The following is a 115,460-nucleotide window of genomic DNA, read 5'->3' as shown; positions in this document are numbered from 1 at the left end:
AAGAGAAGGTTTGGTTGTATCTCATGAATGTATGTAAATGCCTCAAGGGAGGATGCAAAGAAAATGGAGCCAGGCTCTTTTCAGTGGTGCTCAGTGATAGGATCAGAGGCAATGGGCACAAACTGAGTGAGACAAGGAGTTTCCCTCTGAACCTCATGAAACACTTTTCTTTGAGGGTGACCAAGCAGTGGAGCAGAGTGCCCTGAGAGGCTGGGGAATCTCCATCCCTGGAGATACTAAAAAAAAATGCCTGGACATGATCCTGGGCAATTGTCTCTAGGTGGCCCTGTGTAATCAGGTTGAACAGGATGACCTCCAGACGACACCCTACCAACCTCCATCATCCCATAATCCTGTGATTCCTTTGGTATAAGCATCAACTATATATCCTTTTGCTTTCACCTTAACAGAATAGCTGATTATCAGCAACAGCTCTGACATTTCATGCTCCAAGGATTATGTATTACTCAATACTTAAATTTTGCAGACTTTGCCTAGATTAAAAATATTTTTTAAATTCTTATTCAGTGTAATCTTTTTATGCTGTTGGAGGCTGTTCCTTTATTAGTGTGTTCATTTATGAACACACAAGTGCAGCTAACTACAATTCATGCTTTTCTTATGTTTTTCCACAAAGAAATTCAAGGGAGAGAACTGCTGAAATATTGTCATGTGTCTTACATGTGGACACAAGCATTTCATAACACATGCTTGACCATATGGAATTGATAACTTTTATACATCTTTTACCTGAGAATAAGATACCAAAAAAAGGAATTATTGTATGAATTATAATGCTTTTCTTGTGATAAGAAATCTTATCCCAAGCATTTCTGAGACAACATATTGAAATAATAAAAATGATACAATTCAGTTCAATAGGTTCAGTTCAGGAGCTGAAAGCATCCAACATTCTAATACCTATCCTATTTCATACAGGCATTTTTTTTACTCCATCATGTCACTTAACATGATTCTTTTTTTCTGATGTCCACTGCAAAGTGGACATAATAGTATCATGCTGTGTTCTTCAAATTGTTTCAATCCTCCAAAAAGTGAGAATATTGGGATTCTGGGTTTTGGATAACCAGACTAGAATAAAAACTGCCACGAAATGATTCATACAATTCAGCAACATCTCTAGCAGTCTAGAAGTGCTAAATCTCGGTATTGATGCATCACTCCCATTTTTGCTATAAATTTGCACAGATTGATTTTATTTTTGCAGCATGGTTTTTTAGCCTCACTTAGCAATGAAATAGGATTGAGGTTCCTTTGTTGTTGGCTGACGTCTGAGGCCAGACATCAAAATACTTTGGATTCATGCTAAGAAATTTTATCTTGAGGTGAAAGAAGAGATGAAAAGTGGGTAAAGGAGAAAAGAAGAACTTAGTAGAGTTTGGCAAGTCCATACTTCTTTGCATTTAAAATACAATTTTTCATTTGTTAGAAGAAAGGCTCCCTAACTCTCTCCACCAGTTAGAGAATCATCTTTTCTTTTGTAATGCAGGTGTTAAATACTATTAGTCCAGGCTACTTCATTTGCTGCACCGTGTTTCTGAAAGTGCATGGATGATACAGAGAAGAAATGTACTTCAGGATGCTATTGCTAAAACATTACTTTTCATGTTTCATCTGTTTCCCTCCTCAGACACAACACAGCAGACGTACACTAAGTGCTTTTTCTGGCTGTGGTGGGAGCACTTACTCCTTACACCAGTAGAGAGGGACTGTTAAAAGCATTAGCTCTGTAAACTTGCAAACTTGAATATTAGTTGATAATACATCTTAAATACTTGAAGAAATTAACTGCTGTTCACCTCCAAAGGAGCTGTTATTGAGAAATTCCTCCATTCTTCCCCTCATGCCGATGAGCAGTAACCCTCTATTGCTGGCTGGCTTCTTTCTTACACGTGGCCAAAAGAGAAGACCAGACTCTTGGGAACCTTCTTGGCTAACCAGACATGCTTTGTGGTTTTCCAAAGCCATTAGGCAGCAGCAAATAGACAGTGTAATTCCATAGATATGACGAAACATAGGAAACCAAAATGTGTATACAAGTACCAGATATACACAAAAAATATAGTGAGACTGTTACTATGGAAGATGTAATACCAAGACTGCATCAAGAATTTTTTGGGAATATGCATCAGACACTAATTTGGACCTCATCAGTCCTAGGGGTTTTGGAACAACCAAAATTCTCCATCTTCTTTTTTCTTTGTTCACAGAAACTTCAGCAGTATTAGTAAGACTTAACAGAATTGAATGCTAAGTCAGTTTAATGAGAAGCTTAGGGTGAGTCTGAGAAGATTTTACCATGAAAACATTGCTCACATTTCCATAGCTAACTTTGAGGCAAAGCTCATATCACATCATTTCCATTCAAAACTTTTCATTTTCTACTCTAAACTTTTAATCAGACTAACAATAATTTTAAATCATTCTCTATGTTTACTTTCAGATTTATACTATGTCTTGACTCAAAATATGTAATTGCTCAGTACTTTCTCCTATGCATGCCTGAAAGCAAGAAAAAGAGGCCAAAATTCTGGAGAAAAAAAGCTAGCATATACTAATCTGAAGCAGAACCTGGTATCGTCTTTTTTCACTGATACTCTGGGAAATCTTTGTAGAACTGTCTAAGCAGCAAGCTGTCCGATTGGATATAAGTGGAGAGAGCAGGCTTTGGAATAACAAGAAAAGCTGGATGAGTATAAACATTACCTGGATCCATTGATCCTGCAGAGCTTCATCAAAAATTCAACCAGAAACAGTATTACTCAAAGATCTTTTACTCTCAGACGTATACATGCATCAGAAGCTGACAACAGCTTCTTTCTGAAGAAAGCTCCTCCTTTCTTTCCTCATGTATGTACACAGTTTTTCTTTCCAGGACTTTTTAAACACTTTTTAAAACTAAAAATCTCACTGCATATGGAAGAAATTTTTGGTGTATGCTTTTTTCTTTGAAAACACAGCTGTGAGATAAAATTCACTGTTGTTAAATAAACAAATATTTATAATGCTGAAAATACCGATTACTTTTTAGAGTTCTACAGTAACTGCATGTGACGGAAGTCAGACTCACTGTACATATTTGGTGACTTAAGTGTTTAAAAAAACCCCAACATAACCAATATATATTTTCAAACATTTTTGTCAGATGCTTCTAGAAATTGATTCTGTTACCATACTTCATAATTCATTCTGTACTCAAATTCTGTGTGCAAGCAGTGAAAGCTGAACTATGGAGATTTTCAGGGAGACTGCTGCAGGTCCTGCTTCAGAGCCATTTGTGGATAGTACAAGTTAGAGCTGTAACAGCTGTACATTTCACCAGGGATGACACTCTAGTGGATCATCAAATCAAGGGAGTCTCCTATTAGGGAAGGACAAGGTACAAACACACATTTTTTGATCACAGTCAGTTCCAGGAACAGACTTACTGTGAAAGAAGAAGCACGAAGAGAGTATCAGGAGATTAACTACATTAGTAAAGACTGGAGCGGGTATGTTCCTTGTTACGCGACAGGGTACAAGTATAGGCCTTTGAAGACCTCCTCTCTGGATACAGCCATTTCCATACTTGTGTTCTGAATTTTCACATAGACATTTTTTCTTCTTTTAGATGACACAAAATAGTTATAATTCTAATTCTCTTTAGCTCAATCCTTTAACTCTGTACTACTTACCACAGAAATTTCTTCAGGCCAATTAAACATGCATATGCAAAGCAAAATATAGGAATGATTAGCCCCTTTGCATTGATTACATCCTGTTATTTATCATACTTTCTGATAGATACTTAAGTCATGCCATAGCTACATTGTTCCATGCTTTTGGACACATATGCACCTTTCTGTGTTTTGAATAAAGCACGCTTACATCTTCTGAACTATGCTGTCTTATGCAATTAAGCCAAACAATCTGGGGTATGCTGTCAGCTGACAACGTCAGCACAACATGCTAGGCAGGTTACCAGTTGAGATGCAGGAGGTGTATTTGAGAAACTACCTTCAAAAGGCAGTATGTTCTCACTGGCAATATTAAAGGTCTATTTACACAAATAACACCTACTTTTTGTCCATCTGACTTCAAATATTGTCATGCCTAAGTAGTCCTAAACTGGCATTCTGGACTGTAGACTCTAACTATGGATGCAAACACAAGGAAGTACTCAAACAGTGGAAAATAGAGGGAGGAAGGGGAGAGCCTAACACCATGCAGCAGTTTATACTTCAGTGTAAGCACATCTGTATATAGACACACAAGCATATACATAAAAATTAGACAATTATGCAATGACTTCAGTGTATTTATTTTCAAAATTTAAGAACTACAATTTCCATTTATTTGTGCAAATTAAAATATTGATGTCTTCTGATGAGAAGTATTACATTGGTAAAGACGGTTATAAATCAGATCCACACTCATGTGGATCTCATCTGACAAATAATCAAAAATGTGGCTGCCTTGGTGGTGACAGAGAGTAGGAACTGAGTATTACCCCCTAAGTAATACCCGAGTATTACCATGACTACCTTCAGAGGAAGTATTGACACAAATGATGTTTCAGTTTTGTCTTGGTATTACAGATTTTCTAATCTTATACTTTCTTTTGTGTGGATTATTTAGGGACTATGAGTACAGGAGTGCTGCAGTACAACAGGCCTGCTTTTTCAAGACAAAAAAGGCTGTATTGTTATAAAAGCTCCTGGTTAATGCCAAAGATAAGTAACTGGCAGCTGGTTTCAGAAATAAAATAGCTTTTCATCAACTTACATAACAAAATGTCTTACTGATAATGCAAATTGAACTTTAAAAGGGAAAAGGAAATTCAGTTTATCCTGTCCCATAACTGCCACATGTAGTTTCTCACTGTAGGATGACACCTATAGACAAATTATAAAATTGAGTAGATTGTTTAAAAGTACACAAAATAAATGTAAAAATGAGGATTTTTTTTTTATTGATGGACAAGAAAACGGGCCTTTAGAAACCGATCAGCTCATTGAAACTTAATATTCTCAATGAAAATAAATGCATCTGTCTCTTTAATCTCTTTAATAGGCAATGATCCAGTTGCATTCCCTAAGTGGCTCAACTCTTATGGACATTGAGAAGTTAGGACAGCTCAGTTTTTCTTCACTGCTAACTACCAGGACCTTACTTCACATATGTAGTTTCACTGCACATTACCTTAATACAACAGACGTCAAAATCTTCAAGAGAGTCTGGAGGAGAGAGGCATATGGGTCATTTACAGACAAGGTTGCAGAATGAAACAAGTAGAATGACTAAAATAATACAGATCTTATTTGTACCAGATTGGCAATTAGCTAAATTAAAATAATACCTTGCTGGTACATTTTTCTATTTAGGAGCAGATCCAACAGTAGGACTTAGATAGCTATAAATTATTTACTTCAATGTTTGTCAGATATGTGGCCTCTGAAGTGGAATCCAAAAACTTGTTATGCACTGAACAAGTCCAGTACTTAATAAGTGTAAATTGCTTCAGAAGAATAACTCGTAGAGTTGAATACTAGAAAGCTATAATGGAGAAGATAAACTGACCTAGAAAAAAAAAGGGACAGCTCTGGGTTCGAGACTTCCTCTCCCAGGAAAATCTTGTTACTTAAAGCCAGTACCTTTAAATGAAAACAAATAAAACATTCTAGGCAACAAGGACTTCAATTACCTAGGAGTCCTAGCTGCTAAACTAAAGAGTCATATTCCCTCACAGAAGCTCTACTTCTAGTGCCAGATCTTGGGAATCAGATACACATGCAAATTAATAGAGCTCATTAAGCTACCTTCTATCAGCTGAACCATGGTAACCAGCCTGGGGTACTCTTCTCCTGTGGCAAATGAGAGATAAACACTCAGTAACTCACACCTGGTTTCTATACTTCATGCGACTTAGCTGCTTGCTTTTCAGGCCACAACAGTCCAGGGCATACACGGTGTACACATATTCTTCAATGGTGCCTCTCAAAAAAAACCCAAACCCAACAAACATACAAGAACAAAACCAAAGACACTAAGTTTAGGTACTTCCGTGGTTAAAGAGGGGTTCCCATTTGTATTTAAATTTTGAACTCAAGTATTTTAAATATCAAGGTCCTTATCAGGAACCCTTGAGCCTTACTAGAGTTTAGCGAGAGTTCACAAGGATGAAAAAGGGAGGTTAGCGGGGCCTGAATGGCTGGGAGAAGGAACTCGACACCGCCCCAACTCAGGGCAAAGCTGCCTTTTCCCGGGGCACGTTCCCCGCACTCCCAGGGCCAGGACGTGCCCCGAGACAAAGTCTCCTGCGCCACCCCATGCAGGGCCGCGGCAAGTTCGCAGACAAAGAACGGGACGCGCCGGTGTCCGTCATGCCGGGGCGCTGCTGTCCCCCGCGGGCCGGCGGTGACCGCGGGGCTCCCGACCCCGCCAGCTGCCCCGCCAGGCTGCGGGGACGCGGCCGGAGGGCCCGGGAGCGCCCGTCCCCCGCGGGGCGTTGCCTCCTGCCTCCACGCCGGCCGAGCCCGCGGGCGAAGCTCGATGGAAGCAGGCGGACCCCTCTTGCAGCCTTTCCCCCGCTCCTGCCCGCCGTCCTGCCCTACGCGCTGCCTCACCGGGCGCTGCCGTACCGGATCCGCGGCCGCGGCCTGCCCGGCCCAGCCCGGCCCAGCCCGGCCCGGCGGGCAGCGCGGCCAGGGTTAACCCTGAGGAATGCGGCGGGAGGAATGTGCATGCAGATGAGATGGATGCTAATCTCATGCTAATGAGCGGCGGCCGCGGCCGCCCGGGGCTCAGCCGGGCTCCCCGCGCCCAGACAGCAGCTGGGCTCCGCCAGCAGCCCTGACCCGCCGCCGCGGCGCGGGCGAGGCGGCAGCCCGGGCATGGTGGACTGAGACCCGGCCGCGGCACAGGGCTTCTCTGGGCTTCCGCGAGCCCCCGCTCCCGGCCTCTTCTCCGGCCGTCGGGGCTTTTCCCGCTTCCCGTCTTTCTTTCTGTCCCTATGGAGCAGCTACCCCCGCCGTCCGACCATGCCTAGGAAAGCGGGGAATGGGCAGCTTCCCTTACCCGATGGCTGGGAGGAGGCGAGGGATTACGACGGCAAAGTCTTCTACATCGACCACAACACCAAGCAGACCAGCTGGATCGACCCCCGGGACAGGTGGTGCGCGGGCAGGGAGGCGGCGAGGCCCGGGCGGGGGGTGAACTCGGAGCGGCCCCGCCGGGGCAGCGCCGGTGCGGAGGGGCGGGCGGGGGGCGCGCCGGAGGGCCCCCTCTCGGGACAGGGAGCGGGGGGCAGGAGAAGCCCCCGCTTGCAGCCGGGCACACTGTGCCCTCCTTCCTACCGGCATGGGTACAGCCTGGTTTCTAAGCCCGTGGCGTGACTTGGTGTTGGGGCGGAGAGGGAGAAGCCTGTAGAGTTCCTCCCGGAGCGGCCGGGGGTCGCTGGCATTTGGGGAGTTCCCGACAGGTACCAAAGTTTGCGTGTCCCTCCCAAACCGGAGGCGCTGGGTCCTCGCCCTCCCTCTCCCCGGGGCGCTGCCGAGCGGGGCTGTCTCCTCCCTCCAGGCTGGCGGAGCATCCCGGGCGCCGGGGCCTGCCGTGTGCCCCCCGCTGCCCCCCCTGCAGCGGTGTGCGGGGCTGCGGAGGCCGCGTGTGCTCGCTAGGCCTCGGCAAGCCCAAATCCGCTCAGCCCCCGCCAGCCGGAGCCCGGCGTGTTCGCAGCCCCTCCCGGGACTGAGCTCTGTAAAACTCCCGTGGAAGTGCTTCAGCGAGTGAAGTACCCTGCACGAAGGCTGTTCGCCCCGGCGTCCCGGGGGCAGGTCTGCCGGCTGGACAGGGATGCTGGCTCTGTGGGTCGGCTTCAATGACTGTTTTTTAGTAGCTGGATCACAGGCGCACAAGATACCTATTGCAAAACATATATTTTGTCCGAAGTGGTGCTGAAAATAATTAAACCCCAAAACTTTGTGCATATTATGAAATACAGTGTTGCAATTGAAAGCAGCGCAGTCTTATTAAAAAAAAAAACACAACAAACTTTTAACAGACATTATACATTTATGAAACAAGGAGCAATGAATTATAAATGAAGGTCTTGGTTTATATTTCTCAGGTGTACTTAGAAAAAGTAGTTGTGAGGAAGCTTGCTGGCTGCAAGTTGCAGAGGGAAGTTTTGACGAGCATCGTGTGTAAGGCCTACTGCTCAATCTTACTTGCTATAACAGCAAATTCCAGTAGTGGCAAACTTCATGCTTAAATTCCTCTGTACTTCACATCATGTTAATTACCTTGTAAATATTAGTGAGGTGATAAGGTATACAGGACAATGTTATTCATTACACCTGGTATTCTTGGGTGATTATTTTTTTTAATGCAGGTGCTATAAAACTTCTGGCTTTACTGTCTCTAGAAGTAGTGGATATGAAGTTTTGTTTAGTTTTAGACCTTAAATGTGTGTTTTCAAAGCAGAATAGAAGATAGTATGATTGTAGGGTAAAGCAAAATGTGGAATGGAGTGTACTTGTTGTAATACTGCCTCAATGATTATACTACTAATTTAATTTTTTAATACATTCTGCAGTCCTGAAAAGTTCAAGAGTATTTGTATTCGATCGTAAATTTTGAGTCTTCACTCTCATTAACAGAATAGACAGTGACGTAACACTTGTGTGTTTCCCATCCTATAGGGATAGGATAAGTATTGTTTCATTAGTACCTTACAGTGAAAGGGAAACCAAGTCTTGAGACTTTACCTCCTTGGCTCTCATTACAGGTTATAAAGACCTTTATCAGAAGAGTAGTGTTTGAAATAATTGTTAACCTGTGTCAGTCATGCAAAACAAATAAAAAGGGATTTTGCCCTAGGTCCTTAAGAGAATTCATGCTTTAGTGTACATGGCTCAACTGTGAAGCTGAATTGCCTGCACAGAAGAGAGACTGACAAGCCCATTTGATGTGCAACTTGCAGTATTTGTATTTACAGTATCTCTATTTGCAGTCTGTATTTCTATTGGTGACCTGTTTCAGAAAACATAATAAGAAATTAATGAAAGTCTTGTGATGATTTTGCTTTAGATTCAGTTTTATCCTCCATGTATTTGGAGAATACATACTTGGAAACCATACAGGACATAATTTGGGCTTGCTGTCAGAAAAGTTGAAAAGTGATTTTCCAAGTTTGTCAGTACAATAAAATCTGAGTTCATGCTGTTTCTAAAACTTACATTAAGTTATCAAAATGTAAGTAATGGATTCTAAAGAATGACTGAAAACACGTTGCCTCATCTGATGATAGTTTAGGACTTTTTTTTCCCCCAACTATTTTCTCTCATAGACATCATAAAGTTTTCATGATGTAGCTGTGGAATATTATAGTAGATAGGCTTCTAAATTGTTTCATTGGTAAAGCAAGTGAAAAATAGGTAAGTTTTTACAGACAGTATTCCTTCTGATGTTGTTACACTGCATTCCCTGGATGATTACATAGAAAAGGCATGCTTGATGTTCTAAAATAATCTTGATTTAGAAGATACAAATACTGAAGACTAGTGCTGTGAGACATTAGCCATATGTTCGTAAATTGCCAGGTGTATTTGAGCACAGTTAGGAACGTCTTTGTTACTAGTTTAAAATATTCACATCTAGAAATAAGAGGACAGTTGAAAATGCCATATTTGAAAGCTTCTTGGAAAATTGTATTTGTGGTTGTTGGGTTTTTAAAATATTTTTTCTCATGTTCTTTTCTAGACTGTTCTGATAGTACATGTATTTGTTACTGCTTAGATGGTGCAGGTCTGTTAATATAATTATAGCCTTGTGTACAGCCATGGAAAAAAAACTTACTTCAGCTGCAAGCTTAGGACTCGCTTTTCAGTTTTGCCCACTTTATGTATCTGAATAATCCCACTGATGTTAGAGAATCTGACACTTTCAAGGGCAATAGTGACTTAACTTGTGTTTTAGAAGTGGTGTGGAAGCTCGAGGGTCTTTAATGTTTTGCACTGTTCAACAGTGATTTTCTGTCCAAACACTTACTGTTCTGTGCTGATTTGTTTTGAAGGCTGGTGGCCCAAAAGAGAGGGCACTTTAAGATATATAATGAGAAAGAGAAACAAAAAGGCAAGAATGTGAGAGTTGTAGTAACATTTTCACTCACTAAACTTATAGATGTGATTTCTTTGTTTATGACTCCCTCAAGCTACAGCAAACTGGGAACTTGCTGGTCATGACAGTTCTTCTGGAACTGGCTTATTGTAAGAAGGGAAATAGCCCAAAGTATCAATTGTATCCTGCTACTACTTGATGAAGATATTAAAAGACAGCTATGGACTGAAGAGGGTGAAACGGATGAAAAGGGGGAAAAGGGTTAGAGGAATGCATACTCTTTTTTGAAGTTCCCTTGAAAACTCTTTCAGGTTCTTGGGATACTGATTGAGGTATTGCTTTGGGTTTTTTTTTCTGATAATTAATAGGGGTTTGGGGTGGGACAGGAATTTGAAAAGAAAAATTTTTCTTTTTTTTCTGTCATTCAACACATTTGAAGTAGGCCTCGTGTTTGTTATATTCCTTAGTGGAACCAACAGAGTAATGCATGAAGGAGGAGTGAAATGGGAGATAGGAATCTCGGTAATCTGAATTTTTCAGCAGCTGGATGATGCTTGGTTTTCTTACCATAAATTCAGGGTTTCTGATGTCTGGGTTTCTACATAATAAATAGTCCAATGCACACTGCTGATCACAATTGACTGAAAACAGACGATTTTTTTTATAGCTTGCCTAAAACGAGTTCTACATCACAAATTCTGAAGCTGTGAGTAATCTTCATTTTAATCTTTATCTGCACTCCTGTCCCACTCCTGTCAGTGGTAAGGAATGAGATGCTATGAAAACAAAACTATCCTTTCTGTTCTCACTTCGCTTTCTACTGAGGACTAAAATATTTTAAAAATACATTTGTAATTTGAAATAGTTCATAGTATACTTCTGCTAAAATGTTTTGAGAGTACTTGCTAACTGTGTAACTAAGAAAGAGCTCGAGAAGCATTGGATGTGCAGAAACCAGAGAACTTTACGAGTTAGATTGTGAAAGAGTTTGCTTTGTGAATAGGGAATGCAGTTTCCATTGCTGCTTTCAGCATTTGAGGAGGTGAAAACACTACAATTTTTTGCATGAGATTCTGTAACTTATGCTAGATTTGTCTGAATTAGAAAATTTACTAGGTTTCAGCAATTAAATGTCGCTTGCCCTTTTTCCTTAGAAAAGAAGGGCAGCTTATTCCTTACCTTCTCACTGGAGCTTGCTTTCTCTTGTCCTGTGAACAGCAGAGACTGTGAAGACTGAAGATACTGAAGCTGAAGTTATTTGAGCTGGGAAACTTTCATCCTGTCTCATTCCTGAATACTACTGTAGCTCAGGGGTGCATGGTAAAAGACTTTCAGTCACAGCAGTAATTGGAGTCGTATAAGACACTGGGCTCCTTAAAGGTAGCAAATAAGAGGCAAGCTGAAATCGAATAACATGGTGAGAGGCATCATCAGAGACTCAAAGATACATTTGGATTGATTCTTTCTTATATGTAAGAAAGCTGTGCTGTGACAGATGAGTAAAATAATAAGTGTTAGTTATTACAGTTTGGAAGGGATTGATCTTAATTCTAAGTGCTAACCTCAACATTGATGACTTAAGGTACCACTACAGCAACTATCTGATAAGGCCTTTCTTTAGGCTGCTGCTTGCTAAGAATGAATTTAATGGCAAACCATCACTAGTTTCTCACATCATTTCTCATTCCCTTCCGATCTTCCCTTCCCTTGTTTGCTAGTAACTGAGGAGGGCGTGAGGGTTTTTCATTTTTGATGGTGTGGAGCTGCCAAATGATTGTTTCAACATACTTTATGATATTCAAGCTTTGATAAGCAATGGTCAACTTGCTCTTTTGAAAAGTTAGTAGAGAATCCTTTAATGGCACTCCAAGGTGTGCAGCTTGCAATAATCCTGTAGTGACAGAGGGCAGTATTTTTTCCCCAAATATCTGGTTTTTATCCCAATTCTACATAATTTATTCCTGCCTCCTTGTCTGCTCAGGGATGCACATGCTCCCTGTGAAACAGTCTAGTATCTCATTCTGATTTCAGTGACAGGTTGAGGACTGCTTTTACTTAATTGATCTATGTATTTATTCAAAATGAAACCCATGATGCAGGTACTGAACATGCAATGAGAGACTAGCTGTGTCTGAAGTTCTGATATCTTCATTTGTTTATCCAGTGTAAAGTAGAATTCTAATATTGTGGTGCTACTATAGCTGTGATAGCATCAGACAGTGTTAAAATACAAAGTGATGGTGTATGTGGGTTTTCTAACCAGTCTGTCATTTACATAGGGCTGTGTATTGTTGATTCTAGCATTAGTGAAAATGGCTGAAAACTCCGAGATAACGCTTTTGTTCTTTATTTCTCTGGGAGTGATAGAGCTGCATTGTGTCTTTCATCTTGGAGCATGTGAAATTAACAAGTCAGGAAATGATGCAGAGTATTTGCTTATGTGCACAAAGTATGTACTGCTGGTCACAGCCAAGAACTGTGACCTGGTATGTGAAGTGGGACAAGTGGTAAAGGCTGTGGTTTATCCAGACCAATGTCTGTAGTACTTGCCTACCAGAGCTATTTTGATTTAAACCTATCTTGATTTACAATATTGTTACAATAGTTGTCATGCACAACATAAGACTTAATGAGAAGTTGTACAAGTGAAGGAAAATAGCAAGAGTCAATGTATATATCAAATATGAAAAATTATTTATAACTTTAGAGATCTCTACAGATTGCATTACGAGTACTTGATTTTTTTTCCAGTTAAATAACCAGTCTTCAACTGTTTGGTTAAAATTCTGTGCTTTGAACATGATACTAAGGTTATTAGAATAAGATAAGAGGATTTCTCTAGTTCCACTTACTAACGTTTTTAACATCAAGAGAAGTTGAATTTTGTGAAAAGGGTTTTGTTTTGGTTTCTTGCTACCTTTTTCTTTTTAGCCTAGAAAAGTGTTACAGGTATTTGTGATTTAACAATTTATACATTACACAGATGACTGAAAACTGGACTACTACTCCTGGAAGTAATGGAAAAGATTGAAAATGGACAAACATATTTACATACAGTAATATTTCCATGGTGATACACTTTCAGAAAGGCAAGAATAGAAATTATGCCAAGATTCCACAACTGTTATGCTGTGGTGTTTAAGTTCTTATGAATTTAAGCAACTTGGAAGGGAAGTAGAAAAATATTTCAGGAGGATAATGCAGCCTACTGAGTCCAGACTGGCATGGTTCTGCTTACATGTCTTCCTGCCACCAAAACTGACCCCAGGAAGTGATTTGGCTAAAATGAAATCCCTTGTTTTTAGGGTTGTTTTCCAGCAGAATCAGCATGTTGTGTCACTGACTGGGTAGTAATGCTAGTGTGAGCCAGGAGGCAAGTCCAGAGCTGGTAGCCAAAGGGGAGAATGGTGCTCTAGAAATCAAGATGCAGATCAATCCTAGTTGCCATGGAACTATTGTCTTAGGTGTCCATTTCTTTTGTTGAGTGTCTCCTTTGTTTTCTTGTGCATGTCTTTGTGTTCATCTTTCCTAGGTGAGCCAGTAGTAAAACTGTCACAGGTGTCCTGATCCTAAATATGTTTTCTGTCACCAAGAAACCCTTATGATGCTGCAGTATTTTTTACTGATCTTTAAAATGTTTGTTGCTGTGAAGCTTGTGTTGAAGAGGAATTTTGTAATTGCATGGTTGCAGAATTAGTTGATTTTTGGGAATGTGCTGCTGTTGACAATATGCTTGTGAATAGCTAATTTCTACTGTTTATGGAAGTAGGTGAGAACTTCTTTGATGCATTTTGTTCCTAATTATTCATAAAATGTGTTTTATGCTCTGGTGCAAAGTGTCTCACCAGAATAATGGCGTAATTCAAGATTTTTAATGTCTTACTGTGTAAAGCAAACTGGAGCCATTTGTCCTCATGTATTTGAGGTCGCCATCTGTATGGACAGATTGACTTGTCCTTCATTTGGAAGGAGCAGCTATTGGCTGAAAAGAGAAGTTATACAGTAGTTGTGGTTTTCTCTTTTGTGTTTCTTCAGTAATTTGAAGGGATTTGCATTGTGGGTGTTGGGTTTGGGTCTTTTTAAATAGCACATATTCGATATTGATGAATACTGTTGCTCTTCCTTTTTCTGTGCAAAACCATTAATGATGGTGAAGTTCCTACCTGATGAAGTCAATCTCTGACTCTTGTTTTTAAAAGAGCTTCCTGGGGGAGAGATTCCTTTTCCCTCTTGTTTAAGCGTACTTTTAAAAAGTTAATTTGCTTTTGGAATTTTTTTGTTGGTTAGGACTTGCGGGCTAGAGGTAGTCTGTCAGTTTATTCTGTCAACTGAAACAATCATTTGCATTTTATAGACCAAGATCAGATGTTGTCCTTTGAACTTGGATACTGTTTGTACTTGAAGAAAAGCAACTTCATCTCATCAACTCTGAATACATATTGTATTCAAAGTAATTGTGTGGGTATGTAAAGACACATTATCTTGGGACAGCAAACTCAATCTTCTGTATACTCATGCTGTGTGAAATACAATATTTCAAGTTGGACTTGCTTTGATATGTCTGTGCTATTTTTCTCAATTCATGAAATAAAACTTCAATCTTTATTTGAAAAACAAAAAGAACAACCTACTGGAATGCCTTCCATAATATGCTGATTGATCTGGTAATCATGCTTTCAGTGTCTAGAAATACCAGTATTTTTTTACTTTCGGTATAGGGGGAAAGATCTAGAAGAATCTGTATTTTAACTAAACTCTGTGAGGACATTCTTTTTATATTAGCAACTTTCTCTTTTTGTTAATGAAGGAGTAGTACTTTTCACACCTATTGTTTCTTTTAAAAGTACTTCCAAGTGCTAAACTGTAGTCTTGTCCAGATAAGCCCATTTTAAGGCTTACAGATCTGGCTGGTGAAGATTTCTTACTCTGATTCAATGGTCATAAGAGCTCATAAGAGCTTACCTCCCTCATGGAGCTGGGAATGTCTGCCTGGGAATGGGGCTGTTTTTAATCATATGGCAGATGAACTTTTGATAGTCTGCAAAATGTGTACAAGCACATCATGCCATATGGCAGAAAATATGCCCAGTGCATGATGAATGTCGCCTGCCTTTTTGCTAAGTGGCAGGCGTATGTCTTAGTAGCATCTTGTCAAGATGGGTTTGACCAAAGCACAGGTGTTCCCTGTCGTATAGCTGCATGGCGGTGTTTTTGTTGGGATCACATGGTGGAGGAACAATTCTAGTCTCTTCTTCCTGTTGCTCTCTAGGCCACTTCTGGGCAGGGTATTTGCTATGTCATTCTCTTAATGCTTCCAGAAGAGGAGGTATGACCCACTTTGGCTAAAAAAGTGGGCATTTTAACACTGCTCACTGTCTGTGATGGACTACAGAAAATTGTCAGGGAAAGACATTTATTTATTCTTGATGGGGAAACAATGGGATGTTGTTTTTTTTTCCTTTGTCTGGTACTGCCAATGGTTAAACTGCAGCGTAGCCCAGAAATGTCTGTCTCGTGAGAGGCCACGATGATCTGATCTTATTCAAAGCCTGGTCCCTTCATTCTAAATGCACATTTTCTTGATCATGTGAAACACCTCTATGCAGACTTACAATTTTTTGCCTCTTCACCGATGTTAAAATGTTTCTGTGAAAACTCTTAATTCCTCTCAGAAGTAACCCTGTGCAAAATTTGTTGGTTAAAAACCAGTTTGTCTCAGAGGCAGAGATGTGATTCAGATTTATGTGGTAGATTTTTGAAAGGCTATTATTAGCCAATTAACTGTATTTTTAAAATGCTGTTATTTAGCAAGTGGTTACAGTGTCATCCTGTGGTTTGATTCATGTTCATGAGCCATTCTGACTGTAGCCTGACTCTTGCAGAGCCTGACCAAGGGGTTGCTGGTTTTGGCTTCTGTTCCACAAAGTATGCAGCAGAGACCAGTTGTCAATGGAGAAAGGTTTATAGTACAGTAAGGCTGAAACAGCTGGGAGATGAACTAGAGAGGGAATATAGAGATGCTTGTGATACCAAGTTTCCTTGTGAGCTAAGTGACATTTTTGTTTCACAGATTATCCACCACTCAAGTGTACTTCTGTTGTCATATGTGTGTTGTTACTTGGGATGTGGTCTAAATTCTAAGACATTTTGTCTGTCCTGGATTGTTCTGTGAATACCCAGCTTGAGGTATCTCTGTGTATGTACATTATTTCTTGGTAGAGCACTAAATAATCTGCTTTCATTTTTTAATTATTTTTGAAGAGAGATGGCAAACATCCTATGAGAAACTCAGGAGACTTCAGAAGTTTATAGGAAGCATTTTCTCAGTATAAATGTATTAACACATTACTTGTGTTCTTAATTTATTGTTAAAACTGTGACAGAAGTCAGGGTCTGCCTAAGGGCTCTATGAGAGTTAATTATGCTTTTGTGTCCTCTTGGGAATGTACTCCTGTGTGTACTTAAGCCCACTGTCCATCCTAATCTGATCCCCGTATTCCCAAGACCTATACAATGTATATTCAGTATAGTCACATGTTACAGAAAAGCAAAATCAGGTCTGTTTCAGTTCATTCTGTTAGTGCTGTCTTAATGCGTCCTCATCTTGTACAGCAATTTGTGATACATTCTGAATTATGACCTTGCAAATGTTGTTTGTGACTGTATTTTTTCTGAGGTTTAGTTTAGTTACATTCCCAGTAATGGAAAATTTTATTGTGTGTAGGTTCTGACCCAAATAGTACTTTGGATCTTCTGTTGCTTGAGACTTCTAGTGTGAAGTGCAAAGACTTGCATATAGCCCCCTTTTTTAGTTTGGATGGAATCGTACAGTGGAAATGAGTTCTAGTTTGGAGTGCTATGAACTTCTCTCAGAAAGGTTTGCAAATAAGTTATGGTATGGGTTTAAGGCAGAAAACTATTTAGTATTACATTCCAGAATGAACAGTGACAAACTGACAAAACTGGCATTGGAATGTCCATAGGGTTGGAGTAAGATTAAGAAAATGGGATAGTCCTCAGATGATATGATCTCTGAGGGTCTGACTTGAATTTCACCCTTCTGAAGTAAGCTACAGTGTTCCCTTTAATTTATGGATTAATTAATTAATTGGTTTGAAATGTAGACATGTGGAGAAACCCCAGAAATCAATGTCTTTTCTTCTGTGTTTTCACGTCTTAATGTTGCTGGTCAGTAGGAGTTTTGTCAAAGATTTTCATATTTCCCACATTCTTTTGCAGTTTGCAGCTATGTTTTATGCAGAAGTGGCAGGCTGAGGTGGTACTTTAGTGGGCTACAGCATGAGGAAGGATCATTTGGAATGGAAGTATAAAAGATTTAAAATATATTTGTCTTAAGCATTGAGGAGTAAATGGGGATACATAAGAGAATGCAACTCAAGGCAGCAATCTGACAAGGAATAAAGACCTCTTTGTCATGTTGTGGGTATTGCAATGTTTGAAATGAACTGCTAACACATTTACGGTCATTCTAGTGAGTAGTAGAATGCTATAGATGTGAATAATCATCTGAAGCCTCTACAGAACATTCCTGAAATAGTGTTTTAATGACTAGAGATATTATGGGATGCAGGAAAGTATACAAATACCACAAGCCTTTTAGCCAGGCTAGCCTGGTCAGTGGTTTACTACTACAGCAAGTAAGGCTTAATGTGCAGGATTACTTAGTACACAGTAAACAGATGTTATGTCCACGTTTCTGAACTCTGCATGTCCTTTTCTGGTTTTTTGGGGGGTTTTTTTGTCTCTGTTATTGATAATCCCTCGGCTCTCATTTTATATCTACTCTTTGAGAGAAAGATAGTGAACTGAAGTTTGAGGTTTGCTAAGAGGTTGTTGGTTAAGCAGATGTTAGCTAAATTAATGATGCTATGGTCTAGAAGGTGGATGAATTGCTGATAGCAAAAGAAATTATTATGGTGTTATGGATTTTGGTTTTTGGTTCTTGCTTTTCTTGTTTGCTTATGTGGTTGTTGTTCGGCTCGCTAGCATGACTTACAATGATGTAAAATGAGCCACAGGCTTCTGTGCTGTAGCAGGTTGCTGATTTGCATTCAGGACCTGGCTGGCCTGTTGGCTCATACATGAAAGACATCAAAACTTTATTTTTCCAGGCAAGACTTTGGCAAGAAAATGAGCTTGGAGGAAAAATGTAGAACAGTTAGGGATTTTTTAATGCAAAACCCTTAGAACATCCTAGATTTGATATTTCATGTCTTTTTTTTTTTTTTTTCCTCAGCCAGGTTTTGCTGAAAAATTATAATGTATCTTCTTTCTGGTCAAAGTTGTGGTGCCTAGTGGCTAGTATTTTTAAAAATGTAGAAAGAGTATTTTAGAAAAGAAACAGCAACAATGAAACAAACTTGAAAAAATGCCCTGAAGTAATGTTCCTATAATCAACATTTGTGATTAATAATTTAATCAGTTTAATCATTTTATTCTGAATTTGGCTGGTGTCCTAGTTAGTTAAGCAGCTTCATCTAGCTGCCTGAAGTTCTTGAAACACTTCCACTGCATGTGTCTGATGTTGAGGGATGACAGTATTTAAAGAACCCTTCTTGTGGCAGAACTTATTGAGGTAATAGGTCATTGCTTATTGAGGTAATAGGTTTCTAACAGATCTTCTGAGAATAAACTCTCATAAATAGCTATTTTGTAATACTGTATTTGAAGTTTTTTAAAATGGCCAGTATTAGAACTTTGCCTGAATGCCCTCTTTTTACTTAGGTACGATAAGTACCCATCTGTTTAAGACTTGCAGAAATGCTTAAAGCTGATGTTGCACAGATGATAAACACAGTAACATTCAGATACCATGAAAGGCTTCATGTGGTCTTGATGATGGTGATGTCCTGATGGGTATTTTGATTAAATAATAACTTAGTACTTAACTTTAAACATGAGATGATTGGATACTTGTAAAAATTTTTGAAGGACAAGAAGTTTAAAGGGTCCTGACTTAAAAATGGTTGCATCTAAACACAGGTATGAGCACATACCTTGGAAATCTAGTCCCATGGTCAACTGAACTGTAGTCCTGACCGTAACAGGTCATAAGTTTCTTTTGGACCAGCTGATCCAGAAGTCAGCATTGAGAGATGGGAGCAGTACTTAAGCAAGTTTCACTTCATTATAGAGTTTAGCAGCCCAGGAGGTTGGAAGCACTCTGAAACCACACTTTTCCCAGTTGAGATGTACCCAAAGAGCATTACCTCTCTTTTTCTCTTTGGAATATCTCCTTTGGCTGTGAATCAGCCTGACATCACTTGATGATGAAGGTAAAAAGGAATATTGGGATGGTAAAATCTTTCAAAGTGCCCATTTCTATACTGTGTGATGTTTTGTCTTTTCAAGAATGTCTGCACTGAAGTCACAGAATTCTGAGCAAATTAAGGAGCATATATAAGCTTACTGCTGTTGTGTACAAACTCATCAAGGTCCAAGTGAGGCAATTTAGGGACAAATTTCCTCCTCTAGTGTTAAGGCATTTGGATCTGCTGTAGAAATATCCTAAGAATATACCCGGTAAGAGAAATCAGATATTAAGTTGGAAGACAGGAGAGTGGGCAGAGAGTCTATATGATGAATAACAGTCTTTATTTTTAAATATTTTTTAAATCAAAAGAAGCAAACACAAAATTTTACAAAATCCATGTTACTGTTCTATTTCAGAGAAACACATTAGTGAATTACTATATTTCAGTTCTCCCTGTTTACTTGAGATATATTTGATTTTCATGTGAAAACATGTATACGTTTCTTTCAGAGAATAAAATGGTTCATGATATGATTGGGGCAGTATTTGGCTAACACTTGTCAGTTTGGGTGGTCTGATACAGAGATGAATTTATGAAAGAGAGAAGTGAGCCTAGCAGACTCTGAAGTTTTGATTTTGTAAATAAAGTTTTGTACTAGTAAAGGCTGAAGGTGTTGCCCTTTCCATGTGTTGCTTCTGTTTGACACACCCCTTTCAGTCATACTACACATCTGTTTGTGCAAATTTGTTGTCAATCAGAGTAGAAGGGTTTAAAAGCAGCAAGAACAAAGATGAAAAAGATCCCATTGAAGATCACAGCACAACAAAACTTATACTACTTCTGCATCAGTGAAAAGTCAGTTTACCTTTTTTTATAAAAGTTGTTATTATTTTGAAAAGATTCATCATCTTAACACAATCCCGGAACGTTGTGGAGACTAAGGATAAATTAGGTATAGAATGTGTACCACATGAGTACTGACTTTGGTCTTCCAAACAAATGTTAAAGTAATAGCAGACAAATGAATTTTTTTTTTTTTTTCAATAGAAACCACAGTTTTAACATGGAAATGGAATTAATACTGTTTATTGTATAGAAACTGATGGGCCAGTATATAATCTGCATCCCGGACGAGCTTTAAAAATATTTGCAAATGGAATTGCAATTATTTTCTGCATCAGAAAAAAAATTGTCAGTGTAGCCTGGGATTTGTGGGCAAACACTGGAATAGGTTGCCCTGAATGCTTGTGGGCATGACTCAGAGCACCCTGGTCTGATTTGAGAATTGTCCTGCACTGGGCAGTATGTTGGACCAGACGACCTCCAGGTGTTCTTTCCCTTCATTTTTTACCAGGCATATGTGGGTAAATGCGGCTTTATCAGTGTTAGATCATCAAATTAACTAGACATCATAGTTTGGAAAAAGATACTAGTTTTGGCAAGGTGAAGTGTTGGTCGAATCTGTTTAAATGCAAGCAAAGTACTTATTACCCTTCCCAACATGAAGTCCTTAATCCCAAACACCAGTGCCTTTAAAGGACAGATTAGATGATCAAGTAGCTGTGGGACAAGGAGACTAAAATGTTCTGTATTGGAATGGGAATTATAAGGGTAGTTGGAGTTTTTAGGTGCTGTTTAGCAGCGTAATGAGAGTAACTCAACCACTGTTCACTTCAGTAGTGTCTAAAAAGATTTAAAGCTTCAATTTGGTGTAGCTATCAATTCTACAAGCAAAAATACAGAAATTAAATTTCTTTGTTGCTTTAAAAACCAACTCTGCTCTGTTTGATATCAATATAGGTCTCCGACACCCTGGAGTTACAATGTACTTCTAATAACTTGAATTTTGGAATTTGGTGAGGAAAATACATATTACACCTAATGATTGGCTTATTAAGGATACCTCTGTATGAGCTACCTTATTTGCAGTATAATGTTAAAGTTATTACTAAATGTACTAGAAACATCTTGTTACAATTTTTTTTTCTTGTTCCTTCAAATGTGACTTTGGAAGGGACAGCATTTTAAAGTTTGTTCCAGAAGGCACTTTGAGAGATGGGTGATTGAAAAGAACTCTCCTGAATGGCACCTTGCTGTACTGCATAGATCATAACAGCTTTTATTCACCACTGTGATTGTTTTTTAAATTACTACCTGTGGATGAGTACTTGAAAGAATTGGCCTGCTGGCTACATATTTGGTTTGATTGAGGGCTATCTTGAAGTTGCCTTTAAATTACATGGGGCTCTTGATGAGCCTAGCATTTTCTAATCTTTTTTTGTATTACATGGTTTGTTTTGTTTCTTAAATTCTTGCAATTTTAGGAAGAATAGTAATTCTATCTTAATTTATTTTTTTGTTTTAAAAAATTATGTCATTTCAAGCGAAGATGTACAGAAATGCTTCTTTAGCAAGTAATAGTTGCTGCTTATTTTGCATCATTCTTTCACTGAAAGTCATGAATTATATAACGAATAATTATTATACTAATAGCTGCTGATGGACTAGAAACTATTTAATTTCTAAGAGATACATTTGTCATAGGGATAGCTCCAAGTGACATCCATGACAGTGGTGTTCAAAAGCAAAACTGCTTTAATAGTTTATTGAAAATATCAATAATGCAGTAGTGTGTTATGTGGACATTTAATTGAACTGTCACTGATAAGCCAGGCAGAAGAAAAAGGAAAAAATGAATGTCTGAAGACAAACTGACAGTTGAAGTTGGTTAAAGTGTTTAAATAAACTTTTTTTTTTTTCAGAAGTTACAGTGTTGGTAAGTCTATATAAAACATTCCATTCTTGTTTTGATGAAAAATTTGTGTCAGAGGCTCTTTTGGGAGTGTAAAAACTGGGAATATTTTATTGCTTGTTAGCCAGTGTAGTGGTCAGGAATGTGGAAAAGTCAGATTCCAATCCCTTTCCTGAGTCAGAATAGCTTGGTGCTGTTGAAAAGCCATCCTACCTGAATGAATGAGGTACCTGAGCATCCCAGTTCTGTTTCCTAAGCTGCCGTAACCCAAGGCAACAGGAAAATCCAGTTTTCAGTTTTGGAAATGGATCATTTTGAAAAACTTGAGGGGGGAAAAAGCAGACAAATAAACAAAAAGAAACAATGCTGTAGAAATTCCTGTGGAATGTAATCATTGTCCTCTAGATAGCATTGAGAGGTGTGCCTGCCAGTAGAAACATTTAACCAATCAAAGGCTGTCTGTGATCTGTGTAAATTCCTCTCAGATTTGCATCAACTGCAGTTCCCAGCTTCAGCTGCCGAGTCCTGAGTGCCCTCTGTTCCTAGAATTTGATCTTCTCTCTTACATTCAGAAAATAGCTTGAGCGAATAAGCAGAAGATAGGAGTGTGATGAAAAGATGGGGTTTTAGCCTGTTCAAATATATTACTCCATCTGCGTGAATAGTATGGAATAAAAAAAAGGTAGGTAAGGGTGATAGCAGCAGGAGAATGCCGCATTTTTCAATGCTCTGAAATCCTCAATACATTTAGTTTGCTGGCAGCTTAACAACACAACTGGGATTATTAGTGACTGGCAGAAGGAGCATGATTTGCACTGGATGGTTCTTGTTAGTTCTGCTTTTTGGGCCACAACAGTAAAACAGAAGGGAACAAAGACATAAAGGTCAGGGTTGGGGTGTTTAAGTCTTTGTATTGTCTTAGTGGGGAGTTTGCAGGCTACAAACATCTCCCCTAACCTCAGCTGCGGGATTTCCTTGACCCCTCTCTACCTCATTCTGCACCTAGTGACTGCAAATCATGCTCTGCAAAAAATACTCTGTCCCACTTTGCTCTTCTGACAGACAGACTTGGCAGCCTTTCTGCCTAGCATGGGTATCACAGGAGCAGCCTGCCACATGAATCTTCTTGCCTGTGTCCCTGCTGTCCCTGCAGTTATCCATTCTGCAGCACACTCTTGGTTACAGCCATTCATAAGTATTTGGGCCGTTTATAAAGGGCTTTGGTTATAGCTTAAGCATAGTAAATGTCAGTACAGTAAAGGCCCTTTGGACATCAATTAAGCTTCCTAGTCAGGTTTGTGAAAGGAAGAGATTTTGTCTTCCCAAAGCCCCGTGAAAGAATCAAAAATGCCATAGCCTGCTTTTTTCAGCTGGCACAGTGGATTGCCATGCTCCATCAACCAGACTAATTCTTTGGCTGCCAGTGAGGGTCACCAAGCACTGCTGCTTCCTTGTGTATCTCCCAGCAGCTGGCTTTAGAGGGACAACAGGAAGAATAATCTGGGCATGGAAAAACAAGGAGATAACACTCTATTTGTCTCTGTTGCACAAGGCCATGCATTTCTTCTGCAGGTTCTTGTCCAAGAATATGGTGTCATTATCAGAAGTTATATGTGGTGGTGTTTGGGTTTGGGTGGGCTTTTTTTGTAGTTATTAGGATTCCAAATAGAATCTGTCTCTGCTGGTATGAATGGGTTATTGAAAGCAGCAATCGCTCTGAGACAGAATGTGTATGTGTAGATACAGAAATGCTAATAATTACTGAAATACTATAGTGTTAAAAAATGATCAGTACTGTTTCTCCCCTGGTACTCGTAGACTGCTCTGGTACCATTTGGTAGAGGTCTCTAGTTCTTGTTGCTATTTATGTAAGTTTATCTAAACCAAACCAGAGACATTGTTACAATCTGCTTATTGCAAATACAAATGATAGAAGTACAATTACTTTAGTATAGAGAAAGCAGTATGGTGAAGGAGAGAAAATGTGGTGAGCAAAATGAAATCCTTTTTGTATCTTTGGCATGAAGCAGTGAAGTCAGCAAAAAAGACAGGACTTGGACTCTTTGACCTGGACTTTTAGTAAAGAGCAGAGTTTTCCCACTATTCAAGGGAAAAAACTGATGAAACACAGAAGTTGGGTTGGGAGAGAATGAAATTACCATGTACTGAAAAAGTTGGTGAAGAGGTATGCAGATCATGTTTAAGAAGGAATGCAAATTTTATTTTATTGCAAACTCTGTCTTGCTTCCTTTTTGTTTCTACCTACAAAAGTTCAGTTCTTCATATCATGGCACAGAAAGAGATGTTTGTTGTACTGACTACTCAAAGCATGATTTGATCAACTCATAAGTGTGTTAAAAATATTTTGAACCATAGGTAAAAGAATGGGGTTTTCATTAAGCAAGCATGTTGTGCTGATGATTAACTTCTACCTCTTCAAGTACTTGACAGAAGATCAGATCTTGTTTTTAAAGGCTGATTTAAATCAATCATTATTCTGTCCAGCAAAATTCCAAGACCACCTTTGAAAGCTCTTTTGCGAATTATTCTTCCTCACCCGAGGTTATATTTGTCAGATCAGGAAATTCCAGCTTCTTCTCTTAAATTTACTAGGGAATCCCTGGAGCCTAAAATTCAGAAAACAGGTTTTTGCTGGACTGTGAATAATCACGGTCCTCTCTTTCTTCCCTAACTTCTTCACATGCTTTCTAAATTAGAACTGTAGCCATGCTGAGTGCCTGCAGATAAGCTAAAAAAGAACTGCATGGACTGTCACGAGCTTGGAAATCTGTCCTCTTGTTAGTCAAACTCCATGCTCATACACATTCTGACTGAATGTTAATTTTCCTTGTATTTGTTTTCTTTACATAGCATACTGTAGAGCATTGAAATGCATGCAGACACCCAATGGTATTTTCAACAGATTAGAAGTTTGTCTCCTATTTAATTACAGTGTGCCTACTTTTAAACTTCTCAGTACTTCTGGAAATTGTTTTAGATGACTGATGTTTATAGGATGAGAGTCAGAAGCCTAGCCTCCAAGTAGATACATTTTATTTTAAAAGCTTGAATGATACATGAAGTAATTTCCTAAAGGAACCTAAGGATATTATGTAGAATTGCAGGAAAAATAGTAACATTAATATTTATGTTAAAGATTTTTCACAAAAGCAACTGATGTAGATTGATTTATGAGAGCTAGTAAGAGCCTTCCATTGAGAAATTGAAAGAGAGTACATAAGTAATTGGATAGTAGAGATTTGTATCTGGACTATCTGTTAAGAGCAATCTTCTCTATTCAGTTAAAAAGAATAATAAATGGCAAGTGGAGATGTAATGGTTATCTTGGCAAGGAGTGACTGTATTTCCACTGTATGAGCTAATGCTGAGGTTTTTTCATTACTCAAACTGTGTAAAAACTTTACATCTAACAAAATACTGAAAGTGATTTTTATGAAGTATTCATTTAAAAATACCATGTCTAAGAAATTCCAGAAGTCTGTGAAATTGCAGCTTCCTAGTTCAGCTGAATTTATTGAAGCATTGCTTATATGGCAGCTTGCCTCTTACAGTACAAAAGATGTGTACAGTGTGGGAGATTACCGTTAAATGAATTGTTTGTGCTTAGGTGCTGTTTTTCTATGAAAGTGCCTCTGCTCAGTATTTGAGACAGCATTGCAGTTTTTTGTGTCATTAGCAATTGTTTTTAAACTGTCTCCTTACGAGCGCCTCATTCAGGAACTAGTTTGGACTAAAAAAAGTCAAAATGGCTAATGTAGAGGCTCTCAGAGAAGGACAAAATATATTTTTTTTATTTTATTTTGGCACACATGACAAAAGTCAGGTAATTAAAGTATTAATTGCATACAAAGTTTGCTTCTAGCCTTATCCAAGGCAAGGCTGCCTTTGACTTTGGTGTAGATATTTCCATGGCTTGTTTTGTGAAGTTTTGTATCCTTTGCAGGATTGGGCAATTAACTGATTTACATTATTCTAATTTGAAATTCAAGTAGCCAGTAGATCAGGGTATTAGAATAAATAGAAATTTTCCTAATTGCTCAGGCATTTGCATTTCATAGTCCAACAGCAACCAGCTAAGATTCATTGTTAGTCCAAAAAACCCTCAGCCTACCAAAATCAGCCTCCTAACTTTCACCACATGAAAACTTTACAAAGCAGGTAAGCATTTCTCCAATTTTGCTTGCTTAGTCCTGTCTGTCTGGTTTTAATAGCTAAATCATAAGGAGGAGGAGGAGGTGGAGTCATATATGTTGCAGCAGTGCCTGTGATCTCCATCAAGAATCAGGGTTTCATTGTCTTTTAGGAACTCTTGTTTCATAACCAATTCACATCAATCTGAATTCAGACTGCAAATGGTTCTACCCTTTTTCTTGTATTGGCATTTTTACTGGTAGTGGACTGGTTAGGAAGCTTAACTGGTTTAAAAAATTAAAAATTCAATTTCTCCTCCTAGTTTTTTTATTTGAACTGACTTACTATGGAGTCATATAAGTGCCAGAGAAGAGGTATGAACATGTAGCATGGAGGAAAAGCAGAACTGTGACAGCCAGGTTAGGTCAACTTACATTGTTATGGAATTGTAGTATTTGGTGTGGCATTAGGATGGGGCAAAAATTATTTTTCTCTACTCAAGTTACACAATGATGAAGTTTTAAGCTCCAAGAAACAAAGGCGAGGCAGGAGTGAGTGCACATGTATTTATGCATGTGCATATGGTTTGGAAGTGCGGCAATAGCAAAGATTTAAAAATTGTATGCAAAAAGCACAGTCAACTGTAAGATCAGAGTAACTCTCATACAACTAGTCCATTTGGTTTGCTCCACCACATGCCTATCCTCATGGTGAATTTTTTTTCATTATATTCAACCTAAACTTGTTTCAACTTAGGTCTTTTTTCTCTCATCCTTCCACCATGTCAACCCTTGCAAAGAGTTGACAATCATCTTGACAGTCATCTCAAAAACTTCCTTGTAGGTAGGCACAGGCTGCTGCTGCTGCATTGCTCTGAAGCTGCCTCTTCTCCAGGCTGAACACCCCTCAGTCCCTCAGTCTCTTCACTTCAGCTTGGTGCTTGGGTGCTTCCGCTTTCCCCTGGACTTGCACCAGTTAGATTTGTTGATGTTTTTCTTGCCACAGAAGATCAGAACTGGGTGCAGTAATTGAGATGCTGTCTAATGAGTGCACAATAGAGGAGTGCACTCTTTTCTTGACCTATTGGCCACACTCCTGCTGATAGGGTAGGCTGTTGGCCTTCTCTGCTGTCAGGGCACTGGTTCACTGACAGCTCACTGCCCCAGAGCTGCTCCCCAGCTGGTCAGTCCCAGCCTCTATTGCTGTAAGGGACATTTGCTTCCTGGATGCAGGACTTTGCATTTGTTGATACTGAGTCTCTGAAGGTTCCTGTTGGGCTGTTCCTGTAGCCTAAGTCCATCTGAATGATGTTCATGTCTTGACTGTATTGATTGTTCCTACCCAGCATGGTGTCATATGCAAGTCTGATGCTTTTTCCAAATCATTAATACAGATGTTAAACAGGACAGGTCCCTCCAATAGTCCACTTCTTACTGGCTTCCAGGTAGAATACAATCTGTTGACCACTAGTCTGAAGAAAGTCAAGCCTGATTTGCAGGCTGCTGTTGCAAAACTAGGACAGATGAATTGGGACTGTGTTTTTAATCAAAAGTGAAGACTAGCTATGATTTCTTTCTTACAACTCAAGATGGAACTCAAACTTGTTAGTCTCTTGACTAGGTTAGCTTTCCATGGTTAGTGAAGTTCAATTTTGACCATATATTATTTGCCAGAAATGGGATTCATGTAAGTCTAAGAAATGTCAACTTGAAGAAATGCTTCTAAAAAACTTTGCAACTATAATTCAACACAAGCAAAAAAAAAAAAAAAAAGTTAGGCAAAACTCTAGTGATTCATTATAAAAATGTTCAATAACTAAATGGTTATTAAATAAGAATAGACTAAAGGGACTTCAAGGATATTTTTGCTTATGAGTTGCAATGCTCACAATATTCTCTGTAGTAAGACAGTTTTAAGAATACTTTCTAGTAAGGTTCAGTTTGAAGTATGTGCACAAGACCAAAGTATTTTTCTTATTTTTCTTGTTTCTTTTCATCCTGGGAAACATTCTCTTCACTTTCATTTTGTATGTTAACTCTTAGGATTTGTGCATTATGTGTTCCTCTCTGTTGCCAAAGAATAATACTGCTATTTTAGTGGCTATCTTGAAAAATATCACCTGTTTTGGTTGGTTGGTTATCTTTTTAATCCTTAATGTAGAGCTCAGCAGATTCTACATGGTCAGAGTCCTTTTTCAAAATTTATTTTAATACAAGGTACTGTGTCTGACACAGTTTCTGTCTTTTGGAATTCCAATTTGAAGTTATAACAGCCTTGGGAAAGGAAGAAGTGGCAGATTTAATTCATCCATCTGCATATGCTAGAAGATGAGTGAATTTAGATTAGAAACTCCAATAGGAAGATGGTTGCATCTGGAATATCATATTTACTGTCACTGAGAATCTGTTCTTTGTAATTTTTGTCAAATCTGTTTTTGAAAGCAGTTATGAGTTATCAAAAAAATGCAGTGGCAGTGAGGTCCAGCTATGATTGTGTATTGTGCAGAACTTTGTTTTGAGCCTGCTCTTCTGTACTCTCTGCATGTGTTTCTTGTATCATGAGAAACAGAGTAAGGGCTGCCTGTTCCTTTCATGTGTTTGGTATTTCCATTCTGTGAGCAACTACCACGATGAATGACATCAACCTGTTCAGTTGTGTTATTTTCTATACTCTGATGGCCATTGCCCACTCTGTATGTTGGTCTGTTGTTTTACTTTCAACATCATGTTGTGCTGCAGTACAAGGGCTACCAAAACTGAATGCAATATTTAAGGGTAATCACACAGCAGTTTTATATAAATTGTATGGTGGTGTTTTCTGGTGTGTTTTATTTTCCTCATAACTTGTAAGCAAGCTGTTTGGCATTTTGGCTTCTGCTAAATGTTCACCTGATTCAAAGAGAGAGATCCACGAGATTCATGAGAGTTGAATGACTTCTTTAGTGGTGTTGGCAAAAATAATTGATGTCTCTTAGTCCAGTACAGTGCTACAATATCTCCTCACAGATTTTTGTAAAAAAACCTACCTTCTTTTTAAATTTTGAGTTTTAGGTGTTAGCTTAAGCAATTGAATTTGAAAATGTGCAGAATATGTATACATGTGCATTTTGGTATTCTCATCTTCTTTCCCCTTCTCACATTTGCTTTCACCTTGGAAGACAGGACTCATAAAACATGGCTGTTATCTACTCATAAGCGTGTTTTCATTATTGTTTTGATGTTTGTATGCTTATTTGAAGAAATGGTAATATACTCTGTGCTATTGGCAGCCACAAATAAGGACGAGGTTTTGATATATACTATATTCTCTGAAGTAATTATTTAAGCTTGTTTAGCGTGATTTTTTAAAATCAGTGATGCAAACTCCTAATAAAACTGAAGGGAGTCATTTTCATGTTTGGGAAAGGTAGGCAGCTCTATTCAAGTCTGGTAAGCAGAGCATTAGCTCATCTGGAAACTCCAGGTTCTCTTTTACAGTGTTTCAGAGAATTCCTCATCAATCTTTGCAAATTACTGCCTTGGAAGTGTTTCCCCTGCTCTAAACAACTTTGTGCCAACCATACTTGGTGAAGAGGGCTGTGTGACAAGCAACTGGGAGTAGAGGAAAGGGTTATAAGGGTTTGGGGAAAGGGAACCAAAAAGGATAGCTGACCTGAAAGGGGTTTAGTCAGTTTGATGTGAGAAGCAGAAGCTGATTTTTTTTTTTTTTTTTTTTCCTTCTAGTAGAAGGCTATGCTTCAATAAACTGTGTATGTGCTGTATTCCTGCTAGAAAATTCCTGCTAGGAACTGCTAGAAAATTTGCTGCCTCCATTACAGGTTTTGGGGTGGTTTTTTTCAGGCAGTTTCTGGGAGTGGGTGTATGGGAAGGAAACAGCAAAATTAGGTGTTTCCTGTTGGATAATTGTTACATATTTCCCATTCCTCAAACCTTGCTGCCACTGGGAATAAATTTGATCTAAAACTTGAAGTCAATTAATATTGTGAATAAAGAAATGTAAAAACAGTAGAGATGCTGAAGGAACTCTGCATTGATTTTGTTTAATAGAACACTGTTTTATGAGTATCTCAGAGTATACAAAGAAGGGCAGTTTAATAAAAGCATTACAAACTAGAGTTCTTCATATTAAAATTATTAGTGGAAGGGATTAAATGTAGGCCAGAACATATATCTGAAGTCTTCTTATAATTACAATTTTACATTGCTGTAATCTTACAGTACCCTGACTCTTCATTATCTTGCACTTTTAAGTTCAACATTAGATCTGTATGAAGCAAACATTTGCTACAGCCCTTACTCACTAGTTCAGTTTTGTGCAGTTTTACTAATATGTGTCAGCCCCTGACTTCCATTATTCTGCTCTCAAGAATGGTTTTTCTAGAGTCTCTCATCTGTGAAAACAGCTGAGATTGAGGGATCTTTTTGAACCATTTGCACCAAGGGTTGGCAGACTTTATGATCTCTTACTAATATTAAAATACAAATATATTGTCCTTTTTCTCTTAAGTGTTGTGCTGCTTGCAGTTTTATAAAATTGGTGCTGTTTGTTCATTTTCCATGTAAAAAATTGTTAAAACATTTTTAAAGATTTCTCCTGTGGCATCTGGAAACAGTTGACCAGAGACCAGAGATTGGCCAAGTGATTGTGTGCCATTTGAGCTCTGATCTAGCTCAGTCTTTTTGCAACAGAAGCTGCATTGTACTACAAAACACAGAATGTTTAACGAAGTATGCATTGAAGATTGTTACAAGTGGTTGGATGAGAAGCTGGAGTTGAGACATGAAGAACTCAGTACTGAGAATAACAGAGTGGCGTGCTCTCTCCTGTTGGGTGCAGTGTTTAGGTCCATGACCGAATTACAGAGACATTGGGCACTTAACTGAAGTTCCCTCTTCCCCGCTTCTGGCATGATTGGTATACTTGGCTGAAGTGCTTCACAATGCTGAAGTCGAATGTTTGTGAGGTTATCTGAGATGTTCAGATGGATAGTACTTTTTGAAAGTGCTTATCACAGATTTCGGTTTCCTGCTATGGAAATTGGTATGCTCCTGCTGACTTCAGTGGGAGCAGAGTTAGGCAAGGAGAGTCTTTAAATATCCTCTCTGTAAATCCACAGGTTTCTTACAATGCAAGGGTTTGTTTGCAGGAGAAGTGGAGTTCACAGAACAAAACTTTCAAAATCATTTTCTGTAGCTGATGAGGTGAATAGTGGGCTGATTTGGACTAGTGTGTGTATGAAATTACAGAAAAGAGGAGGGGGGAAAGTTAGAGATCGGGAAGATCTTTTAATGCTTATGTTAAATATGATCATTTTCTGTGTTTTGACTGTGTTTCTTCTTTGAATTACATTTCTCTTTCTCATATTTAATTATCACAATACAAAAATATCCTAAATTTAATCCTAACAATATGCCATAAATCTGTTTTTGATACTTTGTGCCTGACATCCAAGCTGACAAATCATCAAAATTAACAGAATAAATGTTTTAATCCTCTATCATAAGTGCATCTGTTTTGATTAATTTCTAATAAAGTATTCCAGTCTATAGACATTTTCTAGTCTTTGTAGTTTGTTGTATCATACTTCTATCAGACAGTAAGCTTTTGGGTGCAGATGTTGCTCCTATTTGCATGTGGAAATTACAGCAGAGTTTGTGCCATTTTTGAATTTCACGAACCAATGCTTGACTGGATTTGTTGTGGTGTGTTTGGTTTTGGTTTGGCTTTTTTTTTTTCCTTTTCTTACCTGGAGTATTCCTAAGAGTACATCTTCCTGCTGTAGAAGAATATCTGCTAGTAAATATATAAAATGAAGAGCGGAATGCTACAAGATAGGTAAAGGAAAAGATTTCGAAGTCAATTTTGCGCACAGAGATTGTAGGGTCAGGAACACTTAAAATTACTGGAGAAATAGCATGGTGTTTATGGGATTAAATTAAAACTAATAGCTGAATTTCCTAACAGTGCTGTCAATTGATGACAACATTTTCCCTCTACCAACAGTGTACGGTCACGTATATATAAGTAAGCTACAGCAACACTGCACATAATAGCCTTTTCATAATGTCACTGCATTTGAGCTTTCCGGGGGAAGGCGCAAAGGTCGTATCATTGGTTTACGGCTGTGGAATTATCCCTGGGCTAGGGTATGGTTATCAGACATTCCTCACATTCCAGATGTCTAATATTATAGTGCTTACATGCCAGTGCAGGACCAACTGCTGTGTCAAAGAAAAACACTGGGGAAAACATTCATGGTATTACCCATTTCCACTTCTCTGTGGCCCCCCTCCCCCCTAACCTGTCAAAATGTCATCTTTGCATTGAACTTGGCAATGTTAAACAGATAAATTAATTACAAATAGTGATTTGGTTGGAGGTTTTGCCCTACAGAAACAAATGGCTGGTATGCTGAGCTGGAAAATATTGGTTCTCCTTTTCACTTTTAGTACCTTCAATGAGGAAATGATGTGGCAAAGTGTATAGCTGTGTTCAGCGTGGGGTTTTTTCTTCACAGATGGCAATTGTTAAGTGGAAAGCTAAAACAGTTTATCATAATCAAAAGGAAAAGGAAACAAAAAACCAAGCCAGCAGGCAGTTTGACCTGGTCCTGCAATCAGTGGGTGTGGGTCCCTTCCTTCCCAAATGCATTCTTCCCCTTCTGGGTCTCAGCTATTCAGTTCATGTGCCTTTTCACAGGAGCACCTGTGAGGGGACAGAGTGAGCTGACATTGAGCTAATGCCACTGCTTTGTAGCTGGGAGGAGGCATTTATGCTCGGCTTCCTTGCTGGTAGCACATTTTTATGGCAGTCATTAACATGCACACAGCATCTCATGGCGAGCTGGGAGGCAGCACACTCCCTCTGCACTCACCTCCCCCTTATCTCCTGCCTGCTGGACTGAAAGCTTAAGTTGTGTGTTCTCTGCTTCCTTCCTTTTGAGTGTGTGCTTGTGAGAAGGACATCAATTGCCCATTTTGTGTGGGATTTTTTCTGTGGAGGAAGCAGGCAAGATCTTTGGATGAACTGAAGATTTTCATCCTTAGCTTTTCTGTATTGCATAAAGCCTAGGGAGTCTGGGGATGTGTACAACTTTTGAGCATGGAGAGCAAGTCTTTTGAAATAAAGAAATAAAAAAAGTATTAATTTTTGTTAATATATTGCAAGCACTTTATTTCTGATGTTTTTACATTGCACTTGCAAAACTGCCAAATGAAGTAGGAAGGTGTTTTTTGGAAAACTGTGTCTGTTTTACCTTATAAAATTTGTTCTCATTTCATTTCTCCCCCCTGCTACAATTACCAGTTGGTTTCCTGATTTTTAGTTTGGTTCACTACTTCTGCAGATCTTACTGGCCCCTCTAAGGCAAAAAAATCACATCCCAAACAGAATCATGGAGTGGCCTGGGTTGGAAGATTATCCAGTTCCAACTCCCTTGCAATGGATAGTGACATCTTTCACTGGACCAGGTTGCCCAGATCTCCAGTCAGCCTGGCCTTGGACACTTGCAGGCATGAGGCATCCACTATTTCCCTAAGCAACATGTTCCAATGCCTCACTACCCTCACAGTAAAGAATTTTTTCCCTAATATCTGATCAAAACCTACTTTCTTTCACTTTGAGTATATGACCTTTATTTGTCTAAAGGGATAGCATTCATTCTGTACGGGTTTTGTTGTTCAGCTATTTTTGCTATCAGGTTTTACTTTTGAATACCTGTGTTGCTGTTAAAATAAGTGGACACAAAACCTTTGCAGTTATATTTTTGTTTCAAAGAACTTGTTGCTTTCTATGCACAATACAACTTTTCTAGTAAAAATTCATGGCTGTATTGGCTGAAACTGGTTATGTTTGTAATAGATATTGAAAACTAAGAACTTTTGTCAAGATTCCTGGGTGTTCCTATGTTGTAAAGTTTAGTAAGTTATGTATAAATACAGGCAATTGAAGACTTTTTGTTGCAGTGTGGTTGCAGTAAGGTTTGTTGGTTTGTTTTCATCCTTGCCCTGGCAGTTTAATGTTTAACTAAATCAAGAAGAAAACATTTGGAGGAATGGAGTACAGTTTGCTACTGTAGTTAGTGCTTGTCTCCAAACCCCATAATTGGTGAGGGGCCAATTTGTTATTTCTAAGCAGGACTTGCTGAATATGTTGAACAGTTTGTGCTGTGCTACAGCGTAAGGATCTCTGACTTGGTCTGTAGTGAGGCAGCAATCAGATCTGATGATGAGCTGATATTGCCACTTTGCGTGGCAGTAGTAGTGCAGCTGGCTCTCTGGAAAGCTGACTGGAAACTGAGACACTGTTCAGCACACTGCCCTTTTCAGCAAAGCATTTCAAAAACACCTTGAATACCTTGCCTAAATTACAAAGAAACCACTTATTCAGTACTCTAAAAAGGTTTTTAAAAATCCCAAATCCTGTGAGGACAGAAAAATATTAGATTTTAGTTTCTACTTCATCCTTGTGTGCTTTGTGAACACAATATTGTGTTTACCTGGGTTGCTGGCTAGCTAGACAGGTGTCTTTTAATGTAAGGTATATTTTTCAAAGTTATATATATTTTTCACACAAAGTTGTGTGAAACATCATTGAATGTGGTTTAGTTCTATCTACATGAACCCACAGCTCACGTGTAAATGGGAGTTACAGTAAATCACTGTCAGTACAAGTTCAGTACTGGAAACCAAGTTTTTGAGCTTGTTAAATAGTTGTGAGATCCTGTTTTCCCAGTATCACATACCCAAATAATGTCCCTCCATTCTGTGTTGCTGTGAGGTAGAGAAATTATGTATGCCTTTTAGTATAATTCTCCATCTGCCTGTTAGTACATTTTTCTTTACCAAGTAAACTCTGTAAAACCAAGAAATATATTTCTGTAAGGCCTGCTTGTAAGTATTCAAGGGCTTAAAGAATCACAGGATAGAAATTGCAAGCTATTAAAAGTGGTACTGTACCTATATGGTTTTTTTAGAAGAGTCAGTGCTTATTTCAGGGTTCTATTCTTATACAAATTTGAGAGATTTACCTGTCTTTGTATTACCAGGAACAAAATTATCTGAAATCTGGAAAACAAGTGAAAATTCATTAAATGTATCCAGGAAATACTTGCTGCTGGAGTTAATAAATCTTTGTCTCCAGAAAGTGTATAACTGTGCTGTGAGTTCAGTCTCTGCAATAAGTTTTTGAGTGGTGCAAAAAGGTGAAGGGCTGTTGACTGCTACATATCCATGCTAGCCAGGAGTGTGGCTGTGAGCATTTGACTATAAACCTGTGCTGTTGTGTGCATGTGTGCATAGTAGAAAGCAAACACATTAGTGGTGCACATGCTAGTGGCTACAGGCATACATTTAGTGCTATTAAGAAGTTTAATTTAATGTTATTGAGAACATTTCATCGTTAAGGAATGGGTTACATTTAGTTTGAGCTGTTAGTAATTCTGTTTTGGCATAGAAAAAGTAACATGCATGTTTGCTGTCTTTTGAACATAGGCATTTGTTGACATTTGGTTGCACACATCTTGTGAACAAGGTAAACATGCATGACTTTACCATATTTGTTTATTTTACACCACTATTTCAAGCTGGGATTGCGACCATGCTGCTCCTTGTTTGATCTGTTCTACTCTGGTATTGATGTCCACTTAGTTACTCTTTCAAAATAATACCTGTAATAAAGTGGCAGTATATCTTAATAATACCCTTATTAAAAGAGAATGTACCTAAACAATTCAAAGTTTGTACATAATGTCTTGGCCTGATATCTGAATGGGAGGCACTACTGTGTTGAGAACATGGTGTTTAGCAGCAGAAGTCCTGTCGACGGACTCATGAATGAACTTTTTCAAGAGAGAGATTTTGTGTGGAATTTGCTAGTTCATAATTTTAGAATTGAGTGAACAAACAATATGGCAAAAGGGTGTTTTGTGGGCCAATTCTGCCCCATTTGACAGGTAAACAGCCCAGTTACCACTTTATAAAGTTAGGAAAGAGACAGCAATATAATTAATACAAAGTAAATGCATTTTGTTAGAGCGTCAGCCAGTATGATTTGTGGAAGAGAAAATTGTGTTCCCTAAGCAATATAATTTTCATGCTGTTAGTGACCTTGGCCATAGGGAGCAGCAATGCCTCTCTTTAACTCTGACCTACAACGTGGAACAACAGCTGTCTCTCTTTTGCCATTCTGTGTGCACTCTGCTGCCTGCTATAGAATTCATCCCCCTTAAATTTAGGTGCCCTTGCACACACTAAGGATTCTTGCATTCAGAATCCTGTACTTGCTAGGGAAGGAGGGGAACCTTCAGGTTTGAATTGGGTCAGCTGAATGTGCCTCTCTAGGGAACCTAAAGGAGTAATTCAGGTTAGGTAACTGACTTTTTGAAGTTAATGAGATTAATTGCACCCCTGAGTTTTATATAAGAAATTCATCTTGAGTGCCTGAAGTGAGTAAAATCCATGTTTGTAAGCATATCTAATATGGGATTAGAATCCATGTTTATACACCCTTCAAAGTAATAATGCCTATAGCCTTTGAAAGTTGGGTAAGAATTGATTTTGAGATCCAACTTGAGCACCAAATTCAGGTTTGGTGAAGAATTTAGAACGTTTTTCTTCTTCTGTTTGTACTTTCTTTTCATCCATGACTTGATTAAAATTTTTACATTTGCTTGTCTCAAGCTATGGATCAAAATAAGAATTAAATACTTTCACTCATCCTTTTCCAAAATAAAAAATTAGTTGATGATGATTTTATGTTACTATTCTGTGTAATTGTGCTAACTGAAAGTGCTTGAAGTAAACTTGTTGTAAACTGTTGTATTGGTGGGTATTAGTGTGGGTAAACCATCTGTACACCCTTCTGTAATGGTGTATGGATTCCAGATAAATGCACATGCAGTTCTCCCATCACTGGATTTCTTCTCTTACATTTTAATAGATGCTCATTCCTGCACATCTGAATAGCAACTTACATTTTGTCTTCTCATTTCCTAGAGTTTGGAGAAGAGGTATATTTTTCAGAACAACTTCTGTCAAGAAAAAATGCTAGCAAGTACTGCATTGTAAGAGAAAAGAATTAATGTGTAGTATACATCATTATATATGAGAAATGAATGGATGTGAAATTTAATCTGTACAACATTTCATGTAAGTGTCACACAAGATCTTGCTACACAGCAAAGGACATGAGTTCATTTTGGGTATTTGGAGAAAGTTCTATTGAAAGCATTTTGAAGTTGCTATAGAAATTGACCATTGGCCCTAGTTATAATTGAATTCCAAACTACAAATCTTGACTGCAGGTCAAGTACCACACAGCAAAGGAAGTATTGTTGGAAGTAATTTTAAAAGACATTAAGATGAATCTGTTCATAATTCTCAGGTATTTGTGTACCTCTTACAAACCTGTGTTTTCTTCCTTTCTAACTGAGGAAAAGTAATTTCAGGTTTGTGTGGGGTGGGGTTATTTTTCTTGTCTCTGTCTCTCCCCTTCACCCCTGCCGTTTTCTGAGATCTGCCTACCATGACCTTTCTTCCCCACACCCTCCACCACATATATTATAAATCACAGTAAATCATTGATGCAATTGATGCAAATTAATCTATATAAGCAAATCATGTCGATAGCTGTGCTCACACAGTCCTTTGAAGTGTGCATAAAATCAGAAGTATGCTAATGAGATCAGTGATGCTGGTGTCAGCTGAGGTTAGAAGAGGTTGAAGACCAAAGTCCAGAGTTTTCTGTTGATAAAGTAGAGTACTAATCATAATATGGATAACTTATGTTTCAGTATTACAGTTTATTTAATCCTGAATGGATTTTGGAGAAAGAAGGAGTCAGAGAAGGGATGCAGCAGAATGCAGCGTTTCTCTTGCATAGAACAGTGTGTTCAAAGTAGTGTGTGTATATATATACATATATGTGCGTACCCATTTTTAAGAACATGCCTCTTGATACTCCCAGATCACAGAAATGTGAAATATCATGGGCTGTCTGTATCTTGACAGAAAGATAGTTTTACTAGTATATGTAATAAATTCCTCTTTTTTTGTGGACCCTGATCTTGGAAAGAAGCCTGTCTTCTATATATTTCTGTGATCTGGGGACCTCAAATTATGGTTTACATCAAATAAGAAAGTTGTCCAAATGAAGCAGTATTTCTGCACTGACAATCCATCAGTCTGTAGTTACACTTCCATTTGCCATATCTTCAGCCTCACGTTTTTAGAGCATGGTGCTGGTAGCACCAAGTTGTGGGTTCTGTCCCCATGTGGGCCAATCACTTAAGAGTTGGATCAATAATCCTTGTTGGGTCCCTTCCAACTCAGAATATGCTGTGGTTCTGTGATTCATTATTAACATTAGATCCATATACAGAGTTATTCTTACAGGAATGGCTGTAGATGCAAGAACAACTGTTAATGATAGCACATATATCATTGCAGAACCTGCATTTAAGAGCTAGCTAACTCTGTATTTTGAAAACTTTAAATAAAAATTTGGATTTAATGTGATAATACAGCATTTCAATTTGTAAATTTTATTTGTCTCCTAGGTCTCCCCGAGCACCTGTGAAGTGATTGACATAATCATGCATTGTTTACATAATGGAATTGCAGAATGCTTCCTGGTTTTCCTTAAAATAGCCACTTCTCCTTACGCACACCTGCCTCTTGTTCAGTAAGGTTAAAAAAAAAAGGTGCCCCTAGGTGTGAATACTTGAGCTTAATGATATGCATTAAAAAAAATCCAAGCCTTTCTTTAACTAATTGAACTTCATTGGATACTAAATATGGACTTTGAAGTCATCCTTTTTAGAGTATTGGCATTCTTTTAGGAACATGTAGATGTATGGCTGCAATCTGAAACAGTTTTATGAACTACCTCAGAATATCAGTGCCCAAGAGATGCAGCACTTAATCCTTTATTATGGTGCAATAAACCTCATTTTTCTTGGTTCACAGTTAATGAATGTAATGGCAGTCCATCTGTCATAGGTTACTATGTTGCAGATAATGATCTTCACACAGACAAGATTCCTTCAGTCCTTGTTCCTAGATATTACTTCCTATCCAATTACATCTCGTAACTCTCTGCTTTCAACTTTTGTCTTGCAAATTTTCTCTTGCTTCATATTGTGTTAATTTTATCCATTTGTCATATGTATTTTGCAAGTAAATAGTGGTTATGTTGAGACAGTTCTGAGGGCCATAAGCAGTCAGGTAGCACATTGTGCTGATTGCTGTTCAATTGTAAAATGACACATCAGGCTCAATAATTGTGTGCTATTAAAAGACTCCGGAACAAAAAAGGGAGTCATGGGAATGTTACCCTCTTAAGTAATTGCGATCTTATTATGTACAAACCTTCTCAGGTTTAAAAATCTACTCTGGAACAGTTCTGACATAGTTCAGATCTTAAGGATGTGATGTCCAAGCACGATCCAGCAGAGCAGGATTCATAAAACAATTTGTCCTGTACTGCCTGTCTTTTTGGACCTCTGTCTCCCTCTTCTTGTCATTTTGTTTAAGGTCCAGTGTGGGTCATTCAAGTACTTTTCCACAGTTTTTTAGTGTCTCTTTAGTTTACGGAGTGTCTGGGATGAGAGAATGGCTGTTATTCATTCCTATGGTATCTGGTTTCAGATGGGTGAGAACACCTGGACAGAACATTTGCATGATCACAGTCAACTGCAGTCTAACCTAGAGAATGTGCTATTAATAGTAAGAAGCGAGTATTTGATTAAAAATAAAATTGGTGTAGAGAGCAGGTGAAAAGTCAGGGTAGAACTGGGCTTACATCCCTCCTGTAGAGGTGATCTAAAAATCACATGTCATGACTGTTCCTAGCTCTGGTGTGTAACTTTGGTGAAAATATTGAATGTTTGTTAAAAACCATCTGGCTGTGTTTATATGAGTTTATGTTCTGATTCCTCTGTTGCTATATGGCATTTCAAATATTTTTTTCTACTTGAACTACATTAATTGAGTTTTGAGTTAATATTATAATGTTAAGGCTAAGGATGACACTGAACTTTAATTTTTATTCAGTTTGTTTCATGAACATCTACATTTGCAATCAAATTTGAGACAGGACTTTCTTCACAGGTAGGTGTGCCCTTGTAGTTGGCCTGTCTTGTTCCCATGACTAACCAGACTCACCAAAGCTTTTACATGACTGATGCTTCCTCTGAGCAGTAGTGGCCCGGGAACTCTTTGACATGGATGCCCTGTGTTCACTCTGCTGCATGCTGCCCACCTGAAACTGTGCTTGTGTTTATCCTGGATTTAAAAGGCTTCTCCTGCTTCCCTAAGAGCCATCCCTTTCTCTCTAGCAATTACTATTTCCAACAAAACAGTGGTCTTTGAAGTGGTGCTGGTAATTATAAGTAGGCAGCATTTGGGCAGGTGTGTTTGGTATGGCAGTGCTGGGGAGCTGCAGCCTGCAGGCCAGCTGTTGGCCTGCTGAGCTGCACAGTTGGATTCTGGCCATGGCAGCACTGCTTCTGCTGCCCAGAGAGGAGGAGCAGGGTGGCAGGTCAGAGCTGGGGTTTCTGGAAAGTCCTTGGAGCAGCCTGACTCAGCCTGATCTGTGCCAGTGTCTGGATTTAAAAATGCAGGTTAGCAGTGTGAGAGGATAGGCTTGGCTTGCTGCAGACCTCCTCTGTCCCTGGAAATCACTGGCGAGTTGGCAGCCTACTTGTGCTACTCATAATCTGTATTTTTGAATCCTAGTGATCCAAATGTAATTCCACATTGGTAATTTCACCTATATTTCATAATAGTTTTTGGTGTGTTTAGTGGTTTAACATAGCAGTTTATAAGTGGCAATAAGTTAGCAAATTTGTCTTATACTTGCAAATTTGTTCAGAACCTCAAATAAAGTGTTAGTAACCTTCATAGGATTATGATGTAAACTTTGGAGAAATATGAGGAAGTGGATTCATGCTTGCCATTTAAAAAATATAAATTGAAAAAGAATCAATATTCAAAACGTTTTGAATCCTAAGAGCTTTTTTCTCTGTGATTTCTGCAACCCTAGCTTGGAGGAATACTGTCCTACTCAAATAATTGGTAGATCATATCCGTTGATGATGGTAATAATAATAAAGATAATAGTGGGGCAATGATTTCTAAGTCAAATTTGTGCTTAAATTTCTGGTTTTTCAGCTGCATAAAGAATGCACTATTTTTGTAAAGTACTTTCTGTCTGGTGTTTCATACGCAAAATCCAATTCAGTTTGTAAAAGGTAAAATGTACTATTCTCTTTCTTTCCTCACAAAAATGTCAATAAACCTGGTTTTTTTGGTCAGGAACTAATAAAGAAAAAATCCTGAAACACAGAAAAGCATGTATTAATTAGGTTTTTATTTGTATAGAATTTTAATGGTGAGATGAAAAAACAGTCTTAGGTGATAAAACTTAATCAGCAGTGAGCAAAGTGCTGCTTGTGTGTCCCACACACTACTCTTCATCATCTCACTCTGAGGATTTTTTTTTGAACTCTAGATATCTACTTACTCTTATTGTCACTATGGCAACAATAAAATCTTAAATCTCTTGTTCTTCCTATTAAATATATCAGTGTGTTAGAGACTGTGTTTATCTGTGGATATATCAACAGGAAACTCAATACTAATTTCTTTTTTAAGAAAAGGGCAGAAAGATGATCACGTAAAGCTTTGCTCAGCCTCAGTTGGAAAAGAGCCCATGTATTATTTTTATTAATCTAGTTCTTGTAACAAATAGGTGCTCTACTATTAAAGTGAAAAACTTTAATAGTCTGTCCTCCTAGAAAAGCACCGTGTGAACATCTAAGGCCCATTACATGTTACTTGTAAAATGTCTACTCTGTGCACACTGCTGCTTGTTTTATTCAAGCGTGTGGATTGATAAGTGCTGCTAGCTGCACCTTGGGTAGTTGTATTCTCTTTTCTGACTTTCCTGTTTGGTCATTAGAAACAGTGATCTTGAAATCTTGTGCTCTCTTCACCAACTCAAGGTTGAAGGGTCCAGTTTTCCTGGTGATAAATAGGAATATAGACGATTTCTTTTTTTTAAAGCAGTTGGTTGTTGTTTAATTTTAAGCTGTCAAATGTGAAGGATGTTGCAGTGGATTTCTCACTTGAGTTCCTGTACTGAAGAATGTTTGCAATAATATGTTCTACTTTAAGAGGAAAAAACCAACTTGCTCTCCTTTCTTCCTGCTATGTTTCTTTAGCATCTGTCATAATATGAATTAACACAAATAACAAACATGTGTGGAACAGAGAAAAGCTATATCATTGAATTGTTTCCTTGTTGTAGGTTAACAAAGCCCTTGTCATTTGCGGATTGTGTTGGGGATGAATTGCCATGGGGATGGGAAGCTGCGTATGATCCTCAGATTGGTGTATACTATATTGATCACATAAACCGTAAGTATTCTTTGGTTTGCCATATTGATTATAAAAGACTCATCTTGATTAGACTCAGAATTCTTTATTAGAATCAAAATGCTGGGGAAGATTTGCCCTTTGGTATAAAATTATTGGCTTTAAAATGCTTACAAGAAAATCTGCTGGTACAAAATGGCTGCATCTGTTTCTATGTATATTTTAATTGCATGGTAATTATGTCTAAACCACGTAAAACTAGCAAAATGTGAAGTACAGTGCTATTTAGACCTACTGAAATGAATATATTCCTGAAAGCATTTCTATTTTCTCTTTATACATTTATTACTCCATATTGATATGTTTTTCTATTTTCTCAGAAATAGCCTTGAACAGCACAATAGCAAAGATTCTATTTGAGATCAACACCTGAATCTAGGTACCTGCATCTGTGCTAGCAGTGCTATATACTTACCTAAAAATTAGAAGGTATCTACAGCATTTCAGATGCTTAAAGTTAGCAGAGGCTACTGCACAAGGTCTGTAAATATGGCATGGACAGTAAGAGACTAGTGGCCTTCTGAATGGCATCTCAAATGTATGGGCAAGTGAATCCACCCTGCCTTGTCTAAGCCACTTTTGCAGTCAACAGCTCTCTAGTCAGTACAGCAAGTGTAACGTAAAATGTGAGGCAGCTGACTGGTTGGGTGTCTGCTTTGCAGATGAGGTGATTTAACCTCCTTTGGTTGGATTGGACTAGAACTCTGATAACTAGAGTGGGACATTAGATATCAGCCGTGCTTGTTGAGCACTTGCAGATAGACACCTAATATTGAACTGAATCCCACCCAATAACCTCATTTGTGCACTTACAGCCTTGCTTTGCAATGAGAGTCCTCTGATCTTAGTGTTAGACATTCATGAACTTTTAAAAATACAAGCATCCTTGACTGAATTCAAAAGTTGAAGAAAGTAAAGGGTTTTCTTCTGACTCTAAATGCTGTTATCAGCTTAAACTTGTCTCTAAGAGCTGCTTTGGCCACAATTCTAGAACATAAACCTGTAAAATTTTGGGAGGCCAGTTGCATTTCTGGGTGTTTTGAGAGTGCTTTCATATCAGTGCTCTGATAATTGTGCTCTTTTTACTTCATGTGTGTCCAAAATATTTAATCAGTTCTAAAAACCTCTTGTAGCTTTGTTGCTGGATTTTTTTTTAGAAAGAATTTATATCCTTTCTTTACTCTTAAATGTTATTCCTATGCATTGAAGGTGAATTCTGGAATATTAGGAGCTTTTCATGGGTTGAAATTTTGCTTCACATACATGTAAGATGTTGAGGCTTTGATAACATTGTCATGGGAGTCTCTTGAAAATCGTAAATATACTGCAAACACTAATGCTAGCATTTAATTGCGAAGAGCTGTGTATATCCATCTGTACACATCTTCTGTGGCTGGGACAAATGTCATTAGCTGGGTTTCTCTATGTTATGTTAATGCATTATGATGGATGACAAAAGAGCGTGCCTTGGACTTTGGTGTACTTAAAGATAGTTTCCATCCCTTGTTTGTTCAGTAGTGTACTTGATTCCTCTTATATTAATATATGTATTCCTTTGTAAAAATTTCAGTGAAACTTATTTTGTAAAGTGGCATATTTCAGTTTTGTACATTGTATTTTGCCCAGTGTTTTGGTGAGAGTACTCTCCAGCTGTTGGGTGGTAAACTGCCTAAGAATCTTACAAGTAGGTAATTTGTCTGGTGCACCAGATATGGAGATTATAACTTCTACTTATCTGACTAGGGTGCATGCAATGTTTTGATGCTATGGAAATCTCTGGTATGGAGGTCACTTGAAATTAGCAGAGAAAAGCCTTTCTAGAAAGCAGGTTTTCTGTTTGTTTCTTTCTTTTGCTAAGTGTCTGCTTAGTGCTTTATTAGTTTTGTAATAAGTCAAATGTGTTGAGTATGCTTTTTGGGTTTGAACTGTTAAAATTCCCTGTCAGGACAGTGGCTATGTTAGAACAAGGAAGACTCTTGTACTCTTTTGAAAGTAGCTTTGTTAATTCTCTTTGCTACTGGACAAAGAAGCCAAATGAAGGAGAAAAACCGTACCTACTGTTAGGAGGAAGAACAAATAGATAGATGCTTGAAAAACAGGTTGGATAAAGTAGAATTTCAGGACTCATAAATGGCAGCTTGAGGGATAGCACCTTGGGAAGAAATCTGCTCCCATGTGTTAGGTAGGGAGAGGTGACTAATGATGCTTCACTGCCTTCTGGCTGGATTTATTTCAGCAAAATGTTTGAGGGAAGCCTCATAGATTCTCTCCTTTTGCATTCCATAATTAATTATTCTGAACAGCTTCTCTGTTATCTGTCCTTTTTCTCATTTGATTTTCTAGTGTTGTTCCTACTGTGTGCCTCTCTACAATGCTGCATGTGATCCAGCTGTGAAGTTTCAGGTTGCCTGCAGGACTTGGACCAATTTTACTATGATGGCTCCAAACTTGTTATGTTTCTCAAACCAGCCCAATGAGCTATGAGGAGCAGGCTGACCTTAGTACAATTGGCTGTAAATTCAGAAGGTCTTACTCATGGTTGTTCCCTCCTTTTCTGTAAAAATTTGGGGTTGTGAATGTTAAGGATGGAGTTTCTGTTAATGATCAGATAGGTACTTACTGCAGTGCATATTGGCAAAACTCCCAATAATTCAGAGAAAACAATATTAGGCTGCACCTCGCAAAAAACTACTAAGTTTCTATAAAGTCATTTTTTTTCAAAATATTTTCCTCATCTGTGTAATTATTTGTCTTGATCTTTTTCCTTTCTCTCACACAAACCTGAGAAAAGCCTGCTCTTCTCTTCAGCAGAGGGTTAAGACTTGTCTGTGAGCAGTCTGCAAATATAGAACAATCCCTCAGATTCTTTTGGTGTCAATATGTTTAAGGATAACTTAGTGTTATTATCATCTCACATTTCTATGTTTTCTATATATATTTTTTTTTTTTGCCCCCAAATAGAGTTTGGATTTTTCAACAGCCTTAGAGCTTTCTCATGATCTTTTTGGATAATGTAACCCACTTTGAGAAGCACTGACTGAGGTCATTATTTTATGAATATATTAGCCCAATTAGGAGTTTTAATGTGATGCTTTCAGCTTCAAGGGAGACCAGATTACAGGCCATCTGGCAAGGCAGAACATGCATATGATGTGGGTAGCTAATACTGTAAGAACTTAAATGCTTACCCTGTGCTTTAGTAGCACCCTTTGTTAGAGGATGACTGAAGGGATATTATTTGGTGAGCAGGGCCTTAGGAGTTTGTTTTGTGCAGGATCCTTATTACTGTAGTTTGGGAGAGTTCAAAGATTATATAACTTATGCTGCTGACTCTTACAATCATTACTGCATACCTGTTCTCATGTGTTCATCTACTTCAGGTAATTTGCTAACATTTACTAATTGTGCTAAACAACATGGTTAGGAACTCAGGCAATATTAAAAATAACATGTAACTATTGCTCCCCTTTATTCAAGTATCTGCAGGCGAAGTCATCACTTTCAAATGTTTTCCAATTCTTCTGTAGGATTTTCCACATCAAGCATTAAGTGTCTGAGATGCGAACATTTATGTTCTTAGAGCTTGGATTTCCAAACACCTTTAAGCTGATGTAATCTTCGAAAGAATTGGTCCTGCTCTATTGCTACCTCTGGCCTTTTGTTCTGTACCTGCAATGTTTTTGCTTATACTGCCATGAACATTTGCATGGCCAGACAGTGAATCAGATCAGGGAGCTGATTCAAGTTGAAACTAATCTGGTATGGGGGGAAAAAAAAGTTGCTGTTTGTTCTCCTTTCGACACCTCTATTTATGCAAGCAAGAAAGGGAAGGTGACCTGGGGATATGAATGAACAGTCAGGTGGAAGAGATGGAGAGCAGCTACTTTTCATCGTAGCAGTGGTTAAAAGCATTTTGAGATTACACCCTTGAATTTTCATCTATTCCGTGCCCTGTGCAGGCTTGCCAGGAAACAGGTTTGACTGTGAGGCTGTGATTTCCAGGTGCACTTCTTGGGGGTGATGACAGCTAAAGTAGCACAGTCATTGCTTGCTCTGGCTCCTGTCCCCACATTGTGTCTGCATGAGGATATGCAATAAACATGGACAACAGGGAAGTGCTCTGCTTCCTGAGGTGTGAATTGTTTTCCACCTCCTCTCCCTTCCCCCAGCTGCTCAGGTTTTCTGATCTGGATCAATCTACGGTATGCATTTAGATGAACAGCTGTGGTTGTAATGGTAGAAAGAAAGGGAAACTTCTGCTTCTGGTTTGACATGCGTAATCTAAGGGAATCCCAGACTGGGACAAATTCTGCCTTGCCTTGAGCACCCTATCTGTTCCTAAATAACTTACCCCCTTTACTTTCAATTCTTATCTTCTCAGATAAGTGTCAGGAGTAACAAGGCAAATGGTTGTTTTCTTCATTGCATTGATCTAGTTAACTCATAAAACAAGTACTCTACTGTTAGTAATGTTTAGTGGCAAAGGTAGCAGAATGGAAACGAATGACAGTGTTTGAAATGGTAGGAAGGAATAGTTTTTCGCAGCCCGGTACAATTTCAGACCATCACATCACTTTCTTTTTGCCATTCTGTACTTTGTATTCAATATGATGATTCTTCTCCCTGCCCTCCACCCAGCACTTTTCTTCAAAATGCAGCTCCTCCCTACTTAGTTTTAATTGCCCCTTTTGGAAGCATGAGTGTATCTTTCCCAGAAACACCCTTCTATCACTGTTTCATCCACAAAGAAAAGGAAAATTGAGTCAGTAGTGCCAAAAAAAAAAAAAAAAAAGAAGGTGAAGCTAAGCTATTTCTTTTTTTAAAAAAAATTGGCTAGCTATTTATGTACACTGCTTCACACTTACAGCATCATATTTTAACTACAAGAGTTCTATTTCTTTTTGCAATCTTGAAGGCTTTCATGCTAGTTTATGCTTGTGCAACTGGTTTGTCTAACACAAGGATTTTTGTGTGTAGACTGCTCCAGCCTGGAGTCTAGTACATCTGCAACTATGAAAGTAGGCCAGATTGATTTTCAGAAGGGGAAGAATCTGAAAATCCCACCACGAGTCTACAATTACCAATAGCTTGAGGGAGTCAAATGGTGTATCATCACAAATGTGCCGTGTTTGTTCCCATGACCTACCACCATCTTCTAAGCAAGTGGTCACATGCAGTCAATTGTGAAGACTCTTTACTTGTCAGCAAACACATGTGGGAGAAACCAAAGTGCAATGTGTCTTACTCTTGAATCTTTTTTGTAGATATTTTGTCTGCATTCTGGCTGTAGGAAGGGATTAGAGTAATCTGGTGCATGCTGGCTACAGAAGGAGGGCTCAAGTAATGAAGGCTCTGGATTAAAGATGATTTTACCTGCTGTCTTTTATGTAAAGATCATACTTGCATCTTTTTCTTATGTCTTTGTTCTGCTAGCCTTAGCAGTAGAACATTATCTACTTGCTTGATAATGTAGAACAAAATCCTCAGAATTTCTACTGCATTTGACTGAAATATATAAGCATATGCTGCCCTATATCTAGATGAAACCAATAGTAAGAATCTTTGAATCTTTTTTTGAAATGTGCTCAGACAGTATAGCTGGAAAAAGTTCTCATTTTCTCTCATTGCTCAAATTCAAGCACAGAATTATTTTACGGAAAAGTGAAGAAGGTGTTTGGAAGAGAGGGGTCACTTTTTCTGTGAAAGTTTGATGGCAGGAAACAAACTGTAGAGAGGTCACTTTTGAAGATACTCTAAATAACATAGTTTTCATCCATGTCTCTCTTTAGAACCCATATTCCATTTAATTATGTGATAGAATGTGATTTTCTTTGAGTATCCAGCAATGCGTTACATCATTTTTAGTATGTCATCTTTTTGGCTTGCATGGTCTTACTGAAACTGCTGTCTCCGTAATGTGCAATTCTTTATTTTTATGTACCCATTGAACAAAAATGTCAATGTGAAATGATGCAATATTTACTTGTGAAACCTTCCACAAATTTTTGAGTACAAATTGCTTTTATTGTTGTTTGAGTTTGAATTGCAAGTATTTCAAAAAGCGGGGGGAAAAAAGAAATAAGGAAGAAAAAAAAAATTCAGGAAACATTTGCTATGTAAACAATAAAATACATTTCTTAAGACAGTCTAGTAACACTTGGTTATTCTCCCTGAAACTAGTGCTAGTGCATTTGCTCCTTTGCTAAACATTTAGACTTGCATCCCAGTTGCCTGCAAGGTTTGTTATGCCCGTTGAAGTATAATGAAGTAATATTTGCACTTTCTTTTCCTAAGTGTAGTTTTGTTTGATTGCAGGCAAAAGTACTGGAGAATTGAAAGCCAGTTTGTTTATCAAGTAATGTGGGATATACTTGTAGAATAAACATATCCATAGTGATTACGTAATGTTGATAAAATTGCTTTCATCACCCACCACTTAGCTAACTCCTGCGGTAGTTGGTATCCAAGATTTTTCCTCTTCTGATATTTTATGTCAAAGGGTTGTTCCTGGTTTTATGTTGTCCTGTTCCTGGTTGTGCTGTCTTGAGACATTTTTGTGCAGGTTACCATTGAAATCTTGATCCTCCTTTGCTGTGCCTGGCCCTAGTTTGGCTTGCCTGCAGCTCTTTACCAGGAGCTTGCCCTCAGCATGCAGTAGGATGCTTTCAAGGTATCTCTTTCTCAAACCACCTCCATGAAACAGGATGTAATCCTGCTAAAGCAAAGGTATTGAGAACTGTTGAAAAACCAATCTGGATTTAGCTTGCGCGCTTTCTTCAGCAGCTAGGTTCAGGAGAAGTTCTAGTGATGAGGGATCCTGAATGTAGTCAGCTGTTGGTTTGGGGGTTTGAGGTCTGCACAACTCTTGAAGGTGGGGTTCCTTTGGCTGGAAGGGGTAGTCCTAAAATTATTATGCGAGATAACCAGAGATGTCAGGTGTAGTGGAGTTATCTTTTCATCATTTATTGTTTCAGACAGAGAAATTGCCACCTTGACACAGAGTATCGAGCTCAACCATGACATGGAGCAGTAGTTCTGCACCAGTCAGAACTACCCTGTTTTCAGGGCTCAGCCACTGCAGTTTTGTTGTCTCTTGTCTGTTAGCTAGGTTTCCAAGTTTGGGAATATTCCTGTAAGTCACTAAATGAGGGAGAAGGTACACAGTATTGATGAGGACATCCATATTTAAGAATCCAGTGGATTACTGGATCTGTAAGTAGGCTTGCTGTTGCCAGCAAAAAAGGTCTTTCCCCAGCTTTGTTGTTCTTCCTACTTTGTACTGGCTCATTGGACCTTTGATGGCATGTCACAACACACCTAACCTGCTAGAACACAATGTATCTGCCTTAATTTTATCTTCTGGAGCCAGTCAGTGTTTAGGTGGGCTTAGTACATCAGATAGGCTGTGCTGGATTGACTGAGTACCAGACTGTGTAAAGAGAACATGTGAATGTCTGATGTAGGGGACTGTGGGTTTGAGGTGACGTGGTAAAAACCATCACTAACAAAAAGAGCTATTACACAGCTCCAGCTGTGGCATGCGACTCTCCCCTGTTCTCCTTCCTACAGATCTTGGGTCTCTGGTCCTCATTTCTTGCCAGGTCAGCTAGTTTCCCTTGGGATAGCCTCTCGTCTGAGATGGTGATTCTGCAGCAGTTACAAACTGAAATAATATGGGCATGTGTTTAAACAGATGAGAGTTCTCCCTTCAGAATGAAAAGTATGTCATTATTTTGTCTTCTCTTGCTGTGTATGTGTCCTCCTCAAGTAGCAATCTAGCATATCTGACTTGTTTTTTTAGTGGGACCTCTTGAGAGTATTTGTTCTCTAACTGTGTTGCCTGAATGCAACTGTGTCTGACTGAACACAATTTACATGTGGGTTGTTCTAGAGCCAGTCGATGCTATTATTTTGTTTGGCAAGGGGAGATGCTGGAAAACTATTGCTTCCACATATTGTTAATCCTGGAGTAAAATGTCCAGTTCTCTTATGTCTAGCAGTGGGGCGTCGGGGAGCTGTTCCCTTCCCAGTGGGATTTACTAGTGGGATTATAATTCCATGTATTTTAGGGAAATAAGATCTTCTGCTGATAAAGTAATAGTTTCCTTCTGTTTAAGTAGACTGCAACAATTTGGCAGAACTTCTTGATAGTAGACAGGAAGGTAACGTGAAAATATCTCATTTTTTAAAAATTGGCATGCCTGCCTATCACCTGTATCCCACGTATAATATATATCCTAGGTATAATTACACAGAGCGTGCATAACATTGCTGCCCTTGAAGCATGTTCTTGCCAAAAGAACAAACAAAACTTCCAAGGCATAAAGTCAGTCCTGACATTTTGATTTGGAATTATTGTTCTGGCCAGATTTTTTCTTTGCTGAGTTTAAGTGCATCAAACTTGGCTGGCAGTGATCCAGGAAGAGTGCATTTCATGAACAGCAGTGTGATTAAAGCCAGCACAGCTTCCTCTTCTATGTTACAGGGCTGTGATCATTTCAGTGACAGGAACGTCCTTGGGTGGAGAGTGCCATCCTGCCATTTGTGCAGTTCCGCTGGGCGAGACCACAGAATTTCCCCCCAGTGTGAGTAGTCACTCAGTTCTTTTAAAATAGGAGGAAATAAATTGGTTTTGTATTGGGGTTTTTTAATACATTTATTAACTGTGCATTTACAGTAATTTGTTTCAAGTTAAATTAATTGGTTTTAAACTATCTTAATAGAATTGAGTAATTTTGCTTTTCTTACACGATGCTAAACCCAAGTCAAATTAGGAATAAGTAACCTGAGTATTACGTGCACTGCCACCCTCTTCATTCTGTTACTATGGCTCATTATTTTTCCATTGTGATTGGACAGAGGAAGTTGATATATACAATTTTTTTTCATCTAAGTGGTGGTCTTCATAGAGCCTGATGTACAACTCCTGCTTGTTTAAAGATCCATTTGAAGTCGATTCCTTGAGTTCATACCTAAGTTTATGCAGAAAATGTTAGAGAGGACCTGCCAAGGGAAGATGGTTTGTTCATTTTGCACTGTTGAAGTCCAGTTTTGGACTTCTAGAACAGATGCAACTCTACAGCTCTGTCTAGTGTTCACTACCAGTGCTTACTCCTCACCTGAGGAGCAGAAATAACATCTCCCCATCTGTCTAGCTGGCAATCTGCTGCATGATTTGTATCTGCTGCAGACAAGGTTATAAGGCATCCTGTTGCAGTCACCAGTGGGAGTATTTATCTGCCTTAAAAAAGAAATGAGTTCTCCCTACTTTATTTTACATTAGCTGTTGAATAATAAGGGGAATAAAAAATTTGGGTGTTCTTTGTGGTTTAAATCTCACTGTGGTTTAAGCATGAAAGGCTTCACAGCTCATTTTCAAATGTTCAGGAAACTTTTCCCTCAATTACTTGTATGTAACTATCCCAATAACATTCTTGTGTGTACAAGTTTGACCTTAACAGCAGGTGCTTGAAACATTCTTGTCCAAGGAAAAAAAATCCTTATCTTTTTGAGACTTTATTCTGAGAAGAATAAATATTTGTTTTTGAAAGAACACTGCTTTAAAAAAAATTATTGGCTCTTGGAAGAGCTCAAAAGAGTATGCTCAAAAGAACATACTTTCAAGTGCTACATTTCAAAATGTAGTGCTATACAACCAGAAATATCATCCATAGTTCTGTCTTTGGGCTTTTTGTCCTCTGTGGGGTAAACCTACTGGTGAAAATTGAGATAACTGAAAAGTATAGATGAACAAACATATGTGCTGCTATACAAGCACATGTTTCTAGAAATATGTATACATTTGTATATATATATAAACAACTTGCCAGACAAGTGATATGCTTTTTTGGGTTTTTTAATTCATAATACTTAAGAGGTATACAGAGTAAAATTCTTCAGAGTTTTCTGTGTTTGGTGAAAGTTGAGTAACAATTCTAGGATAGTCATTCCATACCGCTTTGCTTTTTCCATGGTGATGTATTTTCACAACTAAGCATTTGTTCCAGAATAAATATGTGCAGATAGAATTGACTGAGAGTAATTTGACCAGTCAAATTTGACCTGTGTACCTACACAGGCAAATACTGAAACGTTGGAATGCTGAAATTACAGTGTGCAATTTTTTGAAATGCAGGGTCACCTTTAACTCATTTATGACTATCAGTATAAAAGATGCTAGCTCATATAATCCTAGTATTGTTTTATACTTGCAGCTTGGAGAGGCAAAAAGGAAATGTTTGATTGTATTTGTCAGCAATACAAAATAATCTGCTGTTGATCAGCTTTGTCCTTCTCTTTCAGTCACAAGGACAGGGCATCTGTAGGCCACGTTTTAGAGCTCTGCAGGCTACATTTGGTCTTTGGGCTGCATGTTGAGCAATCCTCACTTAAAACCTACAAAGCAATTACCTACAACATGCTCGAAGATGAGACCTTCCAATCTTGTAAGATTATTTGGTGTCTGCTGGTTGCACTCTTAAAACACAATCACGTCATTACATTCATCTAAAAAACCACCATAACTGCGTTTATCGTATTTGATCATTGACCCATGAGAATCCTGCTTCATGCTCTTCATCCTGCTTCACAAAAAAGGACAAATCTGGAAACCAGCACTTCTTATCTTGTGTAAATAACTGTGAATGTGCAGTGTGTTAAAGCACAACAACAATAAGGGGGCACAGATAGGAACATGTGTTGACCATTTAGGAGAGAAAAGGTATTGATTGGCTTCTTTGTGTGCCCAATATCTTTGTGTAAAAGAGCAGGTGGCTATAACCATGGATATATGTGTATGTGTGGCTGTAGCTATAGTTAGTTTTTTTGAGAGAGTGTTCCTTTTGGGGTTATTGGAAAACCAACTGTGTATAAAGCTTTTCTGGTTTAATCTTTTGTGCACCACACTTGGGTTTGTGTAGGTTATACTCTCTATGCATTCATTTTGTACATCTAAGAAATGCCTTTCCCAAGTAGGAATGTCACAATTGTAAATGGTGGAGGGAGGGTGTTTATGTATTTAATTGTTTTTAAAAGCATCAAGAGTTCCATAGAGATTGTCAGTTTAGGATTTATGGGGTTCGTTTTATGGGATTCTGCTTTTTCTTTGCATGTCTTTTTGTTTATGTGGTATTAACAAAAGAAAAATCTTTTGAAAAAATGGTAGTTAGTCACTACTAGAAATTGTTATTAACCAGAACCTGTCCCTATCAGGTTTTGCTGTTACAAAATCTGTTTCCTTACATGGAGTTGAAAGAGTGCCTTCTCCCAAGAGTGCACTTCAGCTACAGTTTAGAGCAATTACATTGGTTCGGCTGCAGTTCTTTTTTCTCTCCACATTTCAGCCACTTGTTCCCATTTTTTCCCCCCTGCATTGGTTCCCACAGTAAAGCAATTCAGAGGACTAAAGTGGCAGACATCTAACCCAGAAAATAAACATGCCTCCTACTTTTGCAGAAAAATTCTGAAGTGAATACTTTGCACTTAAATATTTTGGTACTGAATGTTACTTTTTATCTCTGTAGATCTATGCAGATTTACAGTATGTAACTTAGGAGCCTGAGTGGTGCACATTTGCATTTAGATTTCAGACTTTTCATGGCTATGTCTTACAAGAATATTTTTAGTACAGTTTTAAAGGAAGAGTATTCATTGTACAGCTTCAAAAAGTGCTGAACTAAGTCAGGAAATATTGATAAGTTTGAACATTCAACCATATATAGTCCTCTTTTTATGTTTACATTAAAAAGAAAATCTTAAAATCTTTAGTTAGATTGATTTTATACACCATTCTGTTATGTCTGATCCTCTTGTCTATGTATCCTATGCAAGTCGGTGTTCTGTGTGGCTGCTGAAGTTAAAATGTTACCTGAAGCCATTTGTAAATTAAAGGCCTGTTCCAGCCTACTCATTTTTATTACCTGAGTAGTCGATGAAAAGGAGGAGACACCTCAAAAAAGCAGTTTGGTCCCAAATATCTTGGACACCTGTCTTTGACAGGCAGAAGTACCCTCTGAGGGCAGCCCTCTCTGTCTATTGGCCATAAAGACAGTTGTGTGTTGGATCAGATGTCTCGCAGACATAGGGATAGGCGAGGTGAGCTGTAGAGTTAATGATCTATTAGTTCAGTTACAGGGGGAAAGATAAAATTGTTTTTATAGAGTGAAAGGAGAGAGATAACCACTAAAAACATGAATAACATATGGCTGTAAAAAATAATGAAGTGGGAAGGAAGGGAGTTGAAAAAATGTAATAGCTAAGACTGTTTTTAGTTTCTGTTCAGAAATGCATTGTTTTAAGATTTCATTGAAAGACACTGTTGATACTGTTGCTTCCAAATACTCTGATGTAAAAAGTATTTTCTTTTTGAGTTTTAGGATGTTGCTAATTCAAGGTTGGCAACATGGGGATGATCTGTATAAGCATTTGCCTATTTTACTCTAATTTCTAGTTTTGCAACTGATCCCTTGAATTCTGTTTCTTACACGCACTGTTGTGGCAGAGGAAGTGATACATCTGCTTAGTAACCAAAGGCAAACTATGGTTTAGACTACTCTAACTGTGAATTACAGAGAAAGAAGCAATTTTAGTTGTCAATGGGTTTCAACAGAGGTCTCTTTAAATCATTTATTTTTCTCCTGTAAAGAAACAACACAAATAGAAGATCCCAGGAAACAATGGCGGCAAGAACAAGAGAGAATGTTAAAAGATTATCTTACCATAGCTCAGGATGCTCTCAGTACGCAGAAGGAGCTGTACCAGGTGAAAGAACAGAGACTAGCACTGGCACTGGATGAGTATGTACAGTTGAGTGGCGCCTACAAAGAAAAATCAAGTTCTCGTACAAGCTGTAAGTACCGTAGAGAATACAATGTAATTTCTTTATCTCTTGCCTTGTTTCTCTTTAGGATAAGTTTTCAAGGTTTGCTAGGAACACCTTGTACTCTGGCTTTTTTAGAGTTAGCATCCCTACATTATTTATTTATTTAAGATAAAGATATTCTGCTCTTCTCTCTGATACAATTGGCCTCCTTTGAGCCATGATTTAGAGCACTTGGCTCTGAAATCTATTTTGTCATGCAGTCTGTTGAGACAAAACTCTGCCAAATCTAGGGTCAAAGTGAATAGGATCTCTTGCCTTCCTGGCTGCCTGCTGTAGTGACCCTTCTGTGCTGACAGGTGTCTGCAATAGACCAAGAAGGAAATGTGTTGCTGATGTATAGGAAGAGCAGACAGTAATTTTGTAGCCTGTATGCTGTGACCAGGGGCCCAGTAGAGACAGAAGTTGTTGTCTTGGGCAGGGAATCAGCATCTGGTAAAGCACAGTCAGAGGCCTGTTATTGACCAAGCACCTCTCCTAGAAGTAGATAGTGTATGAAAGGAGCATGTACATCTGTGGAAGAACTGAGTGCAAGATCTCTGAGACTTCTGAATAAATCTGCTTTCCTGAGATCTCCTTAGAAATTATAACTTTCAGGAAGAAAGTGATTGCAAGATGGCTCAGCTAGAAGAATAGGAACAGAAAACAAGGAATAGAAAGTCAGGGAGAACGAGGTTCTACTTCAGGATCCTGGGATAAGCAAATGAGGAGAGATACTATATAGTGGTAGGGGTAAAAAGGGGAAATTTTGATTATTCAGTAATTATTGCCATGCTGCAATGATGACTACTCTATAAAAGGCTAGCTTTTAAAGTATTACATATTTTTGTGCACATTCTAGGTTTTTGCTCAATGTGAATTCATCAAGAAAGGGACTAATTAGTGATTTTAAGGTACTTAAATATTTGTCTTTTTTATCTTTTTTGAAAAAGTGTTTTCAGGCTCTTCATCAAGCACAAAGTATGACCCTGACATTCTGAAGGCTGAAATCTCCACTACAAGATTAAGGGTGAGAGTCCCTAACTCATATTCATTTGGATTCTGTCTGCCAAGTTTATGATTACAGCATAAGTATAGCTCGAACTAGCAGATGTATCTTGTGTCCTGGTACAGAAACCTCCTAATATTCTAATTAGATACCATTCAGAGGTTTAAAATTAATTTTTAAAGCTGTCTCTGGTATTTTCAGATAATACATTTCTGGGAAACTTTGACAGATATTCTAATTAGATATTAGATTTTAAATAAATCTGATGACTATTTTCAGTTGTATGCTTTTGTTTTTTAAAGGAAGAGTAAAAATAGAAAAGTAGTAGGCTAAGGTGAGCTGCAGGTAGATGACTGTTTTTACACAACATTTCTTCTGTGAGAAATGCATCATTAGCTACTTGAACTGCCTCAGAAGTTTCTGTTGGTTTGAAATAAAAACTTTTCAATAATGGTGTAAAATGCCTCTGTTGTGTCAAAATGGAGCAGTTCAGATCAAGGATGAAAGTTTGTGTATGCACTTTGAAATTGCTAACGAACACAAATCCATAATTTGGTCAGCTGTGTTCAGTATAGTCAGTAACAAACTCCATATAAAGAACATCCATTCACAGGCTAGTCCCTAGTGAGTTTATCTTGAATAAGAATGAAATGGAGTGGAAGGCATTTAAAATATCTATAGGGATTTCACTTATTTCAGTGGCATATAATGCTTTATGGATTAGCCCAGACTTTCTGTAGTTAGTAATGAAAAAATTACATCGAAGCCTGCAGGTTAAAAAGACAGCACCTCACAGCATAGTTCTTCCTGCGGGCTGGAATACAGACTCTGGGGGAGCAGAAGCAGCACAAGTGACAGCATTTACTCAGCTCTTCCATTGCCCTCTCCTGGTTTCTGCACAGAGCAGCACTCATAGAAGCCTCAGAGAGTAACATCCTCCTTCACCCTGCAGTAAGAGTTGTGATTAGGAATCTAAACAATTAATGTCTAAAAGGAACTGTGGAATAACTCATTAAACTTTTAAAACCCAGTATAAATCAGGAGTGGAATGCACTCTAAAACTCCTATGTGGATGTTGCCCTCCTGACTACTTCTTCTTCTTCTGTTCATCCTTACCAATCTCAATTTGTAGTGCCTTATCCATTAAGGCAGAGGGATGGTGGTTAGTGAGGGGAGTAACTGCTGGAGGTGGGAAGAGAAATTTTGAAAGCTTAGTAGAGAGAATCAAAAGCAGTAAGGACCTTTTCAGGAACAAGAAAGAAGAGACAAGGCAATAACCTCTTTCTAAAATGAGTGGAGGAATAACAGATGTTTCGTTTGGCAAGGCAATCACCAGTATATTTAGGAAATTAACAGTGTTGTTGAAGAACAAAACACATGATGAAATTTAAATACAGTCATCCACTTGGCAAAGAGGGGAAAATTCAGGCATGGTCCTGTGCTCACTTTTTCTCACTACCATTGACTGCAGATCTACAAATTGCTCACCGAGGAGAGAGTCAGATATGTTAATCACAGTAATTCACTTTTTGGAGGTGCTGTCCTCATTGTTTCTTGCAGTCAAGGAGCCTAATATCCTGCTGGTTCCCAACACCTGATTTATTGGCATTGCAAAGTCCTGCATATGTGCCTAAAATAGGTGACCTCAATCTTGTCTGCAGAGTTTAGAAGGGTGCAGTCCAAGAGTATCTGTATCCACATAAAGTGTGTGGTCATCCAAAGCCACTGGATATGAAAATTGAGATAAGAAAAAGTGGAACCCTGTGATGCTAGGGCTGGAAAGTGGTTGTCATGGAAGATGGCAAGAGAGGTATGGCTGTTATCATAGTTCACCCTTATTTGAATGTTTGAAGATGCTTGCTAGTATGCCAACTTTGGGCATTTTGCAGTATTTGCATGCATGGACTTAATGAGAAACAAAGTTAGTCATTAGTAAGCTGCTAGCCAGCTACTTAAATTTTGCACATTGTTAGAGCAGTTGTACTAAACCTGTTCCTCTGTCTCCCAGTATCTGAGGGTTATTGGCATCATCAGGTTAATGGTGGCTGGAGGGGGGAAACTCAGCATTCGAGGAAGGTCAGAATTGGCCTTTGGCCTTTTCCTTGTTAGCTGTGTGTAACATATGCGTGTTACATATGTAACATAGCCTTCTGGGTACATGAACTTCCTATTGTGCAATAGGTTGTGGAGAAAATATGACAGAAATCAGACAGCTGTTAAATAAAATGAGCAGGAAAGAAATATTTTTCTCACCAGACTAAAACTGAGGGATCAGATCCTGCAGTAGACTTTGAGTGGGGCCATTTGGGGTCTTAATTAGTAATCAGTAAGATAACTCCAACAGCACAAAGCATATGTGATCCCAGTCAGTTTTACGCATATGCAGCAAGTGAGTAGGGAATGCACCTCTGTAAAATAACAAGGGCTGGAGGGGCTGGGGCGGGTGGCTGTGTTGTTCCATTAGTACTCGAGTGCTGGGAATAGCAAGGGCTTAGCACAGGAGCCCGCTTGAAGATGCGCTTAGGAGCAGGAAAGAGAGATCTGTCAAGTGACTGAAGATGATGTGCAGAAGCAGTAGGAAGGGGGTGGATGTTAAAACAAGTGAAGAGTTGTGAAAAAGCAGGAATTATATGAAAGTTTTGAAGGAGAAGACAAGGAGCCTAAGAATAGTTTAATGCAGGGATGATGCAGTAAACACAGAGGCTATATTATGATGTAGGTCACATCCTTCTAGGATAATGCACCCAACTCACATTTCTTCATAATGAAATGATGATGAAGTACAGCAGAGGACACTCAGAAGATGATCTTGAGGAAAAATGTAAGAGTTTCTGAGAGATCCAGTCCTCTAAGTCGAAATCAAATGTGCCTTCTGCTATTAATATAAATGCATGTTTCTGGTTTTGAAAGGAAAAGGTTTAGCCATTCTGTATTTTTCAGAAAAATTTGGACTTGTTTAGCCATTCTGTATTTTTCAGAAAACTTTTTTTTCATACTTTACACATCACTTTAGGTGGAACATAGAGGTGGTATCTGTTCATTTTCCTTAACCTTGATCAGAACACTTGAGAAATTATTCTTGGAGTTTTCATACTAGTCAAGGAGAAAATAGCTAAGGAGCACTGAATGTATACTTAGAGAAATTATCTATTTGTCACGCTAACTGTTCAGTATGGTCAAAATAAAAACAGTTTTCTGTCAAGTAAAGCAACTAGTGATGATAGTATGATAGTTTCCAAAAGCCTGAACCTAACCCCTCATCCAGAGAACAGATTTGCTTTCAAGAAAATGGAGATTAAAAGGATTTTCTTTCTGTCACAGAAAATACATTAGCCAGAAACTGCAAGCTGGAATGTCTAAGTATCATTCACAAACCCTTACAAAGACCGTGTAAATCACTAGTTATTTTAGAAATTTTAAACATTTTAAGTCTCTTGGAAAGCTGCAGCGGCTGCTGATGCTGAGTGCTTTTAGTCACCTGGCAATTGTACTTTTTTTTTTTTTTTATTATTTTTTTAAAAATATTTTTATTTGAAGAGTATCAGCAAGTAGGAAGTCTAGGGGGATTTGTATACAAAATATCTTGGATATATATTCTGAAATTAATTTCAGTTAAAGTGGTCTAAATTCTTGATATTAATATAATACATTTTTCAAGAGTTGAATATCTGAGGAGCTTATAAAAACAAGCAAGAATTTTACACAGGTAGGTGACAGCAGTGAACTTTTAGCTTTTTCTTTTTTCACCTCAATGACTGGAAAATTAGAAAGCCTAACAATATCTGGTTAGTATGTGGTGTACAAATGAGCTAGCTGTAGACGTATAAATACCAAAATATTGGACTCCACACTTCATGGAGGCATTTGTCTCTGTGGGTATGCTGATGATTAATTTGTGTTCAAGTACATTCATTTTTAGGTGGTTCCTAAAACTTTGTTTCATACATTTGGGAAATATGACATTAAAAATTAAATGGAGGATTTTTAAATTTAATCTTGATTAATAAATATTTCGTAGTGTGCTCATATCTGCTGACATCTGAAATAGGAATATTAAGGTTAAGAAGCAATTGACCATTCAAATTGAGGGAAAGTAGGGAATATTTTCCGAAGACATTTTTATTAAATAGACACATATATTTGTGATTTGAATGTCTTTTGTGATTGTTGTCTTTGGATTAAATGGTTGTGTATTATGTATTTAGGGACCCAGTGTCTGTAAAGCTTTCTAAGAAAGGATGATTCTTAGGGAAAAAAAGAGTCCTTTTTGTCTTTTACAGTGCAAATGACTGAAGAGCCTCCAGGAATTAAAAAGTGAAAATATAATAAGACTAAAAGTAAACAGGCATGTCCTCGTAGGACAGTTGGAATGCATGCTTAACAAGTGAGAAGTAAATTACTTGTTAAAGTTCTCTCAGGTTTAATAACACAGTGTGGTATCAATACAAATAAGGAATGTGATTTAATCTGCTTGTGTCCCTTTAATACTAAAGCATGTTGCCCATAGACATCAGGAAGTGAACAGATCCTCTTTTTTTTTAATGTGTGTCAGTAGAGCAATTTACTCTTTTTCTCTCATCTAATGTAGAGCATACATTAATTGTTCAAAGCCATGTGTTACATCGTTTAACAAGAGCATCTTTCTAACTCTTGCTTTGATTTAACACAAGGTTAAGAAGCTGAAGAGGGAACTCTCTCAGATGAAGCAAGAGCTGCTGTACAAGGAGCAGGGCTTTGAAACACTGCAACAGTGAGTAAATGAAAATAGTAGAAACTGACTTAATACAGTCACCTGATTTCTTTTCTTTGGCATGGAATTGCATCTGTTGTATCTGAGAGAATTACTGTGGCAGAAAAGGAGAATCTAGTAACTCTGTTGTAGTTAGGAAACAGGAAATCTGTAGACATGGCAACCCCTTTGTGCAAGTGTTAACATGAGAAATTTGTCTCCCCTCTAATTTTTTTTTCCATGGGGTAGCTTGTGCTGCAAAGAGGCGGAAAGAAGGGCAGGGGTCAGGGGTCCCAAGGACAAAATTAGCTGCTTTTTGTGTCCAATTTAAATTTTTTTTTTAATTTTGAAAAGGTACTTAGGTCTTTCTTTCCTTCTTCCCCACCTATGAGCTCAAAAGAGAGCAAGAGAGAAAGGTGCTGTTCTTGGAGGTATGAATGGTACACAACACTGCAGGGTTGGAAATTAGTCACAATTTGAGGATTAGAGGCCTGACTTTCTTTGTTCCAGTTGCTGGGATGCCTGGTGTCCAAAGGACTGATGCTGAACCGGGTGAGCTTTCTGGGTATTTATCCAGTTAGATTACTAGCAAATGAATTTTTTTCAGTCTGAGAACTCCCTGCTGCTCCTGCCTTACAAAATTAGGCCTAAAATATTAAACATTACTGGAATTGTCACCATAAAGAACATGCTGCGCAGGAAACCTTGCTAACAAGTGTGTTTCCTTTGACTAATGTGAAGAGAAATTTATTAATGCTAGCTGTTTTCCACATTGTGGTGTGTACTCATACATTAAGGATACATTTCCACAGTAAAATGCTGAGCTGTTTGCTCTTAGTGCACTAGTTCCAGCAGCAGAAGCAATGTTGCAGCATTAGTGTAATGTTGTCTGGATACATTTACCCTTTTCCTCAGGACCTCCTGTGTTCGGCAGGATGCTGTCAGATAAGCAATAATCTCTGTCCTGGAGAGCTTGCAGAACATATACGGAGAATGGACAAAAGGTGGGAAAAGTCCAGGTAGAGGACTAAATGAGGAGTAGTTACTTGCAAAGGATGACACAGCATCTATGTTTGGAGCTAAGAGATTGGAGTTCAGTTCCCAGTTATAACCAAGATATCTTGTAGGACATTGCCTGTGTATTCTGATAGATCAGTTCCATAAAACAGGCATTTTTTTTAACTGAGAGAAAGAAAATCTGGTCCAGGAGGTGACCAATTATCATTACAGACATATAAAAATAGAGGAAAAATGTGGGGGTTTGGTATGAAGAGCTTGAGGTCAACTGAGAACTGAAAATCCTCACCACATTAGGAAGATGCCAGTTAAGTCTCTATCCTCCTTCATTTTGACTAAAACAGAAATGTAAGATTTGTCTGTTATTTAAATGTATGAAGACCAGCAAGGATAGTTGATTGAATTTAACCATGAATCAGATCTCATTTGTAGTAAAATTTAGAAGAAGAAAGACATAATTGATTCTAAAGCTTAAGGTAATAAAAACTCGTGCTGCTGTCCCAGGATTAAAGGTTAGCCAGTCATGCTGGTTTTATTATATTAATTCAACAATGAAGTATTGTTTTAAAGCTGCTTGCTCACAAGCCATTTTGATAGGAATCCAAAGCATGTTTCAGAAACTGTCAACAGCATTCCACAGAAACACAATGGACGTTTGTTTTTAAAATTCAGTCAGCCACTTTCAAACAGTACTAATCCCATTAATTTAAAACAGGATGATGGAATATCTTACATATCAGGGATCCTTCTTGTCTATCTTAATTGCATACAGAATAAAGCAGTTGCAATTTGAATGTGGCATGTCATATTACTAGACAGCATGTGGTGTGTTACCGAACTGTTCATTCATGATCCCAACTGTTGGTGTAGCCTGTACCTATTTGATTTTGGCAACCTGGTAAGTTACCAAAAATTGTGAATTGTCAGACAGTAAGTGCCTACCTATGAAAGAGTTTGAGGAACTTTCAAGCTGAAACAAATATATCCTTGAATAGGAATGATTTGCAAGTCACAGAGGTAATTAATTTCCTTACACAAGTGCAATTTAGTTTGTACGAAAACTGGAATGTAGAGAAAGGAGAACAGACATGCTCACAGCTTTACAGACTACTTTAGAACTTTGATGTTTTTGTGGCCAAAACTTGGAGAAAAATAGAATACAATTACAGGTGTTTTGTGCAAGTTGCTGTTCTTGCAGGGGATGCTTGTGATCACTTCTGATCTGTTCATTCCTCACTCACAGGGTTGTTAACTTCCAGCAAAGATGATGGATGATGACAAAAAACAGAAAACCAATTGTATTATAGAAGAATTTATTCTCTACTAAATGCTTGACTTTTGTCAGGGTGTCTGTTGGTTGGTTTTCATTTTTGAAGCACAGCTGCAGTCACTTCCATGATGCTATGAAATATTCAGTTAAACTAGAGACCAGAGAAATGTGTTTACAAACTGTAGTTCTTGAGGGAAATATGGAAATACTGAAATGAATCATTTTTTTATCTCCAAGTTTAGGGGAGCGTTGTTTTACTATTTTCAAGTTGCAGTTTCTAAAATCACTGGTAGTTCAGGAATTTAATGAATCGTCCAATCTATGACATATGGTATTAATTATCCAGAGATTTTGTGAATAAAGAGAGCCTGGTGGCTGGCTGAGCAGAACAGCTGTTCCAGACGGTTAATGCCCAGGATTAGGGCAAACTAGAGGGAAGCTGAGACAAGAATGGTGCTGGTTATGTTTCTGCTCAGAAAGGCTGATTAGTACTAAGAAGCCTGCCTGTCTGCCTGTGTCCCAGTGTGGGTTTGGGTGGAAGGATACTACTTGTAATAAATTCTGCTTCTGTAAAGAGCACAAACAGTTATTAGTATGAAAGGTGTACCCAAAAGCTGCTTCTGTGCTGCAGAGTGTTACGGTGGGAATGGGAATTTTGACAGTATTGTCAGCAATAACTCTGTGCTCCTTGACATTTTTGCCAAGGATTAAGTTGTATTTGAACGGAGATTTCAATGGCATTTTTCCTTTCCATGTCCGTTGCAGCAAACGGTACCTCATCTCCTTCCCTTCTGTCCTCTAATTCTGCTTCTGCCTGAAGTAGAACAGCAGAGATATTAGTATGATTTTCTCTATCTGCTATTATATTCTCTCTTTCCACAGAATTGACCAAAAAATGTCTGGAGGCCAGAGCGGGTATGAACTGTGTGAGGCCAAAGCCATCCTGAAGGAACTGAAGTCCATCAGAAAGGCGATCAGTTCAGGCGAGAGAGAAAAACAAGATTTAATGAAGGTATTTTGATTGGTTAATGCAAGTTTTGTTGTGCATTTGTTTTAACATGACTCACTTCCCTGATGATAAATACTTTGCATTTTATACTTTTAAGGAATTCTCAAAATTCTTTGAGCCAAACTAGCATTAACATAAATTTTCAGATGCAGAAACTGAAGCCTGTGACATTCCTAGTTCAAAGAGCTGCTCTATGTTAGAGAATATAGATTTTTTTGGAACTTGTATGTAAGGTACAATGCACATGTTACCTCTAAAGCACAATTTAGAATATTAAGTGGACAAAATTGGTACATGCTAAAATGCCTGACCATTTTTTAAATCAATGAAAGTTTTCCTAATCTAAATTGTCCTATTTCCATTTCTGAAAGCAGATTTCTTTTTTTTTTTTTTAATCAGCAAAATACATAATTGGTTGGCAATTTAAAAAACACAAACAAAGTCCCAAAACAGACACAAACCCAAATGAGAAGCTTTTACATTCTTACAGGTGTTGGTCACCCTTAGTGTCACCTACCAATGGCTTGATTAAAAGGATGGGTTGCTTAATATGAAATAAACCCAGAATTTTTGTAGTGGAGTCTTTTATGTAAATATATTTTGGAGATAAACTGGTATAAACATGGTAAAGAGCAAAGGAACTTTAATGCCACTTCCTTCTTTAATTCCTGGACAGAGTCTTGCAAAACTGAGGGAAAAATTCAGTATTGATCAAACCACTGAAACATCTGAACCAGACTTGAGTTCCAGTTCTGTAAACTCCCAGCTGTGTTTTCCCAGACAAACTCTGGATACAGGGTCTCAGACGGACATTTCTGGTGAGGTGAGCTTTTTTCCATTTTGTCCAGTGTAAAGAAAAATTGAAGCAGAATGCTACAGTTAATGGAATAGGAATCAAATGGCTGTTCACTGTTGCAGATAGGATATATATGTATATTTGTTTCACAGAATTACTTAGAGTCACTCACACTAGAATTGCTTTTCTGATTTTTTGCCCTTGAATTTTAAGTCAAGATTCAGATGAACTTTATACATTTGTCATGAAGCATTTATGACAATCTGATTCAGTCAAATAGTTCCAGTACAGTGAATATCAGAAGTGGATAGTATTTTTTTTTTTATCTGTCTATAGGATATGTTTCACCTTACAGACCTAATTAAATATTAAGATTTTTTTTTTTAATTTTTAGGAGAAAAGATATCAGAATTTAAATGCACAATTTCATTTCACACAGATGAAAAACTGTTTGTGGAACTACTTTTTCAGTGATTTAGTATAACCTTGTTTCACTGATGATATATTTTACATACAGAAGGCTGTTTAATTTTGATACCACCTTTGAAGTTCTGCAAGCTAAGTTTGTAAGAAAGACAGTGTACAAGGTTTTCCAGACAAAGAGCTTGTCTATGTTTTGTAACAAATTTATTAAAGTCTAACTTAGAAATGCTCTGACATAGTTCTAAATTCTGAGTTCAACAGAATTCATAGTAGGAGATCAGAATTTTTGGTGCACTCACTGCAAGAATTCTTTGAAAATGCTCTGGCTTTACTGTGATGGAATATGGGCAATTGGTGGTACAGTAGTTAAAAATATATGAAATGGCTCAGAAGAAAACAGCACTGTTTTGTACATCTGAGTAGATGAGATCTCAGCTAGGCATTTAACATCAAGTGGGGAGCTGGCTGCGGGGGGGGGTAATTTTATTTTTCTTTAAACTGTAATTTTTCTAGCCTCTGCCTAGGTTTTGTTGGTTCGTTTAAAAGCTTTGCACAGTAACGAGCCTATTTGTTTTGTTTGGTTGGTTTTTCCCTCAACAGATTGGAGCAAGAAGTAGATCGAATTTAGCAGAGAAGGTCAGACTCAGTCTGCAGTACGAAGAGGCCAAGCGAAGGTAACGGGGTCAGTGGGAGCGTGCGGCCACAGTGCGGGGCCGGCAGTGCCCGGTGGCCGCGGGGCCGGCAGTGCCCGGTGGCCGCGGGGCCGGCAGTGCCCGGTGGCCGCGGCTCCAACGCCGTGCTCGCAGCGACATCCAGCGGGCGGCACCGCCGCGCGCCCTTCCGGGGGCTGCCGCGCTCGGGAACGCTGCGGCTGTTCCTTAGTGCTAAGCTGGATATGTAAAGAAACAGAATTAAAACCGTGACAAATTACTGGCAGTTCCAGGATTAAGGGAATAGAATGAGCTGGCTTTGTGATGAAAGCAGTCGCCAGGTTATTTATGTCCATTATATCCTTCTTCGGGATCATCATTTCACTTTACAGTACCACTGAAGGCTTGTCAGTTTTAGAGCTGCTTCAGACTTCCAGTGCAGATTTAGTTGGCTTAATTATTTCTTTTTTCCCCTGAGACTTCAGATAATTTAAAAACTTGCTATCACTATGGGTTGGCTTCTTTTTTGTTAGTTTAACATGAGGAGTAAAGAAGTCAGGAACTGCTCCACTGATGAATGTGGAGTGCCTTTCAAATAAAGTTTTGTGGTGCTTGCCCATGAAAGTGGTGCCATCCTGATGAATTGCCACAGCACTGAAAAATGGGCATCAGAAAGCAGAACATTCAGAGTTCAGTTGGCATCTTCTGGTGTCCCAGAAGTGCTGCATAATACTGGGACAAGATTTACTATTGGGATAGCTCTCTTGTGTGGTAATATTTTCTGATACTTGTCGCCAAACTAATTGTCAGCTATTCAGAAGCGTTATTGTTTTTGTTGTGGAGGTTCTTTGTAACTTAAGGGAAATAGAAATCTAAGCATTATTCCACACCCAAAGTTTTGGGTATTTTTACTATGAAGAACTGAACAAAGCAATAAAATAAAAAAATAGTGGTTTTCCCCAGATGAAAACTGTACCTAAAATGCCATTTGATCTGGGATATAAATATTATTTCAGTAGGAAAACTGTGGCATGATCATTTAGAAAACTACAAAAATAAATTTGCAACTTATAAGTACCAAGTAACAGCATAGTTGTTTTTAGGTTTTAAAGGCAGGAGCCTGCACAACTATTTTTTTGCCTGATTTCAAATGTATACTTCCTCATACAGAGTAGTAGCTACCATTCTTACCAGTAACAACAGTATTCCTTTATATCCTCATCATGGATCATAAAACCTTATTGTATAATCAATGCAGTCATCAAAGAACACCAAGGCTATTGTGTTTGTTCAATATTGAACATGCATGATTTTGGCTCACAATCATCATGTACATAACGTTCACTTTCGGATGGTCATTTAGATGCAGGTAGGTGGCATTGCTTCTCAGGCACAATTGATCCAAAACCTGATCACCCTCTCTTATGACTGTGTCTTGATACCAAGAAGTCCCAGCATTGCATTTTATCTTTCTTTTGTAGGAACAAAAAACCTCCTTGAAGTAAGTCAGCTTGCCACTTCTGTCTTGGGGGAGGGGGAAGAGAGAAAAAAGGAGAAACAGTACAGTGCTCAGAGTATGGAGTACTGTAGCACAGGATCTTTCTTTCTCACAAATTACTTAGCCAAGAACATGGGTCGAAATTTCAGTGTGTGTAACTTGGAATAATGAAGATACATACCAGTTTGCACATAAAGCTCAGTACCTAATTACACCCCTCCCCCAAGTATTGTGGTCACTGTAACCATCTCTGTAATTTAGTAAGTGTTGACCTTCTTTTCTGAAATAGTAAATGTGCAAGTTCTCAATTATTTTGTGGTAAAATAGCTAAGATAAAGAGGATCTTGTAAGTGAACTTCTCTAATTGAAAATTACCAGATAATTTTGTGCATTGCAGATTTGACATTGCTTAGTCAGCAGAATGTCTTGAAGAGGTGGAGTGTTCATAACTGTGCTGAATTCAGTTGCAATTGTTATTCAAAAGGATCTGATACAGCATGCTGACAATCCTATCCTGATGTGGTGAAGATCTGGCTAATATTCGTTTTTGGCCTGTTGTGGCACCCCACTCTTAAGGTGGACCTTAAGAGCACCCAAGATTCATAGATGCCCATAGTCAAAAAGGAATTACAAAAGTCAAAGAGTCTGCAAAAACTTACCTATTCTATTAGTTTATTATTAAAACTTCTACTAGTAAATTATGCACACGGCATGGAAATTGGGATATTAGTCCCTGACCTCTGAGTATAAACAAGTGGTGATGGATTTTGAATAGGGGGTAGAATGAAATTGGAGAGGGAGAGAAAGGAAGGAAACAAACAAAGAAAACAAACACCACCAGTTCTGGCTCCAGCATCAATCCATCTGATGGGGTGTCCCAGGTCCTGGGGCACCTGTGGGGGTATCTGTTTATAACCAAGCTTTTCTTGCCCTGGAGTTACGTTTCTCACTTTCTATGCAAATTAGCTATCACTAGCAGTCTGTTGTTCCAGACCCTTCTGGAAATGGGTTGAGGGCTTCAGGGCCTTTGGTGGTCTTGATCCCCCACTACTGCCATGGGAACAGCAGTTGCACAAACTCAAACTGTTGAGTTCATCTCTCTTTTCTTTAGATAGCTGCTGTTGCATTGCCTTTTTTCAATTGCATAGAAGAGCAATGCTTTTGTCTTAAGATTTGCTGAAGTGAGCACCTTGCTATGGTGCACATTCTTTCACCATGGTCGTGTCTGTTTCTGAGGAGCCATCGGCCTCCCACAGCGTAGGAGAAATCCATCATACTCATGAATGAGTAAAGCATGGTGCCACTGCTATGTTACCAGACAGATTTCTTTTAATAAAGCTTTTAATAAACATTGTGACTTCTACTTGAACTGGAATAGGAGCAACTAATTTTTAACGCATATGCATATTGCTGCTGGCCTCAATATGTGGCCTGATTCTCTGGCATAGCCTGCATTCTTGGGAAGCAAAACTAAAAGTAGGGCCTTGAGTACAAAATGTTGTTATAGCCTGATATCTTTCAAAATACTGTATCGCTTCTCTCTTTCCTGGGCTTTGTGTGCTGTGCTGGACTCAGGCAAATCTGCTTTGTTTTATTTTAGCATGGCTAATTTGAAGATTGAACTCTCTAAGCTAGATAGTGAAGCCTGGCCTGCAGCACTGGATGTGGAAAAGGAAAAACTGATGTTAATCAATGAAAAAGAAGAGCTTTTAAAGGAGCTCCAGTTTATTACACCACGCAAACGTACTCAAGATGAGCTAGAGCAGCTAGAAGCAGAAAGGAAGAGGCTTGAGGAAGAGCTGGTGTCTGTGAAAAACACACCCAGTCAAGCACTTGCTGAAAGGTAAGAGGTTGCCTTTTGCTAATATTAAATGCTGCTTTCTGCAATCTAACCTTTGTACTCATTGCAGACCCTGAACTATGCCACGATGGGCTGTTTTCCTTCAGTGACTGTTCTATGTAGATCTTAATTAAATTTGTTATTAGCCCAGTGGGCAGAAAAACAAAGAAGTCTTCAATACTGTGAGAGAATGTGAACACCCTGTATGTGCTCTGCAGTATCAGTTGCTCTGCGCTTGTTACCAGCATGAAAATGCCTGTGACAGATGTTAAATAACTGAGGAATGTCAACATACCAGCGGGAAGGCAATACATCATTCACTCATTTCTGATAATAGCTGCAAACTGTTTGAACTCAGGTTACAAAGATTATCTCGATCATTGCAACAACTGAAGCCTTTCATTGTGAGTTTTATTACAAGCAAAAATGCAACCAAAAGGGGAAAAAAACCCAAAAAAGTTGAGATGAGAAGCATAATTGCTGCAAAACTTTTCTAGCTTGCTGCTACCTAACTAGTAAGTGAAGCTCGTCTCACAATAAATTGTTTTCAGCCATATTCAGAGTTTGAGAAAATCAAAGCTGACTGTCACAAAAGGACTTTTCATCAGCTCTAAGTGGAAATAAATTTAAGGGCACCTCTAGCCCACATAAAATGCAATAAACACAGAATGTCCTTGTGTGTATCAGTATGGCATGCCTTACTGAAGTAATACAATTGGCATTGTGTGGCTTTCTTACTTCCCTTTACTGGGAAACACCTGCTGTTGCTCCAGGGTGCTGTATTGCAAAATTCCTGTTATAGCATTAGAAGCTGAGTCCTAAATTGTAGCTGAGTAACAAGGAAGATTTTTTTGTTTACAAAGTACAAATGTGTGTATTAGGCAAGATTTTTCTTAACATGTCTACACTTTATAATAGCTTAAACTACATTATATTAATAATCCAAATATGTTTTAGAAAAGGGAACTATATTTTTACAGGAGAAGCTGCCTGTCTGTGGTAGTAGTACCTAAAGTACCATGGATCTGTTGCTCTCTGACTTCCATTAATAAATGGTGAATAAGGGGTCAATAATAAAATCACAGTCACAGATAAGTATTTTGAATCTAAGATTTTGATAATATGCTGTTGTATAGCTAAATCTTGACTCAAGCCATAAATAGGTAGCTGGTGTTTGAATCTTGTGGTTTGGATTTGCTTTAGTGCCAGAGAAAGTTCTGTGCCTGACTGTGTTCCCATACATGTCAGATGCCAAACATGGAGTACCAAGGACAAGTAAAATTGTCCCCCATTGTGAATTTTCCATGTATAGTGACAGAATGAGTTGTTAGAGCTTCCTTTTTTTCCTCTCTTTTCCTCAAACTTTTTTCCTGTGGTTTTTAATCCTGAAAATGTGGTTTAGGCTTTTTTTCCCTGAGGTTAATGTAAGATATGTTGAGCACTGCTGGTTGAGGTAGCACTTATGGTGGGTTCTGGTTTGCTTTTTTGTTATTCCAGCGAATGTCCAGTGAATTTCTAGCTTCAACTGTTAATATTAAAACTGTCTCCTTTGGTGACTTCAGGGCACATTAATTTTTTCACACCGGGCTATTTTGAGGATTATTTCTGGTTTGTCTAATATAAACATAAAGTAGATCTTCATTTTCAGAAGGATTCACATGATGAAAGTTTTTCTGAAATGTTAATTTAAAAAAAATACATTTAATTGTTTCAGATCAATCAGCAGTGTTCTGTTTCTTGGAGATGAGGGAGATTCTCCTCTCCATTATCAGTGGAGGAGCCGTGCCATCTTCAGAATATTGTACTATTGTTGCATTACCATTTTCTTCTATGAGGTTTCTTGAGTGCCTTCAGTTTGCAGTGTTTTCATAGGAACTGATAAAGAAGCAGCAGCATAAGAAGCTGTGGATTGTGCCAGAACTTAACATGATGAGGGTTCTTTCATTTGGTTTAGTGGTTTGGGGTTTTTTTATATCTAAAGGGAAAAGAAACAGGAGACGTGCTCTGACTTAAAACAAAAACATTATAGCATAGCCCCGGGTTATTTTGGAGCAGGATGCTGAAATTGCCAGTGGTAGATGTACATGGATTCAATTTACAGAAGGAGGGTGTAGATCATAACATATCACCTTCAAAAAGGCAGAGACAGGGCATACTCTGACTGCTTTAAGAAGCCTTAAAGCAACTGTGTAGTAATAACTGGATTGTGGGACTGTTGAGAACTACTTGGTACTTTCTTGCCTCTGAGTTCCTGTCAGGGAGATTCCATTATTGCTTTAATCCTTGGCAGTATCTCCCAAGTAAACACAGTCATTTGAACAGGTCCATGCTTTAAGTACTTGCTTGTGCTGTTGCCTGCAAAACTGGCACCTGCTCTTGTGCCTGTCACAAATGAATGTGTCCATCTAAGTTTGCATTGAAAGGTGAGGTATGTGCACTTTTTAATGTATCTTCTTTAAAGATTCTCTGCTCTTCTCAGCAATGTTACAATTTAAGATCAAGAGAGAAAGATGGCTCACTAACCTGAAGTCCCTTCTGCAGTGAGTAATAGGTTAATTTAAATAGAAGGGGTGCAAACAGGAGAGACTGAGAGAGGCCAGTGTCAGAATAGATAACACAGTGGTTGTTTAGGTGTTTACACAGGGTTTTTTGGATATTAAAGTTCCTGCTTATGCTATAAAGAGGGAAGGTTCGTTATCTTAAAGTTTTGGCTATGGAGTTGTTGGTCTTTTTTCCATTTGGCCTGGTGTAGAATGAAAGAACTTTCTCTGAATCTCAATTTGTTGTGAGATAATGAAATGACTTACTGCATTTCTTTGAACTTCCACAAATGATTTCATCACCCAGCTTGTGTTTGTGATTTGTGACTAACATCTTTCTGACGTTAGCCTACAAGTATTAACACTTGTATTTAATTACTAGTACATCAAATTACTTCCAGGAAAGAATTTTTTTCAGGTGCTAAATTATAAAGGATAAATTGTATTTATCAACCTCCTTAAGATAGTAAAAGAAAATAAATGATTGTGCTTTTGAGGCAAAAACCAATGAAACATTTTAGTTCAATAGTACAAATTCAGTTGCTATAATGTCCCTCTTGAGGTGGCTGTAGATGTGTCTTTTGAAGACTTCAGTCAGAGAAATTCCTAAGCTTTTATTTCCTTTCTTGTCTTCTACCATTAGTAGTTGAACACAGAGCAATTTCTGTGCCTCTTCCTTGAGAAAAAAATGATAGTTCACTACTGAAAAGCCACAAAAGAGATACTGAAGAGCATTCTTGCTTGGGACAAGCAGGATAGATTAGGCTTTAAATTAAGACAGAAGGCATCAATAGATAGTAAAATGATAGGAAATAGTGTCTGATACTATAGATGAACATAATTCTTGGTGTGGAAACCAAGAATTCTTGTGTGTGTGTCTTCCTGAGCAAAGAATGAAAGACTGTGTATGCTTTTAACAGCCTTAGCAGGTATTGGCAGATGAACACATCACTGCAGTGTGAGAGCACATGTGGCGTGGGCAGTGGAGTGGAAGTCACACTCTCACTGACCTCGGGGTAACTTATTCACCTTTGCATAACCCAGATTTGCTCATTGAATGAGCATGGGTGTAAGCAAATGCTTTTCATGCTTTGCTGAATCAGGGACTTAATGTCTTTTTACTGGTATCTGACATCCAAAGGGAGTGAATTCTGGGCACTCTTGAGTATCTCATTCAGTTAATTCACTTTGTGTAAGAAAACAGTGGTTGATGTTTCTTGTTTCTCAGTTGCTTGAGAACTTGTGACATGTATCAGTTGACTGAGCAAGGCCTAGAGGAGAATACAGTAATCCACAACTACAGGAAGATTTTAGCTGAATCCACGGAGAGAAAGCAATTTATTTAGTGTAAATGGAGTGATAAAAGGGAATTATAAGAGGGGAAAAAAATCACTCTAAAGGTTAGTGAATCATTTCTACTACCCAAGAGGAATAGGAGAGTTCCCTCTTTTGTGGCTTTAGAGCTGCGCTAGCTAACAAAGCAGGAGGCAATAAATCCTGCTTTCTCATAAAGGTGAACTTGATGATAAGCATTACAATGCTGTGTGGCTCTGAGGTGCTGACAAAGCTGTTGGGAATGTAGAAATCTTTACCAAGGACTCCTAAATATGGTCTGTAGTCTCAGAACCTTTCACTGAATGCTGCTTTGATTTGCTGTGCTTTATCTCTATAAAAAGATTCTGAAATTAAAGGGATTGCTTTGATTTTAAACTTCACAATATCAAAACTAATACTGGTATTACTGGTATTAGTGTTCTTCTAGTTTGTTTGTTTGTTTTGGTGTTTTTTTCCTGGTTTTGTTGGTTGTTTTTTTTTTCCTGGAGCTATATTAAGTGAGGAGGCAGTCTGCAGCATGGCTTTTAAAAACTGTATGAGTGCAGACCTTATTATCCTGAAGTTGCAGCTATTTTCCCAGTGCTCATCAGTTACTCTTTTATTGGGTGCATGTTCCCCTTGGTACAGTGTGAATGTCCCAACCCTGTGCTTGCTTGTACACTCAGCAGGTTTGTTACAGTGCTTGGTATTCTGCAGGTAAAGTCACTCTGCTGAAGCAGTTGGGGGTTTTATGATCAGACTGAAAGCTAACACAGTATTTTGGATTTTAGTCACTGGCAACCTGATAAAAAAATGAGGGATCTTCACTTTGTTTCTTTTTTATCTATAAAATGTTCTAGCCTATTCTGTAATGCTTTCCTGAACTAATATGTACATCTCTTTGCAGATTAAAGCTGGAGGAGAGAAGAAAAGATTTGGTACAGAAACTTGAAGAAACTACAAAGTTAACTACCTGTTTGCATTCACAACTTAGGAGGTGAGACTGTACTGCATAATGTAGAACCTGTTTTGTAGTGGACCTGGATGTCTCAACTTCATTCTTAGGATTTTCTCTTAGCTGGAGGCTCAGCAAAATTTATTTAATATTTAACTAAGAAAATGCAAGTGTAATAGCTTCAAGTGTTTTGTCACCATGCAAACCTGGTGTACTTTTATAATTTCAGTAAATTTTCTAAGTTGATAGTTCTGTAACTATTCTGTAAACAACTTTTAAGTGTTTAGAAGGGCCTGCTTGAATTATTTTTCCTGACGTTTTTTCCCAGCAGTCCTCCAGAACCGAGACAGTGGCACTCACTTTCTCTGGCCTGGCAGGACTCCTTATCTCCTATTATTAACAGGACAAGAGTGCATGTTACAGCCTTTGCCATAATTTATATAGTTGGATTTACTGTGCACATGGAGTGCCTGTTGCCATACAGATGGGAAGCAGTTCTGCTATAAGTTGTCTTCTATCTGGCTTATTTCCCAGGTGCTTGGGCAGGGGGTAGGCTGCATGAATTGCTCTAGAGGTAGCAACACTCCTGTGCTGCCAAAAGCTCCATCTTGGGGATCCTTGTGCTGTCACATTGACCACATGAGCACCCACATCAGAGTGGAGCAGGTTTCCAGTGGGATATAATAGCTGAGAAGGCTGCTGTTACTGCTGGACCAGTTTGTCAAATCTGCAGCCTTCTCCAGAAGAAAAGGGGCTTAGGCAGCTGGCCATAAGCTGGATAAGTTGCCCTGGTTGTGTGCAGGTTGGGCACACTGGTGCCAAGGTATGGGTGCTTAAAAAGCATAATGCCCCAAGCAGCTTTCGGTTGTAATCTGTTGCAGGGCTGTTTCAGTCAAGCTTCCCTCTCTTTGTTCTGTTCTGTGCTGGTTTAGTTTAGTAACATCACTACGTGTTTGTGCTTTCTTTGCAGCCTCTCAGCTAGTACGTTATCTGTGTCTTCAGGGAGCAGTTTGGGATCCCTGGCATCCAGCCGGGGATCTCTGAACACATCAAGCAGAGGATCGCTAAACTCACTCAGCTCCACAGATCTCTACTATAACCAAGGCGATCAAATTGCAGATTTGGACTATCAGTACAAACTTGATTTCATATTGCAAGAAAAAACTGGTTACATTCCTTCGGGGCCTATCACTACCATTCATGAAAATGAAGTGGTCAGTTCCCATGGGAGACTGGGTTACAGTGACTCTCCTTCAGCTGCAGACCATCCCAAATTTACTGAACCTCCCAAATCTGTGACATCACTGTCTTCCAGATCCTCACTCTCCTCCTTGTCCCCCCCAGGCTCCCCTTTGGTTTTAGAAGCTGCATTTTCAGTGTCAGCTCAAAATTCCCCTCTGCATCACCTCACTACGGACTTTGAAGACTCTGACCTTTCAGGTGATTTTGCAGGCATTAGCTTCTGCGAGAACCAAATATTATTGGACTCTGAAGCCAGAGCAGGATCTCAGATTCCTACAGATGATAAAGATCTAAATGTTAGGCAGCCTCTGCCTTCTCTACATGAAGGAAGTTCAGGTAATTAAAAAAAAAAGTAATGTCAAATGTATATGTAACATGAAAATTAACAGCTGGCTCTTGAAATGAAGAGGTACCTTGTGTAACTGAAGAGTGTCTTGATCAGCATGCACTTGCCATAGTGGGCAGTCAGTAGTTCTGAGGGATGTTACCTAACTTCCAGTTTTGGCTGCAGAGAGCTGCAATCACTCTGATTCTGTCTACACTTTTCAATAGCTATTTTAGAAAGAAAGTTCATATATTAATCATGTATTAATCTGTCGTGAAAACAGTAACATAAAAACCTGAAGCTGGATTTTGAAAGCATGGAGGATGCATGGTGTTCCTAGATTCTGTCAGGATGTATGGATATAGAGCAAATACCCTCTGCTGTTTGTTTGATAACTTGAAATCAGATCCTTTGTTTCTCATTGAAGAGTAAGTTACAAACTGACATCCTCAGTAAAAGAGACTTCTGGACTGAGAATTATGTGTGATGTGTATCTAATTATTTGAGCCTGCTATCACTGAAAGATCTGCAGTTCATTTTGAGTTGAGAAAGACAGGTGACTACATGCCATGTAAGTTACAGTGAGAGTTGCCCCATTTTTAACATGGATTTCACAGCTTTTAGCTTTTTATCCAAGTTAGAACAGAGGTCCTAAGCTAGTCTAGGGCTCCCCCTGCCATCTGTGGGTAACTCCCAAAAATTAGGACATCTTGTCTCCTAAAGCATACTTCCCTTTAAGGAAGAAGGGATGAATGACTGTGAGTTATCAAGGTACCCTTAGTTACTAGTTAAGTTTAACTTTGAGGTGGCTGAATTAGGTGTGATGAATTCCACTTCTGGTCTGCAGCAAAAGCCATGCAACATACTTAATCATCTCATACTGTCAAAACCTTTGGCAGAGCCAGAATTTCAAAAATCCCAGCTGTCAAGAATTGATGGCTTGTGCTCAGTCTTAGAGTGCTCGCTTTGCTGCCTTTTGTTGGGGCTGACAGTATGTTGTGCTCTCTCTGCACATTTATTTTTGCTAGTGTCATTCTGTGTCACTGTCTTCAAGTATGTTGCAAACCATTCATGTTTATGTTACACAGTGGCTCTGTTTTCTCAAGGAAGAACTGAGTGAGACACATTTCAGTAGTGCTGAGCACTGGCAGCCCTATTTGAAACCTGGTCAGTACCTGGCATTTCCAACTGTATTTCTGAGCTGGTAGGGAAGTAGCTAACTAAGGAATTTGGTGTTCTAGAATAAATATGGCCTAGCTCTTGAGCATTGTTCAGATTTGTTGCCAAGCTTGAACACTTGTGCTTGGAGTTTTCCAATTTTTAATAGTAGTACCTGGACATATTCATACAGTTATATATTTTAATGAGAAATTTGCTTTTATTTTTGTAATTCTCTCAAGGAATTGTTGTAACATCTGTTGTCTAATTAGATTAGCTTACTGCAGTACTGTAGTAATTTCAATGTTGGCCAGAGCAATGTGGCACCAGAAGAGAAAGGTATGGTATGCTTTGTACAAGCTGGGAGTCCCCACTCTACTTCACTGTGCAGAAAGAAAACAAGAAATTGACTGATGTCTTAATGGTCTGAACCTGTGAAATGCAACGTGAAAAAACATGGAAGGGGAATTTTGGGGGGAGAGGGTCTTTTTGTCCTTTGTCTTTTCAGGATGCTGTAGCACAGTAGTTATTTTACTTTAGAGCCATATTGTAAAAGATTGAAACAATAATTATTTTTCCTGCCTGTATTTCAGCAGCATATCCTTTCCAAATTAACAACAATTTTCAGTCTGTTTTTGCAATCTGGCTGCTACTCACCTAGTCTGAGAAATGAATTCTAAATGCCTTGGAATTTGGGAGCACTTTGGGCTATGTGGAATCAGAACTTTTTTTTTTTTTTTAATTTATTTCTATATATCATTATTTTCAAAGGCATACTGTGGTTGTCTAACATTTTTTAACTTTTTGAGGACCTCTTATTCTGGATATTGTCGGGTTGCCTTTTAAGTCTATGTAAGTAGTTATTGTTTTAAAATGTAAATTCATCCTTTGATTCTTCATACTGATACTTCCTCATGTAGCGTCATATGCATAATACAAATTGTCTTTAAACCTGTATTAAGGCTGCCAAAACAAGTATTTGAATTTTGAATAGCCAGGTATTAACTAATTACACTTTAATACCTCTGATTTCCACAGTAAAATGGACCTCATGGTGAGACTTCAGTACATTAACAGTGAGACACAGACCTGGGGTTGGTTTAGTGTTTCTACTCCAATTTCATTCTTGAAACTGCTGTGATGCTGAATGGGAAGGTTTGAACAAACTCAGCTGGAGGCATAAACCTGCATAGAAAATTTCAGCCTACACGCTTAGGTTTTTACAAGACTGCAGATCTGAATACTGCTGAATCTTAACTTGGGCATAGACAAAGACTCGAAGGTAGTACAGCTGCTGTCGTCATGTAAACTGCACTGGCTCTCTAGATGCAGTGTTCACCTGCTTCTCTGGCTGTCTGACTTTTCTGTACAGGTGAACCGTAGAGATATTTGCTGCTCTGCACATGTCCCTGCTGTCAGAAACCAACTTGGAATATCATGTAGTTCTTCCACAGTCAGTCTGTGTCATTGTCAAAGTCAATTCAGGCTGCTGTGGTAATTCCTAAGGGTAATCAATAAATCATGTCATCACCTTCACCCCTCACATGGTGGGGGGGGAGGGAAAGAGCACTTCATCATCAAGGAAAAAGCATTCCTACTGCCATAAATAAAAGCACAAATGCAGCAATCAATCATCTAATCTAGAGCCTTAAATTTTAACATCTTAACAGGATGTAAAGTCATGATTCAGATGGGGATGATAATGCATACCAATACCCTCACCCATTGGCAGATAAAAGGACTGCATAGGCCCTCAGCTTACTGTGCTGCCGAATGTGGCTTCACTGCATGACACTCGCATATGAATGCAAGTTGAAGATTAAAGCTAAGTAGTCATTGAGAGGCTGTAGCATAGAAAGTTTTTGATGATAGAAAACCAGAGAGGATTTCTAGCAGTTATATCACTGGGGAGAGGGTGTCTGTCTGACTTTTGAATATTTAATAAAGAGTAGGCAAGCACTGGGCATGTAGCTGAAGTGTTACCACAGTGCTGACTGTGAACATGGCAAATACTGGTTTAAAGTTCAGAATAATGAGGGTTGATAATGAAGGACAATAACTAGCTGAATGCATAAGGGTGATCATAGGAGTCTGTGTCTCTGTGAAGGTATAATAGTACATTTTCAAGTTCATCAGTCTGGTTATATCTGCAGCCAAAATACGTGGTAACAGCAGTACAGTCTCAGAATGTTTAATGATACAGAACAAAACTACTCTGTGGTACTCAGTTAAGGGTCACCGCTTTCAACTTGACAACTTTCTAAGCTATGCTCATCTCTCTTTCTGACTATTAATCTCTTGGACTAATTTTCATTCTTTTTCCTTTTTGTAGGTGGTGATTTACCAAGGAGAACAGCTGGTCATCTGCTTGAGGAGAAAACAGCTTGTGTATCTGCTGCTGTGTCTGATGAGTCTGTAGCTGGAGATAGTGGTGTATATGAAGCTTCTGTGAAACAGTAGGTTTGAGAAATCATGCAAGTCCTAACACCAAAAATTTAAATTTATCTATGATCAGTTACACAGTATCAGCAGAAGTTGTTAATCAGCCCTGCCTTTTTTAGAAATAATTTGTACTTTTAGATGGAAAGGACAGCATATTTGCCAAACAATGAAGTTTGATTTGGGTTATTTTTTGTGCTTGTATAATTTGGTTGAATAGCATTAATATACATTTCCTTATAATCTTGGGGGATTTTCTCATGCTAGAAGTGTTCCCAAGAGGAAAGCTTGATGTAAACTATGCAGGTTCTGCCATGTGACTCTATTGACACTACTCAGAGTCACTGGTTTTACTTCTTGTTTTGTTTAGGATTTTTAAGATTGTATAGCATTTTTTGGAATGTTTTTATTTTTAAAAAGAGGTTATAGAAAAGACAAGAAAAAACTGTTGTAATGATGGTATTAAAATAATCCAGGTTGAGGTATAGGGTTCACTGTGGTGATCAGGATATAAGAAACATATTTGCTGTTATTTTTTGACCAGACAACTTCTGTAGGATTCTTCATACTAGTTTATGTAGGGTTGCCTGTAATCTTCAGTAATCAGCCTAAGGCCTTTCTGAATCATTACTGCAGTTGTCAAACTATTCCAGCAGTGACTGTCCCTAAAACAAGCACTGCTATTGTGTAGGCTCTGAAATTCTTATTTGGAGTGCATGCTGTAATTAAATCAGCGTGTTTAGGAGAATGGATATAGGTTCTGTGTATGCATACCTTAATAATTGCTGAAAGCTAACTATAATTTTCCTAAATTTGAGTATTTGCCTTATTTTCCTAGACCAAATGAAAATGAGGACATTGTATATAGTGAAGATGATGCAACAACTCTAGAGGCTGCTCAGGTACAAATAGGACTCAGGTGAGTGACCAGCAAAGGGAATATTCCTGTTTATACATAAATGTGAATAGTAAACTTCCCTCATGTTGTCCTTTCTTTAACAGATATGACCACGGCAATTCAAGTTTCGTGATAATCATAGTACGGCTTAGAAACCTTCCGGCGTTTTCTGTCCCCCTTGGCTCTAAGGTGTAAGTCAAACAATCACTGAGAAGTAGTGTTGAAATACAAGAATATAATAATAAATTGTAAAAAATTCTCTAAAGGAATTGGTTGATTTACAGCTTAAGAGTACTGAAATATGTACAAAACTTTTCAAACTGTTGTAGTATTTAGCTTTTGCATATTCCAGCAAGAAAAAGAAGTTATCAGGAAATTTGCACATTCCACTAAAGTGGAATAAAAAGGATTTTTAAATGGTGCTTTATCTAGTGCTTCTAAACATTCTGTAGCTTTGTGAGTGCTGAACAGCTATGCTGTAGTTACTAAAAACATTCTTCTGATGCTTTGGCATCCTTTCAGCTCACAATGTTGTCTTTTTACATTTAAGTGTCTTATTGATGTAAAATGGTATTTAAAGCAGTATTTGTATTTTAAGGGAGCTTTTAAAGGGAAGGGGTAATTTAGTAAATTGCAAGTGGACAAGCACAGTCACATTGAGATACACCATCCCTAACAACTGGAGCTTGGAGGTCTGTTAAGGATTAGTTCTTGAGTCAAATTGCACCAACATGGAAAGTCTAAAAGTAAATTACAGTGCAAGTCATATGTAGAAAATGAACCGAAATGCCTGAATATGTTACCACTGAATTTCTAATCGAAAATTCTCATCTGTATAAATAGGTACAGCTTGCCCTGGGGACACTTGTACTTGAGTGAGCTTTTTGACAGACTGTAAGACTACCTTAAACTGTTGAAAAGCTTAGCAAGATTGGAGTAGGACATAATCAATCCTCAGAAAATTTGGTTTTCTTGCAGGTGTCTTTCCCTTTGTATCCTATTGCCTTAAATTTGATTGGCAGATAAATAGGAAGCCACTGGGTATGGAAAGGATGCATTAAGGATAGAGGCCTGGGTGCTTGCTGGATTTTTCTGTTTGTTTTTGTTAATAACAAATGGTTGTTCTACTACTCTCCTTCCTTCTCTGAACTAGTCTTTCCTCTGCTGACCTTCCAAGTCCGCTAACATTTAGCACAAGAATACAGAAAAACTATAGAAGAGTAAATTTCTCTTTTTAATTAACATTAAGAACATGTTTCCTTCCATCTGTGAGATGATCTTCATTGTTTACAGTACTAAACTTGGATAGAGTCAGAAACTGCTACCTCTCTTGCTACTACCTTACCAGGCACAGAAACTCCCTTTTGGGAAATGTTTTTGCAAGGGACAAGAGGAGTTTCTGACTCATTTTTGTCACTTCTTTTCCATTCCACTGATAAGTTCCTGTTCTATTTTGTTGCTTTGCACTCCTTAAGTTGATGGGGTGAACTTCTCTTATGCATCACCAGCAAGTGCCAGTTTCAACAGAGGTAAAGATTTGGTTTTGTTTCTGGCAGGTATATTAGAGTAGCAGTCCTTCCATCCTCGACTGATATCAGCTGTCTGTTCCGCACTAAAGTTCATCCTGCCATGGAAACCCTTTTATTCAACGAGATATTCAGAGTAGCCATTTCTCAAGTAACACTGCTACAGAAGACACTGAGAGTAGATGTTTGTGCTGTCAGTAGAAGTCGTCGGGAAGAGTGCTTGGTATGCGGTTTTATTTCTGGTGCTTTTTTTGGCATGCATTTGTTTGTAGTGTCCCCTCTTGTTTTGATGGTCAAGGCTGCTAAAATTCCACAGCCCTTGGAGACAAAGCCTGAAGCATAACTTAGTTGTTGCTATAGTACCTAGAATACTGCCTTTCACCGAAACTCCTGATACAGAATGTAATCCTGGATGGAAGGTGTTTTGATAATTCTAACACTGCCTTAACCCTTTAATTACAGATTGATATTCCATCTTTGCCATTTTATACATAAAACCCCCGTAAACTTCAATGCAACATTACTTTAACACTAGGTTTTAAAGTAAAAGCTGAAGAAGAGCCACAGTAAAAAAAAAAAGAGAGCAAACCCTCATTATCACTACTTTTCACAAAGAACAAACTAAATTATGTTTATATGATGGACACTGTTTTGATCTTTATGATCTGTTGAAATAGTAAAAAGGCATGACATTTATAGATCAGCCCATTGGAAGCTGTCACTTTAAATTTTCTTGTTAATCGTAGTCATCACCGAATCAGTGATGCTTCATTTACTTCCAAATTGCTCTTGCATGGTCTGGTACAACTCTAGTTTTCCACCATGAGAGGGATTTTAGTAGCACAGTGAGATTTTTTCAGTTACAACACACTGAAGTGATGCTGGAATCTGCTGGGGTTCATCAGTTCCAACTACTGTGAAATAGCCTCACTTTCAGAACGTAGAAGTTAACTTAATTCCTGGGGAATGTATTGGCCTCTTTCAGTATGTAAGAGTTTTCCCCTGAGGAAAGGGAAGGGCAACAGAACAAAAATGCGACATCAGGCAGGATACAAAGGTGAAGAAAGGACTCAACAATAACAAAAAATCCCAACGAAGACAAGGGTTATTCGCAAGATCAAATGAAAGAGTTGGGAGTACCATCCCCAGCAGAAAGCCCTGGACAACAGGACCAGAGTCTTGGCAAGAGTTCCGTGTGCAGCCCAGTAGCTGTGGAGATAATACGCTTTACCAAAGAACAGAGGATTTTAATCTCCAAGGCACAGCCCAAAATGAGTACTTCAGTAGTTTTCCCAGAGTACCAACTCGGTGGATGTCAGCGCTTGTCCAAATGAAAGGGTTTCTTAATCTCTTTTACTGGCTCTTCATCTCCTCCTTCCCTGGTTTGAGCAAGCAAGGTCATCCATTATTTGCCATATGGATGATTTCTGTGGTGGGACAGCTGAAAGATCATGTGACACGAGCTGGTGCTGCACAGGTTTTCCTTAGTGAATGCACTAGAGCAGGCGTAGGCAATCCCGTGGTATGGGGGGTGGGGAGAAATTCTGAAGACTGAAATAAGAGGTGGCAGAATGGACAAGATGAAGGACTTTTCCATGTATTTCTATTTGTCTATAACTGGAAGTGGAGGGAAATACAAACTGTAGAGTTAAAAAGGGAATTCAGGTTCATGTCAAGTTTGTGCTGCCTGTTTTGCATGATAAGTACAGTAGAATTTCAGCTGTTTTGTAGGAAACAGAACAAATTTAAATAATTTTCTTCCCTTTTCTTATTTTGTGCAGTCTGGGACTCAGATCAGCCTGGCAGATGTATCACTTTCTGATGAGACCTGTACTCTGTGGTACAACCTGTTGCCTTGCAAGCAGAGTCCCGGCAAAAAACCCAAGGAACAAAATGACAAATACATGTTTCTGTTAAGCAAGCAATCACAATCGTTGGACTCACTGGACTTGGTGAGCAATGTGCTGGCTATAACTGTGATAGCAAAAAAAAAAACCAGAGACTCCAACTGTGCTGTTGCATTGTAGTTACTTGAATGTGTGAACTGCCCTCCCCTGAAGGTCCAAGGCCCTGTTTTGCAGGCACTTTTGTCTAAAGTGACTTTGTATGTAGGGCCTATATGGGGTGTCAGACAGGAGTGGGGATGGGCAGAAGCTTTTTACTGGATGCAAAATTGTACTCCCAATTTGAAACCTTTCAGCTGTGTTTCTTTTTAGAAAGAATGTTATTGAAGAGCATCCTTAAGTGTATAATTTATTTTCACATGCACACCTTAAAAATTGCTATTTATTAACTATTCAAATCTGCCTACTTAAAGCCCCATTGCATTGAACATGTTGTTTATGCAAAACATACTAACTCTTCTGGTTAAACAAGCTTTTCTGCTTTAATCCCTTCTTAAGAGAACTGCATAGAAAGTGTAACTTTGAAGAGCACCTTTTTTTCAGCTAAGAACATTACTAGTATGAGTGGGGAGACAAGAAAATACATTGAAGGATGGCAGGAACATATTTGATTGCATTATCATTTTAAAACCAATTGGTTTTCATTGAGATTTACTCTGTTTAAAAATAATCATTCAATGTGCTATACACTGACAATTCAAACCCCTTACCCTTGTGATCTGTTTCTGCTGACATCAGGGAGCAGTAGGGTAATGCAGCTCTTGCAAGAGTTGTCTTTTTTTTACCGGTTATGTATCATTCAATTCTGGTTTCATCTACTTTTTCCTTGTGAGCAGGATGCTGTGTCAGCTCTGCTGAAGAGGACATCTGCTGAGCTGGAAGCAGTAGAACAAGAGCTGGCTGAAGATGAGGAGAAGGAACAGGAGCAAAGGGCCTCTGAGGAAGACTGGTAAAGCCACTTTCCCTCCCTCACTGTTCATGCCTGAATGATTCAGCTAATTCTTCCTTTTCTTAGACAAACAAAAGGGCTGTACTTTTGGAGATCATAGACTTGTAGAATGGTATGGGTTGGAAGGGATCTTTAAAGATCATCCAGTCTAATACCACTGCCATGGGCAGGGACACCTTCCACTAGACCAGGTTGCTCAACACCCCATCCAACCTGGCCTCGAACATTTCCAAGAACAGGACATCCACAGCTTCTCCGGACAACCTGTTCCAGTGCCTCACCACCACTGGAATTAGAGTAAAGTCTTTTTCTCTTGTGTGGTCAATTAATTCACGTTCTTTTAGGTTTACAGTGTCTTGGCTGCTCTATGAACTCCTACTGCCAATGCTCCTCCATTCCATGTACATCTTCCTGTGAAACCACTTGGGCTGTGAAGCCACTGGAAGTATAGCAAAATATCAATTATAGTTCCATTAAGTGTAACAAGCAAATAACAGGATTTGAAAAGAGAGCTGCTGTCTGACAAAGTCAGTGTGGGTGTGCTTCCATTGATAGTCTCGTTTTTGAAGAAATTGTGAACTTTCCCAAGAAACAGATTTCTTGCTAAATTGCTATTTGAGTTCTGTTACTGTGCAATTTCTTAGCTGCAGTGTAGAAGTAAATACCTGCTTTATTATGGGGGAAGGGGAGAGTTGCATTTTTGTTTTATGAACTTATCACCATTACAGCTATTGAATATAGTGCAGTGTTGTCGTAACGACCTTGAAGGTGAACTGTAGTAGCGCTTGCTGGGTTTTGCTGGAGGCAGCAATGAAATGGGCCTTCACGTGAACTAAGTGGAAGCATTTGGATGATAGTTGTTTTCCCTGTCAGGAAAATGCATACCCCATACATGGGTGCAGGTCTGGGCTTTCTGGTATCTTTGTCTGGTGAGCTTTTTCAGTTTCAGAATAAGCCTGGGTTACTTCTGTTCATACAGGCTAGAGATGCTTGCAGAGGCCTCTGATGAAATTGTGGATGAAGAGGAAGATGACATTAAGCTGGCAGTAGAAGGTGACTGTAATGATGACCTGGGGTTACTCATGGATGCACCAGAAATGAATGAAGACAAGAACAGAGAGAACAGCAATGAGGCCCGTGAAAGCCAACAAGCTGCTGTAATTCTAACACTGGTGAATATCTTAAAATTCACATTCCTGCAGTATCTTACCGTGTCTAAAAATCTGTTTCTGAGAAATTAATATGGAAGTCTGCTGCATCTGTGCATTTACAATTTGATGTGGCCTTTGCTGTAGCACTTGTCAGTATGTACTTGTAACAAAATTGGTGTGGTCACTTCTGAACTATGAAGAGGACATTGAACAGGCATGCTAGGCAGAACGTCTAAGTCCAGGACAATTAACCAAGACACTCTATCTTCACTTTTTTTGTTGCATATGGAGAATATTCAAAATACAAAGCAGTTCAGTAGCTTCAGCCTGTGCATATTTAAAATATTTCTGCACATGTGTTTCGTTGTTTCCCTTTTTTTCCTTCAGATTCATCTGACAAACAGGGGGAAACACATGACATGGGTCAAGATCTTTAAACCAGTGCAGGGATTTCCTTATTTTTTCCCTTTATTTTAGGGCGTGAAATACAAAAACTGTCTTAGCAGAAAAAAGGACAAAAGATTAATGAACAGAAAATTCCAAAATGTGTATTAAAACTGTGTATACTTTTGAACTATTGAGGGTACTGTTGTACCCACACACTGCATAAAGCAAATTCAGATTCCATATTCTTGGTAACTGTTGGCTTTAAACTATATTCCACTTTCTTGAAAGCACTTTTAGTAGATGTTTAGTATGCCTGATGTGGTAGCACACTCTCCGAAATGAAATTTTTAGAAGCTTTCTGCGTCTTAATAAAAACACCACTGCATGTTTTATACCCACAAGTTCTATAAAACAGTAGAAGTAAAAAGACAAAGAGTGACATCTCGTTCCTTCACCTTTGTGACAATACAAAAGTTTAACATCTCAGTGGACTTACTGGAAACAGTAATTAACTTCCAATTAATGTGGCAAGATGCCAAATGAGCTAAGGCTGTGGTATTAAAAGGACTGACAGTCTGCTGGGTAGCCAGTGAATATAGATCAAAGCCCTAACTCGGCAAGGGGAGACAGCAAGGACACGTGTGAAGGTCAGACACGCACACAAGTACTTTGCTAGGCCTGGGCTGGGTGGACCTGGACAAGGAGTGAAAGACAGCAGACTCCACTGCAGAGCCAGCCACAGCATAGATCTCTGTATGCCACATCCTCTCGGGGTTGCTGTTGTGCTATTTAGGTCACTGTATTTATCACCTGCACTTCGAAAATGATGAACCTCATTAAATTACCCAAGTTGAAGAAAAAGCCCCAGTGCACACCAGTAACACTGGATGTTCCAGCTGCTGCAGAGCTTGGTCTAGCCCAGCAGCCAGGATGAGTGCAGCATGGAAGTAAGCACAGGCTGTACCACCCACGGGGATGGGGGCACTTGAGGCTCCCTCTAGCACATGTGGGGCAGTAGACAGCAGGCTGTGCTGAGGGACAGCAGCCAGCTGTCTTTTCCCTGGGTTCAAAAGGCTGGTGAAGCTCTGGAGATTGCCAGAAAGCAGCCCTGCTGCTGAGGCTTGGGAATGTATGGCAGTATGTCTGGAAGGACCTGGGCAGTGTAACCTTCCCAGCTGCCCTCTTTCAGTGTTCACAGGCACCATCTCAGGCATGGCAGAACCTTGCTCTTCTGCAAATACCAAACAAAGTAAATATAAATGTGCAATAATCATCATGTCTGCAAATGGCAAAGCAAAACATTTCTTGCACTGTTTGCATCAAGCCGTCTGCCGAGCAGCAAAGGTCTTTGGCTTTACTGCCTACAAAGAGTACCTTCAAAGCCTCTCCACACACTGTTAAGCCTCTTGGGAATTTTGTATTTCTTTACTTAGAATAACTTCTCTGTAAATGCAGGGTGCTTTTTGCTGCTGGTCTTTCTCCATCCACTGCAAGGTGATGAGAATGCTCGTAAAATCCAAAGGTACAAAAACTACATGGTGGCATGTATCTGGTTATAGTAAGTCTTCTACATTAAATTCCTTTTCATAGGTTGATAAAGAGACTAACACTGAGGAATCGCTTAATGAGAACACACCAGTCCGACCCAAGGACAGAGCCAGCTGGAGCTCCAGACAGCGTCCCTTTGTCAGGAACAGCATGATAGTGCGCTCCCAAACCTTCTCTCCAGGCGAGCGGAACCAATACATCTGTAGGGTAAGGGGAAAAACACTTGGAATGAAGAGCTATTAACTAAAGAGTCATTTAACTTCTTGGGAATGAAGCATTAATGACAGGGAGTCATGTACCAATTCTCCCTGCAAGAGGCAGAGCCTGTGCTTTCTCTAGAGTCTCTCCCTATCTGAGCTGATGCATAGTAGAATTGACTTTCAGCAGAGTTGCATACTCTTGCAAAACACCTCAACTAGGGCAAAAATACATCCTATTGGAGAGAAATAACACAGATGCCTGTGCTGGCTGTCTGCAAAAAGTGTGTTTCCTTGCACATCAGCAACTCCAGCGCTCTCACAGCAAAACAATTTGTTACAACATGAAATAGAATTCGCTGTAAAATGCCATTGCATTACCATATTTTAATAATGCAACCATTTAAGGGTAACAGTGTGGAAAGAGCTCAGTCATCAATTTTAAATCTTGCTTTGTATCTCAACTGGTTTTAAACCTAGGCAGCCCAAATCCTGCTGTAATTGCATCTTTGAAAGATGTGCGGGTGCTGCCTCGGGACGGGGTTTTAAACATGGCTTTGGCAGCTAAATTCTCCAGTCTCTCTAGATCTATGGTAGCATGGAAAAAGAAGAAAAGATATAAATTGTGAGTCTTGTTGCTGCTAAACTATGAAAATCATGTGTTTAAAGATTTAAGAATGGATTACCAGCTCCATAGATTTTAATCACAGAAATGCCCTAGAAAAGGCAGTTTATTTTGATCTTTAGTTTCTACTTACTCATACAAGTACCTCTTTTTAAAATAAACCAAAAACTTATGCTTTAATTCCCCAGTTCAGTTAGAGGCAGTTGCCTTAATTATTTGGGAACATTAAAGTTCATCACTTGTCTGTGATTCTCATTAGCCTAAAAAAAATAAATCTATAGTCAATACCTACATATTAATAACTATTCCATATACCTTCCAGAATGAAACATAGCAGACTGTTTTCTAACAATCTTTACATAATTTGGATACATTGTTGGCTGAATTCAGAAGCTAGCCTTCATCTTAATTCCTGTGCTGGAACTTAATCCATAAATGCAAATTAGCTGTATTGGCAAAAAAAAAAAAAAAGAATCCACTTAGTTTGCTGCCTATGCAGGTCTTCAACAGGAAGTAAAACTAGTTGCTTCGGTAGCTTAGTTAGTGTAAACTCTTGGGGTTTTTGCATCTGGGAAAGTATTGGGTGTAACATTGCTACATAACTGCTGCCAAGAGCTAGAATCAAAAAAAAAACCTACCTTGAATAAACCATTCTGTTTCTCATTGTGTATGGCATTGCCTGGAAGCAAAGTACCCCGTGAAAAGAACATGTTTGCAGATGAACCTTTTGCAGTGTCAGAAACACTTGTTGCCCACTGCTGGGGGCTCCAGAGTGGGCACTGTAGCTGCATCCAAGTTCACAGAGAGGGCTGAAGAGCTGGGGTCTCCCCAGTCCCAGTCCCTCGTTTGCACCACAGGCATATCCAGCCTTCCTTGCTTTATGGTGCTGTATGAGAGAAAAGCACCTGTTGAATGTACTCCGGTGAAGTGACAGCTGCTCTCTAATCAGAAGAGATGGCCTGGCTTTAAAAGAGCACCTACTCTCATACGATGTTACAGAAAACACAGAGATCTTTGAGGCCTAATGGACAGAACCAAAGTCTGTGCTTTGGAAAATGTCTCTTGAAAAGTGCCTAAAGAACATGAGTGACTATGGCCACCTCTCTGTATCCAGGGGTGAGCTCCCAGTAGCGGCTCATGGTGAAAAGACAGATTTGTCTCTCAAGAGGTGTACTTGTATTGCAAGTGGTTGTGTTTCCCACCCCTAGCTCCCAGTCAGTCCTGTGTAAGCACACTTTAGGGCCTTTGGCTTTGCTTACTGAAATGTTAGCAGAATGATTCCCTTTTTTGTCCCTTCCTGAAGAGGTGAAATACATTTTCTGCAGAGAGATGCTTCTGTTTTCCCTGGAGGTTACCACCTGTTAGATGCTGATGCACCTAACAATCATTCTGCACTGATGTGTATGAAATAATGCTAAAGTTACGAAGAAGCTACTGTCGAGCTGTGGTGCATAATTTTAAGGAGCAGGAAGTGCTTCCAAAGGAAGCTGTAGGCACACCTTTGCTTGTTACAATTAATAACAATACAAAAATACTGTTTGTTGGACAGGTGCATGTCTATAGTAATTTACCTTCCCTGTAGTAAATTTGTTAAAAGCCTGCCCCAGGTAGGTGAAATCCATAGTTTGTATCTGCAGCCAGACAATGATTTGTCAGTACTTAATAACCATAGTTACCTTCCTTGCATTCCTAAAGAGTCTACTCACTATTCATTCAGTAAGATCAATGGTTGTCTTGGTGTAGGATTAGAATTTTAGAATAGATGCTTATTCTAGTTGCAAACTTGTTAACTTTGTACTAAGAATATGACCTACATGTATATAAACACTGAGGTTCCCTGACGGGTTCTACCAATGCGGGTGTATTTGCATATGAAGATGCTTTATATCTGTTCGTTGTGTACATTTTGACAGTTGAATCGCAGTGACAGTGACAGCTCCACACTAGCCAAGAAGTCTCTCTTTGTGAGAAACGCTATGGAACGACGGAGCCTGAGAGTTAAACGGGTATGTGCTGCGTTACCTGCACGTCATTTAAAACAAAGTATGGGGAGAGTAGGAATACCAAATAACATGAAAGATACACTATATTTCAAGTATTTCAGCAAAAGCAACACAAGTACCACAATTATGTCCTGTAGTTTCAAGTTGAAATCTCAACATAGTGGTCTCACTCCAATGTCATCTCCCCTTCAACGAAGCCTGTGTTGTTTTAGTTGTGGCTGAAGCCAGCAGCAAGACACTGATGCTCAGCATCATGGCATTTGTTGTTGAACTTGAGCTTATTGTTGAACTTGAGTTACTGTCAAAGGGGTCTGGGTTAAAGAACCTGCATATTGTAAAGTGACACAAGATGGCCTGTGTTGCACAAAAGTCAACACCAGCAATATACATCCTGAGCAAATTTTAGTGAAGATTTCAAGGATTTAGATGTCCTTTTAAAGGGAATTTACTCTTCACCAAAAGTATTCAAGTAGCAAAAGGATTGAAGGACAAGAGAGGAAGATTCTATTTCTCTTGCATGAAATTCATTCTTACATAAATTTAGAGAGTTATATTTTAGTCTTAATTGTAACTAGAAAAATAGTCCTTTGGAAGCCTTGTTACCGGGTAGCAGGATTACGTTTTGCATAAGAAAAAAGAGGCTGGGATGCTGAGTACTCTGAGATGACTTCTCCTGCCTGACTTACTCATGCAAAAACCCACTGTGAAAGGACAGTAAATAATGTGAAATATGCTGAAGAAATGCATGTTTACAGAGTTTGTAACATTATGTGTTTGGTTAGGCCTTGAAAAAGCAAATATTTACAAAAATAAATAATGTAGTTGAAATCTGTGGGGAATTCTGTGTAGTGTTGTGTCTCCTGGTAGTGTCATCCCAGGGATCAGAATGGGGTTTTTTGTCTTTAACCTGTAAATATATCATTGTGCACTTGGTTGGAGCATTTATTTTTAGCTAGTGACTAAACAAAAATTCCAGGATAGGCGAATTTTTTGACTTTAGAATAAAGGACTGGTAAAAAAACCCAAAAAAATATTTGAGCTTTTCTGACTGTAATATGTCAAACCCTCCACCAGCCTCTCTAGGTATTAACTTTTATTGTTCTGTCTCCCAAACGGCTCAGCCTGTTTGCCAGCCGATCATGCGAAGAGCTGCGCTGGAGCGCCCCACGCGCACTTCCTTGGACTTGGAGCTGGACCTCCAGGCGTCGCGCACAAGACAGAATCGTCTCAACGATGAGCTCCAGGCCTTGCGGGACCTTAAACAAAAGCTTGAGGAAATGAAAGGTAGAGGAGAGGCAGACCTTCCTCTGTGTGTGCTAGAGGATGAACGTTTCCAGAAACTCTTGAAACAAGCTGAAAAACAGGTATGAGCAGCATTGAGATATGTGTGAGTAAATATGCCCCTACCTTTGCTATAAATTTGTTGAAGAATTTGGTCAATCTCGTTAAAAGATCTTTACAGAAGCTCACATTTGACTAATTACATCTCTGAATTACACAGTGTAATTACTAATTACATCTCTGAATTACACAGTTTTTGGGAGGTTGGTTGGGTTTTTAAATCATTAAGGAGATTATTGATGGGAATAGGGGCCTGGAGAGGTTGTTGGAGGAGTTAAAAGCCCAGCCAAGAAAAAAAACCAAAATCCACCCAACCTGCACAGTTGGAGGTATTCTGAACCTAACTGGTTCAGACCCTGACCACTCAGCTCTGGCATCACCTACTGTGAGCAGGAGGTTGGAGTAGACGCCTTCTGGAGCCCCCTTCCCATCCAAGTCAGTGAATGTACGTCAGTTTTCAATGCGGGGAGGTTGTGAGTGACAGCCAGGAGGGATCTATGCTCCTTAGCTCTTTATGGGTGATAGATACTAGGGTTTTGGTATGCCCATTTATTCAGAGTAGTAAAAATGGAAAGTTTTAACTAGGTGCAGAGGCCCTCCTCATAGGTAAGCAATAGTTGTTGGTTTTGTTGTTTTGTTTTTTTTAAAGCTAAATGTCAGTAAATAGCCTTGTGTAGAAGAGGAAAGGGTGATCCTAATATTTACATATACAAAGATGAGCTCTGAGTTAGATGTTAGGAATGAGATACTCCACATATAAGAGACAAAAACATAAACAAAAACATCACAGGACCAGCAGATGTCAAAAAGCAAATAAGACAAGAATTGCTAAGGAAAATACTTGGAACAAAACAAATCATTGCTTTAGCATCTAAATACGATTATGCCTGTAACATAAACACAGTTCATTTTTGGTTTCCCTTTTCAAAACGGATGAGAAAACTACAGAGGGTCAACAAGGATAGTCAGAGGAGGAAACAACTTCCATATTAGGTAGGAATGGCTAAGTAGCTACAACTGAAGTCCATACAACCATGAGTGCGGTGGAAGAGAGCAATTAATCATGGTCTTTAATTCTCCAAGAAGTAGAGAATTGAACAGATGGCAGGTTAAATGCAAGCAAACATAGCATGACATTCAGAAACTGTAAAAGTGTTTTCAACAAAACATTGAGTGCTACAAGTTTGCATAAGTTCAAAAAATTACTAATTTATTGATTTGCTAAATTTATGGTAGAAAAATGCATATAATGATACCACATATTTCAAGAAGTCCTTGACTGATACCTTAGGAAACAAAACTTTTCCCCAGTATGTTCTCCCAATTCTACATTTGTGTCCTGTTCTGTCTTCTGGTCCCTCTTGTGGCACCTGCTGTTGACTGTAGGTAGTGGAGTACTAAAACAACTATAAAACACTAGCAGAGTTTATGGTGAACATTGATGAGTGTTCTGAAAAACCCTTAGGCAACATGGGGGAAGATAGTGCAGTGTTTAAACTTACTGTAAGTGTGTTGGTTTTTACCACGTGAATTCATTATATGAATTTGATCTAAGTTTTAACCCATAAAAATAGTAGCTTATAGAAAAGAAGCATAGCTAAATTTATGTAGAAGTTCATAGTTTATGTCTAATGCTGGATGCAGTACAGAAATTATAGTTTCTGAGTGTTTCATTTAAATTACTCCCATTCAAAAGCTATTCCCTCTAGAACAAAGTATGCCTATGCAACATTTCTTATTATGAATCCTTTGGATTTGTGCTTTATTTCAGCTGGCTCTTTCAAGGCAGGAGGTAGGTTTGTCACATTTTGTATGGCTGCTGTCAGTGATCAACACCATTACACACACTGTGGTGAGGAATAAGGGTAATAATACACATTCCTAAAATATAGGAAGGCACTAGCACAGCATTTAAGTCCTCCTTTCCGAGATAAAAGTCAGAACAATGATCATAGTCACTCCACCTCTTTGAAGAGTGCTTACAAAGTTTCTAGAAATATTTCTACCCTTCAAATCATTGCAGCCTTCCCCTGCAGAGCAAAACAACCCTGAGAGCGCTGTACTGTGTTGTCAGTGTTTCCCCTTGGGTTAGCAAAACACAGCAGCCTAGAGAACATTGTCATAGATTATTTCTTAGATCCTGCAGGCATTATAATGGCACAGACTAATGCAGCAGCTGGAAACGCCAGAGAAATTGAGAGTCTCATGTGAAAAATGAAACTGCAGATGTGGGGAATGTTGAAAATCAGTGGCTGTTTGCTAGCATGTAGTTACTCTGCTTGAAGCCAAATCCACAGACTCCATACCTTCCCTCCCGTTCCTTCCACACCTTCCTAAGTGCAGCAAGTATGTAATGCCCACTAATACCTGCAGATCAGAAAACAGAGGTAATTCTGTGCACCAGAAGTGTTTTCTCTTGTTTAGATTGGATGTTTATGAGAAATCATGCAGTATTTCAAAGTTTGAGTCTTGAATCCGCATACAAGTAAGTTTTCAGACACCTAGTGTCCTCTGAAGTACTACTTCTGTTTATATCCAAAAAAGATTCCTGTAAATATCTTCTTTATTTCTTTTTAGTACATCTTCTATGTGGAGGTAATATGTAATTATGTCATCAATACCAATAATCCTGTCCTTGTCCCAATGATTTGGTGTTTAGCACAGTTAGCTTTTCTTTAGATTCAGTTTCTTCTATACAAAAACCACAGAAGAACAAGACAGGAAATAGCATTTCAGCTCTAATTTTGATAGAGTTTCTTCTCTGTCATCTTAAACAAGCTTAAGGTAAGCCCAGATAGAGACATTCCTATCTGAAACTTATATTTGGTAGGTAAGTGTTGTGAATGAGTGTTTTAAAGAATAAAGAAATGTGCTTAAAGAATCTGAGATCATAGTGTGGGGGGTGGGGGGTGGTGCATCACCACAGAATGTGCCAGATTTTTAGGACTTCCTGAATGTCTGGCCATTGTATTAGTGTGCCTTTCTGTATTTTTTATAAAGCACTCAAGAAACATGATGTAAATACAAACCTGGTCATCTACATACCTTCTCATATGCATATTCCTAGAGACGTTGGGCTGAAACCCAGGTTTCTCTTAGAGTATCCTGAAAAAAATAAATGGATTCAAAAATGAAAAAGGGATACATGGTAGTAGAGAGTTTAAAAAAAAAAGAAGTCCTCTATGCTCTTAAATCTGGAATGCAGTAATCACAAGAACCTCATGTATACTTAGGGAAAGGATAAAATTAGAAAATTTTGAAATATTGTATGTTTAGTGCTTTGATGATAAATATTAATTAGGGGAGCTGGTAAAACATATGGCCAGTGACATATGCAAAATTAATTACGACATTACCAGTTGTAGATTGCAAATTTATGTTCACTAACTAATAAAGAAAACAATATTTATAGGTTAATTTCATTTTTAAATCATAGCTATTTTAGAGTTGGGGACTGAAGAAGTTAACAGCAGTACAAGCTGACTGGATTTTGAGTCAGCTTTTGAAAGGGTGGTGCTCTTTCATGTAAAATACTTTCATATAGAAACCAGAGTGCTTTTCAACAGGGTACCACTATCCTGCTGTGAGCATCTTTCTTATAACTACCCAGTATTAAACTGATAGTATGGACTAGATCTTTTAAATTAGTTGGTTTTGTTGTTTAGGAGTCCACTGGGTTGAATTCTGAACTGGGATGTGAACTCCTAAGTTACAAACTAGCTTTGAAGATCACTGTTTCAGGCTTGCAAATTTATTTTAATTTGAGGTAATGAACAGAATTTTCAAGTCTCTAAAGAATCAAAAATTAAACTCTCTACAACTTTATAGTTGTTCAAGAATGTGAACTGCTTCTGTTGAATTTTGATGGCTGACAAAATTCAAAATACAATAAATAACATTTGTCTGACAGCCCCTGCGGTCTTGAAATGAAAGCACTGCCCACACCATGCACCCCACATGTGATGGGGGTGACAATACACTTGTTACAGAACTCACCTGTGTATGAATGGGGGTCATTTGTCTAAGAATTCCAGGTGACTGCCCACCTAAAATCAGCTGCTGTTCAAATTACTGGATATTCAGAAACCCTTGATAAAGTTTTTTAAAGCCAAAGTACAGCTACTAATAGCAGTCTTGTTGCTGAAATGGTGGATGGCATAGCTGCAGCTGTCCTGTTGATGCTTAATAAAGGCATAAGTAATAGAGCCAGCAATACTGAGGTGCAGAAATTCAGTAACTTACTGTGGGGTACGTAGCTGCTCAACTCTGTTCACGAAAGACCTTTGGTCTCTTGTTACCACTGGTGTTCTGTTCACTTGCCTTGGCTTTTACACCTCTACAGTGCAAAAGAAAGACATGCAAAATAGGTGCCATGTCATGAATAAAGGCACAAAAGTTCATGTTCCTTGCTAACATGGTCAACAAAACTTGAAAGTATATTTTCAGAGTACATCTTCCCTATTTTTTCTGTTGGTCACTTTAGAGTAGGTAAACTCTAAAGAGAGTTTAGAGTTTCCTGAGAGCTTTCGTCAGGAAATAAAAGTATTTTATATGGGAAGAGAATCAGTGGCTCCCAGTTCTAAAAAGATACTTGGATGGACAACATGTGTTCATACAAATTTAGGTCTAACTACAGCCCTAAGAAATAACAGAATTTATAAAACCTAGTAGCCACCTGAGATGGCATGGAATTTGCTCTATTTATTTTTTTTTGAAAAGCCCCATTACCTTACTTCACGGCCATGGCTTAGGCTCATGATGTCAGTCTTTTATCTTGCTGACCTTTTATATAGAGATTTGTCGGGGTCTCCTCCCCCGCCGTGTAGCCCTGGGAGAGGGGCCCTGAGGGCACAGACACGGGGCTTCCCTGTCCCTGCTCAGCCTCGTTCCCACTGGTTGGTTTGTGTTCCCTGCGCGGGCAGAAGGACCCTTGGTCCCGTGACTGGAACAGTTCCTGGGCAGAGCCCCGGCCATGCGGCTGGAGAAATAAACATCTCTGAAACAGCTATCAAGAATCTGTCCATATATATTTCTTTTCCACGGGACTCCTGGTTTGATATATGCATGTTACAGTAATCCCCTCTGTAACAGAGATTATCATAGATTCATTTAGGCAGGGAAAGACCTTTAGTATCGAGTCCAACAGTAAACCTGGCACTGCCAAGTGTTTTGCTTGACGTAGAGCATCTCTCACTTCTTTGAAACAAGTAGTTTTCATTATCAGCACAATACAGTTGTTTTTCTCGATACAGGCTGAACAGTCAAAAGAAGAGCAGAAACAAGGTTTAAGTGCTGAGAAATTGATGAGGAAAGCTTCTAAGGATGTGTGCCGGCTACGGGAGCAGAGCCAGAAGGTGCCACTGCAGGTGCAGTCATTCAGGTACGGCCTGTTCTGCTTATCATGCTCTTTTTAATGTAATGAAGTAACATGAAGTATTTCTAGGTATAATCAGACATGCCCTGTAGTATTAGTAAAAGTCCACATGGCTTTGACTTGCCAGAAACATCACGCATTTCTAAAATGGCTCTAGGTTGGAGTTTCAGAAGACCAGGCCTTAGTGACCTGCTCCTGTGGCAATTCAGAGCGTGGTGAGGAAGCCAAGTGGAGTGTCAGACCCCTGTGTGACATCTGCTGTAGGCGGGCACGGTGTGACTGTTGCCGTGGCTCACCTCACCCACAGAAGGTTGACAGGGGGCTTTAAGTCATGGGAGCTCTTCCAGTGATGGCAGAGGCCTGAAGCAAATCAGTGCTCAAGGAGAAGTAGGACAGATACAGCTCATCAGGAAACTCATTAACCACTACTTGTGCCTTGCTCAAGACTTAGTGTTAAAGAAAGATCTTGAGACCATCCTCTGTTTTGTTTCCTTTCTCCTTTTGGTTGCAAAGCAACCTATTACTTGAAGCAATTAATGAAGTGTTCTTGCTTAGCATAAGCCAGAATGAACACTTGTTATCTTAAACCTTAATTCTAACTGGTCTAAATTCCTAAAAGACTGGCCAGCTTACAGCCTGGAGGCCATGCTCCTATATAAAAATAAATATAAATCTATTGATTGAAAAATACAGTGCTTGCTCTTGCACATAGAAGCAGTACTGCAAGTTAATTTGGTTTGTTGTGTCAGTTAATGCACATTTTTAAAGTTTGAATTTTGGATTCCTTTATAGGAAATTTAAATCAGCTGCTAATAAACGTGAGACTTTTTTTCCTTTTTTTTAATCATCTTTTGTGAGCAGTTGGAGAAATCCATAAGCAAGTAGGGGCCTGTGAGGCAGCATGTCTTGCAAAACACAGCTGTAAGTGATGCAGAATCAAAGCAAGAGAGAAAGGAAAGGGGTTCCTCAGCAAAGATGTGCTACAGCTAAGTTATTTATCTTCAGTTTGAAATTCAGAGCATCTTGAAGATTTCACTTTCTGTGCATGTCTTGAGAAGGGCTTTTGGTTGGTGCTGGTCATTTAACAGTCATCTCAGACAGACTGCTGCCCAAATCTACAGGAACATGTAAGACTGCTCAAAACATCATTTCCCTGCAAGAAGGGTATCGAAAGGCTCCATTGTCCTTCATTTTCTAGTCACCACATTAGGAAGAGAAAGCCAGTTTAGGCTGATTTTGCTCTGAGCTATTCTTTTTTATGGGAACTCAAGCTTCACCAGTGGAAAACATGGTTTAGTCTTCTGGATAAATACTTACCTCCTGAGGCTGAATTGTACATGCCCTGCTAGTTGGACTTGTTAGAGTGCTGTGGCCTCAGACTAATCACAGAGAGACATTTTTAAAGCTCTCAAGAAGAATGACTCTTCTGAGATTGAATTTTTAAGCCCCCAATACTTCTCTTCCGCTTTCTAGCCTGCTAGTAGGCAAACCTGTGTAAACTTGTTATGCTTCAGTAATGTCTCAGTTCATAGGTGACAGAAATGGTAACAGCACAGGGGAAGCAACTGGAGAATGGGTTGACAATTTTTCTCTGAGTCTTGCCCAGACACAACTATTCCCCCCTTGCCCTTTTCCCATGTCAGGATAAAATGATTTATTTTGCCTTCTCATCCCCCCCACCGAAAATATCATCATAGGAAATTCAGTGACTGGAACAATATTTCAGTCATACCATTGCAGTTATTAATGAAATACTGATGTTTTTTCTGTTTCAAAACTGGAACTGCTTTTTACATAAAACTGCCTAAGAAGGTAATTGTGTCATTTGTTGTAAATTTGTTGTAAATAAATTTTCTGTATATTTTCCAAACCTGTGTTTTAAAGAAGTATGCTCTAACCTTAGCAACTCTACAGCAGATGACATTGCAGTCATGCAACAAATGGTAAAGAAATCCCTTGTTTTCTTTTCTGATTCAGGGAGAAGATAGCATACTTCACAAGAGCAAAGATCAGTATACCAGCCCTTCCAGCTGATGATGTATAATTACGCATTTTCACTGAAATGTTTTTCCACTTGTTCATATCTTTTCAGATGAGCTTTGTAGTTCCAGTGATGTGCTTTCAAAGATCTTCTATTTTACATTCACTATTGAGATGTTTATTTGTAAAATAGAGTGAACTGAATTGTTGTAAGCTTAAAACATGGCAAAAAACCCCAACAAACAGAAAACCAAAGTAGATAAATTTCGGTATACTGATGCTGATTTTGTACAGTTTGTGTGTATCGCATCTGTGTTTTTATTTTGTAAAGATGGAACAAAGGCAGTACTAAGCATGTATCCTGTTGAACTGCACTGTGTTGAGAAAAATTATGTTCAACAGACAATTGTTTATCTTTTCACTATTTTCATGTGAGCAGACTGTGAAGATGGCTGTTCTGCCATGCAATACTTTTGTACAAGAGTGTAACTTTTATAGTTAACCACAAACATAAGCGCCTTTCCAAAACATCCAGGCTGCCTCACAACAGCTGCTGATTAGATTTATCACCCATGTTGTAATTTTGTTTCTGAAAATAAATTTCTTCTGGTTTGTTTTTTAATACTTTGTAGGAAGACACAGAGTTCAAAGTTTAGTTTTGTGAATGTACAGTACTTTAACCTGCACTAAAAGGTTTCTTGCATCTGCGAGAGAGTGAGAAAGGCAAGGCAGACAAGTAACCCTAAAAATTTACTTTGAGACTACCAAAAGGGGCAGCTGCTTTCTGAGCCCAATGAATCAAATTCATAATACCAACACTGAAACTGAAATAGTTATACCCACTGTGCACTTAAAAATGAGAGTTTCTCTCTGTTAATCGTTTGTCCTAGGGGGCTCTCTGATTGCCAGCTAGGAACACATGAAGGAGTGTGCTAGGTTTACAGATCTGAAGATGCTTCATTAAAGGATTTGTACCAGAAAAAAAATCTCTCACATGCTAACTCAGATATCAGCAGTCCTGTTGGTAAGGTAAACCCTTTCTGAAAAAGAAAAGCTCCTGACTAGAAATCTGCACAAATTTTGGTACAGTAAATAACAATTCTTAAAATATACAATTGACCCTGTATGCAGTTGGGGGTGCACAGGTTTAATGAATAGATGTGAACAGCTTGTTTCAAATATGTCTTACGTGCTTCTTCCTAGCAGGCTGCTTCATCAGAAGGCAACTTGGATGCCCTCTGTACATTGGCTGTAGGTGTTCAAGCAGTCCTGTCTTGGTAAAGCAATTGGGGTCATCTTCCATGGGTACTGTGTAAGTAGGTGGATATTGCAGAGAACAGAAATTTTTCATTTTCTACTTAGTTTGTTGCACTCAGATGTATTTCATTCACTGGCTGCAATTTTCTTCCCCAAGCAACAAGCCACATTGCATGGACTTCATCTTTCAGAAGTGCTATAATTACTGGTGAGCAAATGGAAACAATATAACCACAATATGGTAGCAGCTGTCTTAGATTCAAAGTGACAATTCTGTGATGACAGGTCTGTGTAACACCCAAAGGTTTTCTTATGCACAAATACATCAGTTCACTGAAATATAAAGCCAAACATGCTATTTTGAGCAAGATGACTGATTGAACATTCGTTATGAATGCCCCATTTGTTTTTTGTGTCTTGGGTTTGAGATAACATTCATGTTTGAAAGGTCAATTTAAAAAAAGCTGGAATTATTTAATGTAGAGGTGAAATGAAGGTTGACAGTTTCAACTTCTCAATTTGATTATATAAGTTGTTTGTAGAATGATGTTTAGAGGTCTACTTTATGATTTTTCTTTTATTTATTTACAGTCTTATTTATGTTCTGTTTATTATAGTTCAGTTCTGGCCATAAAAATATTTGTCATTAAGGATGCTATTCTGAAAAATACTTAGAGGTATCTAAATTTTAGTCCAGTTAGTTGGTTTTTCTCAAATGTTGAATAATTTTCCAAAAAAAAGTATTATTGTCTGAGTTGTAAGCATAAGGTGAAGTCAAAACTTGAGTATTGCTGGCTTCAGCTTACAAAACTCCTTTAAATGAGAGACTTAGACATATTCATGCTCTTCATTTTCCAGATTGGTAAAGTTGAACACATTTATAGGCAGCTTTTAACAATTCCGGGTTTGGAGTTTGGGGTTTTTTACTAATTCAACGTGTCACACTTGAAACACTCAATAGAATAAGCTAAAATAACACATACAAATAAACTCCTGTCAGTTTAAAGTGATAAATATTACTCTTGAAGTGAAATCTACCCTGCACAGCAGGGTGTAACGAATGTAATTAGTTCTATTGCCAGGTACCAATGTCACTGCAGTTGCATATATCAAAATGTAAATATTACTGGTACAAGAATATTTAGCCAAATGAGCTAGGTTTAGCAGAAATTGTAATAGAACACAAATCAAATAATTTTAAGATTATTTTTCTTTTTACTATTGCTATGTTTATACTGTATTAAATATCAAATGCTCAGGACTGAACTAAATATTTAATCAGGTTATATTCTGAATGTGTTTCTGTTCTAATTTTGTCTGTAAGAGTATGCAAGTACATTACATAGATTAACGTGTCTCTGCACTTTTCATATGTTTCAGTGATTGGAAAATACATTTTTTTTTAACAAAGCTCTTTTCTAGACCAGTGTTTTATTTAATTCTTTTATTGCTCTTCTGTCTCTTTATATGGTCTTTGCAGAAACAGATGGCTGCTACAGCTTTGTCAATGTAAAATCATGGCAATTTATAGAAAGTTCACATCAATCACTGACAGTGCTAAGGATAAGTTATATGGAAACTAATTCATATACTTGAAGTTAGTTCTTTACATTCATGAAGGAAAAACTGCACCAGCAATGAACACGGTTGAGTCTCCTCCAGACAACATCTCATTATTGCCCAGAAATACTGGGTGTCCTTAGAGAGAGAGAGAGATTGGACAGGGATAGAGGTGGTCATATTCTCTCTCCCTCTCTCTCACAATTGAGAATCTGGCATTATGTGATGTTATGTCTGAGAACATTTAGTTTACTGTAAATGATACAGGCCCAGCAAACTTCATTCAAGGTTGTACTGCATTAGGTTTTTGTAATGCATGTTGAACTGGTGCTACAAACTCTTTCAGACTTCAAGTAATATTATTTTGTAAAAAATACATAGTTTAAAGCAGCCCCAGTAGGAGTTCTGCTATTTAAAATATGGTCAAGTCTCCGTGCAGGCCTAGAGATTAAAATTTTTATACTCACTCCCCCAAGTTATACAACAAAACCAAAATCTGACATTTATCAGACTTGGAAGAAATACAGTGGTGGCTTAGATTGCCATAGCTCATCAATTCATGTAATTAAAAGTGGAAATAAGTAGTGATTAAAGGAACTACTCGGTAAGAAAGAATCCCACCCCTGATCTTGTAAACAGTAACCTGTCTGTTCAGCAGGTCTGTCTCTCTTACTGTAACACAAGCAAGAAGTCAGAAAACCTGGTATCTGCCCTTTTTTAAGTCTTCCATTTCCAATTTCCAGATGCCGATGGGCATCTTGTATATCTGCCACTCCTGCTGCTGTCGTAAGTGATGGCCAGATGATAAGCAGATTGTAGAGAGGAGTAGAGATCCCCCTAGAACTAGAAAAAATCCACCAACCCAATCACTGAACAGTGCATCCCCTATTGCCCATCTGGGCAGAATCTCTGTGATGTCATCATTCCAAATCTCCTGGATTATAGTGTCAGCAAGGGACAGAGTCTCCAGCTATCATCTGGAGTATTCCTCCAAGTAGTAACAGCTTTTTTTTATCTTCTGCTCTGTATTCTCTATCTTTAGGCAGTCCAAACCAGGACCGGAGATCACAGGGCTCAGAAGTCATAGTCCATTTGATGTAGCTACTAAAGTAATGGAAATCTTGAATTCTAGGAAAGAATAAAAATCTTTAGACTGTGTTCCTACATCCTTTGCCAGAGTCCCATGCTCCAAAGCTCTGGTGCATTTATGTCTAAGCTGAGATTTTTCCAGCCTGGTAAGTAGTTACAGGTAGCAGTTAAAATCCATCCTAACACAGACAACAGAAATCCAGCTAACAATAGCCTATGTCCGTTTGCCAAGTTCGTTTTTTGCAGTCATAGAAGCACCAAACAATTCGCTTTTGCAGGCACTGTTCTGCTCAGTTCTTTGTCATGCTCTGTCATACATAAGCACAAGTTAAAACAATGCTCTATGAAGCATGAAATACTTCTCCCCTCCCTCCTGCTTGTGTTGCCTGGTTCCATGTGCAGTGTTTGGGGGACTGGGAGGTGGCATGGTACACCAGTAGCAGAAGGGTGTGGCCACAGCTGGGCTCACTTTTCATTAGTTTTTGGTTTGTTTTTTTCAAGAAAAGCATATACTTGTTTTTCCATCAATCAGCTAAAGCATTACAGCAGTTTTGCTAATTTTGGCATCTCCCAGTTTGTTTTTAAGTTTTAATACCACACTGATGCACTTCCACTTAGACCAAATAACACTCTCTGCTTTGTGGCCAGTTAAATGCCATGTTTAAAGTCAAATATACAGCAATATCTTCCAAACATGAGTGAATGGAACTTGAGGGATCTTGGATAGGATGCATAATGACTCAAGACCAGTGTCAGAGGAAGATAGATACACTGGCTTTTAAAGCAGCATTTCTCAGCCTATTTTTGGTGCATAAAGTATGCAGGTGCCAGAAACTCTTAGAGTAACTTGTATGGGCAGTCCAATGTGGCAGACTGGGGAAACACAGCTTGCTGGGTCTGAGCACCCACACCATCACACCCCATGCACAAAAAGACAGTTGCAAAGCTTGCTACAATTTCAGAAACCTACTATTCCAAATACACAGAAAAACCATTTGATGCACTGCAGGTATTCAGACTGTTTAGGACAGGAAATCTCCTCTAAGTTCGTATGTCACTGCATCAGTCAAGTGGAAAATTGCAACAGGGAGTCAAACTTCAGGGCTTATTTCATTGGTTACATAAAAAAGGAAGCACATTTTGGTTAAAATCCAAGCTGTAAGAGAACATGCATATTCATTTTCAGGCTTTTACTGTGCAGTTAAGAAAGCAAAAGCACCTTTTCTGTGCAGTCTCTGAAAACTTCAGTGTTTTGTTGCGATACAGTTTTAAGCAGTTCCACAGGTGAGAAAACACACCATCTTCCAATACCAGTTTATGGAGAAAACAGACAAATTTAGGAAATCAGCTAGGTAACAAAGAGTCCTTTGAATTACTACCGGAACAAGCTTCTGGCTTGCATTAGGGTTTGGAAAAGATAGGGCAGTATTTCTGTACTGCTTAAAACCTTCCATGTTAAGGCCTAGTTTCAGTTTCCAAGCATTGACACTGATCCTGCTGCTCTGCTACTGCATAATGGACCGAAGACGGACGGACTTCAGTTGAACAGATTGTGCAATTAAGTAGGGATCCTCCTAATATAAGACAAAATCCAGCAAGCCAGCCAACAAACAATGCTTCCCCAAAATCCCACCTGGGAACAATATCTGGTATATTCTCATCCCAAAATTCCTGGACTGTGGAATGGGCAACCCAGGAAACTGGGACAATAGCTGTAATCCCTGATATCCAGAAGAGCATTCCTCCAAACAGCAACAACCGTTTCTTTTGTTCCTGTTGTCTTTCACCAATTTTCAAACAGTCCAACCCAAATCCTGAGAGCAAGAGGCCCAAAATCCCTGATCCATTGGAAAAAAACATCAAAATCCTAGAAATCCTGAGCTCTGGAGGCAAGGCTAGGAAAGAATCGAAGTCCTTGCATTGCATTCCACCTTCTTCCTGTACAACACAAGCTTGCCAGAGTCCCATAGTCCAGATCTCCAGTTCATTTAGTTCCAAGTTAAGATTTTTCCACTGGGGTAGATAGGTGGTGAGGCAGGACAGGACCCATCCCAACAGAGAGACCAAAATGCCACTTAATTGCATCACTGGTTGATAGACTAAGGCCATTGTAAGAGCAGAGTTCTGAAAGCTTGAGGAGAAAGGTTTCCCCAGCAGTTCTGTACCAACTGCTACCTTGAGTGATGGTAGAAGCTGTGATGATTCTAGGTCTCTGCTGCCCCAAATATAAGCCCTTGCTATTAACCCTTTGCAAGCTCTGAAACACTTTTTTGTTCTTCACAAATATAAAGTTTCACATAAAGGACGAAGGACTTCACTAAACCATGAGTTAGGTTTTCCGATAAGGATTTGATCTGTTACCTTCCAATTTGCTTGGTAAAATTATATCCCAATGCCTGATGATTACAAGCCTGAGGATGAACAAAGAGGGCTCTATGACCCCTCACCCTAAAACACAACAGAAATCTTTGTGCTTCAATACGGATTAATTAGATTTTAAGTGGTGATAAAAAGGCAGCTCTGTGTGCAACAGGACTTCATTGTAATAGCTAAATTTGAGATTTCAGGGATGTAAATCAAGGCCTTGTAAAGAAAGGTAGACTGTTTGCCTATAATCTTTATTCTTAGACTTCCTCAACATACATAATGGCTTATCTTCCACTGCCCTGTTTTATGTCCCCAGCACTGTAAAAGACGCTTTGTAAAAGATCCTTATGCTTCACATTTTCTACATTCATTTCTTTTAAAGTGGGCTTTGTTTTGACTGACTCTTAAGGGGAAAAGGAGACGGGTATGGTGAAAGTACCGTAGGAAATGAAATCCTAGACATCCCCTCCACCATAATGAACCCGGGCAGATCATCAGCCAGCGTAAACTTTACCTGCCCCAGGACTTCAGCAACACCGCGGTAGCAGCTTACACCAGCTCAGTGTCCCCTTTCCCAAAGCCCATGTCCCAGATGGCACACAGTGTATTCACTTAGTAACTAACAACATTTGGCACTCAATGCTCCCTGGGCCAGGAATGCCTAGTACACCTTTCTGATCAAAGCAAGATACCATTATGCCATTACCCCATTAGGAAACCCTGCTTTTTCCTGCTCTCATGTCAGCTAACCTTGTGCTTGTCCACAGGGTCAGAAGGAGAACATCTGTTTGCTGTTTCCCTTCCCACATGTAACAGCACAGCCTGTCTGGGAAGGAGCTGAGCAGCATGAACACATCCACATGAGTATGACCCAGAGATGTTTTCCAGTAATTTCCTAGATGTGATAATGTATTTATCGGTATATTTTAATTCTCAGTTGTTCAAAATGGATTATGTGATGGGAAAACATAACATTGCTTTTGAAGGTTTCCAAAGTCCTGAAGGATATCATTAAGAACTGTCACCGTGAGATGATCTCTTCTTCCTCATTTTTATACAGAGTCTTAATTTCAAACCCTTGGTTTTCTCCTGTCACAAGCTGTGAAGAACCAATACAAAAACCCCAGAAAGATGATCTATCTCCCTTTTTCTTGTGTACCAACCCATTAATTCGACAGTTTATACTTGATCAAAAAATTACCATGCACAAGACCAGAAATCACTGAGGGTATAACTGACAACACTGGGAACAAATTGTCACAAGCAAGCCTGTAACATTGGCCATCCACTAGGCAAAAAAAAAATGAGACAGATCAATCCCGTGTTCATTCATTCATTCTCCAGACTGTATTTTCATATTCGGCAGTGTCGTTTCTCTCCCCTTTCTCTGTTCAGAGCAGGAATGCTAGTTCTGGAAATCCTTGTGACTTTCAATGAGAATCTCCGTAATGCCATTTAAATAATATTTAAGATAAAACAACCATGACTTAGGAGTGATTCTGCCCCTTCAAGGGTTACATGCTTATCTGACTTTAAAATCACAGTTACTGAAAGAGTATTATGGAAGCCTGTTGCACTTTTCTTGACTGTGTACATTCAATATTTTCTTCTCTGCTCTTAATTCCAACAGTCAATATAGTCTGAGAGTACAGCATCAGGCCTGTGAAGTCCATACATTTTGCAAATGTTAGCTACAACTGGCTATACTAAAGGCTATACTAGCCTATACTAAAGGCTATACTAGCCTTTAAATTTTAGCCATCAGAAGCACTGGGACTGCTGCGTTAGTAAGATCTGCCAATTAAATTCTGCACCTTATTATTAATGATGCACTAACTTAGAGCAAGAAAAGCTTCCTTACACTATTCTGGATAAGATTATATGCAATCCTTATTCTTCTGGAGGGGAGGGGAAGGTAACACTTGCCTTGGCACTAAGATAGTGACAAGGTCTGGAATGCCTTTACTTGGAACTTACTGCTCTTATGAAAAATCACAGCTGAACTATGTACATTCTCAGGTCAGTCACTGCCTTAGTTCTATCTTCCTTGTCTTTCTTTCACCCTTTTTCTCCCCACTGTTACTTCTTTTCTCTCACATCTAAAAATGTCTCATCCCCAGAATAATTGTATTTGGTAGACTTGTGCCTACACAGAAAGTGACATGTCAGAATGACTGAAAAGCCTAAGGGGCTAGATTTGGGCTCCCATCTGTTTCTGTCCTACTGCTCAGGGCAATCTGAAACATAAGCCCAGGGTTTACTGTTATACTGCCATAACAAAAAACATCTGCCAGCATCTGCACAGCCTGAAACAACAGATCTTAAGGTGTTTCAGTGGGGATGGCCACTGAAAGATGGCTCCCAGGCCAGTGGGGCAGGGAAGGTGCCTGACAGGGACCTCTGCAGACAGTGGCAGGGGGCCCATGCACAAGAGAGCCGCTCCAGGACAGCTCTGGCCCTTCTCTTCGCCACTGCTCCCCTTGTCAGCCTCTGCAGCAAGGATGGTGCTTGTGCAACACAGACTTGTCAAGAAGAGAAGGAAGAGCAGGTACAGCTATCACTGACCAGTGTGCTTTCAGATAAGGAAGGTGAGGATGGATTTAGAGGGACTTTTGACTGGGTTTAGAGCATTTTTTTTCCCCTGTTCCTTTTTCCCTATAAAGTCTGAGGTATGTAACATACAGGGATACCAGCCTACAGAGGCCTACACAGGTAAAATAATGCCTGTGAAGAATATAGCACAGGTCATAATCAAGTTCATACAGGTTCAGTAATACTTTTCAAGCCCTGGAGATAACATCATCCATTCAAACTAGCTCCAAGCATCATTTTTCAAATTGACTTTGACTAGACTAAAGCAGACTCAGGGTGGTCAGTGTGCATATCATTTATGCAGTTAAGTGCATTAAGTTTCTACTCCCCATAAAATCATTTCGGGCTGAACACAAGGATTCTGAATCTCACTGCAAGTGGTACATATTCTCTTTAAAAGCTACACTAACTCTTCTGGGAACCTCCACAGCCAGAGATATAGATACACAAATACTTTACCCCCTGCAAAGAGTAGTGGAGAATTGTTGTCTGTACACAGCTCTGCAGCCCACACAATTATCCCAATGTTTAATGGTCAGCAAGTGGAAAGAAATACCAGGTTCAGCACTTCGGGATCTGATTAGGCAATTTAATCCCACAAAAGCAGAATTATGAGACTGGCTCTTTCCTACACTTTCAGTTCCTTTGTAAAGCATGTTCATGTTGTGGGCTTGTTTATTCTCCTCCAGTGGCCCAAAAAGTGTGTTCATCTGTGAAGTACAATTGTCCCCAGTAGCATTGCCCAGACACTGCTGTAGCTTTTGCTAATTTGAAGATAGTCCTGGAGCTTCATAAAATATTTTTTTGTTGCTCATTGAAATATCAAGTATTCTCATGAATCATTCACAGGTCTCTCAGTTTTAGATTCCTATCTTATAGACACATATGCAAAGAGCTAGGGTATAGATTTTCTATAGCTGAAGCTTAGTTACAGCCAGTAGAACAGCTGCTGTCAGAAGTTGGCAAGGCAATGTCTTCAGCATCTTACGATGAGTGACTTAATTCATTCACCTTGGCAGTCTTTTGCTTTCCACCTTATTGCTTGAACTGAAAGTTATGAGAGTTAACATTTTCTTACTTAACTAAGAACCCATTTCTTTGTGATGCTGGAGCATCTTTTGGGTTTGCATAGCCAATGTGCTCTTCAGTGAAACCACAGGAACACCAAGCAAAGAACACAACCCATACTGCTATCCATATTGACTTACTCTAGCGTGCACTTAAGTGAGATTTGAGATTATGTGTATTGGTAGAGCTTAAGGTTTCAAGGTGCTTCAGAGAGCATCACAGAACAGAAGTTAACCTTTCCCTGAGTATATATCTATGTGTCTATATGACTCCTGAGAGTCAAACTTTGCAAGAGAGTGCCAGCAGGCACCTTTTGACCTCCTAATGAAGTGGACTAATCTAAATTTTCTTTATTTATTCATAAAGTTACTGTGGTGGTTCTCCTGCTTGAGTCATCTTTGTTTCCCCTCACTGAAATTACAGTACCAAGTTAGACACAGCCTCACACAGAGCTAGAAGGGTAAATGAAGTGCTCATGTAAAAAGTTCAGTGAATCAAAGCAACACAGTGTCCATAGTACTTCCCACTCCAATGTATGAGTGGCACTTGTTAGACTTCTGCTTGAACCCTAGTGCAATCCATAACAGCAACCTCTAATTATGGGCACTTAGAAGCCATTGTGAAAGCAAGTAAGAGGCAATATGCAGAGGGGTAAGCCAGTTATGAAGATAATGACAATTTCCATCTTGAAAAGGGACAAGAGAGTAACTTTAAACACATACAGTTAGCTCATGGTGTCATTAACTTTCACAAAAAACCTAACTCAACATTTAGAGGTGATGATTTATAAGATCACATTATTTTTTTCTGTGTTACATCTGAAGACACTGCCCCTCAGTGAATGCTAGGACACTGCTAGAGCGAAGTCACAAAGCCAAACAACTGAATATTTTGTGGAGATGTTAGAGCAGAATGGGACAGCAGAGACAAAGAAAATTATCACAAAGGCCTCAATGCCTCTTCAGATCCATCCCCCCACCCCCCCAGTGTAGGCAGTGAGGACAGCCCAGCAGTGCAGCCCCTGCAGATGGCTCCACACTGCTGGTGTGCCAGGGCCAGCACAGAGACAGCAGGGCAGAGCTGGGCTGAGCACAGCAGGAGAAGGTGAGGACTCACCACCTTCAGCAGAGCCAGGAAGGGGCTGCAGAACCCTCTCAAGTGGGAAAAGGGCACAGCCATCGCTGTCCTGATTTCAAAAGGGCATGTTCCCTGCTTTTCAGTATTGCAGGGACTGCCCAAACCTGCACACCTTCCCTCTTCAAACACTGGATGTAATTCATTAAGCAACTTTAGCAAGAGCCTGTTATATATGCAAAAGAAATGTACTTCTGTGATTGAAAGACCTTGCTAGCAGTTTCACGTCTCTAAGATCAATCAAAAGCTTGAAATAGGATGTCACGTAGATCTAATAGTAGTTGCACAAAATCTAGAAGGGAAAGGCACTGAAAGAGTCAAGCACAGCAACATGAAACTGCTGATTTCTGCTTTAGGGACTTATTCAAAAGATTGAAATGAGAGAGGGTAGATTTGCCATCATTATACTGGAAGAATAAAGAATGCTTTAAGGCTCAGTACTTCCACCTTTGCAAAACTTTTCTATCACCATCCCCATCCAGACTTCAAAGTGAGGGTTGACTGGGTTAGAAAATTAGCCTTACTCTTCAGGGGACTATTTTTGATATACTGTCAATACAGGAGATTACTGTAAGTATGAAAACTCATGTCACTTGAGCAGTGATTGGAATGTGATTTCCTTGAATGATGGAAGTCTAAGAAACTAATTTCTGAGCTGTGAAATGTATGGGCTTCTTTATCACTATGCATCCCTTATTGGGAGATTCTGGTTTAATAGAGTGTTACAGATATATATTTCTATCATGCTTTTCATTTCACATCTGCAGACAATTATTATAATAAGCTTTCTTTCATTCCTTAAGATATGTTTCTTATTATCAGTAAACTTATGAGAAATTATTTGTAGTTCCCAGTTGAACCTACATAGGAACTGTTACTGCACAACAGTTAGGATTACAAAGATGATACAGACTTGTTAACCATAAATTAGAAGACTGCACACACCTTTTAACAGCAATCTAGCCAGAACATAAAAGAAGCTGTAAGTGAAGGAAGTGTGGGGCACCTATTGCATTTTGCTCATCTGCCATATTGAGATTTGGGGGGAACGGAGGAAAGCAGCTGAACAAATTTATGGTTGTTTGAAATATGATTGTTCCTTAGATTCTAGTGGATTAAATTGGTTTTACTCTTTACCTTTTAAGGTTCAGAGAGCTAGGAAATGCAGAAAGGGAAGATCTTTCCTAGAAAGTAATTGTTCTCTCTCACATGGTGATATCTTTTTAGTTAAAAAAACAAAAAACAAGTAACACCAAAAAACTCAACCAACCGAAAAAACAAAACAGCTTTTCTTCCCTTCTTCCCTCACAGGATTTCATCAGAATTTAAGTATCCCCCCACTAATGAAATCTAAGCAAACCTATATTTTAAAGAGTTCATAAGATCCTGTCATTAACAAATCAAAGCACTAACATTTTCAGTATTGGTTAAAGCTTAAATATACACTTTACTGTTGTCCTCTGCCACCTTCATCCTCACCCCTTCTCTCTACTCACTCTCAGCTTCCCTACTTTACATCAAAAAAAGCTGAAAGGCTCATCAGGTTCCTTCAGCAGGGCAGTGAGGATGGAGTGAAGCAGAGGTGCCCATGGCTACTCTGGTGGAAAGAATAGGTACAGGAGGGAAGGCAGGTCAGCAGTTTCCTCCCTTCACTTCACCAGTTGTGGCCACCCAGCAGCATCCTCAGATGTCAAACACTGCCCACAGAGGTGAAAGGGGTGATGCACAGAATTCAGCACATATAATGCCCCATGTACTGCAAAACATGGTATAGCTGAGACAAGCAAGGAGTTCCAATGAATGTTGCATCGGTAGATTGAGACAATGTCTGCCCACATTTCATATCAACCCAGAGAGAGAGAAATCCTGGAGACTTCTAATATCATGCCTCTGCAACGGTTACGTGATAGTTGTTTCTATTTTTACTAATTGATGATGACTATCGTGGAAAGGTACTAAGTATCTGCTGCAAAATATGACACGTTTTCCAAACATGTTTGCATAGAGGTGAAGGCTACTTCCATCCACAGATTCAACCATTTAAACAGAGAATGCTTCATCCTAAATGAAAGACAGTGAAGAAGCTTTGGTTCTGACTGCAGGAAAACAATTGTGAAGATTATTAAAATTGTTATTCCCCAGTATGAAAATAACCAGTGCTCACTTGAGCAGGCATTGCTTTTGATCCTTTGGCCTGTCACAAGAGTCTACTTTTAATTTGCACAGTACCCAGGAAGAGATACTGAGATAGTCACTATTTTGGAATATACTCAAGTCTTTGTATTATTTTGTACAAAATTCCATGTAGAAAAAAGGAAGCAGCTGCATGAGTTAAAGGATTGTACAAAGACATGTTACTGAGCTTGGTATACACCTGCAAAGCTACATTCGCTCATACAAGAAAAGCAGTACTATGCCAGGACAAGCCAAAATTTTTATCTAGCCCAGCAGAAAAAGAATATAAAAACATTGTAAGGATAGATTGCTGTTGTCTCCATCCTACAGTGTAAAAATCTCTAAGTCTGGAATTTAAATCTAACTTTAGGACAAAAGTTTCGTTGAAATCTTCCCTGAAGTTGAAAATATTGTGAACAATGCCATCATGTTGGTATGTTGGCATTTTGGTGTCTGCATTTTGGAGTCTGCATTTTGGCAACAAGAACTCTAGCCCTAGAAATAAAATGGCAAAAAGTGAATTATCTCTCCAGTGGTCTGCTTGAAATCTAGTATCTTCCACTGTAAGATATGATCTAAAAATCACTTGGTTTTTCTTCTTAATGGGAAGGATACACTCCCAAGTGGACATACAAATGAGTTTCCTGTAATATTCTGCCAGATGCACAGATGGCATGAGATGAGGAAAGTGCTCTTTGCATCAAGTGTGTGACGATTTTCATAAAGTATAGCTTCAGTGACTAGGAGCAATACATCTGTACTCATTTAAAACTCCTTTATACTACAGCATATTATCATGCTTCTCTTTATCTAATTATCACTTCTCCACAGGACAATGATCACAGAATTTTCTGCTGTTGTGGTAGATGGAAAAATGGGGCATTTTATCCAAGAGTGCAAGTGAATTTCACTGTCTGACCCATATGTCCAGTTACACAGACTGTAACCCACAGGAACACCACTGGCAGCAGGGTGCCGAAATGTTTTTAACCAGGGGAGTTTCCCCACAAAGGTGAATTAAGTCACCTCTAGCTTCCATACAAATTCAAAGAATCAGTAAAAGTCACTTCTGTCCATCTCTGTCTTACAAGACAAAATAAAGCAAATGACAACCAATAGACAGTTATTTAGCTTTCCTTTAAAAAAAAAAACCTCTGCTGACAGAATAAACACAGGATTCCTAAGCAACCTGTTTTAATGAAGCACTGGATTATGGATCTTATTTCCTAAGGCCATGTTCATGTTCTCACATTCCGTCCTCCTTTCTTAAGCAACAGCACCTAGTGGTGAATATGCTAGAATAGCCTGAGTTGGAAAGGATCCACAAGGATCATCAAGTCCAGGTCCTGGCCCTGCACAGGACAACACCAAGAATCACACCATGTGTCAGCAAGATGGGCACTGCTTTCTTACAAACAACTTTCCTCTTGTTGCAATCCCTTAAAGGAAGTACCATTTTTTTGTAGTCATCATTAAATCACAGTTTATGATTTGCTGTAATTTTTAATTCTGGTGTAATATTCACATTTCTTGCAGCACACATGCATCCTCTGATGACGTTGGTAAGACAAGGCCCTTTCCCAGCTCCTAGCATATGTATGGAAGATGGGGAATGACAATCATTCCCCTTCCTCTACTCCCTGCTAGTATCCCTCCATGTACTAATGACAGAAAAGCCTTTGTCTCTCACCTCTGCAAGTGGTCCTGCTTTTAGAAATGGCTGATCACTGAGCTTCCTGCTGAACTCTTTATTTCAGGTCCACAAATGCCAGCCTTTTTGAGATTTCTGAATCAGAATCAAACTACGTCCAAATTGTAAAAAGCTGGAAATGAGGTGGCTTGAGGAAAGGGATGGGAAAAGATATGGCCTGGGAACATCTGACTAAAGATCTGGAGTGGAGTTCCTAAATACAGTGCCCACATGAGGCTCAGTGCATATGAGAAGAAAAGATGAGTCAGTGTGTAGCTGTGGCACTTTTTCGCACTTAATAACAGAGCAGTCACATCTCTTTGATAATTTCTAGAGCACAGAAAACATTAATGTGCTCAAATGACCTCACAGCTACCACACAGAACATTTACCTTGTGGTCCCATCATGTTCCACAAAATACAGCAAATAAACTTCTGAGGCTTGTACAGGAAAACAAGATTTTACCTCCAGCCGATCTGGGGTAGCCCAAGCTACATAGCCAGCAATCCTCATGGGGCTGAGGAGAGCAGCTGCAATGAAACTAGTCAGAGGAGGGAACAGCTTTTATCAGAATACAGAAACAGTGCTGCACCACAGCCCTGAACTCCCAATGCAACAGGCAACAGCATCTTCTGACACACTGTTGACTACAGAGCTACATTATTTGTACAAGACTAGAAGTGGGCCAGGGAAAAGTTTTCATGTTCCCATGACAAAAAGATAACAAAAACCCTGTCTCCTTTGTCTTTTGTATAATTTACCTTTCTATCAGAGAACAGCAGGACTGAAAATACACTGATAGAGCCTGGTAAGTGACCTAAACAACCAGTAACAGAAAGATCT

General features: G+C 38.9%; 2 protein-coding genes and 1 pseudogene across 3 annotated transcripts; 1 reads left to right on the top strand and 2 right to left on the bottom strand.

Moving 5' to 3' along the window:
- The first annotated feature begins 6,788 nt into the window (after positions 1-6,788).
- On the top strand, positions 6,789-102,351 carry WWC2 (WW and C2 domain containing 2). Of its 2 annotated transcripts, none has more exons than XM_032109915.1 (23): positions 6,789-7,171; positions 42,604-42,713; positions 55,375-55,578; positions 56,541-56,617; positions 61,267-61,346; positions 64,495-64,624; positions 65,298-65,444; positions 66,441-66,514; positions 69,589-69,831; positions 74,590-74,679; positions 75,608-76,215; positions 79,695-79,818; positions 80,640-80,720; positions 80,804-80,890; positions 82,256-82,448; positions 84,007-84,177; positions 84,966-85,078; positions 86,058-86,250; positions 88,207-88,371; positions 90,900-90,992; positions 92,111-92,353; positions 97,583-97,710; positions 99,682-102,351. In XM_032109915.1, exons 1-23 carry the CDS (start codon positions 7,041-7,043, stop codon positions 99,746-99,748), a joined length of 3,552 nt encoding a protein of 1,183 aa, XP_031965806.1. In that variant the 5' UTR covers positions 6,789-7,040; the 3' UTR covers positions 99,749-102,351. The 2 variants fall into 2 exon arrangements, with proteins under 2 accessions (XP_031965806.1, XP_031965807.1); XM_032109916.1 differs by lacking the exon at positions 6,789-7,171 and adding an exon at positions 51,217-51,316 and having other exon boundaries at positions 42,626-42,713.
- A 578-nt stretch (positions 102,352-102,929) lies between these two features.
- LOC116444732 lies at positions 102,930-104,017 on the bottom strand (annotated as a pseudogene).
- Positions 104,018-105,045: 1,028 nt separating this feature from the next.
- On the bottom strand, positions 105,046-105,699 carry LOC116444486 (claudin-22-like). Its single transcript, XM_032109919.1, has one exon. It carries the CDS (start codon positions 105,697-105,699, stop codon positions 105,046-105,048), a length of 654 nt encoding a protein of 217 aa, XP_031965810.1.
- Positions 105,700-115,460: the final 9,761 nt, after the last annotated feature.

This window comes from Corvus moneduloides, chromosome 5 (genome assembly GCF_009650955.1).
Source record: "Corvus moneduloides isolate bCorMon1 chromosome 5, bCorMon1.pri, whole genome shotgun sequence".
In the NCBI taxonomy this organism is placed as follows: Eukaryota; Metazoa; Chordata; class Aves; order Passeriformes; family Corvidae; genus Corvus; species Corvus moneduloides.
The sequence above is the reverse complement of the archived record's forward strand: the minus strand, read 5'-3'. Positions and strand labels throughout refer to the sequence as shown.

Coding starts and splice junctions, on each gene's coding strand:
- WWC2 (XM_032109915.1), top strand. CDS start 7,041: ATGCCTAGGAAAGCGGGGAATGGGCAGCTTCCCTTACCCGATGGCTGG. Junction 82,449..84,006: donor GTCGTCGGGAAGAGTGCTTG/GTATGCGGTTTT, acceptor TATTTTGTGCAG/TCTGGGACTCAGATCAGCCT. Junction 86,251..88,206: donor CTGCTGTAATTCTAACACTG/GTGAATATCTTA, acceptor TCCTTTTCATAG/GTTGATAAAGAGACTAACAC.
- LOC116444486 (XM_032109919.1), bottom strand. CDS start 105,699: ATGGCCTTAGTCTATCAACCAGTGATGCAATTAAGTGGCATTTTGGTC.